The sequence below is a fragment of the Diadema antillarum genome, unplaced genomic scaffold (genome assembly GCF_040938485.1).
Source record: "Diadema antillarum isolate AM-2024a unplaced genomic scaffold, OU_Dant_1.0 scf00000081, whole genome shotgun sequence".
Taxonomy (NCBI): Eukaryota; Metazoa; Echinodermata; class Echinoidea; order Diadematoida; family Diadematidae; genus Diadema; species Diadema antillarum.
Window position 1 is genome coordinate 1,873,074 of NW_027270970.1, and position 123,506 is coordinate 1,996,579.

Sequence of the window (123,506 nt, forward strand, 5' to 3'; positions counted from 1 at the left end):
CATGCCCTATCACCCCCATATTTTGCACATGTTTAGTTCATGTCTCGTACATTATTTCATAAAATAACAACTACTAGATCGGACAACATCTTGGGTATGTAAATTAGGGTCAAAGGTCATAAATGTTTCATCTTGTATCTTAGTGAATACCTGTCCTATCTTTCCCATATTTTCCACACGTATAGACGATGTCGCGAGAATCATTTCACAAAATAACCACTATTTCATCAGATGCAATCTTGGGAGTGCAAAGGTGGGTCAAAGGTCATATGTATTCATTGCTGTATCTTCGTTATTCAGTGTATACAGAATTTGGTACCAAAGATGGCAGATATGACTCCCTTTTCTAAATGAGAATGCAAACATCACACGGCCAATGTCTCTAAACACAGATGAAACTTGTATGGTCATGCCTATTGCGATCAGGACTCGAATCATTGATAAAAAAAAATCGGATCACCTTAATTTGTCAGTGATGACAAATTACAATCTCTAGTTAGGTGATCCGAGTATCCTTCGGATCACCTTCTGTATCTGTACGGATTCTTTCTTCTTCTTTGTTTCTTTATTTCTCCGCAAAAGTTGTGCAGAGGTTAGCTCAGAAAGTCCGCTGCCTATCAATTTCAAAATTATACCATGTATGCATCATGTCCCAAAGACGAAAAATCTAATGTATCATTGTGATCAGTCGACCGTGACGTCACTATGACGTCATTATATGAAAACACATTCTCAATCATATCTCATTAATGGAATGAAATTTTTCAATGAAATTTACGTCACATATATTTCAAATTATGCGCATTCTACTCATGTTCTCAAAATTCATATTTTCTCTTAAAACGTGCGCGTACGCGCGCGTTGAAATATTTGTATGCTCCAATCGAGCTCAAAATTATTTTGCACACGTTTCAGACCATTTAGAGCATTTTTTGAAAAATTGAAAAAATCGGACGGACGCGTACGCGCGCGCGCATATACGCACGCACAGCTCATGTGCAATTGAAATTTCCAGTTTTTTCACTTTGATCGGATGTCTGAAATGTTAAGGAATATTTATACCAAGTTTCAAATCAATGCGACCCAATATGACGTCATACGGGCCCGTCAAAGTTGAAATTCTGCGCGCGCGTCAATGGCGATATACAGTGCAACTATGCCAAAAAACTGCTAATTTTAAATTCGATTTTACTCGTCAGGATGGACGGTGACCCCCCATTTTCTTTACATATTTTAAAACCTGATGAGTTGTACATGTCATTTCATGGGGTGGCAATGCTGACAAAATGATTAAAAGATAGCAAATTTCTTAATAAAGTAAAAAAAGTAAATTTTCAAAATGACGTCATCAAATTTCAAGTTTATTTGAGCGTATCTCACTAGTCCTTTGTCAATTTTCACCCAGATTTCAGTATGTTGTAGCTTATTTAATGTTCTTTCAAACATAAAATTACAACATTTTGATTGAATAACGGTATCACCTCGTAAAAATGGATTGAAAGTAACCTTGTTAAATTTGACCAGTTTACGTGTTATCTCTATGGGAGTGCAGTTTTTCTGGAAATGAAAATTGACATGACTATCTTTATCGAGCACTAGCTCACTTACCCTTCGGTAAATTTCTCCCAGATTTCGATATGTTGTAGCTGAGACTTTACGCTACCGTAAGTGTGCCCTTCGTTTTTTCATACGATGTCGGGATCACGTCAAAAATTTTGGTTGAAATTCAGGCTTATCTTCGATGTATTGAGATATTTCTTTCTTTCTGCAACTTTCTTTGCAATAACTCAAGAAAAACACGCCCTATCACTTCTATATTTTGCACATGTTTAGTTCATGTCACGTACATTATTTCATAAAATAACAACTACTTGATCGGACACCATCTTGGGTATGTAAATTAGGGTCAAAGGTCATAAGTGTTTCATCCTATATCTTAGTGAATACATGTCTTATCTTTCCCATATTTTGCAAACGCAAAGACCATGTTACAAGGATCATTTCACAAAATAACCACTTTTTACTCAGATGCCATCTTGTCTGTGCAAATTGAGGTCAAAGGTCATATGTACTTCTTTTTGTTTCTTCGTTATGACGTGTTATCTCTATGGGAGGGAATTTTTTTAAATGTGAAAATTGACATGATTGTCTTTATCGAGCACTAGCTCACATACCCTTCGGTAAATTTCTCCCAGATTTTAATATGTTGTAGCTGAGACTTTGCGCTATTTCATTTTGTTATTTCATAGGATGTCGGGATCACGATAAAAAACTTGGTTGAAATTAAAGCTTATCTTCTATGTATTGAGATATTTCTTTCTTTCTGCAACTTTCTTTGCAATAACTCAAGAAAAACACGCCCTATCACCCCCATATTCTGCACATGTTTAGTTCATGTCACGTACATTATTTCATAAAATAACAACTACTTGATCGGACAACATCTTGGGTATGTAAATTAGGGTCAAAGGTCATAAATGTTTCATCTTGTATCTTGGCGAATACCTGTCCTATCTTTCCCATATTTTGCACACGTATAGACGATGTCGCAAGAATCATTTCACAAAATAACCACTTTTTCCTCAGATGCCATCTTGGGAGTGTAAAGGTGGGTCAAAGGTCGTATGTATTTGTTGTTGTATCTTCGTTATCTAGTGTATACGGAATTTGGTACCAAAGATGGCAGATATGACTCTCTTTTCTAAACGAGAATTCAAACATCACACGGCCAACGTTTTTAACAACAGACGAAACCTGTATGGTCATGCCTATTGCGATCAGGTCTCGAATCATTGATGAAAAAAAAATCGGATCACCTTAATTTGTCAGTAATGACAAATTACAATCTCTAGTTTTTCTTTATTTCTCCCCAAAAGTTGTGCAGAGGTTAGCTCAGAAAGTGCATTGCCTATCAATGTCAAACTTATACCATATATGTATGGTGACCCAAAGACGACAAATCTTGTAAAATCATTGTGATCAGTCGACCGTGACGTCACTATGACGTCATTATATGAAAACACATTTTCATTCATATCTCATTAATGGAATGGAATTTTTCAATCAAATTTACGTCACATATAGTTCAAGTCAAGCGCATTCTACTCACATTCTCAAAATTCATCTATATCTTAAAACGTGCGCGTACGCGCGCGTTGAAATATTTGTATGCTCAAATCGAGCTCAAATTTTTTTTGCACACGTTTCAGACCATTTGGAGCATTTTTTGAAAAATTGAAAAAATTGGACGGACGCGTACGCGCGCGCTCATATACGCACGCACAGCTCATATGCAATAGAAATTTCCCGTTTTTTCACTCTTATCGGCTGCCTGAAATGTCAAGGAATATTTCTACCAAGTTTCAAGTCAATCCGACTCAATATGAGGTCATACGGGCCCGTCAAAGTTGAAATTCCGCGCGCGCGTCAATGGCGATATACAGTACAACTATGCCAAAAAACTGTCAATTTTAAATCCGATTTTACTCGTCAGGATGGACGGTGACCCTCCATTTTCTGTACATATTTTGAAAGCTGATGAGTTGTACATGTCATTTCATGGGGTGGCAATGCTGACAAAATGATTAAAAGATATCAAATTTCTTAATAAAGTAAAAAAAGTAAATTTTCAAAATGACGTCATCAAATTTCAAGTTCATTCGAGCGTATCTCACTAGTCCTTTGTCAATTTTCACCCAGATTTCAGTATGATGTAGCTTATTTAATGTTCTTTCAAACATAAAATTACAATATTTTGATTGGATAACGGTATCACCTCGTAAAAATGGATTAAAAGTAATCTTGTCAAATTTGACCAGTTTACGTGTTATCTCTATGGGAGTGCAGTTTTTCTGGAAATGAAAATTGACATGACTATCTTTATCGAGCACTAGCTCACTTAAGCTTCGGTAAATTTCTCCCAGATTTTAATATGTTGTAGCTGAGACTTTACCCTACCGTAAGTGTGCCCTTTGTTTTTTCATACGATGTCGGAATCACGTCAAAAAATTGGGTTGAAATTCAGGCTTATCTTCGATGTATTGAGATATTTCTTTCTTTCTGCAACTTTCTTTGCAATAACTCAAGAAAAACGGCCTCTATCACTTCTATATTTTGCACATGTTTAGTTCATGTCACGTACATTATTTCATAAAATAACAACTACTTGATCGGACACCATCTTGGGTATGTAAAGTAGGGTCAAAGGTCATAAGTGTTTCACCCTGTATCTTAGTGAATACATGTCCTATCTTTCCCATATTTTGCAGACGCAAAGACCATGTTACAAGGATTATTTCACAAAATAACCACTTTTTACTCAGATGCCATCTTGTCGTTGCAAATTGAGGTCAAAGGTCATATGTACTTCTTTTTGTATCTTCGTTATGACGTGTTATCTCTATGGGAGGGAATTTTCTTTAATGTGAAAATTGACATGATTGTCTTTATCGAGCATTAGCTCACTTACCCTTCGGTGAATTTCTCCCAGATTTTAATATGTTGTAGCTGAGACTTTGCGCTATCGTTTTGTTTCCTTTGTTTTTTCATACGATGTCGGGATTACGATAAAAAATAGGTTGAAATTAAAGCTTATCTTCTATGTATTGAGATATTTCTTTCTTTCTGCAACTCTCTTTGCAATAACTCAAGAAAAACACGCCCTATCACCCCCATATTTTGCACATGTTTAGTTCATGTCTCGTACATTATTTCATAAAATAACAACTACTAGATCAGACAACATCTTGGGTATGTAAATTAGGGTCAAAGGTCATAAATGTTTCATCTTGTATCTTAGTGAATACCTGTCCTATCTTTCCCATATTTTCCACACGTATAGACGATGTCGCGAGAATCATTTCACAAAATAACCACTATTTCATCAGATGCAATCTTGGGAGTGCAAAGGTGGGTCAAAGGTCATATGTATTCATTGCTGTATCTTCGTTATTCAGTGTATACAGAATTTGGTACCAAAGATGGCAGATATGACTCCCTTTTCTAAATGAGAATGCAAACATCACACGGCCAATGTCTCTAAACACAGATGAAACTTGTATGGTCATGCCTATTGCGATCAGGACTCGAATCATTGATAAAAAAAAAAAAAAATCGGATCACCTTAATTTGTCAGTGATGACAAATTACAATCTCTAGTCTTCTTCTTCTTTCTTTATTTCTCCCCAAAAGTTGTGCAGAGGTTAGCTCAGAAAGTACTCTGCCTATCAATTTCAAACTTATACCATGTATGTATCGTGTCCCAAAGACGGCAATCGAACTAAAATCAAAGTGATCAGTTGACCGTGACGTCACTATGACGTCATTATATGAAAACACATTTTCAGTCATATCTCATTAATAGAATGAAGTTTTTCAATGAAATTTACGTCACATATATTTCAAGTTATGCGCATTCTACTCATATTCTCAAAATTCACATTTTCTCTTGGTACGTGCGCGTACGCGCGCGTTGAAATATTTGTATGCTCAAATCGAGCTCAAATTTTTTTGCACACGTTTCAGACCATTTGGAGCATTTTTTGAAAAATTGAAAAAATCGGACGGACGCGTACGCGCGCGCGCATATACGCACGCACAGCTTATATGCAATAGAAATTTCCCGTTTTTTCACACGTATCGGCTGCCTGAAATGTCAAGGAATATTTCTACCAAGTTTCAAGTCAATCCGACTCAATATGACGTCATACGGGCCCGTCAAAGTTGAAATTCCGCGCGCGCGTCAATGGCGATATGCAGTACAACTATGCCAAAAAACTGCCAATTTTAAATCCGATTTTACTCGTCAGGATGGACGGTGACCCCCCATTTTCTATACATATTTTGAAAACTGATGAGTTGTACATGTCATTTCATGGGTTGGCAACGCTGACAAAATGATTAAAAGATATCAAATTTCTTAATAAAGTAAAAAAAGTAAATTTTCAAAATGACGTCATCAAATTTCAAGTTCATTCGAGCGTATCTCACTAGTCCTTTCTCAATTTTCACCCAGATTTCCGTATGATGTAGCTTATTTAATGTTCTTTCAAACGTAAAATTACAGTGTTCTGATTGGATAACGGTATCACCTCGTAAAAATGGATTAAAAGTAATCTTGTCAAATTTGACCAGTTTACGTGTTATCTCTATGGGAGTGCAGTTTTTCTGGAAATGAAAATTGACATGACTATCTTTATCGAGCACTAGCTCACTTAAGCTTCGGTAAATTTCTCCCAGATTTTAATATGTTGTAGCTGAGACTTTACGCTACCGTAAGTGTGCCCTTTGTTTTTTCATACGATGTCAAAATCACGTCAAAAAATTAGGTTGAAATTCAGGCTTATCTTCGATGTATTGAGATATTTCTTTCTTTCTGCAACTTTCTTTGCAATAACTCAAGAAAAACGGCCTCTATCACTTCTATATTTTGCACATGTTTAGTTCATGTCACGTGAATTATTTCATAAAATAACAGCTACTTGATCGGACACCATCTTGGGTATGTAAATTAGGGTCAAAGGTCATAGGTGTTTCACCCTGTATCTTAGTGAATACATGTCTTATCTTTCCCATATTTTGCACACGCAAAGACCATGTTACAAGGATCATTTCACAAAATAACCACTTTTTACTCAGATGCCATCTTGTCTGTGCAAATTGAGGTCAAAGGTCATATGTACTTCTTTTTGTATCTTCGTTATGACGTGTTATCTCTATGGGAGGGAATTTTCTTTAGTGTGAAAATTGACATGATTGTCTTTATCGAGCACTAGCTCACTTACCCTTCGGTGAATTTCTCCCAGATTTTAATATATTGTAGCTGAGACTTTGCGCTATCGTTTCATTTCCGACGTTTTTTCATACGATGTCGGAATTACGATAAAAAATTGGTTGAAATTAAAGCTTATCTTCTATGTATTGAGATATTTCTTTCTTTCTGCAACTTTCTTTGCAATAACTCAAGAAAAAAACGCCCTATCACCCCCATATTTTGCACATGTTTAGTTCATGTCTCGTACATTATTTCATAAAATAACAACTACTAGATCGGACAACATCTTGGGTATGTAAATTAGGGTCAAAGGTCATAAATGTTTCATCTTGTATCTTAGTGAATACCTGTCCTATCTTTCCCATATTTTTCACACGTATAGACGATGTCGCGAGAATCATTTCACAAAATAACCACTATTTCATCAGATGCAATCTTGGGAGTGCAAAGGTGGGTCAAAGGTCATATGTATTCATTGCTGTATCTTCGTTATTCAGTGTATACAGAATTTGGTACCAAAGATGGCAGATATGACTCCCTTTTCTAAATGAGAATGCAAACATCACACGGCCAATGTCTCTAAACACAGATGAAACTTGTATGGTCATGCCTATTGCGATCAGGACTCGAATCATTGATAAAAAAAAATCGGATCACCTTAATTTGTCAGTGATGACAAATTACAATCTCTAGTTAGGTGATCCGAGTATCCTCTCGGATCACCTTCTGTATCTGTACGGATTCTTTGTTAGGTGATCCGAGTATCCTCTCGGATCACCTATTGTATCTGTACGGATTCTTTCTTCTTCTTCTTCTTCTTCTTCTTTATTTCTTTCTCCTCAAATCTTGTGCAGCGGTTAACTCGAAAAGTCCCCCACCTATCACTTTCAAACTTATACCATGTATGTATCATGTCCTAAGGACGACAGATCTAGTGTATCAATGTGATCAGTTGACCGTGACGTCATTATGACGTCATTATCTGAAATCACGTTTACATCAATATCTCATTAATGGAACGGAATTTTTGAATGAAATTAAGATATCATATAGTTCAAGTCAAGGTCTATTGATATATTTCATAAAATTTGGTCACGTTCATAGTAAACGAGCGCGTACGCGCGCGTTGAAATTTAAACATGCTCTAATCAACCTCAAAATTGTTTTGCACACGTTTCAGGTCATTTACAGCATTTCAAAAAAAATCGACGGACGCGTACGCGCGCGCGCATATACGCACGCACAGCTCATATGCAATAGAAATTTCCCGTTTTATCGCACGGATCGAATGTCTGAAATGTCAAGGAATATTTCTACCAAGTTTCAAGTCGATCCGACTCAATATGACGTCATACGGGCCAATCAAAGTTGAAATTCCGCGCGCGCGTCAATGGCGATATACAGTGCAACTATGCCAAAAAACCGCCAATTTTAAATCCGATTTTACTCGTCAGGATGGACGGTGACCCCCCATTTTCTTTACATATTTTGAAAGCTGATGAGTTGTACATGTCATTTCATGGGGTGGCAATGCTGGCAAAATGATCAAAAGATATCAAATTTCTTAATAAAGTAAAAAAAGTAAATTTTCAAAATGACGTCATCAAATTTCAAGTTTAGTAAAGCGTATCTTATCAATCCTTTATCAATTTTCACCCAGATTTCAATATGTTGTAGTTTATTTAATGTTCTTTCAAACATAAAATTACAAAACTTTGATTGGATATCAGCATCACCTCATAAAAATGGATTGAAAGTAATCTTGTCAAATTTGACCAGTTTACGTGTTATCTCTATGGGAGTGCAGTTTTTCTGGAAATGAAAATTGACACGACTATCTTTCTCGAGCACTAGCTCACTTACCCTTCGGTGAATTTCTCCCAGATTTTAATATGTTCTAGCTGAGACTTTACGCTACCGTAAGTGTGCCCTTTATTTTTTCATACGATGTCGGGATCACGTCAAAGATTTTGGTTGAAATTCAAGCTTATTTTCGATGTATTGAGATATTTCTTTCTTTCTGCAACTTTCTTTGCAATAACTCAAGAAAAACAGGCCCTATCACACCCATCTTTGGCACATGTTTAGTTCATGTCACGTACATTATTTCATAAAATAACAACTACTTGAGCAGACACCATCTTGGGTATGTAAATTAGGGTCAAAGGTCATAAATGTTCCATCCTGTATCTTGGTGAATACCTGTTCTATCTTTCCCATATTTTGCACACGCAAAGACCATATTACAAGGATCATTTCACAAAATAACCACTTTTTGCTCAGATGCCATCTTGTCTGTGCAAAGTGGGGGCAAAGGTCATATGTACATCTTTCTGTATCTTCGCTATGACGTGTTATCTCTATGGGAGAGAATTTTTCTAGATGTGAAAATTGACGTGATGGTCTTTATCGAACCCTAGCTCACTTAGCCTTCGGTGAATTTCTCCCAGATTTTAATATGTTGTAGCTGAGACTTTGGGCTATCGAACGTGTGCCCTCCACTTTTTCATACGACGTCGGCATCACGTCAAAAAACTTGGTGAAATGAAAGCTTATCTTCGATGTATTTTCATATTTCCTTCTTTCTGCAACTTTCTTTGCAATAACTCAAGAAAAAAACAGGCCCTATCACCCCCATCTTTGGCATATGTTTAGTTCATGTCACGTACATGATTTCATAAAATAACAACTACCTCATCTGACAACATCTTGGGTATGTAAATTAGGGTCAAAGGTCATAAATTTTTCATCTAGTATCTTGGTGAATACCTGTCCTATCTTTCCCATATTTTGCACACGCATAGACGATGTCGCAAGAATCATTTCACAAAATAACCACTTTTTCCTCAGATGCCATCTTGGGAGTGTAAAGGTGGGTCAAAGGTCGTATGTATTTGTTGCTGTATCTTCGTTATCTAGTGTATACAGAATTTGGTACCAAAGATGGCAGACTTCCTTTTCTAAATGAGAATCCAAACATCACACGGCCAATGTCTCTAAACACAGATGAAACCTGTAATGATGGTCATCAGGATTCGAATCATTGATTAAAAAAAAATCGGATCACCTTAATTTGTCAGTAATGACAAATTACAATCTCTAGTTTTTCTTCTTCTTTATTTCTCCTCAAAAGTTGTGCAGAGGTTAGCTCAGAAAGTCCGCTGCCTGTCAATTTCAAAATTATATCATGTATGCATCATGTCCCAAAGACGGCAAATCTAATGTATCATTGTGATCAGTCGACCGTGACGTCACTATGACGTCATTATATGAAAACACATTCTCAATCATATCTCATTAATGAAATAGAATTTTTCAATGAAATTTACGTCACATATATTTAAAGTTATGCGCATTCTACTCATGTTCTCAAAATTCATATTTTCTCTTAAAACGTGCGCGTACGCGCGCGTTGAAATATTTGTATGCTCCAATCGAGCTCAAAATTTTTTTGCACACGTTTCAGACCATTTGGAGCATTTTTTGAAAAATTGAAAAAATCGGACGGACGCGTACGCGCGCGCGCATATACGCACGCACAGCTCATATGCAATTGAAATTTCCAGTTTTTTCACTTTGATCGCATGTCTGAAATGTCAAGGAATATTTATACCACGTTTCAAGTCAATCCGACTCAATATGACGTCATACGGGGCCGTCAAAGTTGAAATTCCGCGCGCGCGTCAATGGCGATATACAGTGCAACTATGCCAAAAAACTGCCAATTTTAAATCCGATTTTACTCGTCAGGATGGACGGTGACCCCCCATTTTCTTTACATATATTGAAAGCTGATGAGTTGTACATGTCATTTCATGGGTAGGCAATGCTGACAAAATGATTAAAAGATATCAAATTTCTTAATAAAGTAAAAAAAGTAAATTTTCAAAATGACGTCATCAAATTACAAGTTTACTCGAGCGTATCTCACTTATCCTCTGCCAATTTTCTCCCATATTTCAGTATGTTGTAGCTTATGAAATGTTCTTTCATTAATGTAAAAACAACATTTTGATTGGATGACGTCATCGCCTCGTAAAAATGGATTGAATGTATCCTTGTAGAATTTGACCAGTTTACGTGTTATCTCTATGGGAGAGCAGTTTTTCTGGCAGTGAAAATTGACATGACTCTCTTTTTCGAGCACTAGCTCACTTTTGCTTCGGTGAATTTTTCCCAGATTTTAGTATGTTGTAGCTGAGACTTTGGGCTATCGTTAGTGTGCCCTTCATTTTTTCATACGACGTCGGCATCACGTCGAAAAACTTGGTTGAAAATGGCACGTGGCTTCGATGCAGCGTCATTTTGCTTAATACACAGGGCCTATGGAGCATGAAATAGGTCATTGCATAGCGCATCCGACTCGTAATCCTAAGGTCCCTGGTTCGAGGCTCACCCCTGCCAATATTTTTTTTTTCATTTTTTTAAACACTTTTTTTCTTCTTTTTCTTTAGTTAGTCTTAATCTCCCTTCCTAACTTTATCTTTTTCTGATTTTTTTATGCTTCTCCTTCAAATTTCTATAAAATAACATATTTTTTTCTTTATTTTTCTTTCTTTCTACTACTTTCTGTGCAATAGATGAACAACAACAATGGCTATCAATCCCATATTTTGCACATGTTAAGTTCATGTCACGTACATTATTTCATAAAATAACAACTACTTGATCAGACACCATCTTGGGTATGTAAATTAGGGTCAAAGGTCATAAATGTTTCATCCTGTATCTTGGTGAATACATGTCCTATCTTTCCCATATTTTGCACACACAAAGACCATGTAACAAGGATCATTTCACAAAATAACCACTTTTTGCTCAGACGCCATCTTGGGTGTGCAAAGTGAGGTCAAAGGTCATATGTACTTCTTTCTGTATTTTCGTTATGACGTGTTATCTCTATGGGAGGGATTTTTTTTTTTTATGTGAAAATCGACATGCTTTTCTTTATCGAGCACTAGCTCTCACTTACCCTTCGGTGAATTTCTCCCAGATTTTATGTTGTACCTAAGACTTTGCATTTTGCATCTTGGTGAATACCTGTCCTATCTTTGCCATATTTTGCACACGAATATAGACGATGTCGCAAGAATCATTTCACAAAATAACCACTTTTTCCTCAGATGCCATCTTGGGAGTGTAAAGGTGGGTCAAAGGTCATATGTATTCGTTGCTGTATCTTCGTTATTCAGTGTATACAGAATTGGTACCAAAGATGGCAGATATGACTCCCTTTTCTAAATGAGAATCCAAACCTCACACGGCCAATGTCTCTAAACACAGATGAAACTTGTATTGTCATGCCTATTACGATCAGGACTCGAATCATTGATTAAAAAAAAAAATCGGATCACCTTAATTTGTCAGTGATGACAAATTACAATCTCTAGTTAGGTGATCCGAGTATCCTCTCGGATCACCTTCTGTATCTGTACGGATTCTTTGTTCTTCTTTTTCTTCTTCTTTATTTCTCCTCAAAAGTTGTGCAGAGGTTAGCTCAGAAAGTGCATTGCCTCTCAATGTCAGACTTATACCATATATGTATCATGTCGCAAAGACGACAGCGCAAGTAAAATCATAGTGATCAGTCGACCGTGACGTCACTATGACGTCATTATATGAAAACACATTTTCATGCATATCTCATTAATGGAATGGAATATTTCAATGAAATTTACGTCACATATATTTCAAGTCAAGTGGATTCTACTCATATTCTCAAAATTCATTTTTATCTCAAAACGCGCGCGTACGCGCGCGTTGAAATATTTGTATGCTCAAATCCAGCTCAAACTTTTTTTGCACACGTTTCAGACCATTTGGAGCATTTTTTGAAAAATTGAAAAAATTGGACGGACGCGTACGCGCGCGCACATATACGCACGCACAGCTAATATGAAATAGAAATTTTCAATTTTTTCACACGGATCGGATGTCCGAAATTTCAAGGAATATTTCTACCAAGTTTCAAGTCGATCCGACTCAATATGACGTCATACGGGCCCGTCAAATTCAAAATTCCGTGCGTGCGTCAATGGGGATACACAGTGCAACTATGCCAAAAAACCGCCAATTTTAAATCGGATTTTACTCGTCAGGATGGACGGTGACCCCCCAGTTTCTTTACATATTCTGAAAGGTGATGAGTTGTACATGTCATTTCATGGGGTGGCTATGCTGATAAAATGATTAAAAAATATCAAATTTCTTAATAAAGTAAAAAAAGTAAATTTTCAAAATGACGTCATCAAATTTCAAGTTTACTCGAGCGTATCTCACTAATCCTTTGCCAATTTTCACCCAAATTTCAATATGTTGTAGCTTATGAAATGCTCTTTCATAAATGTAATAAAACAATTTTGATTTGATGACGACATCACCTCGAAAAAATGGATTGAAGGTAACCTTGTCAAATTTGACCAGTTTACGTGTAATCTCTATGGGAGTGCAATTTTTATGGAAATGAAAATTGACATGACTATCTTTATCGAGCACTAGCTCACTTATGCTTCGGTGAATTTGTCTAAGATTTTAATATGTTGTAGCTGAGATGTAGGGCTATCGTGAGTGTGCCCTTCGTTCTTTCATACGTTGTCGGGATCACGTGGAAAAACTTGGTTGAAATTAAAGTTTATCTTCGATGTATTGAAATATTTCTTTCTTTTTGCAACTTTCTTTGCAATAACTCAAGAAAAAAAGCCCCTATCACCTTCATATTTTGCACATGTTTAGTTCATGTCACGAAAATTATTTCATAAAATTACAGCTACTTGATCAGACGCCATCTTGGGTATGTAAATTAGGGTCAAAGGTCATAGATGTTTCATCCTGTGTCTTGGTGAATACATGTCCTATCTTTCCCATATTTTGCACACGTAAAGACCATGTTACAGGAATCATTTCATAAAATAACCACTTTTTGCTCAGATGCCATCTTGTCTGTGCAAAGTGGGGTCAAAGGTCATATGTACTTCTTTTTCTATCTTTGCTATGACGTGTTATCTCTATGGGAGGGAATTTTTTAGATGTGAAAATTGACATGACTCTCTTTATCGAGATCGATCTTACTTATGCTTCGGTGAATTTCTCTCAGATTTTAATATGTTGTAGCTGAGACTTTGCAGTATCAGGACTCGAATCATTGATTAAAAAAAAGATCGGATCACCTTAATTTGTCAGTGATGACAAATTACAATCTCTAGTTAGGTGATCCGAGTATCCTTCGGATCACCTTCTGTATCTGTACGGATTCTTTCTTCTTCTTTCTTTCTTTATTTCTCCGCAAAAGTTGTGCAGAGGTTAACTCAGAAAGTCCGCTGCCTATCAATTTCAAAATTATACCATGTATGCATCATGTCCCAAAGACGACAAATCTAATGTATCATTGTGATCAGTGGACCGTGACGTCACTATGACGTCATTATATGAAAACACATTCTCAATCATATCTCATTAATGGAATGAAATTTTTCAATGAAATTTACGTCACATATATTTCAAATTATGCGCATTCTACTCATGTTCTCAAAATTCATATTTTCTCTTAAAACGTGCGCGTACGCGCGCGTTGAAATATTTGTATGCTCCAATCGAGCTCAAAATTTTTTTGCACACGTTTCAGACCATTTGGAGCATTTTTTGAAAAATTGAAAAAATCGGACGGACGCGTACGCGCGCGCGCATATACGCACGCACAGCTCATGTGCAATTGAAATTTCCAGTTTTTTCACTTTGATCGGATGTCTGAAATGTTAAGGAATATTTATACCAAGTTTCAAATCAATCCGACTCAATATGACGTCATACGGGCCCGTCAAAGTTGAAATTCCGCGCGCGCGTCAATGGCGATATACAGTGCAACTATGCCAAAAAACTGCCAATTTTAAATCCGATTTTACTCGTCAGGATGGACGGTGACCCCCCATTTTCTGTACATATTTTGAAAGCTGATGAGTTGTACATGTCATTTCATGGGGTGGCAATGCTGACAAAATGATTAAAAGATATCAAATTTCTTAATAAAGTAAAAAAAGTAAATTTTCAAAATGACGTCATCAAATTTCAAGTTCATTCGAGCATATCTCACTAGTCCTTAGTCAATTTTCACCCAGATTTCAGTATGATGTAGCTTATTTAATGTTCTTTCAAACATAGAATTACAATATTTTGATTGGATAACGGTATCACCTCGTAAAAATGGATTAAAAGTAATCTTGTCAAATTTGACCAGTTTACGTGTTATCTCTATGGGAGTGCAGTTTTTCTGGAAATGAAAATTGACATGACTATCTTTATCGAGCACTAGCTCACTTAAGCTTCGGTAAATTTCTCCCAGATTTTAATATGTTGTAGCTGAGACTTTACGCTACCGTAAGTGTGCCCTTCGTTTTTTCATACGATGTCAAAATCACGTCAAAAAATTGGGTTGAAATTCAGGCTTATCTTCGATGTATTGAGATATTTCTTTCTTTCTGCAACTTTCTTTGCAATAACTCAAGAAAAACGGCCTCTATCACTTCTATATTTTGCACATGTTTAGTTCATGTCACGTGAATTATTTCATAAAATAACAGCTACTTGATCGGACACCATCTTGGGTATGTAAATTAGGGTCAAAGGTCATAGGTGTTTCACCCTGTATCTTAGTGAATACATGTCTTATCTTTCCCATATTTTGCACACGCAAAGACCATGTTACAAGGATCATTTCACAAAATAATCACTTTTTACTCAGATGCCATCTTGTCTGTGCAAATTGAGGTCAAAGGTCATATGTACTTCTTTTTGTATCTTCGTTATGACGTGTTATCTCTATGGGAGGGAATTTTCTTTAATGTGAAAATTGACATGATTGTCTTTATCGAGCACTAGCTCACTTACCCTTCGGTGAATTTCTCCCAGATTTTAATATATTGTAGCTGAGACTTTGCGCTATCGTTTCATTTCCTTCGTTTTTTCATACGATGTCGGAATTACGATAAAAAATTGGTTGAAATTAAAGCTTATCTTCTATGTATTGAGATATTTCTTTCTTTCTGCAACTTTCTTTGCAATAACTCAAGAAAAACATGCCCTATCACCCCCATATTTTGCACATGTTTAGTTCATGTCTCGTACATTATTTCATAAAATAACAACTACTAGATCGGACAACATCTTGGGTATGTAAATTAGGGTCAAAGGTCATAAATGTTTCATCTTGTATCTTAGTGAATACCTGTCCTATCTTTCCCATATTTTCCACACGTATAGACGATGTCGCGAGAATCATTTCACAAAATAACCACTATTTCATCAGATGCAATCTTGGGAGTGCAAAGGTGGGTCAAAGGTCATATGTATTCATTGCTGTATCTTCGTTATTCAGTGTATACAGAATTTGGTACCAAAGATGGCAGATATGACTCCCTTTTCTAAATGAGAATGCAAACATCACACGGCCAATGTCTCTAAACACAGATGAAACTTGTATGGTCATGCCTATTGCGATCAGGACTCGAATCATTGATAAAAAAAAATCGGATCACCTTAATTTGTCAGTGATGACAAATTACAATCTCTAGTTAGGTGATCCGAGTATCCTTCGGATCACCTTCTGTATCTGTACGGATTCTTTCTTCTTCTTTCTTTCTTTATTTCTCCGCAAAAGTTGTGCAGAGGTTAGCTCAGAAAGTCCGCTGCCTATCAATTTCAAAATTATACCATGTATGCATCATGTCCCAAAGACGACAAATCTAATGTATCATTGTGATCAGTGGACCGTGACGTCACTATGACGTCATTATATGAAAACACATTCTCAATCATATCTCATTAATGGAATGAAATTTTTCAATGAAATTTACGTCACATATATTTCAAATTATGCGCATTCTACTCATGTTCTCAAAATTCATATTTTCTCTTAAAACGTGCGCGTACGCGCGCGTTGAAATATTTGTATGCTCCAATCGAGCTCAAAATTTTTTTGCACACGTTTCAGACCATTTGGAGCATTTTTTGAAAAATTGAAAAAATCGGACGGACGCGTACGCGCGCGCGCATATACGCACGCACAGCTCATGTGCAATTGAAATTTCCAGTTTTTTCACTTTGATCGGATGTCTGAAATGTTAAGGAATATTTATACCAAGTTTCAAATCAATCCGACTCAATATGACGTCATACGGGCCCGTCAAAGTTGAAATTCCGCGCGCGCGTCAATGGCGATATACAGTGCAACTATGCCAAAAAACTGCCAATTTTAAATCCGATTTTACTCGTCAGGATGGACGGTGACCCCCCATTTTCTGTACATATTTTGAAAGCTGATGAGTTGTACATGTCATTTCATGGGGTGGCAATGCTGACAAAATGATTAAAAGATATCAAATTTCTTATTAAAGTAAAAAAAGTAAATTTTCAAAATGACGTCATCAAATTTCAAGTTCATTCGAGCATATCTCACTAGTCCTTTGTCAATTTTCACCCAGATTTCAGTATGATGTAGCTTATTTAATGTTCTTTCAAACATAAAATTACAATATTTTGATTGGATAACGGTATCACCTCGTAAAAATGGATTAAAAGTAATCTTGTCAAATTTGACCAGTTTACGTGTTATCTCTATGGGAGTGCAGTTTTTCTGGAAATGAAAATTGACATGACTATCTTTATCGAGCACTAGCTCACTTAAGCTTCGGTAAATTTCTCCCAGATTTTAATATGTTGTAGCTGAGACTTTACGCTACCGTAAGTGTGCCCTTTGTTTTTTCATACGATGTCAGAATCACGTCAAAAAATTGGGTTGAAATTCAGGCTTATCTTCGATGTATTGAGATATTTCTTTCTTTCTGCAACTTTCTTTGCAATAACTCAAGAAAAACGGCCTCTATCACTTCCATATTTTGCACATGTTTAGTTCATGTCACGTGAATTATTTCATAAAATAACAACTACTTGATCAGACACCATCTTGGGTATGTAAATTAGGGTCAAAGGTCATAGGTGTTTCACCCTGTATCTTAGTGAATACATGTCCTATCTTTCCCATATTTTGCATACGCAAAGACCATGTTACAAGGATCATTTCACAAAATAACCACTTTTTACTCAGATGCCATCTTGTCTGTACAAATTGAGGTCAAAGGTCATATGTACTTCTTTTTGTATCTTCGTTATGACGTGTTATCTCTATGGGAGGGAATTTTCTTTAATGTGAAAATTGACATGATTGTCTTTATCGAGCACTAGCTCACTTACCCTTCGGTGAATTTCTCCCAGATTTTAATATGTTGTAGCTGAGACTTTGCGCTATCGTTTTGTTTCCTTTGTTTTTTCATACGATGTCGGGATGACGATAAAAAATTGGTTGAAATTAAAGCTTATCTTCTATGTATTGAGATATTTCTTTCTTTCTGCAACTTTCTTTGCAATAACTCAAGAAAAACACGCCCTATCACCCCCATATTTTGCACATGTTTAGTTCATGTCTCGTACATTATTTCATAAAATAACAACTACTAGATCGGATAACATCTTGGGTATGTAAATTAGGGTCAAAGGTCATAAATGTTTCATCTTGTATCTTAGTGAATACCTGTCCTATCTTTCCCATATTTTTCACACGTATAGACGATGTCGCGAGAATCATTTCACAAAATAACCACTATTTCATCAGATGCAATCTTGGGAGTGCAAAGGTGGGTCAAAGGTCATATGTATTCATTGCTGTATCTTCGTTATTCAGTGTATACAGAATTTGGTACCAAAGATGGCAGATATGACTCCCTTTTCTAAATGAGAATGCAAACATCACACGGCCAATGTCTCTAAACAGAGATGAAACTTGTATGGTCATGCCTATTGCGATCAGGACTCGAATCATTGATAAAAAAAATCGGATCACCTTAATTTGTCAGTGATGACAAATTACAATCTCTAGTTAGGTGATCCGAGTATCCTTCGGATCACCTTCTGTATCTGTACGGATTCTTTCTTCTTCTTTCTTTCTTTATTTCTCCGCAAAAGTTGTGCAGAGGTTAGCTCAGAAAGTCCGCTGCCTATCAATTTCAAAATCATACCATGTATGCATCATGTCCCAAAGACGACAAATCTAATGTATCAATGTGATCAGTTGACCGTGACGTCACTATGACGTCATTATATGAAAACACATTCTCAATCATATCTCATTAATGGAATAAAAATTTTCAATGAAATTTACGTCACATATATTTGAAGTTATGCGCATTTTACTCATGTTCTCAAAATTCATATTTTCTCTTAAAACGTGCGCGTACGCGCGCGTTAAAATATTTGTATGCTCCAATCGAGCTCAAATTTTTTTTGCACACGTTTCAGACCATTTGGAGCATTTTTTGAAAAATTGAAAAAATCGGACGGACGCGTACGCGCGCGCGCATATACGCACGCACAGCTCATATGCAATTGAAATTTCCCGTTTTTTTCACTTTGATCGGATGTCTGAAATGTCAAGGAATATTTCTACCAAGTTTCAACTCAATCCAACTCAATATGACGTCATACGGGCCCGTCAAAGTTGAAATTCCGCGCGCACGTCAATGGCGATGTACAGTGCAACTATGCCAAAAAACCACCAATTTTAAATCCGATTTTACTCGTCAGGATGGACGGTGACCCCCCATTTTCTTTACATATTTTGAAAGCTGATGAGTTGTACGTGTCATTTCATAGGGTGGCAATGTTGACAAAATGATTAAAAGATATCAAATTTCTTAATAAAGTAAAAAAAGTAAATTTTCAAAATGACGTCATCAAATTTCAAGTTTATTCGAGCGTATCTCACTAGTCCTTTGTCAATTTTCACCCATATTTCAGTATGTTGTAGCTTATTTAATGTTCTTTCAAACATAAAATTACAAAATTTTGACTGGATAACGGTATCACCTCGTAAAAATGGGTTGAAAGTAATCTTGTCAAATTTGACCAGTTTACGTGTTATCTCTATGGGAGTGCAGTTTTTTTGGAAATGAAAATTGACATGACTATCTTTATCGAGCACTAGCTCACTTACCCTTCGGTAAATTTCTCCCAGATTTAAATATGTTGTAGCTGAGACTTTACGCTACCGTAAGTGTGCCCTTCGTTTTTTCATACGTTGTCGGGATCACGTCAACAATTTTGGTTGAAATTCAGGCTTATCTTCTATGTATTGAGATATTTCTTTCTTTCTGCAACTTTCTTTGCAATAACTCAAGAAAAACGGCCTCTATCACTTCCATATTTTGCACATGTTTAGTTCATGTCACGTAAATTATTTCATAAAATAACGACTACTTGATCGGACACCATTTTGGGTATGTAAATGAGGGTCAAAGGTCATAAGTGTTTCATCCTGTATCTTAGTGAATGCATGTCCTATCTTTGCCATATTTTGCACACGCAAAGACCATGTTACAAGGATCATTTCACAAAATAACTACTTTTTACTCAGATGCCATCTTGTCTGTGCAAATTTTGGTCAAAGGTCATATGTACTTCTTTTTGTGTCTTGGTTATGACGTGTTATCTCTATGGGAGGGATTTTTTTTAATGTGAAAATTGACATGGTTGTCTTTATCCAGCACTAGCTCACTTACCCTTCGGTGAATTTCTCCCAGATTTTAATATGTTGTAACTGAGACTTTGCGCTATCGTTTTGTTTCCTTTGTTTTTTCATACGATGTCGGGATGACGATAAAAAATTGGTTGAAATTAAAGCTTATCTTCTATGTATTGAGATATTTCTTTCTTTCTGCAACTTTCTTTGCAATAACTCAAGAAAAACACGCCCTATCACCCCCATATTTTGCACATGTTTAGTTCATGTCTCGTACATTATTTCATAAAATAACAACTACTAGATCGGACAACATCTTGGGTATGTAAATTAGGGTCAAAGGTCATAAATGTTTCATCTTGTATCTTAGTGAATACCTGTCCTATCTTTCCCATATTTTTCACACGTATAGACGATGTCGCGAGAATCATTTCACAAAATAACCACTATTTCATCAGATGCAATCTTGGGAGTGCAAAGGTGGGTCAAAGGTCATATGTATTCATTGCTGTATCTTCGTTATTCAGTGTATACAGAATTTGGTACCAAAGATGGCAGATATGACTCCCTTTTCTAAATGAGAATGCAAACATCACACGGCCAATGTCTCTAAACAGAGATGAAACTTGTATGGTCATGCCTATTGCGATCAGGACTCGAATCATTGATAAAAAAAAAATCGGATCACCTTAATTTGTCAGTGATGACAAATTACAATCTCTAGTTCTTCTTCTTTCTTTATTTCTCCCCAAAAGTTGTGCAGAGGTTAGCTCAGAAAGTACTCTGCCTATCAATTTCAAACTCATACCATGTATGTATCGTGTCCCAAAGACGGCAATCGAACTAAAATCAAAGTGATCAGTCGACCGTGACGTCACTATGACGTCATTATATGAAAACACATTTTCAGTCATATCTCATTAATGGAATGAAGTTTTTCAAAGAAATTTACGTCACATATATTTCAAGTTATGCGCATTCTACTCATATTCTCAAAATTCACATTTTCTCTTGGTACGTGCGCGTACGCGCGCGTTGAAATATTTGTATGCTCAAATCGAGCTCAAATTTTTTTTGCACACGTTTCAGACCATTTGCAGCATTTTTTGAAAAATTGAAAAAATCGGACGGACGCGTACGCGCGCGCGCATATACGCACGCACAGCTTATATGAAATAGAAATTTCCCGTTTTTTCACACGTATCGGCTGCCTGAAATGTCAAGGAATATTTCTACCAAGTTTCAAGTCAATCCGACTCAATATGACGTCATACGGGCCCGTCAAAGTTGAAATTCCGCGCGCGCGTCAATGGCGATATGCAGTACAACTATGCCAAAAAACTGCCAATTTTAAATCCGATTTTACTCGTCAGGATGGACGGTGACCCCCCATTTTCTATACATATTTTGAAAACTGATGAGTTGTACATGTCATTTCATGGGTTGGCAACGCTGACAAAATGATTAAAAGATATCAAATTTCTTAATAAAGTAAAAAAAGTAAATTTTCAAAATGACGTCATCAAATTTCAAGTTCATTCGAGCGTATCTCACTAGTCCTTTGTCAATTTTCACCCAGATTTTCAGTATGATGTAGTTTATTTAATGTTCTTTCAAACATAAAATTACAGTGTTCTGATTGGATAACGGTATCACCTCGTAAAAATGGATTAAAAGTAATCTTGTCAAATTTGACCAGTTTACGTGTTATCTCTATGGGAGTGCAGTTTTTCTGGAAATGAAAATTGACATGACTATCTTTATCGAGCACTAGCTCACTTAAGCTTCGGTAAATTTCTCCCAGATTTTAATATGTTGTAGCTGAGACTTTACGCTACCGTAAGTGTGCCCTTTGTTTTTTCATACGATGTCAAAATCACGTCAAAAAATTGGGTTGAAATTCAGGCTTATCTTCGATGTATTGAGATATTTCTTTCTTTCTGCAACTTTCTTTGCAATAACTCAAGAAAAACGGCCTCTATCACTTCTATATTTTGCACATGTTTAGTTCATGTCACGTGAATTATTTCATAAAATAACAGCTACTTGATCGGACACCATCTTGGGTATGTAAATTAGGGTCAAAGGTCATAGGTGTTTCACCCTGTATCTTAGTGAATACATGTCTTATCTTTCCCATATTTTGCACACGCAAAGACCATGTTACAAGGATCATTTCACAAAATAATCACTTTTTACTCAGATGCCATCTTGTCTGTGCAAATTGAGGTCAAAGGTCATATGTACTTCTTTTTGTATCTTCGTTATGACGTGTTATCTCTATGGGAGGGAATTTTCTTTAATGTGAAAATTGACATGATTGTCTTTATCGAGCACTAGCTCACTTACCCTTCGGTGAATTTCTCCCAGATTTTAATATATTGTAGCTGAGACTTTGCGCTATCGTTTCATTTCCTTCGTTTTTTCATACGATGTCGGAATTACGATAAAAAATTGGTTGAAATTAAAGCTTATCTTCTATGTATTGAGATATTTCTTTCTTTCTGCAACTTTCTTTGCAATAACTCAAGAAAAACACGCCCTATCACCCCCATATTTTGCACATGTTTAGTTCATGTCTCGTACATTATTTCATAAAATAACAACTGCTAGATCGGACAACATCTTGGGTATGTAAATTAGGGTCAAAGGTCATAAATGTTTCATCTTGTATCTTAGTGAATACCTGTCCTATCTTTCCCATATTTTTCACACGTATAGACGATGTCGCGAGAATCATTTCACAAAATAACCACTATTTCATCAGATGCAATCTTGGGAGTGCAAAGGTGGGTCAAAGGTCATATGTATTCATTGCTGTATCTTCGTTATTCAGTGTATACAGAATTTGGTACCAAAGATGGCAGATATGACTCCCTTTTCTAAATGAGAATGCAAACATCACACGACCAATGTCTCTAAACACAGATGAAACTTGTATGGTCATGCCTATTGCGATCAGGACTCGAATCATTGATAAAAAAAAATCGGATCACCTTAATTTGTCAGTGATGACAAATTACAATCTCTAGTTACTCTTTGACTCACAAATAATATGTGCTAAAAGTATTTAAGCAAATGCCTTTGGAATGTTCAAGTGATACAATACCTATATAATAAAGTCTAGCGATGCTAGTATATTGTATACATACAAACCACTTTTTTTTTCCGTAGAGTGTCAAATTCAAAATGCTCTAATTCTCTTATTAAGCAGAGTAGCGCGTATGTGGACTACACGTATGAATAGCAAAATGGCTGATTCCGTGTTACCCCACCTGGAGTACCTGTCTGCTTTACTAAGCAGACAAGTATAACGCGAGATTGTTTCTTTTGATGTATATGAATACATTGCAATCATTATGGAAAACTTTCGACAATTTTCAGAATTGATCTCTATCTTATATCTTTCTACCTATCTCTCTGTAGCTGTCTCGCTGTCTGACACATTCACATATCAGAGCGCTAACATCGGTTAAGACAAATTTAGATATCATGTTACTTGAATCTTTTAGTCCCCCCCCCCAAAAAAAAAATAAATAAATAAATAAATAAAAAAGCAAAAACAAAACGAAATATCAAAAGAGGGAGTGGAGATGAGAAAGACAGACAGATAGATAGATAGATAAGTAAATAAATAAATAGATAGATAGATAGATAGATAGATAGATATGATGTACAATAAGCAGCAGTGGCATTCATGATGCCGATACCTTTCACTGTATCATTGGACTATTTAATATATAGGTGATGGTAAATCAGTAGACTAATCCTCTATACACGGTCAGTTTGTACTACCCGTCACAACAGTATAGTTGTGTATAGTTGTCTAGTTGTATCGTCTATCATGATCGTGTTCGATCTAACAGGTGAAGAATCCATGACAACAGTAGATTGTGGTAACAACCTTGGCAATAAAACCAGGATATCATTTACATATGTATGGGCAACTAAGGCAACCAAACCAGGTTGATCAACTTAAAGGACAAGTTCACCTTCATAAACATATGGATTGAGAAAATGCAACAATATTAGTAGAACACATCAGTGAAAGTTTGAGAAAAATTGGACAATCGATGCAAAAGTTATGAATTTTTTAAATTTTTGTGTTGGAACCGCTGGATGAGGAGACTACTACAGCTTGTGAGTCATATGCGTACAACAGTATAAAGAAAATGTAAAAGAAAATTCAACATATTTTCACTTTTTTTCGCATAATAAAAGAGCACTTGACTTGCCTCTTTCTAAAGGCAGGGGGAATAATATTACCCATAACATTTGTCGGTAACGAGTCAGGGGAATGTGTACTTTTTTCAAAAGATGGAATTTTGTGAAATTCTCTTTATATTTTCCTTATATTGTTGTACGCATGTGACATCTAAGTTATTCATACACTGCAGTAGTCTTCTCATCCAGCGGGTACTGTACAAAAACTTCAAAAATTCATAACTTTTGAACGGATTGTCTGATTTTCCTCAAACTTTCAATGATGTGTTCTACTAATATTGCTACATTCTCTCAATCCTTATGTTTATGAAGGTGAACTTGTCCTTTAAGCACCCCAGCCCTCCACTGTTATTAACTTCTGTATACTACTGCTTTTAGCGAGCAACACAGCCACTTCATAAGCCTATTATACCCTCTGTGTAATTTAAACCAGGTATATACCACTGGATGTAAGATCGAGTGCGATACTCTTGCGTGCGTTTATTGTCTCAAGCTCTTAGTTCACGACGAGGGGTTAAAAGATATCAATGACAAGACAAACCTGATAGACAAAGTCGCCATCCGGAACTTGAGTTAGCAGCATGGTTTAGGCTGCAGGATCCAACGATGGCGGCCAGAAGAGAGACGAGGAGAAGTTGCTGATTGATGGAAATTAACGAGGACATCATCTTAGCTTTTAGAAAAGTGGTTGACAGAAGTATGTTTAGAATAATGAAATTGTATGAAATAACAAGCTTCAGATAATCTCTACAGTCTTCGATTCCTTATCCCCTTGATTTCTCGAGTCGCGAGCAACAGGACGGTAGTAGAGTATGTTGCACGCGATGAGTGGAGAGAACTGTAAAGTGAACAGGCAAAAGTCTATTGGGTGATACGGGTAATCGTTCGGACAGAGGAGCAGTCAGAGGGGCGTTGGTTACCGTCATGAGAGGGGAAAAAGTCATACAAAGTTTTGACACAGGTTGCTGCGGGCACAAAACAGGCTGTGTGAAATTCATATATTTAGTAGTCTACCCATGGATTTACCGTTGTAGCTCCACAGTCTGCCGATCTATTGTATTCGGTAAGGTCTCGCTGTGTATGTCGCTGTTGTTGACATTGCAAGCAGGTTTGGTCTGTTCATATAGGTTGAATTGTCCTATTGAAAGAGAGAACAAGCTCCACGTGCACGACAAGGAAAGAATGAGATTTTTTAAAGTGAACATTCAAAGAAAATCAGTATTTGGCAGATATTTATGTGCTGCGTTTATGCTAGAATATGGAAAGGACAATTTAATCTAGCACTTTCACTCTTTCCACGATGCGGCGATTTTTACATGTGGCATTTTATTTTATTATACTCTTGTACCTAAATTAAAAGTTTGCGTTTCATATGTTCTTGATTATGTTGTTATCCCCCCACCCATTGAGGGGAATGACATGTACACAGATCCGCTAAAACATTATGTTGTGTGTTTTCATGCTACGTACTTCAACTCTGTGTTTTTCAGCCTCATTTGCATTCCTGCATCCAATGCTGTACACTAGCAATTCAGTTCGACTTTTTGCGATGACATCGGGACAGCATAAAATTTCGTAAGTTAATCAAACGTATCATTGTTCCTATACGGCAGAACTCAAATTACGATAATCTGATGTAAAGTGAACACTACAAACCTCAGTCGCTGCATTTGAAATACAAGAGACAACGCCCCTGAAAATCGCTGCTAATAAAGCTTTACAATTTTTGTTGATTCCCAGAATAGTGGACCTAATTCTTTCCTGTCCCTTTTATTTCACGGGTGTAGAACGAAAATGCAGTGTAGAAAAGACAACAGGTCCGACGGAAACTTTGAAGGCGATGACATCGTATGTATCAAGCAACGTTTACTATTAAGGTTAACCAAATTCGACAAATTTCTTTGCACCAAGTATGATTTAGACAAAACAAAAAACAAAACAAAAAACACTGCCATAGTAGTTAGATGGTGCATCAAAGCTAACTTTAACAGTACAGTACTCTCCGCATAATTGGGTAGGCTCGAGCAGAGCGTTTCTCACCCGATTATGCGGAGTACCCGATTAACAGAAGAACACGTCTCATTCATAATTGACACACACAATGTGTATAATTATACATGTATTGTACACTGCACCAAACACCTACACTTTATGCTTAACACGCGTGCTTACACGGCACATTATACATACCTTACACTTGCTCAGTCACGAGCAATAATTTACTCTCTATTTATGGGCAAATATGTCTTCAGAAAATTTTGTCATTTGACTATATAGACTCCTCGCTATTTAAACACGCAGGCGTTTTCCGAAATGAACACGTCTCTTTGCGTGCACTAGTCACGTAGAACGTCGGGTTACTTTTCGAGAAGTGACTGGGGAAAAGCAAAATTATGAAGCTGGTGCATGGCCTGATTTTCGTTTCAAACTTCTCATACTGTGAATGTTGTTGTGGAGCAAGGAGGAGCGCAAGTGTGTTCAACTCCTTACTATCTGTCTATGCAATTGTGAGTGCCAGCTACATGTGTAATGTTCGTTTACGTGTGGCAAATCGGTACTGGTACATGTTTTCACGTCTAATCACTCCAAAAATGATCGATCTTCTTTGCAAATTGAGCAGAAAATGCGATTAGCCGTGGAAAATTTTACATTCGTGATTTCTTCAAGTGTTATATCTGCGATAAAATGTGGGTGGAAATTAGATTAGAGGAAAATTATTTACCCATTTATGCGGAGAGGCAACTCGATTATCAGGTAACTTTAACGTGCATTGGAACTGATTTTGACATTACTACCCAATTAAACGGAGCACCCGTTTAAGCGATACCCGATAACGCGGAGAGTACTGTATTATGTATAGTTGAAGTTGGGAAGCTGGACTAATGTCTACACAGTGCGTCAACAGTATGACACACAATGGACACACCGAGGACATGTACTCATAAGATATCACTTCAAAGTTACGTAACAGAAAAACGTTTTAAGTGCTGTCTTGTCTTCGCAGGTATTGATTAATTCTTGTGTACCGACGCACACGCACACACATACACACATATACTAATCACTTGCTATATCACAATTCTTAACAATTGATGCCGTCACCATAAGTTTTCATTCGCAGTGCACACAGAGTCTTGGGTATAGAAGCTCGAATCGTGTAATCCCATGATGGCTCAGCCGGTTACTGTAGCGCGTCTGCCAGATCCAAGGACACGGGTTCGATTCCCTGGTCTAACTGAGTAGTGTCGTGTGTAATCATACACCGTCCCCTCTAGAAAGAGCGGAAAGAGACAAAACACTCTGTCCCTCGGACTTTTAGATGGAGGCCCCGTGTGTGAGAGAGTCATAACTCATGCATGTAAAGATCCAGCTTCATTTATTCATCGCATATCTCGGTGAAGTGGTCCCCCCTCACATCCAACTGGACCCAACGGAAAACCAGCTTATGGGCTATCCAGCCATCTTCCCAGATGGAAAATGAAAACAAACGAATAACTTCCACCCATCAGGAGTGAGACTCACATCATATTGGCCTTTTTCAAGTTCAAGCGCATGCAAACTTTTTTTGCAGCCTCAAGAACAAAAAAGAAATGTATTTTGTATAATTGTTATGTATAATATATTCATATATATAATACATGTACATATATCTTATCCACACTAACAGAAAGAATTTCCATCAACCACCAAAAACAAAGGTTACATTGAGAGACAAATCTCTTTCTTTATTTCATGTGTGAATAATGCAAAATATTGCATTTCTATGTTATGCACTGGATCATAATTATGATTTAAAACGTGTTGAAGATTCTTACGGGAACAAAATATTTTGCCCGAGCACGTATAATAGACTTAAACGGGCTTTGAACTCGGTACCTCTGATCGAAATATATATACACACAATATGTGTATATATATATACATATATAAATTTAAAAATATATATATATAATATATATATATATATATACATATATATATATATATATATACACTTGGTGATTCTATCCTTCTGTGAAGAGTGCTCGATATCCTCAAAGGAAGAGCTTTAGACAGAAGTATTGGAACAAGTTCACTCGGTTGACAGCAGGTTCATCCGTATTTTATTGCTACTCGGAGTTTCATGCCACCTTCATTTAGGGGCAATCATCAGGCAAATTGCCTGATGATTGCCAATAAATGGAGGTGGCATGAAACTCCGAGTAGCAGTAAAATACGGATGAACCTGCTGTCAACCGAGTAAACTTGTTGCAATACTAATATATATATATATATATATATATATATATATATATATATATATATATATATTTACATAAGAATCTGTGTGTGTCAGCTTTTCTTTCTTTTTGATAACATTGTTAACTTTTAACCAAACATTCGTTTTTGCATGTCTTGCTTGACATATACCGCGTTTAAAGAAATCTAAAACGAGGGAGGACCTGGCTTCAATTCAGCTTTATGTCCATCCCGTCGCAGAAAATATTTCTGAGTGCTGAAGGCTGATGTCGAATGAGATGAACTCGAGGTCCTCCTGGCCTGATCGATGTGACAGGGGAAGTTGTTTCAACCATTGTATGTGGTACCAGTGAATGAAACAATAAAGTGTTGAAGAATACATCAATTAATTTGGGGGAACACTTTAATGATTCGTTCAAAACTTTCGAGTCTTTAAAGTTTTGATCAGATCCATGAGCATGTGCCGCGTTGCCGAATTAGAAGACTGCAAACAACAATTCGTATTGCAATATCACATTTTCAGAAGTGGAAAAATGCAAAGATAATTAAAAGAAATGTGATCGTTTTCTTGAAAATTGCACTGTCATTAATTTCCACTACTAATAACTGGAAAATGTTATAGGGTAATATCATTTTCCCCGCCTTCTGAAATAACCAGGTCAAGTTATTTTTGGAAAAACTGAAAATTTGTGGAATTCTCTTTATGTTTCCGTTATGTCGATTCAGACACCACAAACTGTTGCAGCTTCGTATCAAGCTATGACGTCATTAAACCAAAATCTTAAAGATTCTTTACTTGTGCATAGATCATGTAGACTGCCTGATTTTCCTCAAACTTCACTGATGAGTTCTATTAAAATTGTTTTATCCACTAAATCCACTTTTGTAGTGTGACAGAAAAAAATCCCGTTACAAACTATATAGTGGGGGATTTCAGTGTTATTGTCCATTTCCCTTTTTTCTTCATGCATACACAGAGCACATATACATAACATGGAAAATAAAGTATTACGTTCCGTATAGTTTCCACATGTATCCACATGATGGTTGCAATAGCAACAGCTTCTCTATAGAGGAAGTAGAGTAACTGGCAATAATATTTCAAACCGAAACTCTTATACGGCAAATCCGACACGAGGCTGCCTGATGAGGCAGAGTTTTACGAGCTTCATTTCCCTTTTTCCTTGAACTCTCGTTTCCGCTCCTCTGTCCAAGTTCATTTGTAGACTTTGTTTGATTTTGGTTCTCCCTTATTGCTTGTATTGTGTCCGAACATGACCAATAAATGCATGACTAAGGTTCATATATATAGTTAGTCCTTTTCTGGTTCGGATTTAAATCTCCGTTCATAGAAAATGTTACGTCGATCTCAGATGCGGCGGTTAAGCTTTTGTTTAAAAACTTATCATATTCACGTAGTTAATAGCAAATGATTTCAGTCTACAATCTTCATCAACCACTTACAGCTATCTATTGCACATTGTTTCATATATAGTCCACTAAGACATCCTGTTTCAGATAAGGAAATCAGGGAATTAAAATCGTTCCACGAGCACTCTTGTTGATATTGTTGCTGATCAGGTTACTGCCTAAATTTAGACAGGACTTTTGCTAGTTTCTTGAATTTCTTCTTCCCCTAGTTCTTAACAGTTAATAATACAAAAACCATTTGACATTAATCAATTTTCAATTAACGTACAATTATAATAAGTGGTTTAGATCCATTTACGAGTTAAAATCTAGTATACTAACATAACTAGCGTTACGTTGTTCTTCGCTACAATGAGTAAATTAATGTAGTAAACCTATTTAGTCTATAATGTAATTAATAGTTTGCTATTCAGATATTGACATCTCATTATGCAAGTCTCCATTCTACAGGAATAATATTGTTGTCTTTCATTGTAACCTGTGCGAGTGTGTTTTGCGTTTGAGACAGTGATTATTAGATGACGTAAGTTTAGTTGGCGTTGCAGAATGCTGTACTCAGGCCGCTACAAAGAATCATAGTCAGTGGCGGATCCAGTGGGATGCGCACTGGGCACCCCCCCCCCCCCCCCCCGGTTTATTTATTTATTCTCTCGGTCAAAAGAAAAGAAATAAAAAAAAGCCGAAAAAATGGCAGGCGGGGGCGTGCGCCCCATTTAATTTTGGAAAGGCGCCTCCCTCCCCCCCATACGGAAATCCCTGGACCCGCCACTGATAGTTCATTCGACGACTCTAACATGTCTAATGATATCTCGCAAACAAGAGCTCGGCCATCAGGCTCTACACTTATTAGCGTAGGCCTATCGTACCAGCAGCTCGAGGGTAAAACCACAGTGTCACTAGAAGGTATGTACTTGAATACAGGAAGTATTCTCAAGTTCAAATGTACACGCTGGTATTAGTGAGATGAAAGCGCTAACGGAATTCAGCTACTATATGTAGGCCGCTGGGAGTAGGCCTATAGACCTCGTGTATCTAATGTAAAGTTGTATCAACAGCTTACAATAAACAGCTTACAGAGTGTGCAGGCGTGCAGATGCCAAGGTCCAAGGTCTCTGACAACAGACTGTATGTATGTAAAGTATTCAGTGTCCGAACGTTTTCTGTTGGTAACATACACTGCACGTTTGTACATGTCTTTATTCTCAGCCATGAATATACTGTTGTCGTTAATATTATTGTTACCTACTACTTAGTACTTTAACGCCCAGAGGTAGAGAATATACTAGGACTGGTGTATTAAGGTCAACACAATCATGCTGCTTAAAGGCAACTTAATTGTCAAGCACCACGGAGAACTTATTTTCTAGAGAAGTCATCTTGATCATTTCAAACTACGAGAAGCATCTAATTTATTTTGATAGCATGTAGTCCTTTACCCTCCTTGATTTCATAGCAGTGCACGAACGCAATCTTGCATGTCGTTTCTTTTCTTGTAACTCATCCAGCCATTGTAGCTAACTATAGTGTGTGTATTAGAACGAGCGGCCATGAGAGTCGGAGAATAATAACAACCAAGGGTGAGAAAGAATGCATGACTCCGAGAGGTAACACATAATACACTGTCCATAGCTGCCAAACAAACAAAAAGGGGGAAAAGACTGTGAAGTTATTTCGTGCTTTCCTGGCCAGGGCCCTGATAATGTTGAGCTTTAGTGTATATAGAAGCTCAATGGGGTTCAAACATGTCTCTAAATCCGTATGTTTCAACACCACGAACCAATTACAAACTCCGGAGAGAGATATGAGATTGAAGAGGGGCAGAAATGAATTGAGTTTGTATGCCATAATTCGCATAATATATGAATACAAAGAATTTGAAATGGCATTGATCACAGTCACATGTAACGTTAGCTTATGCTTTCAATGTTATTCAGACTATTTTACCTTTTATACATAGAGCAAACAGGACACTAGCAACCAGTGTATCTACCATGGGTGCTTGTCTAGTAGCTTTCGGTTTTGTCCTGATATCTGTTGTGGCTAAACTACTTGAAGTATGGCTGAGGAGATCTTACATCGCAAACATCACGAAGGACAAGTAAGTATAGAATTAGAATTTGTCAAATTTGTCATGTTTATGTTACCCGATAATGAGCTCATAATAACCGCCTGAGTTTAGCTTGTCCTATTACCACTGTAAATGAAGTGGTAGACCATTCTCTTCTTTACCACGGGAAAGCTATATCCACGAGACGTTATTTTCTTTGCTATCAAGTCTCAATTTATGTGATAGCAATGTATCCCAATGCTAACGCAAGAAGTATAGATAAGGTCTAGTTGAATTCACGCAAAACCTGTGTCTCCGCTCGGATTAAGTTCATTGTCGAAGTTATTGCTGTGATAGAAATTATGACTCATTCTAGTGGATTTTATGTGAAGATCCACATTTGAGTTACGATCTGCGAAGTGAACGTTCGCCCGTTTTTCGTACGTATCGTCTCTCCTAACATCAGGCCTGCGCATTGTACTAAAACCGGCTCTCCAAAATATAAAGCGCAAATATGATACGTTTCACCGAGTATAGACCAGACGTTGCTCCGGCATTTTCCCTCAACATATACCTGTAACTGATTCGACTTTAACTCACAACTGATATATATATATATATATATATATATATATATATATATATATTATATATGTATATATATATATATATATATATTTGCCATTGTGTGGTTGAACTGTACCAGGCCCGTAACTAAGGGGGGTTCAGGGGGTTCGAACGAACCCCCCCCCCCAACCGGCTAGCGAGCAGGGTCCAAAATATACCCCTTCCAGGGTGAGACCCTATCCCGCTTGGTTGCTTACCTCCCTCAGAAAGGTCCACTATTTCCAATTTTGAACCCCACATAAAAATCCCACCTATTTTAAACACCTCCCCCCATAAAAATCCTATATATAGTTACGGGCCTGTGTCCGTTGATCTGACTTCATTAGACTCACATGCTAAGCTATATCATTACTATGTACATGAAGAGTACACTGAAATGTGATTTTATTCCCTGTTTTCTTCAAGGTATGTATTTATCACTGGATGTGACACGGGCTTTGGCAATGGCCTTGCCAGGCAGCTCGATACCAAAGGTGTGAAAGTGATTGCTACATGTCTGACTGAACAGGGCTGTACCAATTTGCGGGATGCGACCTCTGAGCGCACTACCATACTTCAGATGGATATAACCAATCACGAAAGTGTGCTTTCAGCCTTCACAGAGGTGAAGAAAATAATTCCACACCAAGCAGGTGAGAATCAAAGTGTTTTGATGAGATACATAAGAGAAAATGAAAACACAATGAGAACAAATACACCATAATTTTATTTATTTTTGCAGCAAGGACCAGACGCCTTTAGGAATCTATATGAAATTAGTATAGGACCTATCTCTCTTTATTAATGCATACCGGATTATGTTCGTGCATGTGTGTACAAATATTAATGTTTGTTTGTGAAATTGCGAAATGTGGAATTCTTTGGAACATCCAAACCTGTAACCTGAACCTCTTGCACGGAAAACGTCGATATTATTATCATCACTCTGGTCACGTCACAGTCACATAGATGTACACATAGCCCTATAAAAAATTATGAGGCTCCATTGTTCTTACATAAATACTTAGTTATGAGGGACGTAATGGATATCAAAACAAAATACGCCAACAATTCTTTGTTTATGACGTCTAGATGTCGTGATTCATTTATATTTGATGTAGAAAGATTATCAACTGGCCCTTGAAATGAGTTTCAAAAGAAAGTTACTTATAAACATGAAAAAGTTAATCACAAAAGACAACTGTATAAAACAAAATATTTGACAATTATGTCAACGACAAAGGCAAAATACCTATTTTTCACTGTTCATTTTACAGCATTGTGGGGAGTGGTCAACAACGCTGGAATAGCCAATCTCACTGGCTACGTGGAATGGAGTAAACTAGACGACTACAGAAAAGTTCTCTCTGTCAACCTGTTAGGAGCTATCGATGTCACCTTGACCTTCCTACCACTTCTTAAGAAGAGTCGTGGTCGACTGGTCAACGTCACGAGTTGTGCTGGACGATTGGCCTCCATGACGGGTGGCTACTGCGAGTCCAAGTTCGCACTGGAAGCTTTTTCTGACGTCGTTCGGTGAGAAAGAGTTTTGTCTTGAAAAACTGCTTTCAACTGGCACAGAATATTTCCAACATGTCTATGAGATTACTCATGAATATCAAAAGCATCGCATAAATAGGACTATCGATTTCGGATCCGATATGTTTTACGCCATTGTACGTTACTGTATGACTTTGGTACAAGTAATCACCCACGACTGTCTTGCTTGGGTGTCAGACAGCAATTGGGTTATCCATAGGTCAGGTAGTTTCTGATATGTTACTTGCACATAATTATTAAGGTCTGTTCAGGTGAACTTGAGACAAAAATTATCTTAGGGACCATGGGGATTGAGATGTCGGTGATGATGCTTTGGGAATTAGAGTAAGACCTGTCAGAAGGACCGACAGAGTGCCACATCAGTGTGGTAATGAGGTTCTGGGTAAAATCTTGCAACGTACAATTCTACAGTTTAGCATATTTATGATTATCAGACTGCACAAAAATAACAATCTGGTGTCCATGTATATTTTACAATAAATTCTTTGATCATTACGTTTGCTCGATTGTTTATTCTTCACGGGAATTTCATTCGGTTGCCTAAGAGAAAACTGCAACATCCAATTACAGAGCTATAAGAAGGGTAAGGCAACTGGTTCGTAAATGCAGCACTACGTAAAAAGTTAATTACTCATGTTCAATTAAACGGCGGTCAATATGGACAAAATACGAGTTAAATTGAAATCGTAGATGGATGTCATTGTGTTGCAGCCGACAAGTGAGAACACTGGGCTATGGAATCCAAGTGAGTATCATTGAACCAGGCTTCTTCGCGACAAACGTTGGATCAAGGGAAGTAGCCACGAAGTCTGTAACATCGTGTTGGCAACGACTTACGAAGGAAGAACAACTGGAGTTTCCGGAGGAAATGCTTAACACGTGTAAGTCTGATCGCATAACATGACAATGCTTTATAAACTATTTCATGCTGCTTCTATATATTATTTTGTGATATCCTTTTCAAGGAGTAGTTTCAAGTCATGTATTTAGCTTCAGTTACAGTTTGTTTCCATTACAAAAATGTAGATAATATCAGAATAGTTTCTATGCCATATGCAACAGATACAGGGCCGCCTCTACGTTTGAAAGCGAAGGAGCCGACTTTATGGGAACAGGGAAGTCGTTTTATTTCGGAAGGGGAAGAGGGGAGGTTTTGCTGCCACTTCTCCTCTGAAACCGGGTTACAAAAAGAAGAAGAAGAAGAAAAAAAAAAGAAAAGAAAAGAAAAAGTTTCTGTTTTTTTTTCAGTCTTGGCTGACACGTCTTTAAATTTGTCAAAATATTTTACCCATAGTGTAATACTTTACCCATAGTGTGCACCAGATCGTTGAATTTAGATTCTGAAAATGCAAAACCACCCTCCTGTGGGCATTTCTTACTACACATCACATCTTTTTACTCTTACACAAATTTCCGGATATTCCAACTAAAGTCAGGTCGAAAGTGTGCGCCAGATCGTTGATATGAATTTCACTTTGAAAACAAAATGCAAAAGCTCCCTCTAATGGCCGGGGGATGTACACCATCCCCCTCCGACCCTTTGCTCGGTCTCCCTCCGTATAGACGCCGTACACTTGCTGTCGTTTGTTTCCGGACTTTTACAGACAATGTAACTTATCATTTATAGTTGATGAAAGTTGACCTTCATATCATTTTTGCATTGTTTTGGAAACTGGCTTTACTATACACAATCCAATGAACATTTGCTGAACATAATATCAGCAAACTGGTGAAGGCAATCATTCTTTTTTCCGGCAGACTCATTGACCATAACGAATCAGAATCAAACGCAAAGTTGCTTTTTGTACATCAATGTTGCTTTGATATTTGCAAAGGAAATCAAACAGAAGTCTTTTCAGCAACGCACTTGCGTTAAAACACACAAAGTTGAGTGCGGTTCTGGGGACTTGCGTTTTATTTTTCAAGCTGCAGCGTTCAAAGTTTCCAGCAACGGGTCCCAGGTTATACAATATTGCCCAACTTACGGGACCGTCACTCTATTGGACAGGATGTCAGTTTCGTTGGCTGTGTCTGATGGACATGATTTAAAAACGTAATTGGTGATTTTGCAGAGCATAACAATTTCTTGCCACCTAATAAACATTCTACTTGCCACTTCCTTTCTCGTTTTCAAACCAAGATCTCAATACGAAACTTGCCGGGATTGTGTCGCTTCTTTCAACCGACATTCAGAAAGTGACAGATACCATGGAGCACGCCCTCTTCGCCAAGTGGCCACGCACACGTTACGTGGTGGGCTGGGACGCCAAGTTTGCCTGGATTCCCATGTCTCTTCTGCCGACTCGTCTTGCCGATATCCTCGTCCCATAAACGGTTCTATCTCGTTACACTCTGCGCATTCCATTTAAACACACACACACACACTCACACACACACACAAACACACACACACACATACACACTAAATAACACAAAGGGTACTTGCGTTTTATTTCAGATTACTGTATTGACTTGCCAAAAGGGTGCTGTCTGTAGTTGCAAGCTGCTTTAAGAATGTTTTAGTTATCATTTTAAGTAAAATCATTTCTGTCAAACCGTTGAATTGTCGGATGAAATGGTACAACTATGATTGTTTCATCAGCCGTTCATTGGATTCTCTCAGGTGAACAATCAGTATCAGATCTTCACAATACACCGGCCCACTTCAGACTCCCTGGACACTCAATTTGCCATAACAGTATTGTGTAACAGCGACCTCCATTCCCCGTCGCAGAAGATGTCCATTCCATTCTTTTTACATTGTAATGTTACATTTATCACCATTCATTTGGTACCCCTGGTATAATGGGAACCACCTCCTCAGTCTTGTTATGTTCAAATAGTAGACATATACTGGCTAAAATATTTGAAAGACTTTGGTTTCATTATCACCCACTTAAATGCAACCTGCGCGACATATTTTTGCCAGCCACACAAGGGGAAGAAATTTCATACCATGTACTATACATAAATCGACAGCTCCATAAGACCTGTGGAGATCATTGTGGTCCTTGAGCAGAGAAACCAATACTTACTCTTTAAAACCCAAAACAAATTGCACTGAAGAAGCCTCGGATCATAACATCGAAGGTTTGCATATTATGCCAGAAATGTAGCAATGTAATTGTATTACATATACCGCTTACTAAATAAGTTCTCTTTTGGAGAATTTATGCATGCTTTCTTATTTTGTTCTCCTTCCTTGAGCCCCCACCCGTGCATTCTTCAGGTAAAGCTGCCATGTCATCATTCTTGTTCATTTGTGGTTTGTTCTAAATGAGTGTTTTGAAAACATTCTTTTTTTCCCTACCAAATCGTCATAAATTCTGAAACTTTGTACCCCGTAACTATAATTTGTTGTTCAAATGTAAAAGATGTGGCGGACACATAGCAGTCGCTTTTACCGACTTTTTATTACAATTTTGTTTTTGAAATGCATTAATTTTGTCATAATTATTTAAAATATTATATGCAAATAAACTAACATTGCAGAAGGTGGACGTTAATGGTCATTTAAGCTTTTTTTTTTCAATAGCTCAGTAATTTAAATGCATGGAATAGTATTTTATTAGTTATGCTGGGTATTTCAATTTATTATGTACAATGTATAAGAATTTGGAACTACTCGCAGTGATGTTGTTCTCAGTTATCAATTTTCATTTTAAGTTAATGGTCATTTTTTTTCCTTTTGCCTATGGAAAATGAAATATATCATAATTATATCATACCTTTGTTTATGATTATAGTGTCATTCAGTATTTCACATTGTTAGTTTACGTAGGCTCTAATTTGTTTCATTGATAATTTTCTCCTTTTTTGTTTTACTTTTTACCTTTGTAATTTTTCCTTTCATATTCATCAAAATTAGTATCCTACAACCTTTGGAGTCATCATCCCCCCCCCCCCTCTCTGTCTATACTGCAAAGTTGACTTGATATGGCGCTCTCACTCAATACCGAATTGTACCTGTTTAGTTTAAGTTCAAATCTTATGTATAATGTCATTTAATCAATTTTTAAACTATATGCACATACTTTGGGAAATCATTTGTAATTCAGCCTCGGGCTGCAATGAATGATTCTATTCGATTAAACTAAGGTACTATCAACAAAGATGAATAAATCTGAGAGCCTGTATTATTTCTAGTCACAATGCACAAGCATCACCAACAACAACTGTACCGTGCAGACTACCTAAATTCAAAGGACGCACCACCGACCAGAAGGTATCTCCTTCCTTTTTAAAGAGTGACCATTCTCACGATAAAAACAAATTTGTGACACTTTTACAAAGTCAAATGGCTTCCTTTGACATCCTTGAACACCACTCCATGTTTGAAACTACTTTAACGAGGTACGTCAAAACAAAATTTTCAAGAAAATATCATAGGCCCTATCTAGACATGAAATATTAACAAGCTTTAGTATTAAAAGTTGTATGTTTTACGACGTTTCAACGACACAGTGATATCGAAAATTAGACGAAAATCAGAAGGGGCGAGAATGTGTATGCCTCATAAACCTTACTCACAGATTGGCTGCACATCGAAATAAGTGTGGTAAGATCAGACCGTTTTGTGTCAGCTGTTTGACAACTTTGCAACCTTTCTGATTTAAATCATGAATATAATGATGGGCAACATTAGAATTGCATTAATACATGGCAAGGAGGCACAATTTCTTCTGAAATTGATGTATTAAGCGAATAGCGAAAATTGACAGTGCGAGAAAATGAAGACCATGTCGTCATTCCCTCATCTAGTTTGGATATTTGATGATGCCTTTAATACAGTAATGATGCACTGGAAGCTTTGAAAACTCAAAACTCACACAGTTCTTGGCCAATTTTTAGAAAGCTTTTTCTTCACATGATTTGATTATTTTGTCAAATTGAAAAGCAACTCACAATCTATCGTGTTTTCTTTCCATTAGAATTATACTCTTCAAGAGAGTTCATTCCTTGAACAGATTTACGATGACTTACCATACTTTCATTTCAATGACATATAAATATGCGGTTTCCCAGTATTTTTAATTTGTGTGCTTTTACTGAGACATACTCAATAAAAAAATAAACAATTCCCCCATTGTTGCCTTTGTATGTGTCTTCTGCGTATTACACAAGATGGTAGGCCTACTGTTTGTGTGATTTATATTACTATATTTTCAACGTTAAGAGTGATATTAACACTTGTTTGTGTTCCATGCGGTTGTCAAGGACTTTATGAATAATTAGTATCTTTGAAGAACAGAAAAAAAGTACAGTGCTAGTTTAACAAAGTAACGAGTACCCCTTTTTGTGGATGAATTGTAACTGATAGTCCAGTGTCCTCCTATATTCACTGTATGTTACATGTATATAGTGAACTTTAGATAAGTTTAAATGACAGGAAATGTGATTTAAATCCTCTTCGAGTCAGCCTTTTCAATGGACGATAAATAACGACACGACACATCCCATTGCCAATCATTATCATTTTATAAAAGTAATATTTCGGGAACGCCAAGTCATGTATCACCAGACGTTTACAACCCCGAGCTTTAAATGTCAGCGAATCTCGTATAGAATGACGTACACGAGCTGATCGAGATGGATTTGATATTTATAGAAGTAGACAAGTGACCTGCGCGTCTGGAATTCCTCTCCAGCGTTCTGCACATCCGTCAGCACTGTCTGATATGGGTGAGTCTTGTGCGAGGTCCGCACATCTTGGTATTGCTTGGCGTGGAATATTACAGCAGCTCTTTATGACGTGCATGCAGTTACCATTTTAATTGGTTAGAGTTGATAGATGGAGATATCGGAAAGCTTTTGCCAGTCATCTTAGTAGTAAGTCTCCTTCTGCGATTATCAATGAACAAAGTAACATGCAAAAATGATAAAATGAATTGTAATGAATGAACGGAAGGCGCCCAAGTAAACACATGCAATACCAAACAGAGCACGTATCTAGGTTTATGATAAATCCATGGAGAAAAAAAAATATATGTATAGATAATAATGAGATGTAGCATTTCCTTTTTATTTTGCATTTAAAGAAAGAAAGAGAAATATTGGTGAATGAATTCTTCGGGAATATAACAAAGCAAAAGAAGAAGTCCATTGATCAAAGATTAATTCGTTTCCTATGCACAGAAGATTGAATGTGCATCCTTCTGTTTCTGTGAGTTACAAACAAATATTTTTTTTTTAAAACTGTCGTATGAAAGTGGTGACGAAATTTATCAGGGCAAGTGACAAAATCCCCTCACGTACGTGATGGATTATTTCAATGATCGATGCAATGGAAACTGCAATTATCAAAGGTGCTGAGGTTATGCCATGCAATGAGACCCGGTTATACCTTCCCTCCTTCTCCGATGACCCGTCTGCAAGATAGCAATACTCTGAAGAAGTAGACATACCGATTGAACGGCAGAAGTCTGATACGAGTTTGCGATCTGGCCTGGATAACAGACTGGATGAGAGAGAGAGAGAGAGAAAGAGAGAGAGAGAGAGAGAGAGAGGGAGGGGTGTGGAGAAAGGGAGAGAAGAGGAGACGTGATGTAAAGGGGAAGGTTGAAGAAACGGAACGAGGCGACTGTTGGATGAATGGATGATACTCTATGCTGGTAAGCGGAACTCAAGGGGAGAGGAAACATCCACCACCGAAGAATTCTTACCCTTCTTCATCGTCCATTTCTCTGTTCTTAATCCCTACTCATAAAGTAATAGCACAACGCATCTCAGTGATACCATCTCGTGGATTATTGATCTTGAGAGCTCAGTTGAAAACTCAGAACTCAGAAGTAAGTCAGGTGAGTTACTCGTTCTCCTATTTTACTCCATTATGTTACATGTGGACAGCAAACTTCCCCTAACACTACGGTTCATCAATCCCCTTATTTAACCACCTATCGGTATGGAAGCAATGTACATTTCATGTTTTCGTGATTAATTTAATAGGATTTGGTGCTGTATTGAATTTTTAATTATCAATAAATACAGTGTAGGTCTAATAGAGGTGACAAAGATTTTGGGCTGTTCGAATATTTGAATGAATTTCTGAATACTAGTATCTATCGGTGTACATGCATTGTGGGCGTTTCACGCGTGTGTGTGTGTGTGTGTGTGTGTGTGTGTGTGTGTATGTGTGTGTGTATGTGTGTGTGTGTGTGTGTGTGCTTGTGTGATGCGTGCGTGTTTGAGAAAAATTGATGGATTATTGGTCCCTGTAACTAAGTATGTACAGCGTGTCCCAGAAAAAAACGAAACCGAGTTTCATTGCAATTCTTTGCGATCATAATCATAATTTGCTCTATGAGATGTACATGGATTGAAAGATACACTTCTCTTCTTTCATGCACAACGCGTTGTTCATAATTCATGCATGACTGAGTTAGAACAATAGACAGTGGTGCTACTAAATTTTCATTTGCACGAGTAAATGGCGACTTTGAATGAATTTTTCAGACTTTTTCAGCAATCTTTTGCGAAAAATAAAATCATAGCTTTAATATCCATTCTTTTTTCTTATGATATCCCATGTGTAAAAATTATCAACGCCTGCTCGAGAAAATTGAATTTGAAAATATTCTTACATTTTAACCAGATGGATGGAGAGTAAAAAAGCACCAGTTAGCTTTCCTCCCGACGCCTGACCGACTTGGCAGATAACAATGACCTTCATGCTTCAATGAATCTACACAAACATGAAGGGAGGGGGTAAAAGAGAATGTTACAGACGATTCGGTTGTGAATAGGGTCGTAAATTAGCACGTGATCATGAGCTTGCCTGACCATGCAGCTAACTACAGAGCAAAGGGTGGTCATCAGCGGAATGTTTGGGAAGGTGGGGTGGGAGTAACGGACCGAAAAAAAAAAAACGTTCTGCGGCGCCCCCCCCCCCCCCCAAAAAAAAGACGACTTTCTGCCCTGCACTAGCACCTTTGAAATGTTAGAAGCCCAAGTTCAAGGTAAATAAAGGGATGTACCCTCTCTTTCTGCTTCGCCTCCCCCTTCAAAAACTTCAAAACCCTGTCAGTGATGAAGGACTAACCACGCGTGAGGGAAATGTAGAGAGGAATAAAAACAGTGAAATAAGTTTGAGGTACAAAATCATCAAAATGTGTATCATTGTTGTAATGTTGATTTCCCGTAACCATTGGACTGCGTGCAGCCTGAGAATACTCCCGATATTAGTCTTCAATAATTGGTTATGTCTCATAGCTTATTCTAAATAGATGACAACAAAGGGCTGTCCGTCTCATACAGCATTCTCTGTAAATACCCAACCCCCACCCACTCCAAACAACATTCACTGTAGCACTGCATTTGTTATGTGTGAATTCAATGGTGCAGAATGACCCCATTGTCTACTGCTAAGTCGGGAGAGCTTGCTTTTTTTCGACTATCCGTATCATAGAATTGGTAGAAATGAAGCATGCTTTCATACAAACTTTTCTCAAGCATGCGTTATTCATATTCGACGCGTATAAGGTATCATATGAAAGAAGAAAATATGAATATTTGAGTTATAAACTTTGTTTTTCGAAAACGTAACGTTGAATGTCTAAAAAATTCACTTAAAGTCACCATTGCGCGTGCAAATGAAAATTTGATGGCACCAATTTTCATTGCTGTAACTCAGTCATGCATGAACAATGAACATTAAGTTGTACATCGAATGAAAGAAGAAGAGTTTATCTTTCCATTGATGTATATCTCATAAAGAAAATGTATGATTTCAATCTAAAAAGTTGCAGGGAAACCCGGTTTCGTTTTTTCTGGGACACGATGTATAGTAGGTATTTCCGTGGGATTTCAAACAGGATGTCTTTAGTTCGAATCCTGGAAGGTTATACACCCTTACCATGTTTAGGTCCTACTGGTCAAGATGTTTTACCCGTGATGTCCGTCATGGTGTTCATCGCGTAATGACAGGATCAGCTAAGAACGATATTAACGCTGAAGCAGCTAGCATTCGAGTGCGACATCTTTTTTGTTATTGATATAATGTAAATGTAGAACGATTCTTTCATCAATACTATTTTACACATTGAGAGTATTGAAGTAGCCCCGGTAGGTCTCAGGGTTTATGCAAGAAGTTAATTAGATTGTAAGAGTGAACTGAAAACTTTACAAAAACAAAAACAAACTAGTGGATTGTGGGCAAGCCGTACTCTAAATGTTGAGCAATGGACATACCAGTAGCACGTATCAGGAGTACATAAATTGATACCTTAGCCTCAAGCTTGGGTTACGGCTAGTTTACCAATCAGCATTGCTGAGAATCCCATGCAGGTTAAGATAACAGGCTACTCGCCGTCACAACCTTTTATCAATATTTCAGGTAGATTAGTCTTGTATTTATAACGATAATTAATCTTAATTGTTATTATTTGTAATACCCAAGAAAAATAACTTGAGTTTCATTTCATCTAATTAAATGAAAAACTTCATGACATCAGTGGCGTATCTAGGGGGGGGGGGGGCAAGGGGGGCACGTGCCCCGGGCGCCACTCCCCGGGGGCGCCAAAAACGAAAAAATGAGGAAAAAAAGAAAAAAAAAAGAAGAAAAAAGAAGAAGAAGAAGAAGAAGAAGAAGAAGAAGAAGAAAAAAAAAAAAACCTCGCCCGGACCGGGGGGGGGGGGGGACAAAATGACAATGTTTATTGTGTTCACACAAGAATTCCATGTTTTGTAAGCTGAAATACAACAATTTTCGGCTCGCTCGCCAAATTTATATGAAAAAAAGAAGATCAGAACAAAACGTGATGATGACACGGACAAAATGACAATGTCTATTGTGTTCACGCATGTCTTTTTATATTTAGCAGGCAAAATGTTAAAGGGATGGTACAGTATTGGTGGAGGTGAGAATTGGGCTTTTAACTTTTTGTGAGATACCAAGAAAACACTTAGGAAATAGTACAGAGCATACCATTTTAAGAGGAATTCAAAGTTTATTTGATGAAAATCGGGTTTGGTATGACTGGAACATCCAAAAACAAAGAAAAACAAAGCGATCGTAAAAAAAAGTGTGGGTCCCACACTTACTAGAATCACTCTGTTTTGGGTATCTCAGCCATTTCAAAACCAATTTTCATCAAATAAGCTTTGAATTCCTCATAGAATTACATGCTCTTTCATATTTCGTAAGAGGTTTCTCATTATCTCATCAAAAAATGTTAGAAACCTGAAATTAGGTCTCAACCAAAACTATACGATCCCTTTAAACGGAGCAGCAACTGCAATTCTTTCGTTCTGAAGCGGGGGGGGGGGCGCCAAAAAAACAAATCAAACAAGATAAGAACAAAACGTAATGATGACGCGGAAATATACAAATTTCGGCTCACTCGCTCGTACTAATTTAGAGTATTTTTTGAAGTCCCCAGTTTGTTGGTATAAATCGTTATCTATAAGGCCGTCACTATATCTTGATTTGAAGAAATGACAAGAATTCCATGTTTTGTAAGGTGAAATACAAAAATTTTCGGCTCGCTCGCTGCGCTCGCTCGCCAAAATTTATTAAAAAAAAGTTAAGAACAAAACGTGATGATGACGCGGAAATATACAAATTTCGGCTCACTGGCGCGCACTAATTTGAGTATTTTTTAAGGCCTCAGTTTGTTGGTATAAACCATTATCTTCTGTATAAGGCAGTCACTATATCTTGACTAGAGTTGTAAGATTGAATAATCAAAAAATGACAAGAATTGCATATTTTGTAGGCTGAAATTCAAAAATTTTCGGCTCGTTCGCTGCGCTCGCTCGCCAAAATTTATGTAAAAGAAAAAGAAGATAAGAACAAAATGTGATGGTGACGCAGACAAAGTGACAATATCTATTGTGTTCACACATGTCATTTTATATTTAGCAAAATGTTACACAGAGCAGCGGCTGCAATTTCTTTCGTTCTGAAGCGATCGCCGAATGGATCAAAAGAGGACGCCAACGGTTGCGAACGTATGAGGGGGGGGGGGGGGGGCAAAAAACCCCAAATCAAACAAGATAAGAACAAAACGTAATGATGACGCGGAAATATACAAATTTCGGCTCACTTGCTAGTACTAATTAAGAGTATTTTTTCAAGTCCTCAGTTTGTTGGTATAAATCGTTATCTATAAGGCCGTCACTATATCTTGATTGTAATTATAAGATTTAATGACCAAAAAATGACAAGAATTCCATATTTTGTAAGTTGAAATACAAATATTTTCGGCTCGCTCGCTGCGCTCGCTCGCCAAAGTTTATCAAAATTTATTATATTTAAATCACCCTCAAAATACTCCTTTTAAATGCTTGAAAAAGCATATCATGTGGACCTTTTTTTCAAAGACCCTACCGGGATGGGGTTGGGGTTGAACACTTTTTCAGAAATTAAGGGCCCAATTTTCGCGCTTGCCCCTGGCGCCGTTTTCCCTAGATACGCCACTGCATGACATACAAGTCAGTTTGACGTATAGTGTCACAACTCGACCACTTAACAGGACACGTCTTACCATTTCACGTATTGCACCGGGATATGATTGTAGTTTGTTGCACAATCCAGCATCACCTAGCAACACAAAGAGGAAACAGTCCTTTACTTAGAAATATGATTTTACCCTGATATCATCCTGTCCTCAGACCGCAATACGTCCTCAAAATTGTGATTGCATTTTTTTTTTAGAGGATGTCTCTATTTAATTGCTTGGCTTGTGTAACTATAAATCATTCTCTTGTAATTTACTTATCTCTCGTTTGGTTTGCAAAAGCTATTATATCCATTGTGATTTTCTTTTTCTTTTTAACAAATCCACAATCAATTAATGTTTTCTTGCTGAAGCATGCAAAAACTTTGGCGGGTAGCTTTCCACAGTCCCCATGTAGCTTTCCAAAGTCCCCCAACTTATATAAGTAAGTACTTTGTGACAAGGAAATTTTCTTTGTTTGTGTGTGTGTGTGTGTGTGTGTGTGTGTGGTCATTCATTTTATGAAATGACTTACGTTTACCAATCTGGCTGATTTTATCAAATTGAAATACATCATTACAAAATCCTTGAAAGGAAAGATCTCCCAATAAAGAAAGAAAATAAATGCACGCGAGATTGCTAGGATACTCTAAACCGATATCAGAGCCGCGTTTAACATACCATGTTAACACATACATAATTGTACCATGCCAATGTGGTTGTATAATAAAAGATGTGACAATTTTCTCAAGAAAGTTTTATATGGATATAGCTTAAAAACGCCTGCATTTCTAAAGATTTTGCTAATGTACATTTTTAACCTAGACATATCTGTTAAACTTAAATTGTCTATCTAAATTGTATCATTAACATGATATACTATAGAATGGCTCTTACACTTGTTTTTCACTTTTTTATTCTCAGTCTTCGCTTGATTCCCATAAGTGCACTCTCCCCTTAAATCAAATTTTTAGGTAACTGAATGTCACCTGGCTTGCCATGAAACCATTTATGAAATATTGAAGAGTATACATTGTATACTATTCTAAAAGGAATTCAAAGGTTATTCAATCAAAATTGTTTTTTGGATGGCTGAGATATCCAAAAGTAAAACAAAACGAAATGGTCCTAATAAAGGGTGGTTCCTACCTTTTATTGGGACATCTTTGTTTAGGGGATATCTTCGCCATTTTTGCAATAATTTTCATCTAATAATTTTGAATTTCTCCAACAATTATTTGGTCTTCAATACTTCAAGTGGTTTGTTATCTCGCAAAAAAAAAAAGATTAAACCTGAATCCCCGTCTCAATTTTTATCAGCACAATGGACGAGAAACTGTCCGACGCCGAACTTCTTGATCTGGTGTCCTCGCTTCAACCCGAAGACTTCTACCCGATTGGCCTGAAACTCGATTACGACAAAGCTACACTGAGACGAATCAAGGCTGATCACCCAAACGATGATGGCGCTGCCTTCAAAGCTCTCATTCTCAGCTGGGAAAACTACGTCAGCGTGAAGCCAAAGACAGCTAGGCAAAGGTTGGCCGACACCTTTGCTTTCATTGAGAGGGATGATTTGGCGCAGAGAATTAAAGGTATCGTTCAGACTTAGCAAACAGAGTATATTTTAATTAGAATGAATGATTGAGATGAGGCCATTGTAACCAGATTTGATTAGATAATTCAGGATTCTAGGGTCATAAGACATCCTGAATGAACCAAAGTTTTATAGTTTCCATTAGAGTACGTTTTGCCTGCTGACAAAAAAAAAAAAAAAAATCCTGAAGGGTCGATGCTTGTTAGACAAAGACTGAACCCAAAATTCCAGACGAGATGAATGCTTTTTCTTCAGATCCACAGAATTGAAGTGAAATTGAATAATATTTCACTTCTTTACATTTCATATTCCATACTTCTACATTATTTTTGATGATTCCGAAACCATATTTCGATACCGTTTTCACAGCTGGTTCATCCAGACCTGGTAGATGTTTTTATGTGTATCAGGCTTCGCCATGTAGGCCTATGTGTCTCTGCAATGTAAAGGACGCGTCAAGGAAGAAGGGACTCAGAATACGGAGTTAACAGGATAGCAACCCAGCGATGCCATCATCTCTCACAAATCGCTGTTGGTGCAGTTTGAGCAATTTTCAACTTTGTATACATTGTATATGCATATATGTCTACTACAATAGATGGCTCTTTTAAGGTAAGCAAACAAGATAACTTTATACTTACTTTAAACTAACTATATAGGCGAGGTAGTGATGAAGTCATAGTTTAAATTCCTTCTTTTTCTGCGTACAGGCCAGCCCGTGACAAACGACGATACGTTTGAATACACCTGCAAAGATCACAAGTACAAGGAGGCAAGTTTCTACTGCAGGAAATGCAAAGCAATCATTTGTGAGAGATGTCTGGAAGATAACCATAAATCAAACTCATTTGTTGCTATCAATGATTACCATGTCGAACTTAAACAAAAGCTGAAAACCTGCGGAGGACGGATAGAAGACGTCCGAGAACGCTTGGAGAAGTTGCGGGACTCTAAAGTGAGTGGTATAATCACCGCCACTCATGTTGGAATTCAAGTAATGAAAGAAGGTATTTATAAAGCTTTCTCCGAGACACATGATTTGCTAGCAAAGGAGAGAGACTTGCTCCTCGAAAAGGCTACGGTTTTAGAAAAGTCAGCCAGTCCCAATGTTTATGGTTTCGCGCTATCGAAGCTAAAATCCTGTGAGCAAGCTCTAAAAGAAATTCAAGAGAACGGCCACTTTGTCAGTGACGCCGAAAAGTTTGAGAGTGCAGTAACGAAGATTGAAGTGATCAGGAATGCTCTGATGGGTGACGGCCCCCTGATGAACCTGAGCAAACTGGTGATGAAGTTTGTGCCCTGTACCTCCGCCTATCTAGGCCACTTGGAGGAGGCTTCTGGATGGGAGTTTGTTGAGCAGTTCGATTTACCTGAAGATAAGAAAGAAGAAATGAACGTCTGCATAAAGCTGACTGACCGCAAGGTAGTAGTAGGCTACAGACTCGGTGGGGCTGATATCATTAACCTAGACACGAAGAAAACTAGCAGGATTGCATACGACATTCGCATCAGTAGTATGGCGCTCATGAACAATGGGAATCTTATCCTGTGTACCACTGACAACAAGCTTGGAATCATCACACAGGAAGGCCGACGTGTATCCAGCTTCTTCTTTACACAAAAGACCAACAAACCATGTTGTGTCTGCGTGGACAGCAAGGACACTGTCTATATGGGATACTCTGAGTTCAGCAACATTGAAGTCTTTGAGCCTTCCGGTGGTTTCATCAAGAACATTGGAACAGTCTTACAACCGTGGTGTATGTCTATCATGAAGTCTGGTCACATCGCCGTCACTGAATGTACCGTAGGTCTACGAGATGCCGTCGAAGTCATGAGTCAAGATGGCCGTGCTATTGGGCACATTGTTGGCCGAGTGGGATGTTCTCCTTTTTCGACCTGCGATGAAATGGGCAATCTTTTCGTTGCCATGGTGACAAATGATGGTCGCGCCACGATAAGAAAATATGCTCCAACGGGTGAACATCTCGAGAGCGTGGTTGAAGAGTTGCAGTTGGAGTGGCATGAAAATCGTGAGTGGCTGCAACTGACCTGCCTTACTCCCAACGAATTTGTTCTCTGTGATCGTGGATCTGTCTACATCTACCGCCGAAAACCTACGCTTTCTATGATGTCTACTATCCTTGGAGATTAATAAGACTATTATTGAGAAACAGATCGCTTTGCAGTAAGGAATTTTTCAATCTAAGCTGTCCCGTATCCCAAAAAGAATAAAAAATACTTCAATATGGTGTTTGAAGTGTCATTAGAGAACAATAACAAATAGCCCCATGTCCCTTACTTTTAAAGAACTACACCTCAGCTCAATGTAAACGTGGAAACTTTGTTCAAGAGTCTCCGTTCGATACTTCTAGGCTTTGCTAATTCGCATCCACCCTGTTCCGTGACAAAATATATATATGCCATGCGGACTGAACACACTTATTTTCTCTTTATTTTTACACTCAATGTCACTCACATTGATCTGTTTTATCGGTTTTACGATGAATTAAAGTAAATATCTATAAGTCCTTAGACAAGATCACTAATCAAAGTCTCAACAGTTACCTTGGAAACTATTTCTGTCCATCCTTTCCCAATTTTGAAGGACGCTTCTGCGGTGTATCTCTTTATAAATTGTTACATCGCGTTTGAGAAATCTATTCGATTAAAGGGACTGTACAGTACTGGTTGAGGTGAGGATTCACGTTTATAACATTTTTGGTGAGATAATGAGAAACCTGTTATGAAATATGAAAGAGCGTGTAATTTCAAGAAGGATTCAACGTTTATTTGATGAAAATTGGCCTTGAAATGGCTGAGATATAAAAAAAGGCGATGCTAATAAAACTGACAGGCCACGACTTTCATTAGAATCTCTTTGCTTTTCCTTGTTTTTAGATATCTCAGTCATTTCAAAACCGATTTTCATCGAATAAACTTTTAATTTCCCTTAGAATTGTATGCTCTTTAACATTTCAGAGAGTGGTTTCTAAATATCTCGCAAAACGTCACAAGCTGAATCCTCACCTCAACCAGTACTGTAGAGTCCCTTTACGAATTACAAGTGATTTCATGCTCAATATGAGCTCTGAAATATTCTTGTGAAAAACCATATACATACAATGACATATGAACAAGCCGTTTACCTTCTGTGAAGTGTAACAATCAATAGCTTGGTACTTTTTTGATCTATAAAGCTACATTTTATTTGAGTCAGGTTTATTTTTTGTTCAATTTATCATCCTCTCGTCAGCGATTGCAAGATTCAATACTGATGTTCCGAGTGAGTTATTAATGGTAGAAAAACATTCAGGTGGTCATTAGTCACTTTGATTTTCATTTACGATTATCACTTCTCAACAAATGCGGTATCGGTAGTACACGTACAGTAGATTTCCTATAAAAAGGATTCAAATTTCTTGCACTCGTACACTTGAATATTAGGCTTTTATAGCATTTCAATTAGAATACGCTCAAGATCTCAGGATGTGCTGTGATGAAATTTATTTTGTATGTATAGTCGTGAATTGGTGTGCGATCACTCAAATTTATTTATTACAGTGTGGTATATGTCAAGGTATTACTACATGTAATATCTTATGAAACTGACAATCAAACAATAGACGCAGTAACAGAAATGATGCGTGTTGAGCCATAATCGTCTATTTGACAGTCATAATAGCTTGACATTTTTACTTTGCTTTCTCTTTGCGATAAGATGTAACAACAAGGTCATAGCAAAATAAGTATGATTTTTTTTACGTGACGTAAGCGTTTTCTATAGAAAGCATAATGAAGTTGATATCAGTCTCGAAACTATCAGAGTACAAATTGAGACACATAAACCTAATGGGTGTTTGTACGACCGTCACCTTAATTAGGGTTTTATACAAGAGCTTTGCAGCAATTGTCATGCATCTGAAAACTGTTCAAGAGCGTTGGTTTACCGTTTTCCTTTCTTATCGCTCTATTTGATATTAGATATGCAAACTGATAATAGAAATATACATGCAGTCATTGACTGACTCCTGTATGATATGGGCTATGTAAACTAAGCAGTTTTTCATGTGCTTGTGACTTCCACACGCCTCGTAAACTCCCATGTCAGGACTTTGTTTACCCAACAAATTTTAAGACTTTATACTGTTCTACTAATCTGTGAGATGCGCCTGATAGCTACAAGCAATTGTGTGTTCACCTTGATGAAACTGAAAATAAAGTACAACTGTAATATGAATAATGGTCCGGATGTTTAAACAATTTATGCTGAGTTCATCACTGCCATATTTATGACTCTCTGAGATAATGAAAAACGTAAAACGTGAAATCATGGGAGAGAGAACATAATAAACCCTCCAATGTATTGTCGGCCCTACACTCAGGGACTTGAATTTCCTCACTCAATCACGAAACCAAGCTAAACGAATAGAATAAACGTATGGGCGAACAAGTCAAACTCAAAGTACGTGTGATGTAGACATGTTTATATATATATATATATATATATATATATATATATATATGTATATATATAATATCTCTCTCTCTCTATATATATATATATATAAATATTCTCTTTTTTTAATTATCCATATTCTCTACATGCCTATGTACGGTGGGAATGTAAAGATATTTCAAAACATTCCACCAAACAAATCCCAGCAGTAAATACAATTTTGCATAATACGTATACCTCGTGTCTCAAAAAAAAAAAAAAAAAAAAAAAAAAAAAAACTATACACTTTTGAAATGGCTGCCAAATAAGAAATACATTGTATATGATTCTGGGAGAAAAGTCAGAAAATAGCGCGCTATTCAAAACATCGGGCTTATGTGAAAACACCTTTTGACCTGAAAAATAAATAGCTTACATCTTTGACCGTTTTTTTTTTTTTTTTTTTTGGGGGGGGGGGGGGGGACAATCCATAATTGAATATTCAATGTTACATAATCCCTACCTAACATATCAACTTCAGTTTTGTAAGCTCCAACGAACTCACCTTTTGCAAAATTGGAAGGCTAATTCCTGCGCAGCCTAATTTTCATACCCTTTTCAAAAGTGAGCAGTGCTCATTCAAGCATGAGTTATTTTTAGACTTTTTGGTGTCATATGAAAGTTGAGTCCATAAGTTATCCATACATATAAACCTTTTCCCCAGAATCATATACATCTGTATTTCTTACTTGGCATCCATTTCAAAAGTGTGTAGTTTTTTTTTTTTTTGAGACACACGATATAGAAAACACACACACACACACACACACACAAAAAAAAACCTGATGGAATATGAGGAATGATAACGAATACTTCTAAGTAGGTCCTACGCATAGTTCTGATAGTCAGGTGTTTAATGTGAAAAGTCATGATTTGCAGACAAATGTTAAGTTTTCTAATAATACATGTAATAAGTGATATAAAGTAATGGTGTCATTTCTCTTAATGTGAGGATCAGTTCAGCCCAGATCCCAGTGATTTGGGGCGATTAATTACACCACGCCCTTCAGTAAAGCGTCCACCATGGCATAGGTGCGCAATTTGCGGGGAACCTTGTACTGGTTGGCACTTGCTCCTGTGTTTTCCAACAGATAGTTCTTGAGATCGTCAAAGGTTCCTGGTCGAACAACGAAGGCTCTTGGATGTGAGATGGACACTTCGCGACGGAGCCGTTCGTAGTCACTGTTGCGCAAGCGCAACTCTTCGTCGATCTGGTTGGGACAAATTGAAATGGGAAGAAAAATTAAACATTATTTTACTTTTTACGTACGTTATCTGAGAAAATCTAGAACTATTCTTCCTTATTCCCGAGGGAGAAGTTGCTTTTACTTAACATGGTATTCATACATAGATTTGAAACAAAACATCGGTAGTTTTATGCAATAAACCTGATCAGATGATCAGAAACGAGGAAATGAAAATGTGTAGGATGTCAGCAAGTCATCCCCCAGTGGATGGGGCGCAACTTGCGGCAAAGTTTAAAGAGTCACGAGAGTTTTATTTCTTTCATTTTAGGCAGGGATGAACTTTGTTATGTTGTAGAACAATTTAAAAGTTACTTATGCATGAGGAGAAGATTCTGTGCTCACACAAAATTAATCTCCCTTATTGATCACAGGTCGCTTAAACTCTTCTTCATGTGTCATCCATGACAATAATTCAAAACATGATCAATCTGTATGCTTTTCACGTGGATGAGTAAAAATATACAAGTGTATAATACAGCATTTGCGACAACTTATAGAACAAGCACAATAAGCAAACATATTAACCCAGTTCATAGGATAGTTTCTGAAACACACACACACACACACACACAACATAAGTAATACAAAATCGTCCGGTATTGATATAGTATATTACACCTGACAGTGAGATTACAGTTATTTTCATTATTACTCTCTTTTTTTGGTTGCTACCTGTTTTATGTATATAATATTCTTTCTTTTGCATTGAAAACATTAACATAAACCACCAATACAGAGACTTTCCGGTAAAATTTAAATTCGAATATGCGCTATCTGCTTCTAACATATTTTTCTGTTAGTATTCAATATCAAGCGGTATAATGCTATAGATGTTGTTTGCTACATTTGTTACTATTTGTATATATTCACGCAAGGACAACCTTTATACCATCAAAAAGAAAAGAAAAAAGTTACAGCCAACATTCTTAGCCTGATATTAATTCATGCGTTAAAGCGAAGCCAAACGACAAACATATAGCTGCAGTTAATTTCTATAATTGCCGTTCCTTCTGATATAACACATTCATTTGGGTGTAGGCCTATATGATAAGTCACAAGTTCGACACCCGTGACAGCAGTCATAGGCCTACAGCCCGCTATTGCCCACAAGTCATACTGTCTACAATTCATACAAGTCACGAGTCATAGAATTCATGAGCTCGACACTAGGCAAATAAGGCCCATTAAAACAGCACTAAGCAAACAAGGGCCACGAGTCCGACATTATTGCCAAACAAGGCCCACGAGTTCGAAACTAGGCAGGAAATAGGGAAAGTTGGCCAACATATTTGGCCCCGTGTTTTCAACTGGTTGTAATATCGCACTCGTGGGCTTTGTTCGTCTAGTGTCGAAATCGTGGACCTTGTTTGTCTAATGTAAGACTCATGGGCCATTTTTGCTTAGTGTCGGATTTGTGGGCCATGTTTTTCAGCTGTCAGACTAATGTCATGGTCCTTATTGCTTATAGCTCATGGGCTGTATGGCTTATGGATTTTTTTTTTTCAACTCGTGGGCCGTATATGACTCGGTAGGATGACCCTCCTTATTCCCCCTGATTTGGAATGGAAAATATACAAATGTCTTTCACCTTTACTCATGATTGCAAAATATCCACTTGAATATTCTTTCTCAATGAATGAGGAATAGAGTGACCACCATGCAATGGTACATACTGCTCGCTTTTCTGCATCCGAAAGAGGTTTGCCTGTTTCCAGTAGCTCGATGAAGAAGAGGTAGTAAGGAGCTAACTCGTCCGGTTCGACCACTGGTCATACAAACACAATAATGATAATCACGGGAAACAAGTAGTACAAACAATTATGATTAATTTCATGGACAACAAACATGGGGCGTAGATTCCGTTTTCCTGGCGAATATCGCAAAGGCACTATGAAACGAAGAACTTTTTTTAAATCGAATAATATTATACATGTTGCTATAGCTGTTTTCAATCAGATTATAGAACAGTTAAGTACGTTATTGTAAATAAAATGATACCCTGTACCGTGTAAATTGCTTAATCAATGTGCCCCGATCAAAGAATTTTTTTTTCATTGAATGTCTGTCAGTTTGTCTGTGGAAAAATTGAAATGGATGCTTTTCCAAGCAGAATGACCATTAGTCAAAGTGGAAAAAACCGTGATGATATTGTTAAAGGCGAAATTAAGTCGTCATACCTTGGCAGTCCTGAGAAAGAATCGTACTTTCAGCCACGGCGAATTCCAGCATGCATCTGCCAGGCCAGCGGTTGACTGCTGCTCGTACACTCTCCAATACCACGGTTTGGTCCAGCTTCTCAAAACGGAGGTTCAGCATTTGACCGGTCCTACACAATAAGGAACACGTTACATTGCAAACATTTTGAGACTTTTTAAAGGGATCGTATAGTTTTGGTTGAGACCTACTTTCAGGTTTCTAACATTTTTGGTGAGATAATGAGAAACCTTTTGTGAAATATGAAAGAACGTGTAATTCCATGAGGAATTCAACGTTTATTTGATGAAAATTGGTTTTTGAAATGGCTGAGATATACAAAACAGAGCGATTCTAGTAAAGTGTGGGACCCACACTTTATTACGATCGCTTTGTTTTACTTTGTTTTTCGAAGTTTAAACCCGATTTTCATCGAATAAACTTTGAATCCCTCCTAAAATGGTATGCACTGTACTATTTCGTAAGTGTTTTCTTGGTATCTTGCAAAAAGTTAAAAGCCCAATTCTCATCTCCACCTATACTGTACACACTAAAAACTAGCGGTAGGCCTACAATTGGGGTAGGCGTTTCCGCCTGCGTACCCGTATCGGCACTGGCGTAGCCAGGGGGGGGGGGGGGGGGGCGATGGGGGCGGTCGCCCCCCCTAAGATTTGGACCGGGGATTTGGGAGGCGGAAAAAAAAATGCGTGTATACTGTATGCATGCACATGAAGCGGGTCTCCTTTGCAACCTTTCATCAAATAAGATATTTTTTTGAATATTTCACTCAAATTGTGCACCAGATCGTTGAATTTCAATTCAAAATATGCAAAATCTCTCGTGCTTGGGAGGGGGAAACCCCCTCCCAAACCCTCCCCCTCTGTGCCTCTTTCCCTATAGCTTAGTACACTTTTTAGATTTGCACAAAAATTATGAATAATTCTGAGTGCACAAGACTTATCACTTATATTCCGAAAACTCAAGGTTCCCTCATGTATAAGGGGAGTTTCCCCTTTTAATCGACCCTTTCCTCCCTCAGTCCCCCCCCCCTCCCCATCAGTTGTTGTTGTTTTTTTTTTTTTTGGTGATTTCCCAAATGTTGATTCCATCAAATATGCGTATACGAGATATCTCAATTTCAACCTCAAAAAGGCAAAAGCTCCATCGGAAGGGAAGGGTGGAGATAACACTCGCCCACGCCTTCTCCCTGCTCGCCCGCCCCTCCCCCCCCCCCCTTCCGCCATGCATAGAAGTAGACTGTGGCTATACCCAGATCGCTTTATTTCAATTCTAAAAACGCAAAAGCTCCGCGAGCGGGAGGGGAAATCCCCCTTCCCCTAAGCTCTACCTCACTAGACTTTATACACACACACAGATGGTGCACATTCGGAATAAGAGCTAAATTCCGTGATTTTAACACTTCGATGAAAAAGTATTGCACCAAAAATTTGCACCAGATCGCTGAATTTCAGGTCTGAAAACGCAAAATCACGTTCGTGTGGGAGGGGATATGCCCCTATCATCTACACCCTCGTGTGCATGCTTTTTCTGTTTGATTGCTGAACAGACAGCGTTCATGATATTCAGTGTAAGAATTAATACAAGAAGATTATTTAAATGATACCATTTTATAGGCATATTGTTCAATAATAATCTACACTAAAATATACTGCAACCTTAAACAAGTGGGACTGTTTCAACTCGTTAAAACACGCAAAAACATGCATCAAATTGCACCATTTGCAACATCAAAATGCAAAAACTTCTCCTACACCTTCCCCTCCCCCCTCGCTCGCTCCGCTCGTTCGGGTTCAGTCGCGTTCATGATATTCAGAGAAAAAAATTAATACAAGAAGTGTGTTTAAATCATTCCATATTACAGGCTAATTGTTCGATGATAATCTACATCAAGATATACTGCAACCTTAAACAAGTGGGACTGTTTCAACTCGTTAAAACACGCAAAAACATGCATCAAATTGCACCATTTGCAACATCAAAATGCAAAAAGTTCTTACCGTGGGAGGGGGGACACCCCCTCCCACACCCTCCCCTCCCCCTTCGCTCGCTCCGCTCGCTCGGGTTCAGTCGCGTTCATGATATTCAGTGAAAAGAATTAATACTAGAAGTGTATTTAAATAATACCATTTTATAGGCAAATTGTTCAATAATAATCTACACCAAAATATACTGCTACCTTAAACAAGTGGGACTGTTTCACGCCGATAAAACGCGCAAAAACATGCATCAAACTGCACCATTTGCAACATCAAAATGCAAAAAGTTCTTACCGTGGGAAGGGGGACACCCCCCTCCCACACCCTCCCCTCCCCCGCTCTCGCTCCGTTCGCTCGGGTTCAGTCGCGTTCATGATATTCAGTGAAAAAATTAATACAAGAAGTGTATTTAAATCATGCCATAATTTATGACAGGCAAATTGTTCAATGATAATCTACATCAAGATATACGGCAACCTTAAACAAGTGGGACTGTTTCAACTCGTTAAAACATGCAAAAACATGCATCAAATTGAACCATTTACAACATCAAAATGCAAAAAGTTCTTACCGTGGGAGGGGGGACACCCCCTCCCACACCCTCCCCTCCCCCTTCGTTCGCTCCGTTCGCTCGCGTTCAGTCGCGTTCATGATATTCAGTGAAAAGAATTGATACTAGAAGTGTATTTAAATGATACCATTTTATAGGCAAATTGTTCAATAATAATCTACACTAAAATATACTGCTACCTTAAACAAGTGGGACTGTTTCACGTCGATAAAACGCGCAAAAACAAGCATCAAATTGCACTATTTGCAACATCAAAATGCAAAAAGTTCTCACCGTGGGAGGGGGGACACCCCCCTCCCACACCCTCCCATCCCCCTCGCTCGCTCCGCTCGCTCGGGTTCAGTCGCGTTCATGATTCAGTGAAAAGAATTGATACAAGAAGTGTATTCAAATTATACAATTTTACAGGCAAATTGTTCAATAATAATCGACATCAAAATAAACTGCTACCTTAAACAAGTGGGACTGTTTCACGTCGATAAAACGCGCAAAAACATGCATCAAATTGCACCATTTACAACATCAAAATGCAAAAAGTTCTTACCGTGGGAGGGGGGACACCCCCCTCCCACACCCTCCCCTCCCCCTCGCTCGCTCCGCTCGCTCGGGTTCAGTCGCGTTCATGATATTCATGAAAAAATTAATACAAGAAGTGTATTTTAATCATGCCATATTACAGGCAAATTGTTCAATGATAATCTACATCAAGATATACTGCAACCTTAAACAAGTGGGACTGTTTTAACTCGTTAAAACGCGCAAAAACAAGCATCAAATTGCACTATTCGCAACATCAAAATGCAAAAAGTTCTCCCCCTGCTACCCTGCTCCCCCTCGCTCGCTCCGCTCGCTCGGGTTCAGTCGCGTTCATATGGAAAACTTGCGCGCATTTGCTCCGGAGCGAGAGCACCGGTGCTTATAACACGTGAAAAGACGCGTCATATCCCCCTCCTTTGGGACAAAAATAGCTCTGCACAAAAAACATGGCTATGAATTCAAAACCCTCGCACTCCAAATGAAACTAGAATGTACCCTCTTTCTACTCTGTGTATTTCACCAAAAATAGGTTTGGGGAAATTAGGGCACTTTTCCCCTGAAATTCTGCTTCAAATCACCAAATCTTGAGTTTGTCTATGGCGGCGTACCCAAAATAAGCCATAATTTTCGGACATGCCCATATAAATCACAGGCTGTACCACGGAAGCTTAGTGGAATTGTTTACCCTCGCACTTCAAAATGAAGTAGAATGTTTGGGCTCTTCAGTGATGTATAACTTGTTTTGATTGGTCAGAGAGAAATTAGGGCACTTTTCTTGTCAAATCAAAGAATGTTTTACAAAACTGCTTGTGACTTTGCTAAAGCGTGCGAGCTTTTGTGCTGTCCATTGTACACAATTCCCCTAATGCTTACGGACAACGGACGAGTGTGCGTAAACGAACAATTGTATTTGTGCTGTGAAACGAAGGCGGGAGGGTTCAAGTTACTCACAATTTTCGCTGGATATCATGCCTTTTGAATCGTCTTTCGTCCACATTATAACAGATTAGTCTTTATTAATATTCTGACAATCCTGCAGAGTGTATTACCACTTCTTTCAGAGCTAAATATTGCCAAATTCAAGGATCATCATGCGTATTTTGCTCTGCCGAGATGACTTGAGGTTGCAACAAGCCGTGCTTGAACAGACCATGGTTCAGTCCCATTAAATCAACGGGGGTTAGTGAACCCATTATGTAGATACTGTACGCGTTGGTGTGTGTGCTCGTGAATGATCAACTTGTGTGGTGAAATGGAAATGCCGTTGTAGGAAATCTAGATTCCCGGTACTAAAAATACTAATATCATTTCATTATTAGCTGTCAGATAAAAAAAAAAAAAAATGGCTTCCATGTTCATGCATGCATTTCTTCTAAAGCGTATTCTGTCCCTCCAGTAAGCACACGCACGGTTCTCCCGATTCCCGTACAATGGACGAGTCCGCTCCTTCCCATATTATGCTCGAGTGCACTCGGCTGTTGGCTCTCGGCGACTACGTGCACTCTGGTCTGTCAACCCTAAATGCGCGAAATCGTGCGAAAGTTTTCCATATGATGATTCAGTGAAAAGAATTGATACAAGAAGTGTATTTAAATTATACAATTTTACAGGCAAATTGTTCAATAATAATCGCATCAAAATAAACTGCTACCTTAAACAAGTGGGACTGTTTCATGTCGATAAAACGCGCAAAAACATGCATCAAATTGCACCATTTACAACATCAAAATGCAAAAAGTTCTTACCGTGGGAGGGGGGACACCCCCCTCCCACACCCTCCCCCCCTCGCTCGCTCCGCTCGCTCGGGCTCGGTCGCTTCGCTCCCTCGCAGACTAACCGCCCCCCCTAAGATGAAATCCTGGCTACGCCGTTGCGTATCGGGCTTGTGAGCAAGTAAGTTCGTCTAGGGGTACTCGTCGGTACGCGAACGGGTAGGCATCCTTGAGGGTAGGTGTTCCTACTTGTCGGTACAGTGAATAGTCTTGACACAAAGACCAATTATGAATGTACATGTTACATTACATCTTGGTAGTGGATACAACGGTTATGTCAAAGTACACATTTTGCATATTTCGGTATACCTAAAACTTGCAAGTACCGTGTTTTAAGACAAAGTGTCAATACACCTGCAATCTTGGAAATGTTTTTTTCGGGGGCTTTACGGTTGTTAAAATCACGTTCTGATAACGAGAATACCTACCGCCTAACTAGTTGACCAATAAGCGAAAAGAAGGAAATCAATTCCTGCGATTATCAAAAACCAGCGTTATTTTCTAAATGATATACTCAATTAATTAATGTAATTACATAAAAAAATTGCTAAAAATATTTAAAAAATAATCTTTCATGATATATTTACTTAAGAATTTACGTATGATTATTTTAGTTATTCTTTTTTTCCTCATCTGTACAACTCGCCAAGTTGGCCACTCATTCAAATATCTGGAGCGGCGACGACTTGTCGCCGAGCAGTAGGTTTTCACGCAGGATGATCGCGTTGCATACAGCTTACACGTAACCGAATGTAACCGAGCAACAAAATGTGCCGATCATCAAGCTAACTAGCGAGATTAAACATTTATTATCGCGCTTCAGCTGGTACAAAACGTGCAACTGCAAGGATCTTCAATTCAAGCACGCAGTCGACAGAAGACCACTAACTGATGCATGCATAACTTCGACACTGGACAAGACGTGTTGACCACTTCTCGTAATGTCACGGTAAGTGAGTGCATGATCATGACGGATCACAACGGACTTACAAAGAGTCTGTCTGAGGATCTAAAGACATTGTTAGCTAGAATGTTCTTTGTATATATAGTGTCTAGACCACTAACAGTTCTAAGGCCTGTTTGTCGAAATGTTGTCTACAGTCCCAACAATTACGTTACAGCCAAACTACTAGTATACAGTACAATGCAGGGCTGCTAACACTGGAAACTAGTTCAGAGTGAGACTCCCATAGGCCAATGCTATAATTCAGGAGTCAAAATGAGTGAGATCAATAGAAATGCATGCAAATGAAATAAAGTTTTAGAGTGAGAAAGGACCAAAATGAGTGAGTCTCACGCTCAATGCGTGAGAGTTGGCAGCCCTGACAATGTTGCAGTGTTACTGTTAACTTCCTACACGTAACTGCGACCAGCTGCCCCATACGCATAGCGTACACACTGCACTGTACTGAATAGTAGTGCTTACTACGACCAGCCCCAACGCGAGAATAAATGTGTACCGTACAAGGAGCGCCCAGGGGTTAGGGTTGTGCAGTGGCAGTAGAGCTCTAGTGTATGTCACTGTATGTGATGGTGCGCAAGTTATACCAAGCAAGATATACGATTAAAACATGGGCACCAAAACATGTGTTCCATGTGCGAGTCAAAAAATATTCATGAATTGCAGCGTCCTGTCTCCCAACAGGAGGCTTTTTAAAATTTATTCTTCCAATCGCTGGTTTGAGTGGAAGGGTAGCATCTTGAAAGGCAGCAATGGTTTGTGCTGTTACTGGGCTGCTTTAGATGGTAAGGTTAGACAGTTGCATCCCTCTACAAAAGAGTTCCTTGTAACCCTCATAAAATTGCGTTTTGATAGCCCAGTGTGTGACATCCAACATAGACCACAGACTACAGGATACCTTTGGTTTACGCATCATACACATACAACGCGTGGCCGTTTGAATTTAATTTACCATTGAAAGGGCGGATCCAGAGGGGGGTGCACCGGGCGCCTGCTCCCTCTTTATTAGATTGAACCAAAACAAAGAAATAATAAGCTAAATATGGGGGGGGGGGGGAGCCTGCATCTCCCATTTGATTTTGTAAAGACCCCTCCCCTTTACGGAATTCCTGTACCCACCCCTGATTTAATCAAGTGAACCACACTGAATCAAGTGAATTGCACTGTCTTAACAAGTTAGTCTATTGATCACCTTATCTTATCATTTTCCCATGGCCGATTGAGTTCAAACTTTTATAATAGGGTCTATAGATTCTATTGTAATCGGAATTAATAAGCCGGATGGACACAAGGCAGACCAAGACTAAGTGATGTCTAGTCAACTACATAGACTGGTAGATCTCTAATACAATGTATTAATAGTCTAACTTCTAAGATATACAGAGTCTGATGACTGGATGATATATTTGTAATTGAAATACAGCTGTATAAATCCAAATGCTGACTGTGCCAAGAGTGTAAAGATCTTCCATTCAATGAAATTTCATTCTGCGTATGCATTGATAGGCCTTCATTCCCATGGATACAGTCAACACAATTGTAACATTGCATGTAAAAGGGAATATAAGTTCATTGACTTAAAAGCTGATACTGTCCTAAAAATCATAGAGTGTACTCATAATGTCTCCCCATCCCTAGCCCAACCAGACGTCATGTGAAGCATGCCTGTTGTGACTTCTGTACAGTGACAGGGCTGTGTATAGTTACCAATATTCACTGTAGTTTTAGATGTTCTTTTTATGGATTTATGATGGCCTTTTTGAGAAGACAGTGTAGAACATCCCAGTCTAGCTGTGTTGCTACTGCTATTTAGATCATGTCATCAATACTCGAGACACTTGGGAGTTTACCCATTCCAGTAAAATTTATGAACCTATTGTTGATGTCACTTGCAATATTCATCAGTGTATTCCTACCTTCACAAACTTTTATTCTTATTGGAAGCAGGTGTGACCCAAACATTTTCCCTTTCTGAATTTACAAGGCAATAAATACTTACCACGGTACAAGAAACTGATGTAAGACCTAAACCTCACATTAGTGCTACCATTTACACATTTCTTTTTTGTTGTTATTGTTATTTAGACAAGCAGCTCCTAATGCAGTTGTTTCACTACCAAGCTGTGGATTACTTCATGTCACTTGTGAATGGATGTGACAAAGGAGAGGAATGCATCTCTTCTAACCATCTGGAAGTCAGTGGAGAGCAAAGATTATTCAAGAACTCCTCAAGGACGTTATCAAGCATACTTGGTAATGGTAAGTCTTTTAATGACACATAAGTACTGTAGTTAAAACGGGAAAGAACCATGCAGAGCACAATACTACATGATGTACACGTAGTTACATGACTTCAGCCCTGGGTCATACTATCATTTGATAAATTGTGACTTGTAACACCAGAAGATGCATGTCCATTTTTCGGTAGGCCTACTACTGATTGTGTGGCAGTGACATGATGACCCCATGACTGCTTGATGTAGCATCAGTGAACAAGTGGCAAGATACGTGGTATGTGTGGTCCATGACAGGCTGTGAATTACTGTTATTCTTACAAGACCTTTGCAGAAAGAATGACTTTGCAAGTATCGTAAGCAATGATTTTCCTATTACAGTGCAATCCGGTTATAACGAAGTAAAAATTTGGGCTGCAATCTCATCCACTCTATGTATATTGTTTCTTTGTTCGGTTATAACCAAATTCCGATATAAAGAAAGAAAACTGCCGGTCCCGAGGACTTCGTTATTAACGGGAGTCCACTGTATATGTACAGTAGGATGTATATGACATGATGGTAATTCCTATGAATTATCAATCAGATAAAGTGACCAATTCCTTTATCTCAAATAAGGTAAACTGTCCCCTTTTTTCCTGTTTTCTTTTTTTTTCTGTCCATAGATTCACACTTAGGTTCTCTTCACCCTTACAATACTCTGAAGCTGGAAGGACTCTCATCAAAAGGGCACCCATCATGGAAGACCCTGGCTGTAATACCACAGGTTTGTGTAAAGTGAAATATGATTTGAAAGGGAATGAGTCCATATTTGATTGGATATTTTGTCACAAAATAAGAAGAGCTTTTGGTACATTCCAAATGTTTTGTGGAAAGTAAATGTTTATAGAGTTGTAAGTTAATTATTTGCCCCCCCCCCCCCCCCAAAAAAAAAAAAAAGAAAAGAAAAAAAGAAAGGTTGATAGATATTATTGAAGCAAATTTGATAAGTTTTGCAATTATGCTGCTTCTTCTTTTTTTCACATCAACCTCAAATAATATAAAAGGTGATGGTTACTTTGAGCATAGATAATACATGTAGTAATATTTTCAATGTCAACCGGGGTTTGAAACTAACTGATAATATAATGTTTTTGAATGTTGCACTTTTGATGGCACTAGATAAAATGTGAAGAAAAGTTTGTTTGTTGTTATTAACAAATTTGTTGTAAATTCATTTCTCACTATTTGTCCAGGAACCTGCAGGACCAAATCCAAATCCATTTCACCTCCTGACTGTCGACATCGAGGTAATGACGTTGTTTTGAGGAATTGTGCATACTTTCATGTTCTCCAGTACATCCCAGGCCTGAATCGCAAAACGCGTCTGCCAAGGATTTCATTGCCACCTATATTCAGAACATGAGTGATGTCATCGCTTAGTGCAACCACTCGCCAGCCTGTTGGAGGAAAGGGAGCCATGACGTCGTAGCAGTACGTAGTGAACGACGTGCACTGAAAATCAAAATGGGCGATATCATCCCAGATGTGACAAACGGACTGTAGCAATCTGGAACCACTCTTGTACAAGAAAGGTGGCTGTGTCACAAAATGAGAAAGTCGCTATTAGTAATATGTGGGATTCCTTTTGCACCAGATGGCCTTCTCGTGGAGGTGGAAGGAACAGTTCTCTGCACCTGCACCAACATTTCTGCAGGGGTTGCTTCAACTTTGGCTGTGTAGTGCACATTTGGGCTGGAATAGCCCAACACGAAGAGCGCACCAATATTTCATCCAAACCTCTCTCACAAGATTAGGATATTCCAAGTAATTACCATTCAAGGTACAAAGATTGATCAACTTAAATATCCCATATATTCAGGTCAATTCTGGAAATTGCTTTGAATATTTCCAGCATCTCGTTCTTAAGATAAGAAAGTTGATTAACGTTATATCCCAATAAATTCACGGTGGTTTTACTTCTTCTGGCCCATTGATAGGACAGAAACCTTTTACCTCAGCTGAATTTAGGCAACAAATTCTCATTTAGAGCTTTAATGTCTCATGTGTGTTAACTTGAAGTTATAAGAATATCCTTAAATACGGTTCTTGTTTTGCTGCTTACAGTGATTGTACGTCTCTGGCCTCTTAACACTGTAAGGTTAAAATGTGATTTCCATCATAGTTACGAGCATGGAAATCTTTTAATATGTTGCTTGAATTCATTGCAAATCATAGTTTGCCTTGCCCGTTTGAGGTACTCATGTACATATGCACCAGATGCAGTATCAATTGAAAAATTTGACAATAATGTGTTTGTAGTGTACATATTCTTTGCAGGCAGAGCCTACTAACTTGATACAGGAATATTGGCAACTGAAGCAGTTCACTAAAAATGATACTAATCCTGAGTGCTTACCATACAAAATTATAGGTTGACTGCAGTGTATGTGTTACAGCCAAAGGAGAGACAAGAAATTCTAAAGGTTCAGATGTTAATGGAAAATTGAATCACTCTTGAGGTTTTTACATTGCTAGTAACAGGGTGAGGATTTGGTTACTTTGGGTTCTACACCTGCCCTCTCTTTACTTATATTGAAGTTCGATCTCCAAGCTCACACAAAAGCAAAACACAAACTTCCACATAGTTTCTATGTACAATAGGATCTTACATGTTTCCCAGTAATCTACATCAAATACACGAGCATGAGCTTTACTTTCATGAATATTCCTGTAATTGCCACTGCTGTTTCTAAATCTATATTTTCTTATTTAGAATGAATATGAAGTGCAACCAACCTTGCTTTAGTTGACCTTGCGTGGATCTAGCGATATTCAGCTACATTGTAAGTTATTCACCCTGAGAGCATTCATTACATTTCAGCAGTGTGTTATGTATGTTCGAACAGATTGATATACATAGTACCTGTGGTGTGCAAGACATGAGTAGACAATTGAATGGTTTGCATGACATGGCTGCACACTAACCCATTTTTTTTTTTTTTACTGGCCATACCCATCTGTTTGACCAGTAGGTAACCCAGTTTGTCCATTTTTACTGGTCCATTCCTGAAAAATTACTGGTCCAACGGTGATTGAGTCCTGGACTGTTTTACCAGTGCCAGTGGGCGGTGTTGTGCATAGTGAGATTACCTCAACAGATGGGAGTACTATAAGGAGATTGCCATTAGATTTAGCCTGATGGTCAAAACTAATTTATGTGATCCTCGTCCAAAAGTTACTCTTCAGTGGTGAACTGATAGAGAAGACCATGTTAACCCATTGAGGATGTTTTGAGTTTGATACAACACGCATTTTCCATAGACATTTGCCTCAGTATACTCGGGACTTTTCAGCGGGTTCACACATCTTCTCTCCAGTTGGATATAAAGCTGTATTTATGCAGCGTGCAAAACAAGCACTCACTACATGGATTTGATGCATTATGATATGACCAGTGTGCTTTTACATGATGAAGATAATCTCTTTCACTAAATGCACAAGTGTATGAAATTGTGTTCTATAGGAAGAAATATCGTACTTTGAAATATAATTGATGGTGCAAACAGTGCGATAATAATACATGTACATGCAGTATGTCTACTACCACCATCCAATTCATATCTATGGCCTACCCACTTGTCAATGGTGCATAATCTGTTTACTTTTTCAGAGATACAAATGTGTTTCTTGTGTGAAGAGCAAGGGGTATCACTTTGGGTGAATCAAAACTCACTGTACATTTTGTTATAATGCATCAAGTTGAACGTAGTTTTCATCGTGACAGAGTAAGAGGAATTTTGATGAGCAAAGGTAGACATTTACAGTGTATTGACAGTAGGTATCTGTTACTGCGAAGAAGTGGATATACACATGGGACATAAAATCGGTTCATGTGCATTATGAAAGCAAAGAACTTTCTTCAATCCCCAAATACCTGCTTTCTTAGACTATAAGTCTCTCTCTTAGCTATTATCCAATTAAAATTAGTTCAAGGAAAGTAAACACTCAACACATTTGTGACATTTGTGACATTTGTCATTTTACTATTTTGCCACTTATGTGAAACTGTCGTCACTCATCCAGACGTAACATAGACCTATTGGGAGAAGCATGCATTATGGTGGATACATACCACTTACCATAGCAACATTTCTAGTTTTATTCCATATCTCTTGAAATTCAAAGGTAAAGGATTAAAAAGGCCATTTCAAAATTCAAAAACAAAACCCTTCTTAATTCAGAGCAATTCTGATATACTTATTTCATTTTGCCATTTTGATGCCAAATTTCGTTCCATATTTACCTATTAGTGCTACAGTGTTTTTCTGTCACAGATTTACCTGTGATTTGAAGATTATGAACAGCTGTTTCTATAAGTTAAGTAACTGAAGTGATTTACCAACAAATTAAATCAAGTGATATTTCGTTTGATATGATAATGTAGGATGTTCAATGTGTGGACAAGTGAAAGGTGTTCTTCAAGCCAACTTTATGATTGATGATAAATTATGAAAATGTGAATTTAGAGCATGTATGGATTTCATGGCTGTGTAATCTTAGTATTTGAGTGTATATTATGACATATTTTTTTGGTTGTGCAATTCTATGTATTCCTGTAGGCACCTACACTGTTGTACATTGTGCCAAAGATAAACAGTCTCAACTACATGTACTGCATAAGCCGTTCGTCTTTGCGTACATATATATTTTTGTGAATGAGAAGGTCACAGGTATTGTCACAAGATTTTGTTTTCGTAAATTGACACTGAGACCCTCTTAAGTGCACTAAATATTATACCCCAGTATAGCGCTTGGTGAGAATTTTGCTTGTCAAATTTGCAAACCAAAAATGATTCACAAATTCACAAAAATGGCAACATATTGGTACAGTGCACTACTACATCATGTACATGTATTATTTTTTCATGCAACAACCTTATTCGTATGTATAGTCCTCTGTGTTTGTAGTGCAATATCAACACGTGGATGCTTTTGCTTTGTTATAGTTTCCAGGAAATAAAGCGTGTAATTTGTATATATCAAGGAAAAACACCTTAGCATGTCTTATACATACAGTTGTATGCTGTAAACTTACTCTCATAGATTGCATGCCTGTGTTTGTGTGCGTGTTTGTGTACGTGTTTGTGTACGTGTTTGTGTGTGTGTGTCATATTGTTTACTTAGACAGTCACATACACACGAAAAAAGGAGTGCAAATATGTACCGGTAAGGGTACAGATGCTTGTCGCTATACAAGGAACCCTAGAGGTACTCATCTGTACCCTATGCAGGGGTACTCATCTGTACCCCATACAGGGGTACACAATCTGTACCCTAGAGGTACATATAAGTACCCAAGGCAGGGGTACTTATATGTACCCCTGTATGGGGTACATATAAGTACCGCTAGGGTTCCTTGTATAGCGACAAGCATCTGTACCTCTAGGGGTACATATTTGCTCTCCTATTTTTTAGTGTGTACCATCCCTTTGATAAATCTAATCAAAGTGGAAAATACGCTAAATATATATGGAATAATGCTCTCTGAAATCATTCTGAAGAGATCATCCCTGTCACATCAATACAGCATGCGTAAAGAAATAAATAGATAAAGAAAAAGCTGACCTGTACAGGAATTCGATGACCGGCGCATTCTCGTAGAAGTCCTCGATTCGCACCACGTCCCCCATCCGATATCGATAAAGCCCAAAGCCTTGAGTGACGACTATTTCGTAATTCTGTCCTTTCTCAACCTCGTTCAAGAAGAAGGTTTGTGGTTTATCGAGACTCCTGTAGCCATCAGAAATTATTTCGATGTTTTCTATGTTTCTGACATATGTTTGAAAAACGTCGCTAGGGCAACAAGACCCCGCATCTACAAAACGTCAATTGTCAGTAGGAAAAACAACAATAACAGCAGAAAAACAACAATAACAGCAGCAAAGCAACATGACAGCCAAAGAACTGTCTCAAATGAGATAACCTTTCCTTTGACATGCCGTGGTTGTTTCATTTTGGGGGTAAGACAGCTAGGATTTGGACAGAACAGCACTTAACTGATTACTGACCATGACTACGCGGAAAAGTCATTTTCAACAAACTTTGAGATACAAAGTATTGTCACCTCAGTGACAAAAAGTCCTCTCCTCTCTTAATAGTGTGGCTCAACACTCTGATCTCCTTCAAGAGTTCTCAGTATGATTAAGATCATTCCTTATTTCAACTATATGTAACATCGACTTTACTGGTGGAATAATATCCAACTTTGCTTTGGAGTTTTCTTTTTTTTTGATTCCTGAAGTAATCATATAATTATCACAGCGTCATTTCATTTTCCCTTTTACGTAGAGTTGATGATCCTAAAATTAACTTTTGAAACTCACATATCTTTCTCTCTGATGAATTCAAACAAAATCTGCTGGACGAGGGGGAGGTAGCCGTTCCTGACGAACTTTGGCCCTGGACCGACACACATGAAGGCCTCCGAACACAGGTAGGCTAGTGTAACCAACGGGAGTCCTGTCGCCAAAAGCGTTGGTGAACAAAACACAACAGTATAATGATGAATGCTTAGAAAGGAACATCTGTTGTTGTATTTGCTGCCATTAAGTAAACTCAGATTAGTGATTCATGTCTTTCTACGCGTCCTAATAAATTGCTTCACCAGAGAAGAAAATCAATATAATTCGGTTTCTTTTAGGCGTCTACTTTTGCTTATTAAGATGAATATCAACCGGTAGAAAGTGTTGACGCTTTCCTTCACAGAGATATGCATGCAAATCTCTGAAAAGCATGTCTTATTTAAGAAAAAAAAAGAACCTTGAATTACACGTTAGCTTCATCAAAAGGGTTTTTACCAAATGACTCTAAAGCTGCACAAGGCAACTGAACAGACCGGTTTTGTACCTTCAGCATATGTCTGACTAATCCGCGGCCAGCTTCCAGACGAATCGACGCCATGGATCCCACGAATGCGAGGCCAGATTCTCTGGATAATCCGTTGAAAACCTTTTTCAAACTCCTTCTCAAGTTGAGCGGCTCTCTTCGGGTCGGCTCCGTGTCGGGTGAGGTCTTCGGAGAGTTTTCGGCGTATCTCGGCTGGGAGCTTCAGTGCTGGGTTAAGAGTTCCATGCCTTATGTCATAGACGAGTTGTCTCCAGTTGGTCTCCAACATTTTCATGGCACTCTCCAAAAAGTGGACAAACCCCAATACCATGGAACCTATATCTGGATCAAGGAGACTAAAAAGTAGCTGCACATATAAAGCTTCATGCAAGGTGGTAATCTTGAATCCAGCTGGAGGAGCGGAGAAACCACTCAGACCCCAATCGTACCCTTCAGTAATTGTGGCTCCTGTCTCAATATCTACTCCTGACTTCGTTTTCTGAATTTCTGGTGCAACATATAAGTAGAGGCTCTTCCTAAGTGCACCAACTTGATAAAGATCATTATAGACATAGTTCAAAATGGCCATGAACTGCATTATGATATCCATTCGTTTAATCTGCGGGATGTATTTGGATTTGCCTGTTGTTCCAGTTGTCCTGATGTATGACGTTGGCTGACCGTGAATGAGGACGTCTCTCTCACCTTCCATCATTCGATCAACGTAGCTCCGGAAGTGTTCATAGTTTGTGATAGGATGTTGTCTGCGAAATTGTTCAAGTGAATTTATCTCCATGAGACGGTGCTTGCGCCCGTACTCAGTGGCTCCATTCCGCTTGATTATTTCCCGCAAGAGGCGCTCTTGATGGTACATTGGATTCTTGCAGTGATCAAAAAGCTTATTCAGTTCTCTCTTTCCAAAAAAATGTCATTAACAAGCTTATAATGAAGTGAGCTGTCACAGTCGTTAAGCTTTGACGATGTGTTGGTTGTTGGATAAGAATCCAGAAATAAAGAAATGCTGTAAGTAGAAGACATAGGCCAAGAGTTCCTATAGGGAGATAAGACAAATATAAAATGAAAGTACTACAGTGCACTCCCGTTATAACGAAATGCTCGGGACCGGCAGTTTTCTTTCGTTATAACGAAATTTCGTTATAACCGAGCAAAGACAATATATAACGAAAACAAGGAAACCACGCATTCTGTTTGCTGAATACTCATCATACACTGGAAAGATATGTGAAATGGGATGGGATTATTGTATGACAATATTAAACGCAGGTTCCCCTCAGAAACTGTGTGTGACACACGGAGCGAACACACAGTGATGTAAAGCGTTCGCCCATGCAGAGACGCTATAAATGCTTGTTCTGCGACGTATTTCGAAAGCAATTCGCATTTCGTTATAACGGAGCACAATTCTTTTGTTTTTCTTTGTCAGTGGCGCTCGAAAAAGACTTCGTTATATCGAACATTTCGCTATAACCGTGTTCGTTACAAGCGAATTTTGTACCATAGACTTTGATGGTGATAATTTTGGGACCAGAAGTTTTACTTCGTTATAACGAAATTTCGTTATAACCGTGTTCGTTATAACGGGAGTGCACTGTATTTGCAAATAAACATGGAATTGTGTGAAAGAAACTTTCCGATTCGTTAACAACAGTGATTAATGAGACATCATTACTAATGAGATAACTATGAGCAAACATCTTCGGACATGGAGATATGGACACTCACGAAGGAGGAATGTCTTAAAGTAAAACATCATTTCGGTAAAGTATTAGCAGTTGCCGTGATTCTCACAGTAAATATTGATAGGTTTTTGAAAGATTTATGTTTTGAAAGATCACTTTAATCGACAGATTGTCTATGAAAGTATTCAAGTGGTTTGACAATCGTTCATTTAAAGTAGCACAATATAGAGCGGAAACTGCTAAAAGAACAGGTTTGTCGCTCTTGCTATTTTACATTTTATATTCCGCTTCATTTTTGAAGGACAATCACCCTCTGAGTACTCCACGTCTAAATTACTATGTGGACTGCTGGAAATTACCAGATATGAGACGAAGCCACAGCCTCGGTGAATTAGACAGAGCAGTCCAGAAGAGTAGTCCGGATAGGAGAAATAAAGAGGTGCTCAGTACTCTCAGACGATTGTAAAGAGAATAGGACGCCATGATGTTGTGATGTCTTGTAATGTGACTACTTCAACCGAAGGAACCTGAACTAAGGCCAACACAAGAAAGAATGCAGAGTCACTTGGAGTGAAGTGAACATTTGATACTCAGAGTCTATCAATACAGATCTCATTTTACTCGAACTTCGAAATTAAACATTTCTTCGGTCACACACATCACTAGCCAATTGGAGATATAGTCTGACATGATAGATTGCAAAGTCCAGTTTACTTTTCACTGTCACGTCGAAAGATCCATTTACCTGTACTAATGTATTGCAAGTTCACCTCCTATGCATTTTGTAAACTGTTATCTGTAGGAAGTACAAAGCAAACTTGGGGGTCGTTTGGGTCTCCTGGGGCAAGGTGTGTACCTGCATAATTATCTTTCACTGTCAATAATACCAACCAAGTTTGTAGAAGAAAAAAAATAGTTACTATTATAAATGCTCTCCGCAAAAATAAAAAGAAGAGAAGAAAAATGTTGAAACTTGCCCACTGTTATTCACGCATAGACATTATAAATACGCTCCGCAAAAAAAAGAAGAAGAAGATAACAAATTTGAAACTTGCCCATTATTATTCACGCATGGACAGGTGCTACCCCTGAATCTGGCAAAAAAAATAAATGGATAAAAAATACGCAAAGCAAAATAAAACAAAACTTGAAGTACACGCATTTACTCAGAGCATTTTCAGGTGTTATTGAAGAATATTCGTACTTGAGATCCTCTCTGGGCTTTTATTTGTAGACTCTTGGACCACATTCGGTGCTCCAGGAGGGAAGGGATTGTTCGTGGTGCTCACATGATGATGTAATCCCTTTTCGCTCTCTTTTTGTATTTATTGAAATGTTTATACAATGTGTAAACATACCAAAGATTACAGTGCAAAATCATGGGGCATACATGCACATACATGTACAATCATACATTTTGTGATATCAAACACGTATATACCTACCAATCACAAAGCATATCAACAAAAGAAAATCTTATATTTGTGTAAAATAACTATTATTCCAATAATGGGCATTAATCTACAAAGGACACGGACCATTTTTCAAGGTGGGTTCCCAACTTCCCTCTCTTTTGGGCTATCAAGTACTCTGTTTTTTACTTACATTTTGCCAAGACTACAAAATGTTCAAAAACTAAGAAAGTTTATATATGCAGCTGGCCTCATGCAATATATCAATACCGCCAAACTTTTTTTTTTTTTACTTTGGAAATGCTTGTTCAAAGTGTTATAGATAAATTTGAATCATTGCGATAAAGCCTATGTATTTACTCAATTCTATTTTTTAAATAATATATGTACATTATTCGTAATAAAAAACAAATGCTGTATTTTAATTTGATATTTCTTCCATGATTAATGCGCTCTGGAACACCTGTATGAAGTGCGATATAACTGTTATTCAGCATTATTTTTATTATTACTATTATAGGCCCCCCTCAAATAAAAAGAAAATCTGCTCAAAAACTATTTTGACATATGAAGAGTTTGGAACCACGTACACTTGTATATTCAGCCCTAGTCCTGTCTCTATCTGTTTATTATCATGTTTCATGTAATATATATATATATATATATATATATATATATATATTTATAATGTGAGAGATAGTTCCCTGGGTCCCGAACGTGCGCGGTGCCGCATCGTTGGTTGCATATATATTGAAAGAAATTGGACTGTGGCGGGACGTTGCTCTCGATCTTAGTCTCCCTTTTATTTGTCAAACTTTCGGCTATATATAAATAAATATATATATATATATATATATATATATATATATATATATATATGTATATATATAGTATATTGTCCCGTAGGTACGGATCCAAAAGGGTATACAGCCAATGTATGTTCACTCGTGTATAGGCTACATAGACATGTATACCAATATTATAAGGATCGGTCACAAATGCCATGACGAACTGCTACGAACGCCGTACGAACGATTTGTAGACAATTTCGTACGATCTTCTTAAGAAGGCCGTACGAAACCAGAGTTCGTAGACCGTTCGTAGACCGTTCGTAGGTTCGTAGCCTGGTCGATGGTCTTGTCCACGATTTTTTTTTTTTTTAACTTCGTACGAAACCCTCTCTTCGCAAGGCGGTCGTACGAACGTCGTGCGAACATTTTAAGAACAACGCAAGATTTTGTAGGGTTGAGAGACAATTCTAGAAGCCTTAAATCCTTACGATGATTGTCAGAACGCCTTAAGTCGTTCATAGAGGGCTCTTACGTCTTTCGTAAGAATGCCCTACGAACGGAGATTCGTACGACGTTCTTATACGAACAAGTTCCTACGTCGAACAACTCTTCGAGATTGTAAGGCGTTCGTAAGGGACTCATAAGTACACAATATTTGTGCAACTGTTGAGTTTTAGGGGTATAGACCCCCTAGCCAAACGTGCGAAGTTCAAATCTTCATTTTATTCTATAGGTGTTCGACCAGAAAGACCAGGTCGCATGATTGATGTCCTTGTCGCTGAGGCGATAAAGATTTAATGCAGCCTTGTCTGTATCGAAGCGTCAAAATTTGTCACAGGACATATCTACGTACGACAATATACTGCTATGGTTACCTACCATGTGCTTTTCGATAACTGGGTCTTGAGAAAGGGGATGATTTTTTAGGGACAGCTTGAATAGAGAAAGACTAAGATACACATATTATGTTTACAAGATATTGTTTTACTGTTACAGGAGTGGTTCACATCATAGAAAGACAGACCGGACGACCAGTCTGAACATGACACACAGTGTGAATTCCAATTTACAAGTATTTATTAAAAATATTGATGCCCGCTGTTCTTCACACCAGTAGAGCTTAGGCCCTTATATGTACAGCATATTCATTTCAAATCCAAGTATAGAGTTGTTTGAAAAGTTACAACGGTCCTGTGTTTCTTGAGAAATGAGCTCATACATAAGTTCTTCTTATATGATTATACAAAGATACCAATGGTGTGAGCACCAGACAGTATATTGCAGTGGCCTTACTCAAATTTAGCCACTCAGATTGACATGTTATAAAACTTAATCTTAACCACAATGAATACGCCGAACACCACTAAATGACATATTAATATGCTGAGATTCTAGGTAAATGACCAGTATGCATTATCTAGTGATCGAATCTTCACGAGCGTTTTAATATATGGTATCCTTTAAATATGCTTCCCATAAAATCACAAGTGATCTATGTTGCATTAATTGGCTATTACCAAAACTGCAAGTGACTTTTGTATAGACACATGTAAGTTCCATATCACAAACTTCATCAGTTACACGACATCAAGTATTTTGTTTTCATGTAGCTTTGAAATAATTTCTAATTTGGGATTGTTTAAAACATGAAATAATTATTAATATCTTTATCATACCTTGCATTTAAAAAAGAAAGCAATACGCAAGGCACGACCGCGCGTACGTCGCATATTGAAGCTCGATCACGTTTGCTTGTTCGCACTATGTACTCCCTCCAGTCATACTAATCACGTATAAACGCATAAAGCTAGACACGATTATAAAGTACCCTTGGTTTGGTAATTGTGTTATAAACAAGGGAACGTTGGCCTTTGGACCTACTCTTTTAAATATTGTAGGTATCTTCATTAGGAAATCTTATAATTTACATTTAATTTACGAGACAAACCTGTCAATCGCAGGGCCAGCGACACACTCTGAAATTCGTGTAGGATAATGCATGCCCAGATCTCCTCCTGAATGAGACTTTGCTCGGAATAATGTAACGTACTGTATGTGTGCACAGAAATATGATACCTCGAACCCGGTCCAGTGGTATAGAGGTTGACTCCGTTCACCCATGATACTCGCGATGTTGTAACACAAAACCACCAACAACAAGCACAACGCACTCGTGTGCTATACTATCAAATCAAGCGACATAAAAAACGAAAAAGAAATCAATGCAATGAATGAGTGCGAACAAACGGGTATTCACTGAAATCAGGCTGATCATTCAAGTTGACACTGTAACTTCCTGTGCTGTCAAGCTGGCATTGTAGTGTCAGAGTTTTATGAAATGCAGTTTTACTAAGATAGCAGTCGGCATTTCGACAAGAGAAGTTCAACATCGTCGTGTGCTATTATAGCAACCTCATACCTTCATTGAGGAAGTCTTTTCATCAGACAAACGACGTAAAATCGCGAAGTCCAAAGTCTAATTTGTGAAATAGCTTTGGAATCTACTATCTAAAAAAAAAAAATCGAGTGAAAACATTCACTCTTTTAAGAGTGAATTTTGAGTGAAAATGTTCATTTTCACTCATTTTGGAGTGACCTCCGGGATCACTCGAAGATTTTGGAGTGATCCCTGAGGTCACTCCAAAACGAGTGAAAATGAACATTTTCACTCGACATTCACTCCAATTTCACTCTAAATTCACTCTTCTTTGTATTCACTCTTTTAAGAGTGAATATTTTCACTCGATTTTTTTTGAGAGAGTACCCTCCTAAAGGCATTGTATAAGTTATGCTTAACTTATATGATATCAAATGAATACTCAAACCACCACACCAGTGGCGTATCTAGGGAAAACGGCGCCCGGGGCAAGCGCGAAAATTGCGCCCCTAATTTCTGAAAAAGACTAGTGTTCAACCCCAACCCCATCCCGGTAGAAACTTTAAGCAAAGTTCACATGATATGCTTTTCAAGCCCTTAAAAGGGGTCTTTTGAGGGTGATTTAAATGTAATGAATTTTTTTATAAATTTCGGCGAGCGAGCGCAGCGAGCGAGCCGAAAATTTTTGTATTTCAGCTGACAAAACATGGAATTCTTGTCATTTTTTGCTTATCAAATCGTACAATTCTAATCAAGATAGTGACGGCCTTATAGATAACGATTTATCTATACCAACAAACTGAGTACTTTAAAAAATATTCTAAACCAGAGGAGCAGTTCATGAAGCATTTTGTCCGACAACTTGTCGCACAAAATTAGTACTTTCAGCCAATCAGAAGCAAGGATTTCAGTAGCTTTTAACAGTTTGTCAGACGAAATATCTGACAAATTGCTTCATGAAATGCCCCCCCCCCCCCATGTACGCGCGAGTGAGCCGAAATTTGTATATTTCCGCGTCATCATCACGTTTTGTACTTATCTCCTTTTTAATTTTGATAAATTTTGGCGAGTGAGAGCAGCGAGCGAGCCGAAAATTTTTGTATTTCAGCTTACAAAACATGGAACTCTTGTCATATTTTGCTTATCAAATCTTACAATTCTAATCAAGATACAATGTATAGTGACGGCCTTATAGATAACTATTTTTACCAACAAACTGAAGACTTGAAAAAATACTCTAAATTAGTACGAGCGAGTGAGGCGAAATTTGTATATTTCCGCGTCATCATCATCACGTTTTGTTCTTATCTTGTTTGATTTTTTGATAAATTTTGGCGAGCGAGCGCAGAGAGCGAGCCGAAAATTTTTGTATTTCAGCTTACAAAACATGGAACTCTTGTCATTTTTTTGCTTATCAAATCTTACAATTCTAATCAAGACACAATGTATAGTGACGGCCTTATTTTTTGGCGCCCCCCCCTCCCCGTATGTTCGGAACCGTTGGCGCCTTCTTTTGATCCAATTGGCGATCGCTTCAGAACGAAAGAAATTGCAGTCGCTGCTCAGTGAAACATTTTGTCTGCTAAATATAAAATGACATGTGTGAACACAATAGACATTGTCATTTTGTTGGCTTCATCATCAAATTTTGTTCTTACCTTCTTCTTCTATATAAAATTTAGAGAGCGAGCGCAGCGAGCGAGCCGAAAATTGTATTTCAGCTTACATAGAATTCTTGTGTGAACACAATAAACATTGTCATTTTGTCCGAGTCATCGTTATGTTTTGTTTTTATCTTTTTTTTGATTTGGTTTTCTGCCCCCCCCCCCCCCCCCATCCGGTGAGTTTCTTCTTCTTCTTCTTCTTCTTCTTCTTTTCTTTTTTTTTCTTCGTTTTTCTTTTTTTTCCTTCTTCGTTTTTTTTTTGCGCCCCCAAGGAGTGGCGCCCGGGGCACGTGCCCCCCTTGCCCCCCCCCCCCCTAGATACGCCACTGCACCACACCTTAGATTTATCCTTCTCTGTGCGATATGCAGTACGTCGCTGCTGTTTTGAAAAAAAAATGCAGTTGACTTGAGAACGGTCTCCTTATCCTCTATCGTCACTTCCACTCCCCCGCAGCCTCTTGCCCACATGTTTAGTTGACATATATTCATAATCTTTATATCTAGCAGTATTATATCACATATTATAGAGGCCCACAACGTCATGCTCAGTAAGCACGAGAGTTGTTGTTATTATTTTAAAGAACGAAAGAAGAGAGAGAGAAAATGGGGCCCTATACAAATAATTTGCCCCAGACAGCACTAACATAAAACAAACATTACAAATCTTAAAGAGATTTATAATGACAAGCACGAAAACTTGTAAAGTGAATAGGACGTCCCAATGATAATGATCTGCCAGCGTTATCACTTTAATCGAAGGAACCACTTGGTCTACTTAAGCACACACAAAAAAAAGAAAACAGGTCTACGCACTTGAAGTGAACTTTTAAACTTTACATATACTCCATCTCTAGATGCAGTTCCTACTTCACTTGAACTTTGAAATTAAACATTTTCTTTGATCACTTGTCACTAGTCAATCAGAGAAACCACAGTCTAGACACACACACACACACACACACACACAACGCGTATTATATTCTCGCCCGTTCTAGGACTCCTGCTCGAACTGCAAAAATAACCACACACAAACACAAATATATGTGAAGAGTTTGTTCACAAAAAAAAAAAAACCGATAAGTCCATTTTTGAAGATTTTGAAGTACGGTCTCTATCATATAGTACAAAATAATACCTTTAAAATGATATATTGGTCACTTCATGTAAAGGTACATTTTTGAAGTTATGGTCAAAAGAAGCAAAAAAAAATCTTATCATTAATTGTCTTTATTTTTCTTGACCTTTAATCGCAAATATCTCCATTTGACAAATACGGACTTATCGGTTTTTGCGAACAAACTCTTCATGTGTTTGTATATCATCATTATTAATGTATAATGTTAACTGGATAATTGCGTCACCTAACTGAGTACGTTGACCCGGAGTACATTACTTGGTCATCTTGGTCATCTTTTCGAGCTGTGCTGAGAACATCGAGTATTTATAATCAAATTTGGCTAATATTCACTGACACTGACTAACATGACTTTATCAAAAGCTTAGAATCTTTGATGCCAAAACTGAACTACTGTGAAGAACTACATAAGTACTCAATACTATACGAAATGTTGTTGTTGTTGTTTTAGATAGAAAGAAGTAAAAAAGAGAGAAGATGGGACCCTATTAACAAAAGTGTCCCAGGCAATACTGACATGAAATCACGTAATAAATCTTAAACACATCATGCATTATTATTTGATACACAGTATAATGTCTCCACGAGAGAGCTCATAATACACGAAATATACGAAATGATTTGTGTCACATACACCTGTACCAAAAACTAGACTGTACACTTTATACTTTCATCTACCAACAAATGATACCAAGCTTTTGAATTCTTCAGACTCAGAATTACACTTACCCCTGTGTTATATACATTCAATTGTAAAGTTTAACAAAAATACTTTCAGGGTTCACTGTTTGCTCAGCCCCCCCCCCTTCCCCTTGCTGTTGTCCTTTTCACTCTTTCCCTTTCTTTATCCCTCTGGTGTTCCTTATCTTCTTTGATGTTGCCTCCCTATTCATCCTTTTCCTACATTGGTTGCCCCCTTGATCCTCTTGATGAGCACTGACCCTCCTCTTCCTTTTGTCTGTCCACTCTCCTCTGCCCTTTGTCTGTCCACCCTCCTGCTCTAATCCCCCCTCTCTTTACCTGTTGGGCTCCTTGCCCATGAACTCCCACCCTCTCCTTTGTTTTCTTTGTTCTGTGTACCCAGCCTGTCCCTGTCTGTTCTTGTGTGAAGTCCTTATATGTGAGTGCTTTCCCTGCTTGTTTGTCATTTTGCCTCTGACGAAGATTCTGCTAGGATCGAAAGCTCAGGCCCCTTTTGACTCCAAAAATACTTTCACAGTACTCTGATATGGAATGTCTGTATGTGTGCGTGTGTCTGTGTGTAGGTGTGTAGAGTAGGTAGTTGGTGTCTGGACCTTCTTTCTGGGGACCTTTTTCCGCAAGCATTTGTTTCCCTTTATCTTAATTTCAAATGTAAATAGAATATTAAGTCTACTTTTATTTAAGTGTATTCAGTGACTTTAATTGTTATCCAAAATGTATTCTGTACCAACAGGATTATCAATTTTTTGTTTACGTAATACTATTGTTGGATCTGTAGATATAGTTACTGACACAATTTTCTGCTGATCTCACACCTCTCGCAAGTTTATTCACCTTTGAGGCAGCACTAAGGAAACTGTTCTTTTGTGAAGTTAACAGAGATCTTGTCAACACAAAATTTCAGCATCAAACATGTTGGAGTTTGTACACAAGGAAAAAGTCAGGAGAGAGAAAGAACATTATGAAATATTATGGTGATCAACTTTATTGATTTGATTTGATTTGATTGGATTTATTTTTGTTACATCAGATATGATTGTGTACAAGTCATTGAAGACAAACAGTAAATTGACACATATTTTTAGTACAAAACAATACAAGCACAAACAGCTTAGGGAACTTAAACAGAAGGAACTCCCAAATAAGCCGAGGCTTGAAGTTGTGGAGACCCTATACTTGGCTACTCTGGATAGAATAAGGGATAGATAGAGGGGTGGGGGAGGGTAGGGTAAAGGGAAAATTACAGAGTGTATATGTACCACTCCAACTACTTTACAATAATAGTAATGATAACAAATGAGACTGCTATTAAAGTTAACACGTTTAGGGGCCTTTGCTGTAGTAATGATCGAGTATGCACACATACATGCGTCATTACATATTTATATACATTTGATTATAACACATAACAATAAAACAAAAATCAAAATGTTATCCTGGGGATTACTGCTTAAGGAGGTGAGGTTTTACAGCCTTCTTAAATGAATACATAGTGGTCATGTTTTTAATTTCGGTGGGAAGGGAATTCCAAGTGTCAGGGCCGGAGTGTCTGATAGAATAATGCGCGAGTGCAGTTTTGGGGTTAAATAAATGCAAATTTGTGGATTGTCTGGTAGGATAAGAGTGAATCTCTGAATTTGACAGAAATATTCTGTTAAATATTGGACGCAAGAGGTTTGACTTCAGGCAAAACATAAATACAGCTTTTTGGAGAAAGTTTATGTCATTTACCTTAAGGGATTTAAGCTGGAAAAACAATCGGTCGGTGTGATCTCGAGAGCGTGCTCGACTGCACACTCGAATTGCTTTGTTCTGCAGGAGAACTATACGGTCTGTGTTACATTTGTAGGTTGCCCAAATAATGTTGCAATACGATATATGGCAGGATCAACCCGCAAAGCTTATTCTCAAACAAATTTAGAACTGAGAGACTCATAGATTTTATAGCAACCTAGACCCCGTTTACAGTGCGGGGCTGGGCCGAGCCACGGCCGAGCCCGGCCTCAATTGCGGGGCCGAGCCCCGCAATTTAGTCCGTCTACAGTGCCGGGCTCGGCCCGGGCTTTTAATTCAAACCTTTCAATATTTTGTAGTACTTAGTAGTGGCGCTCTGCTTGTACACAAACGCAATTTGGTATAGTCTGGTTTCCAGACCCTTTGCCAACTGGACTCCGCGGAAGTCGCCGCCTTTGCCGAAGGAAAAATCCTTTGCAGGACAAAAACCACCTTAAACTATACTAGTTTTCGACATTGAGGGCGTTAATATCCTCAATAGCGAAATGGTACGGACAGAGGGTCTGGAAGCCAGACTAAATTTGGTATCGCATTTGGCTCAGTTTGCGTTCACACTGAGAAAATGCCGGGCTCGGCCGCGGCCGAGACCACCTCCAGAGCGTGGCCAAATGCGCGGTCAATTTTTGCCCCGCATTTGGCCTTTGCGCGTTTACACTGAAATGAAGGCCGGCCTCGGCCGCGGCCGAGCCTGGCCTTTTCGCTCACTGTAAACGGTATCCTAGAATGTTCACAAGATAACTACAAGAATTTTATGGTTTAATTGGCACAAAAGAAATCTGTTTTGAATGATTTAGAGTTCGCGAGTAACAATTCACACTGTGATGTATTACCAAGGGTGTGCTTTCATGCAGACTGGTTTCAACTTGCAGATCTGTAGATATAATTCTGTGTTAATCAGCATTGAATCAGTTTTGATATTAGTTTTAATGGTTTGTCATCGGTAATGATTATGAGTAATCCATACTACGCTTGTGATTACGTGAGCTTCCCAACGCAAATGCATCAACAGGCTTATTAATGAATCAATGGCAGTCATAATATATCAAAACAAGACATTTCAGGGACACGTATCTTTTAACCACAGCGCTTACATAACCTTAGTTTTACACGCTGACGTAGCCACAAACAGAACATTTTGGAGATCGTTTTGCGAAAGAAGAAAGACCTGAAATAATTGTAAATATTTTCAATTTCACAAACACTAAAAGAAAGCTGTGCAGAATAACATTTCATGCCAACGTGACATATACATGTATTGCTAGCTATACGACAATGAGATGATTAATGAATCGTCAAACAACTTAGACTACACAGACTTCATGGTATCTTTAGCATATCATCAGAAGAATCGATTGCTATGGTCCCAATCTAGTAACATGAGCGCTATGATATGAATGGAAATAGCAACGCCGCTATGTAATGTGGTATCAGCGTGTTGGTTCTATCAACAAAAGGAGGGTATGGAATGAATAAACACATGAAGATTATTTGTATCTACAACACAGCACATAGAGGCATTCTTAAATTTCACTCTCACAGTTTGTGAAAGAGTGGCATGTCGGCAACAAGAGACGTAGTAATTGAATATGAATATGTCTACTCCACTGTCTCATGATTTCTTGCAAACACATGAGGGGAAAAAGTCTAACAAAATTGTTTGGTTTGGGGGCCTCCATTGTGCATCCTGTCCTTTTGTGTATGTCATCACAATGACAATAATAACTAAAGTGATAACTGCCAAGTTTGACCATGCATTCAAAATAGAAGATAGAAATAATATATCCGGGTCCCGAATTCGTCCCGGGCAAAATATTTGTTTTGATAGTACACTTTTTTTGACATGACTAATGTATTTTGTCAGAGCATTTATGGCTTTAAAGAAGATATACTAAGGATTCTCTGATTCTGTAGATGTCCCAACAACGAGGGATGTGCTGTGATATCCATATAAACAAATTTATAATCACTTTGTCACCCTAGCAATGTTTGGCCCACGTGCCACGTTTGGTGACAAATTTGACCATGCGATTTCAAGAACTGGGCCGATGGCAACATTCTGGATGTTGACGCAAACAAATTTGAAGATGCAACGTATACTTACAGCATTTTAACCCTGTCAGTTCTGGTTTATAGAGAGAGAATCGTCAGAAAATCTCGGTAATACAGGTTCCGGGTCCCCTGCGGAACCCCAAATGGGAGATGGTGTCCATTCGTACAAATATTATTCTATCACCTTGGCAATAATACCTTCCAATTTTGATAAAAATTTGACAATGCGTTTCAATATACGAAGAGGAAAATCAATCCAATATTTGGTCCCCACGGGGCCCCGCTGATGGAGGCGGGCACTAAATCCGAACCTATCTAGCTCACTCCTGGTTCTAGAACAGACATACAAAGATTCCTTAATTCGGGCTTTGGATTTGATATAATTGAGACTCTAGAACAATAGAGATGCTACCCGCCAAGTTTTATAAAGATTTGACCTTGTCAAGAAGAAGAAGAAAGTGTGAGAAATACCCCTCCCCAAAAAATTTAATTCCCACAGGGCCCATAGTGGGAACCCCAGACCTGCCACTAAACAACCTGCAATTACTGTCACTAATATTCACAACACTCAACACATAGGTTTATCACTCCTGCTTCTAGAGGAGAAGATTCTCTCTATTTAAGATTTCTTGAACTCGAGGCTTTGGGACCAACGTGTCTACATTGTGTTCAAAGCTGTCAAAACTCTCTTTTAGATACTCATGGTGCCATGATGTTCATCCAGCTTTCATTGCGTGACAGGATATTCCTCGCTCGACGAAGTTTATCCCGGATCTTATTGAAACCAGAGACAGTAACAGCAGAAGCTGTATTGGTGCCTTTCTCTGGACCTGCAGAGAAATCATATCATGTTCCTATATTAATATACTTCCAAGGAAACGTTACATTACCAGACTACACACACACACACACACACACACACACACACACACACACATACACACACACACACATACACACATACATACATCAGTATATGAGCAGCTACTGGTTGATGAGACTGTTGTAAGCCATAGGGACTCGTCGACAAATTACGCTAGAAAGTTGCGGAGTAAAGTTGACACCTGTCTATTTCATTATAATTATAAAAGTTATTTTAATTATAATAATACAAGCTTTTGTAATGAGCCATCAATCTAGAGAGTGACCTTTTATGAGGAGCACATGCCTACGTGTCAAAGTGAAAACGAGAAGGGAGAGATAGAAATGTGTAATTTATAAACAAATTAACAAATGTTTAACTCAAACAAGATCTGACCCTGTTATGACTTATGATTCTTTTGAACTGTCATTTTATCTACGGATTCTATGGACCTTCGGTGGAACAGCTACAGTGCGATCATCTAGGGTTGTTAGAAATAAAACCTTTTTTTTCTGCAAGAGTTGAGATGGTTCTCTGGACTGTTCGTAATTGCTTTGTACTTTTCTAGAAAAAGAAAAATGGAGATTCCTGCCAGGAACATATTGTTCTAGTATTACGGAGCCAGAGAATACATTGCTTTTCATATGTGGAGTAGGATTTAGACTCTTCTTTTAGGTAGGGGCCTACTGGTAGCCTATAAGAAACGTTTGATAACTGGGGCAATATGAGAAAAGAGAGACTTTGGGGCATGATCCCGTTTGGTAAAATAGGTATCCATAAGATGGCTATGACATCCAAACCTGTTTGGCTTTTCTTGGGCAAAAAGAAACTCTCAGGGACAAGTTTCCACTATGACAAACTCAACGTAACAAAAGGGAGGAACACTGATGGCTACGTCTTGGTAACCCTGGTCTAGTCAGTTTTCCATTCACTATATATATATATATATATATATATATATATATATATATATAATAGGGACATGATATACTGCTTAAGAAACATGAAATATGGCTGTCAACGTCCCAGAGGTATACAATATATTGATGATGACTGGCGGGGGAGGGAACATACCGAATGTTCCACCCGAAGGGTTTGAAATGCTATTGAGGGAGGTTATAAGTCCCGAGACGAAGTCGAGGGACTTGTAGCCTCCCGAAATAGCATTTCAAACCCTGAGGGTGGAACGTTTGGTACATGTTCCCGACAACAAAAGTCATCATCTGTTATATTATATGGGTTAGTCAAATATGTCAACGTCAACGTCAACCACCAGCACAACGCACTCGATTGCTCGCTCGCGCAGAGCCAAATTCACTGTGCGCGCGGTCCTAGGCCTTCTGTCATTTGTAACGTGAAAGTGTTTTCCCATGGGAGAACATTAAAAAGAATGTTCGCCCATGGGCAAACATAAAGAATGTACCTCCATCACGTGACTGTCTTTAGCCAATCACTAACTGGTATTTGACTAACCCATTTAATATATGCGATAGATGACTCGATTCAAATGCCCTGAGACAGTATTACTGCATTGTCTTCCTCCAAGTTTAATTTTAGTCGAAAGAAAAAAGACGTCGTCACGTGATGGCCGCCAGCGAATCCGCGATAAGATTTGTGGGATTTTTCAGATTATCCGAGGTCAATAGTTTCAGTGTCTATCAGCTATACTCCTACATGAACGTGACGTCACTTGCACGAGAGTACATCACGTCTTGTAGACAAAAGGCAAAAATATGGCATCTTCCCAACATTTAGCCAAGAATGATGGTCATATAAGTTTTCAGTTTGATCAGTCTTTAATCATGAGCGGAACCAACAAGTCTCAAAGTCTCCACTTTACCTTCAATGTAGATTTTCTCCATGCTCATTTGTCGGCGAGGTGCGCTTCCTGTTCGAACTGCAATCTTCGTATTTTCGAAGTTGAAGTCTGCGTAATACGCAAAGAAGCCCTGTAAACAGAATTTCGTTTCAGTAAATGTTGTTAAAATTAACATAATAATTTTAGGGGGGGGGAGTTTTAAGGCTCATGTTTAATATAGAGTCATACTTTTTAGGTTCCATGTTTAACATAGAGCCAAGGTTATAATGGAGTTATATAAGCATTAACACAGGGAAAAATTACTGACAAACTCAACTCACCTATAAATTGCTGTTTACGCCGCCATAATTTCTTAGTTTTTAACCCTTGCCACACATTTTAGACTGGATTTGCATATCACATGGCACATTCGTCACCAGGAAACAGTGGACGAAAGTTTGTTTGTTTGTTTGTTGTTGTTTTTTTTTTTTTTGCTTTTTATCTGACTGAATCAAGCTGAATTATGAATACCTTCAAAGTTGTTATCTAACTTTTAAAATTGCCTACATTACCATTTGTGTATTTTCTATCATTACATATAATAACTAGGACTACTCTCCAATTTTGGATAAAGAAAATAGAACAATCTAAATTTCCTAAACGCTAAATCTATGCAGAAACCGTTCAAATTTCAAAAAAACAAGCTTTCTGAATAAACACATCAGGATACCGATGAAAACAGGTAAGGAAAACTAAATACAAGCCCAACAAATGTCAGAAAATCGAGAAAGGAATGAAACAGCAAAGAAGCCTACAACACACTCAAGACCCTCAAATAGGACTAACCAGCTTAGATCAATAGTCATCGCAGATAAAGATGGCAAGCTACTGACAGAGAGCGAGGAAGTTCTAAACAGGTGTACAGAATATTGCAATAGCCTTTATAACTATAATTTCAACATAAACACTTCCATACTGCAGGATGGCCTAGGACATGAAGACAACGAGAACGATCTGCAAGTACTAAAGAGGTTGAGGCCACAGTACAGAATCTGAAGTCAGGGAAATCTCCAGGAATGGATAATGCGCCAGCTGAGCTTTTGAAGCATGGAGGGGAAAAGACCACGAAGGTACTACCGATGCTACGTCAGAAGATCTGGACACAAAAGAAGCGGTCAACGGAGTGGATCCAATCAATGGTGATTCTTGTACCTAAAAAGGGCTACCTCAAGCAGTTCCAAAACTACAGGACTTATTAACCACTCTAGCAAACTAATGTTCCGTATCATCCTCGACAGACTGAAATCAAAGGCTGAAGAACTGCTACCAGAAGTGCAAGTAGGCTTTAAAAGAGGGCGGACCACTCTGAAACAAATTTTGAGCTGTGATCGAGTCCTCATTGAAAACATTTGCAACACCACAAGGACTTCTACCACAGCTTCATTGATTTTAAGAAGACATTTGATCGGGGATGGCACAAAGGCCTGTTATGTGGCATGATCTAAAAGACTTCTTTGACAACCAGAATTAAGGGCGATTCTTCCCGACCACCATCGGAGTAAGATAAGGGTGTATACTGTCTCTAGTGCCCTTTAGCATCTTTCTGGAGAGGATCATGCAAGAGGTCCTCACAGACCACCACACCTCCATCAGCACTGATGGCAGGCCGGTCTGCAATGTCCGTTTCGCAGACAACATTGACTTATGGGGGAGCAGTAACATGGATCCGCTGTTTTTTTTTTCAATTGTATACTTGGAAATTCATTCCCAGTTCAAATATATCAGTAATTTCAGTGATTACACCGAGCTGCCAAGCCAACCGTTTTCTTCAGTTTCCTTCATCTGTATGTCTATCCATATTGACCTGTCTACAACTTTCATAATTGTGAAGCGAGAAGAAACTTTCACGAGCAATAGAAAAATATGAAGTGTAATCATATTTATTTTCACATCTTTTTTTCATTTGTCTATTAACAAAAGCCCATTTTTAACTGAGCTTTTCAAACCGGAATTACCGCGACACGCCCGGGCAATCTCTTTCACCCTTCCTGCTAAAAGAGCCCAGCAAAATGTTGCTTGGACGTTGTCGCGGGATTTTTTTTTTTTTTTTTTGCCAAATTCTACCCTATCCTGCTGGAGTATACCCCGACATTACCCCGACAACCCTTCTGTTAAAACGCTTTCGCGGTAATATTCCTTTGATAAGCTCGCTTACGCTGTTTTACTGCCCGAGGAGATTAATTTTGTTCTCCGGATGCTCTCCCGACGTTTATGGGGTAATATCTATGAAAGCAGGGCTTTAGTAAAGACGAACTGTGCTCTATGAGCCATTGCATTTGGAGCGTTAGGCGAGTTTAAACGAAATTCCTTATTAGCGCGTTATTGGGATTCCATCAGTCTGATGAAGACCAGCCTATTATACTCGACCGCACTCTACACAACCTCCACCTACCTGCAGGAGATCACCTAGACTGCTGGGTCCAAACAATTGACCATTGACTCGTCTGTTGAAGACATGCAGATGTCTTCTGTCAAGCAGATATTCCTCAACTTGGGCGATGTTCACGTGGCTTGAAAGATTATGCCAACCAATCTGTTGGAAACAACGTAACAGTATCTTAAACCGAAAATCTTTAGCTCTGCGACCGACTTGCTAATCATATCTTGTGCTTTTATTCAGTTTTTTCCTACTATCTACTAACCGAATGAATCTGGAACATTAGTGGATTCTTCTATCTTTACCATGGTTATTTCAAATATAGTGAGTATTAATCTGTCGGTGCTTTCCATACACGTAGTAATGTCAAGATTGGCCATGTGTACATGTACTTGCTGCTAGGATCGCTCCTTCTATAATATTACTATGTCATATACTATACATGATTTAGCATGACTTTTACTGATCTCTACTGCGACAACAGAAAATTAGATACTCAAGTCTCGTAGCTCCACATTGCAACCGTTATGTACTATAACGCGTTAGGCATGAGTTGATTTTAACCAAAGCCAAAGATTTATCGAGGACCTATAAGCAGTTGTAAGTTGTTTTAGGATATGAAGTTTCTGCTTCCTGCCAGCAAACTGACAAGGAAAAATATGTACAGTGTTGTATGTACATCAGATGTTGTACGCTTTAAATGACATTGGGATTTACCTGTAATACTTATCTTGCCAATCTTCGGCAAAGAGGAGACATTTCTTTTCCTTTTTGCACTAATTGCGGATCGAAAGTGATTATAACCAAAGAAATAGAAGAATGTGCATATTTACATGACCAGGTGCTTCAAAGACGACATTGAGATGTCCCGCAGCTTTTTCATCACACATGCAAAGTGAAAACACAAAAATGATGTTAGAAGCCGAAAAATGTAATTGCCAAATAGTTTTCTGTAAACATATACACAGCAGTGGTAGAACATTTTCAGTACAGCTACAAGTAACTCATTAGTTAGTTGTATATTTCATTACCAAAATAGTTAGATAGATAGCAAAAGAGGAAAACAAATATCTTTACTAATAACCATACTATACTTTTAATTCAGTTATTCCTTCTACACAAAGGTTAACGTTTCTTTTCACGTACACACACACACACACACACACACAAACTATTCATTCATTCATTTCAATTTCACGACATAGACATTTAAAACCAAACAAAACACAATTGTTTTGGTACAATTTATATATTTTAGAATGGAGGCCTCATAAAAAGCACACAAGGGACTTGTTAGAGCTGAATGATTGTAGGGAATCATGATTTCCTGCAATCATAACATTTTAACTGAGCATAATCAGACAAGTTTAACTAATGATAAAGTAAAGGCGGTAGATACTATGAATATTTCCATATGAACTTATTTCATGGGGGCGCACGGTGTTCAAAGGGTTGATTACACATGTTTCTATCTGCCTGGTATGCATGCCGGATTTTCCAGACATGACTAATTTGAATTTATTAGGGACTATTTTGAACTGCTTGGCGCCGTCATGGAGCCTCGTGCATATACTTCTATTGCCATATTAAAACAATGGCTCTGGCAGACTAAATAGGACTGACTATAACCTTGCATGTAATTGATCGTCATAAGAACCCAGGAAATGGAGTTGAGGGTGCCTTCACGAGGATTGCATATGCCATTTCGTTTGGCCCACTGCTTCACGATGAACCCCAAAGGGCCTACACGACCATCCTCTGAAAAAAAGATAACCATATTTGTAAGTACAGTAAAATCGAGGTGAAATACAACATTAGAAGGGAGGATGATGGAAGATAATTACGTACGATAAACAAACATTATTAAATGAATTGCTGAAAATCATACAGTTTGTGTTCTTTCAGGTTCAATGACCATTATTTGCTCTGATCCCAGAAAAAGAACGTTATTTTCGAGTTCAGGGACTATTGTATGCCTACGGACCAAAAAGTCAGGGTCCGAGTGCAAAGTGGAGTGTGAACGAAAAACATCTGAGTCGTCTACTGAATGACAGACAGTATAAAAGAGAGGACCGAGTTCAGAGGAGTTTTTGTGGTTAGAAGACCTGTATGATTAATTGTTCTCATTTCACAATAGTAAATCAATAATGAATATGCAAAGGGACATCTCTGCGAAGTTTAAACCTGATCAAATTTCTTACCTTCGACGTACAGTTTCTGAAGACAGGAGTCGAGAACGCCCTGTGGTGAAATCATGTAAGTGATAACAGATTACTGCAATGTGCTTTTATGCATTATTGTAAGGCCACAATAGACATTTTTGGGGGGTTATAACTCCTATACTTTGTTTTTTAAAAAAAGAGCGATGAAGTAATTTTATATATTTTATCTTGGCATGTAGAATTTTGTTAAACTCCAAATAATGCTGTACACGTTACATGACTATTAAAGCTTGTTTTAAAGAAAGCAAAGGTAGCTCATTAAAGGGATCGTACAGTTTTGGTTGAGACCTAATTTCGGGTATCTAATATTTTTGGTGAAATAATGAAAAACCTCTCATGAAATATAAAAGAACATGTAATTCTATGAGGAATTCAGTGTTTATTTGATGAAAATTGGTTTTGAAATGGCAGAGATATCCAAAAAGGGGCGATTCTAATAAAGTGTGTGACCCACACTTTATTACGATCGCTTTGTTTTACTTTGTTTTTGGATGTTTCAATCAAACCCGATTTTCATTAAATAAACTTCGAATTCTTCGCTCTGTACTATATCACAAATGTTTTCTTGGTATCTCGCAAAAAGTTAAAAGCCCAATTCTCATCTCCACCAATACAGTACCATCCCTTTAACATCAACCCAGGAATGTCAACTTTTGCCTAACCAATGTTGAAAAAAAAAGTTCAATGTTCAGTTCAAATTATTTCTCTTTTTTTCACGATGAAATAATATACAAATCTCACTTTCTTCAGTGACAAAAATGATGCATGTAATTTTACACACACACACACAAAACAATAATTGAAACTTGGTTCAAAACAAAGCCGTACATACCCCAGTTACGTCAATGTTCAGGTCAATTTCAGGGTCATGTCTGTTCGAGAAAAATCGAAATTCCTTGAATTAATCATCAGGGGGGAAAGGTCGTATTAAGTCTCAACACAATTGCCACAGTGAACAAAATCGTACCTGCCACCACAATGTATCACTAAAATAGATATTAGGCAAAATAACAATCAACGATACGGCTAAATGATTCGTTCATAACAATTGACGAAAGTTGACGTTTTGTTATTCAGTCAGGGCGGGGTTTTTTTTTTTTGGTTTGTTTGTTTGTTTGCTTAATTGTTTGTTGTCTTATGATAGAAGCAGACTTTCATGTTATCAATGAATTGCGAGCGATCTGACATTACCTCACATGGCGCATCTTCAGAATTGGCACTGTCGTGGTGGCAGGGACCAGTGTGACATCGGTGACGACTATCGGACCTATAGAATGAAAAGATCATGGAAGTTATAACAGTGCAACATTTAAGACTTTCAATTTCATTATCGCTTTGATAACAATCATAACCATAAAACGACGTTTGCACGCTCACTAAAAATGAAATTATATCATAATCATCTGTATTTGTCGTCTTTGTAATTGTGACCCTGCATCACAAAACTAACAAAAAGTCGCCAGACATGAATTTTTACGTCAAAGTAGATTCCCAAAGAGTAGATTTTAAGCTTTAAAATGATGTTTAAATCAATTCAGATGGACTCTCGCAACCTATCTACCTGTCTTTGTAATTGTGACCCTGCATCACAAAACTAACAAAAAGTTGCCAGACATGAATTTTTACATCAAAGTAGATTCCCAAAGAGCAGATTTTAATGATGTTTAAGTCAATTCAGATGGACTCTCGCAACCTATCTAAATACTGTAAAGGAAACACATACTCTTTGTGAAAGTGTATGCTGAGAAAAGAAGCTCTGAAGTACATGGTCTATTCGAGTGATTAATCTTTACCAAGTCGTGCATGCGGGACAAAAAACAGGATGTAATATACCGGAGCAACAACGATGAAAAGATCATCAGATCAATGAAATTGAGCATGCTTTATCAACACATTCTGTCCATGATTAAATCATCGTTCTTTCTAAAATTTTTAGTTTTGAAAGTGAAGAGTGTGTACACGATTTATAAGAAAGGAAAAGGGGAACTCTGATACACATATAATCACAATATTCTAAAACTGTTAAAAACACAATTTTTTTTTTCGTTTTTATGATCCTAAACTTTAGCATATAGCAGAAGAATATTTGTTCTTTAGAAAATATGAAAGACTGAAGATCGGGTATAGGTTGTCCCGAGTTCACCTATTTTCTTTCCTCATCCACAATCAGTGTGTGCGACGTACTTTTCGTTGGTTTTGTGATGCACGGTCACAATTATCATAATGATCATGTTAGAATAAAAAAAAACAGATTATAACAATGATCATCTGTTTTATTAAATTCATTAAATCTAATTGTATTTTGACAATACAGATATCAAGTATGCACTAAAACTTGATAGAGTAAGCACAGGATAGTTTAGAAGGAAAGGAATTTAAAACAAGCCAATAATAACCATTTGATATGCAGTTTAGACAGAAGTTCTTAGTCAGGTGACGTATTATATCACTTATATAGGGAAACGGCCTCTAGCATAATCTACAACTAGAACAACAACAACAAATGAATGAATATGCATTTAGGATTTGCACTGATGTCAATCGAGGAGTTCACAACTCTTCCTTTTTAGAACAAATTTGGACAAAGACTTGAAAAGGATATTTTATTATGTCTGTGGCTCCTTGTGATTACCGTTGCCTGTGCTTGCCTTTTAGCAGTAAGATAAACAGATTAGATTTATACAGATGGAAATTATCAAGTAACAATCACTAAAGAAATAGGTAAATAGCATGAATAGCAGCTATCTAAACACGCTGTTAAATGTGTAAGTTGTAAAGGTATCGTTCAGTATATGCAAATGAATAACATTATATGGGCAAGGTGGAGGGTTACTAGTATTCTGAAATTCTTACTTGATGGTCCCATCCCTTTCAGGTGTCTTTCTAATCTCCTCAGGATCTCCACAGCTCGAGCTTTGTCACTGTATTCCTGATGGCAAGAAAAAAAAAGAGAACACAAAGCGATAGATGTCATTTCATCATGTACACTGTCTTTGGTTAATCGCTTTGTCAGCATTCTTTTTCTTGACCTGTCACTCGTCATGCTTTTACACATTCCGGTCGCTTTTTTTTTTCTCTCTCTCCCTCTTTCTCTGACGATATTACGTCATCAATTCACAAATTGCATCCCTCACAGGTATACTATTACAACTTGGTAAAGATAAAGGCCTGATAGGCCTACAAAGTATGACAATACATAACCTGCTTTAGTACGTTTTGCTGTTGCACCACCTGAAAAGAGGCACCTGCTGAACTAAAATACGTCTTAACAAGTTGAAATTGAGGTCAGAGTTCACAAAACAAAATTAAACAATTCTTTCAGAACTCCACAACAGACTCACAGACAATCATCCTAGTTTTACTAGAATACATAGCCAGGAGTCCTCAATACAATGAACACATTTTTAAAGGCAATATACATATACAGAGTATACCATATATATATATATATATATATATATATATATATATATACATACAGATAAAATATTTCTCCAGCTATATATATATTCTCATGGGAACAATGGAGCAAATCACCCATCGTCTAGTTCCCTTCGGTACTAAAAAAAAAAAAAAATCAATTCTGAGTATTATTATGTAAACATTGATACACACACGCGCGCACACACACACATATATATATAGATTATATATATATTTTAAAAAATATATATATAGGCCTATATACATAATTATATATATAATATTTTTTTCAGTGAGACTGTTTTTTTATGTTTACAGACTTTAAGATCGTGATCACTGCAAAATAGATACACATGTACTAACCTACATACATTTAGAACTGCCAGGGCTAACAAAGGAAACACACACACACACACACACACACTACTTACATCATGGCTGGAATCGGGAAACCACAATGTCAGATCTGCATCGCAACCAGCGGCACCAAAGCCACTTACTGCAGACCCAAACACTAACAACTTGGCATCTAGAAACAAAGGAAGTCGACATTATTGCGATAAAAGTGATAGCATACAACACACACATACTGAAGCTTTTCGACATGCACTCATCAGAGTAAAATCGCATGAATGAACAGAAATGTTGTTGTTGTTGTTTTAGATTGTGGAGCTCTCTGCCGGGTGGGCAATTTGCTCCAAAAAATATAATTATTCAGATATGCCTGAAATTTAATTATAAAAACCTAAACTACTTTAAATTATTTACAAAAAAGCAAATTACATTTATTTTCATATTTACAATGATATATATACAACGGAAGGAAGGGGACAGGGTTCCGGAAATGATGTCATCTGCCTACTCCTGCATCGAGAGAAATGCAGGGTTACGCCGTTCCCGTCGGCAAAGCAGGTATAGGACCCGCCCGCCGACGCCGGTGATGTCTTGGCCTTTCCCGGGGTCAGGCGCCTCTAGTTGCCTTATCGGCCTAGGTGTTAATTATTATTAGCCTAGTAGGCAGAGACATCGTGGAAGAGAAGTGTTGATAGAAGAATAGCGGAAAGGGTGAAGACAGAACGAGAAGACAGACAGCTAGGGGGGTGGAGGGTGCTGAGCTCCTCTCTCTGACATAGGGTCAGCCCGTTACCAAGATTACATGCATGGGATATAAAAATGGATCACAATTGAAAGAAGCGTTACCGTCGGTCACGAGCCATTGATAATGCTAACCTTAGAGAAAAATGCAGATAAGTGTAGAAGAAGAGAAAGAATAGAGATATAGAACTAAGGATGGCGTTGAATATGACGGTGGTATCGGAATAAAACAAAGGCGTATTGAGTATATCGATGGTACATGTATGCGTGTGGAGTTCTCCCTTGCAGTCGTTTGACCTCTACAAACATACCTTGGTATAATTAATGTAGGTAGTGGCATAGAGATAAAAGGGAAGAGATATCAAATTGTGAAATACTGGTTTGTGTCCTTTACATATTGAAGCAGGTGGTCCATGGACTGCTGGTTGGAGAAAAGATCAGACAGCTGCAGGGTAGATTTATGTAATCTTTGTGCTAATGCTGTACGTTGTTTTAGGAATCGTGTGCAGTATAACAGGTAGTGTCCTACAGTTTCCGGGGAGTTGCAGGTGTGACAAAGGCCATTAGGGTGTTTGTGAATTAAGTGTAAGAAAGCAGGGAGTCGAGCACGACCCATTCTGAGTCTGTGAATGATAATTTCGTCTCGGCGGCAAATACAATCGATGGAGAAAAGCTGTTTGACATTACTATGAATGAAGTATAGATGACGACCATGGGTGGATGTGCGCCAGGTCTCGTTCCAGGCGTCCAGACATTTTGTCGAGATTAAATGTCTAATCTCAGAAACGGTAGGAGGGATCATGATGGTTATGTAATCTTTTTTTAGACTTTTCTTCGCGAGAGAGTCTGCACAATCATTACCTTTTAGACCACAATGTGAGGGGATCCAGACTAGGGAAAGAGAAAATCCATTAGATAATAAATGTGAACATTTCAATAAAATATCGCAAGTTAGGTCGTGTTTATTTGAGGAATAGTTTTCTAATAAAGACAGAGCGCTGAGGGAGTCTGAAAATATTGCAGCTTTCTGTGGAGAAGAAGTTTCTAGCCAGGTTAGAGCTTCTAAAATTGCAGTGAGTTCAGCACGGCATATGGAAATGCGGGAGATTCTTTCGTAGATTTTTATTTCGTGGCGGGGAATATAAATCCCAATGCCAACCCTGTTGCTGGTGGGGTCGTGAGAGCCGTCTGTGTAGAGATGAAGGTGTTTAGCATAGGTAGTGTTGATAATCTGGAGAGCAGTTTGTCTTTGCATTTCAGGGTGGGACGTCTTTGTGCAGTGGTCATGAATGGAGAGGTCGATTGTAGGAAATAATATTGACCATGGCGGACACGGGCAGTCAGATAGCGGGATGAGTTTGCTGAAAGTGGGAAATAAATGTGAAGTGCGGAGGGCAAACGGTTTTTTGTGTTCAGGCCATTTGACAGTGGCAAACTGCCAGCAGTCCGAGATGGCGGCCCGGGCTTGGTGAGTGGTGGAGAGAGAAAACAGATAAGCACAGTAGTTGAAAGCGGCCCTCTCACGGCGTATATCTAAGGGAGCTTCGTGGCATTCCACTTGGAGAGAGTGTAGTGGGGTGGAGGGGAGAGCACCAGTGGCTATACGTAGGGCGTGGCCTTGAACTGAGTCCAGCTTCTTGGCAAGTGTTGGGGAAATGGAATTGTAGATTTCACATGAATAATCAAGGTGGGGGCGAACTAATGAACGATATAATAATAACAAGGTTTTAGTATCAGCGCCCCAGGACGTGCCGGATACAGACCGAAGAAGGTTAAGGCGTCTATTACATTTATTCAGTATATAGTTTACATGAGATGACCACGATAGCGAGGAGTCAAAAATGACGCCGAGGTATTTGTAGTTTTGCACAATTTCTAAAGGAGCATCAGATACATGTATATTGAAATTACTGGCGGCAACTGATCGCGGATAAAAAATCATTACTTTGGATTTATTGCTTGATAAAGAAAGGCCCCATTGTTTCAGCCAAGAGGCGATGTTGTCGATGTCCACCTGTAATTTGAAATTGATGTATCGTAGGTTGGTGGAAGTGCGCCAAATCGCTATATCATCTGCGTAAAGAGATATATTGGATCTGCTGCAGTAAGAGATGTCGTTGATGAAAAGAGTAAAGAGAACTGGACTAATAACGCTTCCTTGAGGAAGACCGATATTTTGGTGATAAGTGTCGGACAGAAAGGAATCAGAAAGGAATCAGAAATGAACAGAAAGCCAGAAACGAAACAATATTAAGGAAGCGAAGGAACCATAAGGGCGAAATGGCGAGCTGTGATTGGCTGCTAAGGTAAACAAATTAGCCTTGCTGCCAGCCGTTTGGTTGATTAATGCTAAAATACTAAAATAATGCAAGTGTACTTACGAACTCTTTCTGGCGGCACAGAATGGGGTCCGTGAATTGGATGTATACTGCTTCGAGCATGCGCAGATGCGTGAAACTTCTCGCTCGGCTGAGAACCTTAAACCAAGATGGACAGTATTGTTCGGCGCACTCTTGGTTGTTCATCAAGTGGTGAGCAATGGCCGAATTGCCACCATCCACCGTCGTACGCACACTAGGCCGTCTACATGCGCGCGAAGGTAGGGAACGCACGTTGGTTTTGCTACTAGTATTCCGGATAGAGGCGGGCACATGTTGGTTCATGCGATCTGCTAACCGTTGGGTTGTACGCCCTATGTACCGAGCTTCACATCGGCACTTGTACTCGTAAATAACATTGCTACATTGCGTAATAGGGAGCACATCCTTTCGGACAGACGACATCATTCTGTGTGTGGTAAATACCACGCGCGCCTCAACACAAGGGAAAGTGCTGGATACCGCTTGCTTGATTTGTTTCTCAAACTTCTCACGCAAACTGCGCAGGCCCACAGAGACACCGGCCTTTGGACCTAAGAGATGCCCTACCTATCTCAAACTTCCTTGGCGAGGGAAGGCTTCCCAAAAGTTTGAGAAACAAATCAAGCAAGCGGTATCCAGCACTTTCCCTTGTGTTGAGGCGCGCGTGGTATTTACCACACACAGAATGATGTCGTCTGTCCGAAAGGATGCGCTCCCTATTACGCAATGTAGCAATGTTATTTACGAGTACAAGTGCCGATGTGAAGCTCGGTACATAGGGCGTACAACCCAACGGTTAGCAGATCGCATGAACCAACATGTGCCCGCCTCTATCCGGAATACTAGTAGCAAAACCAACGTGCGTTCCCTACCTTCGCGCGCATGTAGACGGCCTAGTGTGCGTACGACGGTGGATGGTGGCAATTCGGCCATTGCTCACCACTTGATGAACAACCAAGAGTGCGCCGAACAATACTGTCCATCTTGGTTTAAGGTTCTCAGCCGAGCGAGAAGTTTCACGCATCTGCGCATGCTCGAAGCAGTATACATCCAATTCACGGACCCCATTCTGTGCCGCCAGAAAGAGTTCGTAAGTACACTTGCATTATTTTAGTATTTTAGCATTAATCAACCAAACGGCTGGCAGCAAGGCTAATTTGTTTACCTTAGCAGCCAATCACAGCTCGCCATTTCGCCCTTATGGTTCCTTCGCTCCCTTAATATTGTTTCGTTTCTGGCTTTCTGTTCATTCATGCGATTTTACTCTGATGAGTGCATGTCGAAAAGCTTCAGTATGTGTGTGTTGTATGCCATTTTCAAGTTCTGTAGTACCAAACACTTATTCATAAAAGTGATACCAGGCAATTAAGACAAATAGTTTTTATTAATTTAAGAAAGAGAAGAACTGTAAGATGTGCTTGTTTCCCAGACTAAGTTGATTTAAACACTATTGAAATTGCTTGTGGGGAGAAGTGTTATACGAACGTATGCAAATACATTTTACTATTGTTTTTTTTTCTTTCTTTTCTTTTCATTTACTGTAACTCAGGAAACTTGCTATTGTACAAGCTCTTGTTATTTTTTTTTCAAAAAAAAAATACACATTATATTACATTTATACAATATGTAATGTATATGTACATACGTCGGTTGAGAATGATAAGGGCGTTAAGTGACCACAAAACCCATAGTGTTCGAGAAGACTTAAAGCCCTTCTCATTCTCAACAGACAGAGTTTGTTCCCCAAAACCGATAAGTCCATTTTTGAAGATTTTGAAGTACCGTCTCTGTCATAAAGTACAAAATAATACCTTTTAAATGATATATTGGTCACTACATATAAAGGTAAATTTTTGAAGTTATGGTCGAAAGAAAAAAAAATCTTATTATTCTCTTTATTTTTCTTGACCAAATATCTCCATTTGGCAAATATGGACTTATCGGTTTTCGCGAACAAACTCTTCATGTATATGTATATATATATATAATTATACTCCACATATAATGAATGAGAAGGTACTTACTGGAGTAAAGATCGTTTCTAATAACGTTTCCTAGGCTCTTTTTCGCGGAAACAATCATATCCAGACCAGGGGCTTGCAGCTTTTCTCTATTGTAGTACTGCATCATCTCTTGAGACCTGTTTCTCAAGAATATCAACAAGTTGGAAATGAAAGAGGAAGTAATGACAGCAAACCTCCTTGCTGTTTTATTATTGTGTGCACTTACATAACTATCTCCTCAATTGTTTCGCCTATTGTGATGTCAACCAGATATCGTTTAGTTTGTTTCATTTTGTTCTAAAATCTCGAAGCCCAAACACCTTTTAGCTCTGGTTTACAGCTATAAAATTATATAGCAGATTGTCTGGCGTATTTTGTTTTGTTTTGTATGACCAATGAATCAATCAAATTGTCAATACAATTCAGATACACAGCTGTAAGAAATGAAAGTTGAATAATACATGTTCATGTGACTTTGCACCACAAAGGGCACGTTTTGTTGTTGTTGTTGTTGTTGGTTTTTTTTTTTTTTTTTTTTTTTGGGGGGGGGGGGAACTGGTGGTTAAGGTCAATGGTACCCCTATCCCCCCCCCCCATACACGGATAGAATCTTAAGACAAAATATTTGAACATTTAGTGGTGTATTTTTGCTTCTACTGCACCTCCCCCCCCCCTTCTACCGCCAAGGGTAACTCTCCACTCCTGACCATATTGACTCCCGTTATGACGTGTGGGTGGACCAGGGAGGTGAAATTTCTTTCCAATTTTTGCAATTCTTGTACGGAATATGTGCAGGAAGGTAAACCAGTAGCATACAGTGTCTAAACTAGTTGTAAATATTGCAATGCGATTATACTTTTCGTGATAATTTGCTATTAGAGAACTGGGAACAAGTCTTTAGAACTACTGATGTAAGTGGGACATACAATAATTTGTTGAAAATATTGCAACCTCATCTTGAATCGATATGGATTATAAGTTTGGAGGAATAGACCCTACTCATGAATCAAGTCAACGTGCTTGTCGTAATCATCCAAAAGATTGCTATAAGAGCCAGTTCTATCAGTCTATTAAGAGTCCATCAGTGCCAATATTAAAAAATTTACGGCTTCTCATTTTTTTTTCCGATTACATAAGCTTTGTGTCTGTTCATATAAGCTTATTATGTATTGGTTACACCTGATTCATTCAGCTCTATATTGCTCATACGTATCCCATAGATATAATGCTAGAAATATTACAAAAACAATTTGAATTTGCCTTTGCAGCTGAACATACTCATTCGGTAGATATTTAAAATCACGTTTGCTGGCTGTCTTATACCAAAATAATTTCTATGTGTGCTGTCGCAAATTTTATATCTGAATAGATACAGTAATATAATTATGTTCTTGCTTATTTTTGTTAAATTATCTTAGACCCGCATATTAATTCACACTTATACTTGAGCATCAATGTCAAGTTTTCAACAAACATACGTATTAAAAAATATTTAAATATTCATGCATTTTCAAACTAGAGATATTCATTTTGTTGTACTTATTATATCGTATAGAACCATTGTATTAATAGACAACTATCAGACCTGTTTAGTGTTCATGCTATTTTCTGGAACCTTTTATCATGTATTTAGCATGTGTCTTTTGTTAGGTATTATGTCATTTTGGACCTACGTTCCTTTTCTGTGACGCTGTCTTCCGTTTCCCATACATGAGGCACATAAAAGTATGGGACCAATGAAAATCTTTTAGAGGAACATTTAAAAAGCAGCAACAACGTTGACATTATAAATGGTCATAAAAATGAAATGTCATAAAACAAATCTCATGACTTTGAAATAGTCATGACTTAAGGGGATAATTTACACCTAACAGTTTGTAACATCGCGGATAAGCTGTTATAAAAGAAATGAAAAAAAAACACCTTGCATTGAAAACACTGGCAGTTCCTAACATTTCAAGCAACATAATAATAATCTCTTCTATCAAAATCTGATTAAATTGAGAATATTAAACAGTGACATTTTCTTGGTTCATTAGTAAAGTAATCTCATTCCATTTCAGGCATTTCTGCCCGAACATCAATTCAAAATATCAGAATAAAGTTTCAAGTGAAAATGACATAATGTGTGTGTGATATATATGCATACTAATACATGACCGGTGAAAATGGAAACTTGCTCCACACACAGAAACACGCAAACGAAAAACACAGTCACACTAATCAGCTCATATAGCAATAAACTATACTCGCTGGTTATCGAAAACACTTCGCTTTAAAACGAGAAATAATCTGCGAAGGGAACATGCAGTAGAGGAGTCTTGCGAAGTGTTCCTTTTGTAATTGTTTTGCGATGCAAAATTCCCAGGTATAGCCCACTATACCTGCATGGGAAGTTTAGATATGAGATTAATTTACTGCCAAATCAATACGGAGTTATTAAAAGCTGTTATTATAAGTCTTTACAAAACTGTTAGAATTAGAAAGATTTTTTTAACTCTTACGATTTAGAAAACAAAATAAAACCACACACACACACACACGAACACACACACACACACACACACACACACACGGGTAATCTAGACAATTTTACAATGATTAACGTTTCGTCAACATTATCTCTCGATTGTAAATGAGCCATTAATCCTGCGTCGAATATCCCTTAACACATTTCCATGTCCTTTTTATGAATAGATGTTTCAGTAAGACAAATCACAGACGAATTGTGATGTGTAATGTTTGCTGTCACCATGACAACAAACTATAACCGATACAGACTTACCTGCTGTCCTGCGCCATGATTCCTGCAGCCACCTTTTTTTGTAGCACTCTGTTCTCTCCGTATAGTAATGCTGCATCAAATGAAAGTACATAATAACACATACTATAATAACAGAATTTATCACAGCTTCTGTGTAGACATACTTGTTTATACTCATCCTTTTTTATTTCATGAACCACGCGGTTGTTGATACCACGTCCAACCCATAAAAAAATAGCTTCCTCCTATATATTTTTATGAAATATATGATTCTTGCGCTTAAGAGAAAATGCATATCAAAATGTCTCTCCATTTCCATCTATCTCTCTTTCCGTAGATACATAGACATGTATATGTGGCGTATAATCATGGTAATTGCCCCCCTTGCTAATATTGGTTAGTGATAAGGTTAGAGTAAAGATTAGGGTTAGGTTTAGGTTTAGGGTTAGAGTTTGAGTAAGGGTTAAGATTAGGTTCAGGATTAGGATTGCAGGGGAAGGGTCCGGGGTAATTGCCCAGGGGGTAATTGCCCTATAGACCCGTATCAACGTGTATGTGTGTCTACTATTATGTATAGTTTACTATTGACCACGGTATCATAGCACCATTTTCTCCTTTGCCCCCTTTCTTGTTTAAATGAAATTACGTTAGCCGTTGGTGTAACTGGAATTACATGTATATTAAAGGGACTGTACAGTACTGGTTGAGGTAGGGATTCATGTTTTGAACATTCCTAAGTGATATAATGAAAAGCCTCTCATGAAATATGAAAGAGCATGTAATTTTAATAAGGATTCAACGTTTATTTGATGAAAATTGGTTTTCAAATGGCTGAGATATCCAAAAAAGTGCTAATAATAAAAGGCGACATGCCCCAACTTTATTAGTAACTCTTTGTTTCACCTTGTTTTGGGATATCTCAGCCATTTCAAAACCGATTTTCACCGAATGAACTTTTGATACCCCTTAGAATCGCATGCTCTTTGACATCTCATAGAGTGGTTTCTGAATATCTCACAAAACGTTAAAAGCTAAATCTTCACCTCGACCAGAACTGTACACACCCTTTAAGCTATAGTATTTATTTCCAGTCTGTTTCTGGCTATCTGTGAACAACTTTGACGGTGTGCTCCTAACTTTTTCAGCGAACCCCGTTTCAGAGGCAAGAAAATACAAATATAAAAAGAAAGAACGATTAACTTTTGAGAAGTGAGTAAAATAATTCTTACCAGCAAATGAGAGGTCTATCCTCCTGGGATGAACTGGGTGAAATGATGATTCTGAAAATTTCTCAACACTAATTAGGATAACTGTGGAAATTCCCCGCCTATGTTGCAATTAAGTGTTGATCACGTGGTTTCATTATTATCTCGGGTTTTCCCACTGAGCTCTTCAAGTTCTGTGGGTTTTCCCAGCTGCTGATCGATGTTTGTTTATCTGTTTATTGCAGATTGTAGTCTTGTAAACACACATTGATGGCAGGGTTAGCACAAATGATGATACCTAACCAGTCGCAATAGGATTTGTACAGTGCCTTCCTGTTATAGCGAACACAGTTATAACGAAATTCCGGTTACAAAGAAGTAAAGATTCAGGACGCAACATTACTCGCTCAATTCTTTTTTTTTTCATTTGTTCGGTTTTAACGAAATTTCGATTTAACTAAAGGCAACTGTCGTTATAAGGGGGGTCCACTATAGCTACATTATTACGCTTCGTTTCATTCTTTACTTATTTATGTTGGATATTGAAGATCCTTTGATAGAACCAGTGTTAGAACTTCACTGGTTGTTAGGAGAGAACACTAGGGACAGGTCACTGTCGTGAATGATGCATTAAAAGACGTTGAAAGAGGGGGAGAGGGATAAAGAAAAACATTTTAAACACGTACAGAAAGCACTGAATAAAACAGAGACAAATCACCTCATATGAGCATAATACTACTATAGCAATTCTAGGTTTTTCTCTGAGGTTAAAAAATGAAATAAGCAAAAAATCTGATCTGCTAAGATTGTTGGCGAATACGTTTTAAACTTGTAGAATTAAGCGTCATTTCCCGATTTGACATGCTGCAAATGACAAGACAGGTGCATATACAGCTGTAATATATAAGCTGCCTCTCTGTGTTCTATTTATTGGAATCATATCAGTGTTTATAAAATATACACATTTAAAAAAAAATACGTATCACATTAAAAACTGCACGACACAATCCGGCACATACCGACTTAATTACCCACACATGCGCGAACACTGCACGTAGGCCAAACCCACTTCGTGTCAAAAATCACTTTGCAGTCAGGATTAAACGGCTGTGTGCTGAGTTTAGTCAACCCTAAATTATTTTCTTTGGGATGTGAACGAAATATTTTTGAATTCATTGAAAGTAAAGCAATGTATATTGTAGGGGAGTTCATTTCAGTCGTGCTGTTCTAGAACGCGCTATGTAGACCTACGTGAGGTACGCTTTAGACACGGGCAATGAGCAAGGATAAGCCTCATTACAAAATATAGGATAAGCCTCCAATACGAATGGGATCGTCCCGATCAGAATGTCCTGGGATGATCCCCTGACTGTAATTAGTAACATCGGTGTGAATATATCAATCATTTTTTTGAATTAATTTTCCACTCATCGCACGGATTTCCCTCATCACTAGGGCTGATTGTCAAAGGCGTCCTTACCGTATACATTTAAAAATAAACACCACACTTACGCACACACACACACACACACACACACACAAACACACACACACACACACATAATAGAACTATCGTTATACACTGTATTTTCAAAATATGATTATTGAATTGAATTGAATTGAATTGATGGAGTTTATTCAGTGATAAAAAGCAGCCCAGAGGCTAAAATACATTCAGTTCACAGTAAACAATCATACAAATTGCAATACTTAACATATGGGCTATTTACAATTTACGAACTGCACATGAAACAGTCATACATGCATCCATCTAAACCAACAATCTCAATACACGATAACTGAAATAACAATGAGTGTTCTAAACACAAATCTTCTTTTTTTCTATACAACACTAGATCATTACTTATCGCTTATTAATGGGTGTCATATCTTGGTATGAACAAACAGAAAAATGCACGAGGAAAAAGGGGGAGACGATATCCACACGAATCTAAAAAAAGAAAAAGAAAAAGAATGCACGCATTATGTTAGCATGGTAGGACAGACTCAATCACTGAACTGCAGTAAAGTTCATCGACCCTCGTTACGAGGAATAGAGACCTCTTTTCCTCTTCGTCCAATCATTCATTCACTCAGTCATCTCATAATTTGTCCATCTGTTGATCCATATAAAAATGAGTTTGTTATTACAGGCCTAGCTCGAAAATATGATGGATATTTGCTGCATGGATCACCAAATGGGCTAAACAGCGACACACAGAACTACTCCCCGATGGTCACGTAGCTCAAACAATTCTGGAAATGATTAGAAACCTTGTATCATCACGTCTAGGTGATTTCTCGTATGTTATCTTTATCATTGCTCAGACAGGCTTTCGTGCAACTAGAGAGTGATTCATAGGACCTACATATTAGTCGGTATACATGCGATATAATCACTATCCCTGACAAATTCGAATAAAATACAATTCATTGATTTAATACGTGACAATTCATGGATTTGCATCTCTGTCTGTAAACTTTGAACGTCGGGCAGATTAGGCAACCTTTCCCGACGTGCGTGAATACTAAATTTCAGACATTCTTCCGAAGTTATTGGAGCGCTGTGCGGAGTTGTCCAGCATGAGACGTAACGTCTGAGGGGTGCGAAGCTTCCTTGGGACTTTGTACTGATTAGCAGCCGTCGTACTGTTGGTCAATATGAAGTCGTGAAGGAGATTGAATGTGCCGGGTTTCACGATATGAACACTAGGGGTTGCTACAGAACCATTCTCACGATACAAGTGGTAGGTTGGAGACAATTGGCGAAGCTCTTCGTCAATCTGCCAAAAATATAAAAAACGAGAAATTCAATGGCAAGAGGGTATTAACGTTAAGTTGCGTTGAATTAATCAGTCTTTATTGAGTCCATATTTTAATGTTATCGTTTGTGTGATTAAGAAGTGAATACAACGACCAAATGATTGATATCAAATACTTCATTGAATAAAAACGTTTTATGGCTTTGTTTGCCATTTGGCGGTATTGACTTTTCTATGGTGCTGAACATGAGCGTGCATACAGGTGCATCATATGTGAGGATGGAGTGCTGTGAAGGGGCTGATATACTAGACACAGGGTGAGCTCTTTTCGTCCTTTGGATAGTTTGCTCAGCATGGAAAGAAGAAGGCACGCTCCAGGCGTCAGATATTTACTATTACAGAGGGACAATCTTTACTCTACGTGCCGTTTTGAAAAGCGCTGCTATCTTTACAGGACTAATGGCACTGCAAATAACATTTTCATTGTGTAAGGAAAAAAAAAACCGGTTTAAAATATGTATCTTTTCTATTCATCACAAAAGCCACAAAGCAATCAGCATGATTTAACATTATTACGCACCAGGCAGTACTGCTCCTGATCGATGACACCGAATTCAGGCTCGCGGTCCAGTTCGATGAAGACGATGTAGTACGGACTCGTGCATGTTTTTCGCTGGTCTGAAGAGATGAAAACAGAACCAGTAATTACTGGTGTTTTAAATTCTACTTTGAGCTGCAAAAGAAGTTTAAGGCGACTTGAAAGTCACGGCGGTTTTCCTGCATAGGTATGGCCGTAGGCACGGGGACGGGGTATAGGGGACAGGCAGCCGCCATATCCCTCATCCACACACACATTGTGGGGTTTCACCTCTTTTTTTTCTTTAGACTCAGATATTAGATTTTATACTAAAACTGCTTACTTCTGTGTTTTTCTGTGCTTGTTAATTATATTTTTTGCTATGCATGAAGGTGAGAGAATATAATAGTGCATGATCACGATATCCGTCACAATTCTATTCACTAAGATTTAGATTGTTTTTCTCAAATATTACCAGAAATGTACACTAGATCATTGAAGAGGGGACTACTAGTACTCCATCCAAGGTTGAACACATCCTCCCCCCCCCCCAAAAAAAAAAAAAAAAAAAAAAATCCTGAGAACAGCAGTGTTTGCCTGCACAGTGTAAACTTGTCCATTGACAACCAAATAAAGGAAGCAAGTAACGAAGAGAGACCGATACATAGACAGAGAGGGGTGCGACAAAGATGATCATAACTGCTAAATGTACATAGTCATGACTATAACTCACTTTCACTTTCTCGGTAATCTTGCATAATTATTGTGTTTACTTGTGCTTTACGAAATTATTGTCAAGTATGCAATAGAATTTAGTAACAATTTAGCGCCCAATGTACTAACATTTTTTTTTTTTGACATAGGTCTGTGTATTTTGTTTCTCATTTCGTCATCATGAGATTATTTTCAACTATATCCACTTTGATTAGATATCTCTGAATAAAAATGATAGTGATATATACTAAATAAGGTTCAAACAGTAATGCTCTATTTTTTTTTGTATTCATGGTGTGTAATGTAATTTGTTCATTTCACCTTGTATTATGAAAACCTTGTTCTACACAAATACTCATAGATAAAGTATTATGTTTACTAAAAGTAACAATCTGAATGACGATTCACACACCAGCCTCAACATTATTTGTTGGTACGTAAAAAGGGTTTACAGGAGAGATGCCCACCAAGTTCTTCTAGTAGAGAGCTCTCCGCCACGGCGTAGTCCTGGATCTTGACCGTAGGCCAGCTGCCCACAGCGGTAGTCATTGCTTGGTGGACCATCCGCTGGTCAACTTTCTCTCCGGTTACATTCAACAATTGTCCAGACCTAAGTAAGTCAAAAAAAAAATTACGAAATTACAGAGTATATATAGTAGCCTTTTAAGCGTTAGAATAGATTTGAAATGCAAATACTGTGTCCAATCTAATGTGTATTTACGTATTTAATTTCAATAGTCTCAATATTTCTTTAGCCGAAGCCGTACCATCTTCGGAGGTACGTCAGAATAACACCTTTGAGTGTGGCGCCATAATCTTGGTATGCAGGAAGATTCTTTCCAAACCTACAGACAATTTATTCTTACTATTAGAGCTCTTGTAGCTCCATGCTTTTCAGAATGGTACTTTTGATTCTGATTTGCCGTATACTAAGCATATATCATGCATATGTTAGGTTTTGTATGGGATATGATTCACAATGTAAAGACTTACCTGTACATAAATTCAATTACTGGCGTATTTTGGTGGAAACGAGTCACCTTTATGACGTCACCACATCGGAACCGATAAATACCGAAGCTCTGTGTGATGACCAACTCATAGACGCCTCCGATGTCTAGCTCGTCGATGAGGATTGTTTGGGGGTCATCGTCATTCCTACACTCATTGTGGATAAAGAAATAAGGCTCTCAGAAACTCAGCACTACAATAATCAGGGGCGGATCCAGGAATTCCGTAAAGAGGGGGCGTGTTTACAAAATTAAAGGGGGGCGCACGCACCCCTCCCCCATTTTTTTCTTTTTATTTCTTTTGTTTCCACAAAAAATAAAGGGGGGGGGGGCGTGCTCCGGTTGCGGTCCTCCCTGGATCCGCCCCTGATAATTATCCAGAAAATAAGACACACAAGGTTCCTTTCCGAAAAAAAAAAAGAATTTGTAGACAAAGATAGCATAACTGATATCATACACCGATTAATATGACTTAGCTCGTACACATGATCAATCAATAAAGTTTAAATGTGTCAGAAAACGTCTTTTGCACTGTTCTAACACTTCTACTAAAAAGAATGGTGATTTGTCATGCAGCTGTAAATGGCATTGAGATTTTTTTCCATTGATATGAATTTCGTGGATCATCTGATTTCTTTTATAAAGTTTGTATCAGCTGTCATCGAAATGCTATATTGATAAAGCTTTTAGTTACTAAAGCTTTTATTCACATTATTTATTCTTTGTATTTTTACAGGGTGGCGCCTTCAGTGAGTTGAATACTGTTGTCCATGGAGGCCCTGCATGAACATTATATTACACACATACATGCACAAACAGTGAAGCAAGTGCTCTTTTATTTCCACCAATCGAGGCATAATCAATCACACAGTTCATAATTCTTTTATTTTGGAAGTATGCAGCTGCTACAGATGTGGTAAATTTTGGCCGAGAATTTACACCCTTTTGCCTATGAGGGCGCTGTCAGTGTAGCGAGATAATACTCATCAAGACTTGCATGTTGTTTTCGGGAATGAACTCGTACACAGTGAGACCAGGCAGTAGGACGAATTCATCTTTGCCGGAAGTGGGCCAAAGGTTAATTCCCATGATGCCCTCAGTAGCCCCGTAACCAGGAGCGAAAATGGGAATGTCTTTAGAAGATGGAAATTGAGAAAAAAGAAACAGGCAGTGACTGGCATAAACCTTTATAGTCGAATATTTGACGATAAAGATACCCCATTATAGATTTGACAGTAATCAATGATCTTAAAGATAGGGCTTACTGGTTAAAATTATATTCAGTGTATTGTCATGACAGTATTCCATGATATAAAAACTATGACTATGCTATAATGACAATAGATAGACCACTTGGGAGTACGTCTCCCCTCGGCATTAACCTCCAACCTGTGATGTCATTGATTTCTGAAATCCAGCATACAGAGTAACTCGTGCCTTCTGCCAACCACCTTTCCTGTTGACCCGTTAAAAGTCATTGGACTATGAGTATACGAGTCATGCAATGTATTCACAACATCAAATTAGGTCGCTCAAAATATTTTTGTACGCAAAAATACAACTTAAATTGGTTATCAACAAGTAATAACAAAAGCGACTGCACCCTTTTACTTCGGGGGATATGCATTTCCACAAGTGGTTTAGATCACATGAAGATTTATTAATTTTTGAATACCTTTGGCATACGAATCTAGAAGCACTTCTCGCAGTCCGGCGCTGTCAATGGCGTTGATGTATTGTATATGAGGCCACACTCTACGAATGATACCATCGAAGCCTTTTTCAAATTCCGTCCTCAATTCATCGGCTCTTTTCGGGTCTCCGTCCCCGAGGGCTCTGGTTAGAGCTTCCTGCACATCGGAGGCGAGGTTCAAGTAAGAGATGGACCCCTTTTCGATGTCGTGTACGATGTCGCGCCAGCAATACTCTAGCTGACGCATTGCCGACATGAGATTGGAGGTAAAGTTGGCCTGAATTCCTCCCAAGTTGCGATCCCGAAGTCCAAAGAGGAGATGGATGTAGGTGGCTTCAAAGGGGCGACTGATGAAGAAACCTTCAGGTGGGGTTGACGTCATCACTAAAAACATTTTCATCCAGCGAGGAATGAGTGACCCGGGGCCGGTCAGAAATCCGCCATCGGTGTATCTATACACAAAAGTAAAATATAGGGCAGGTTTGTAGTCCAGCAAACCATGAAACCCGCTTACCTTCCTTTATCAAAGCTCGGAGAGAAATCAGTTACTCTTAAGTTAAGCATTAAATTTTTCATTAAAAAAAAGTGAATGATTTTACATTAAAAGAGAATGAAGTATCGAGAGTTATAATTGGTAGTAGGCCTATATTTTTGCAGGTTAAAGCATTACATGTCATGCGTAGTCACTTATGATAATGAAGATAAATCAAGACTCAATTTACTAATGTGCATTATTAAAACAGAGAGTTATATTTAGCAAAGATGACATAGTAGATGTGTGTCCAAATGTTCCAATAAGTTAATACACATAGAACAATAATGATTAAAGTTGTGTTATGCGACGTATTCATATCAGTTGTGACTTAATTGGAGAGAGGCATTAGCTAAGATGAATATCATGCTGACAGTAGCAGTTGACCACATCATTTTTCAGTTATATTCTATTCAACTGCCGCTCTTCATTCTGGTTTCAGTTGTGAGAGTTTTGTCCAATACTCCGTGTTGTTGTGTCGCAGCTTTAGGTTTCTTTTGATAGTGTCTTTGAACCTGAGGCGAGGGCGTCCTTTTGTCTTTTAGCCAGAAGGCAGTTGAGAATAAATGGTAACATGTCGGAAGACATTCTCATGAGGCGTTCGGTCCAATTAAGACTTTTTTTTCCTGATAAGAAGACTTTCAAAAGAGGACAGTCTAATATTTCCTTGTTTCATCACCATGCTCCGGCTTATCTTCATGATGGAGCGCAATGTTGTCGCATCACAAAGGCGTGTAGTTTTTCACTTGTGCAGGACCTTAAAGTCTATAAAGAAGAGTATACTATGACTACGTGCGGTAGATCTTGCTCTTAACCTGGGTGGATGTACAGTTGTTCTACAGTCTTTGACTGTGGTTGAAAGCTAGCCAGCAAATCACTAAAGTTGTTAAAAGTCTGGATCTGCAATTGCAAAGTAAATCTTTGTTACTTTTTCTACTACAGGTATCATTCATCCACAATCTACCAGTTGTGGAAGAGCATATTTCACAGTGTGGACGTTTAGAAGGCTTTAAAAGCAAAAAGTCAACATACCGAGTCTTAGGCGCAGTATACAGCCAGATGTCACGCTGTAGCGAGCTCTTCAGGGGGAAATTTTCGAACGTCACCCTCATCGTCAGGCCAAACAATATGCCATACTGTCTGGCTAGAAAAGACTTCAGGTAAGGCCACATCTTGGACTTCCCGGTGGTGCCTGATGTGAGTGCGAATCGCTCGGGAAACTCCTGCGTGAGCACGCCTTTCTCCCCCATAGCCATGCGGTCTACATAGGAGCGGTAGCGCTCATAGACCGTCAATGGCTGCTGCTCCTGGAGGTCCGTCAAGGAGCATATCGCCTAGTGTGGAGGAGAATGAAGAAAACAGACATCTTATGATGTTGCCTTGAAAAGACATGAATAGGCCTGGGCAGAACAAAAATCTTAACGTCGTATATTAACTTGTGCGTCAGTGTAAATGTACGTGAATGAGGAAAGGTAGACCTATATAGGCCTAGAAGAGAAGGAAGAGGGGAGGAGAGACATCGGTCGAGTAGAAATTCAAGAGCAAGGATCGAAGTGGTCAATGCATTAACATTCGCTTTGTGGAAGGTAAACCAACCTTTATCTTGTGTTGCTTGCCATAGACAGTGTCACAATTTTTCCTGATTATTTCAAGTAGATATTCCTCTTGTATTTGACGTGGGTTCTTCCAAGCCTCCACGTGTTCTTGCATGCGCAGGATGTTGCGCAAAAGAGTGAGATGGACTAGGAAAAAGTGCGTCAATGCGGTGAAGACGGTATGGCCTTTAGACATTCGAAGAGTTGTCATCCGAAGAGTTGCTGCTGATAGCAGGAGCGACAACAACCCAGGAACTCCTAACGTTGCATGGAGGCAAAAAAGTACAGATTGATATCAATAATGACAGTATAAGACTTCAAAAGACACTCAACGCAGAACAAGAAACGATTCCGCGAACTTGTTTCGCTATTTCCTTTGCGAATGAACTAAAATGCTACTATTCGCAAGGGAAGATTTTATTCTGTGAGAGTAATGATTAATTCACCTGGTAGTGGAGTTTATATTTCTTATATTTCTTTTGATATATATTGAAACATAATATCTGCGAGCCCAGACCTTTTATACCTATATTCTAACACACAATCTGAGCCAAACTTCTGCTACAACTACGAAAGGGTTTGATATGATAAAAAAAAGGCAACTAGTGTTGATTTCATTGAAGATGTGGTTTATCATGGATGTAACTGAACAGGTATAACGAATGAAAGATGACACAGAGACAGAACATGCTGGTCAATGGTTGTAAAAATAAACGGAATCTAAAACATCTTTCATCGAAGACTTCTCATTGTGCAGGTCGATATAGATGTACAATCAGCTGCGTACGTATAATTATGGCACCCACCTGTAAGTATCCGTAGCCAAAAAGGTTGATCGTTCTCTGTCAGTGACCGTTGAAAGGAGTAAAGTCCGAGCACTAGAGAGCAAAGAGAAACGACAAGAAGCTTGCCTTTGATGGAGCGACGAGTCATTTTCTTTATTCCCTGCTCTCCTTATCACATAAAACTTATCAATGTGAACCTGTTTCTGTATTCCTAGAAGCTGGAATTATTTTCCAGTTATCGTATCACAAAGATGCCAATAGCAAGGTGTATTCCTGTAAAGTTTCGTGCAATTCTTACTTGACCACAGTTCTTGATTTGACGTCTTCGTTATAATCGATTTTCGATCAACGATTTGACACAGAGGTAGAGGACCGACAGTTTGTAAATGATTAAAAAAGGTGATTAAAATTGACCGATAATTATTGAAGTGTCTGAGCTGGAATATCCACGACGTAAATCACAGACGTGTCTAAGCTTACGGGTACGAACTTTTTCTCACTGTAACGCAATGTTTTGTTGGCATTTACAGGAAATTTATTATCATGATCTGCTCCACGTTCTTCATCCCAACTTCCAAACAAAGGGTGTGTTTGAGCAAACAAAGATATTAGCAACGGTCAATTAATTCACATCATGAAAATATACCCTGTTTGAGGTGATTTCCTCCATCACCCCAGCGCTTCGACTACAATCTTCTGCCGGAACGTTCGGAAAGTCTGGAATTTTGTTAAGATTTTCTGTCATTTTTCCCATTTTTTAAAAGAACCAAAGATAGGGGGACTGCACTGCACGACCCCCCCCCCCCCCAGTACAGCGGCTCCTGCGGCTCCTGCTACGTGGAATTACGTAACTTCGTCTATGGGATGCAAACAACTTGTCTATACAACAGTGTAATTTGGCATTTTCTTTTTTAAATGACTGACTTACTCCTATAAGCCCTACATAGCATAAGAGACGGTCAAACTGATGCAATGGGTATTTACTGGACCGATCTCTCTTCGAACATGCTTAGTACATTGATTTTATTTTGTTTTTTTAGAGAAGCAAAGAGCAACTGTTGTATACAAGATTAGATTTTAGACGCGCGGACGTTCAGAGGGAAAAAAAAAAACATGTTCTGAGCGTGCGCAGAAGCGTGCGTCAACTTGACCCGCGCTTCTGCGCACGCTCAGAACATGTTTTTTTTTTTCCTTTGAACGTCCGCGCGTCTAAAATCTAAAGCTCCCTATTAATAGGTTGCAGCTTTCCCTCTTGTAAATCTTGCTATTCAGAAATGCATTTTGATCCACTGAGAAAACGAGCACACACTGTGTCTTGGGTATGGTCATTTATGGCAGATTACTTTTTTTTTTTCTTCTTCTTTTTTACGCCAGCGATGTATTTTGTCATCATTGTCAAATGTCCTGCGAACGAATGCAACCGCAGTTTACACAAGCCACAGCTACAGGATAAGCGTTGTACAGAGACAGACCGCTGTCGTGGCTGTGTAAATCTGATTTCGTGTCAGGGATATAAATCGGTTTAGTCGTTCTTCGGGATGTTATTGCTTTAAAATTGTCTCATTCATTATTTTTCTTTTTCCTGAAATTACCAGCCCATCGTAGACAGAGTGATATTTTCAACCCGTTCTAACGTAAACTGTGTATGCTATAGATGCAAAATAAAAGAGTGGACAAGATGCCCTGTTTTGATTTTTTTTTTTTAGACCTGGAACAGACATCCCTATAGCATCAATACATTGAAATAATCACAATAACTAATTCTGTTTCGACTGTAGTCCAAGACAAGTTCTCTGCAAATAAGACAGAGACATAGGAGGCGACTTTCAGTGATCTACAATCTTTAACTAGCCCTCTATACGCCTTCCAAACGTGAAAGCACACTCACAGTCAATGTTGTGCATATCAGACACAAAAGGGGCAGCCCCCTCCCCCCCCCCCCCCCAAAAAAAAAGTAAATAAATACATAAAGGCACATTTTTTTTTTTTTAGGCAAAACAAAGTTGATTATTTTGAAAGAACAATGAGAAGCAGCATTAAACATTTTGGGATTCATCAAATTTCAGTCACAGCACATTTCATCAACAAAAAAAGAGAACTGGTTTTTGTTTTTGTTTTTTTAATAACGAAATACTACCTTATCGTCAAGCATATACAAACAGAATGCAGTTGTCATCCAAGCAGAATGCAGTTGTCATCCAAGCAGCTTTGCATAATACCATGTATACACAAGTATAACACAAACTATTCACAACACAAACATAAGCTACGGACACACACACACACACACACACACACACACAAACATAACTGCATGTCTATATAACCTACTTCAAATAATCAGAAAAACCTTCCGCGGAGAGAATGTTGGTTCAGGCGAGTCTTGAAAATTTTTGATTAGGCCTACAATATTGCATCACTTGTAGATAAGCATTTTTAAGGCAATCAACACTTGTTAGCAGCTGTGTAAGCGGGGGAGAGGAATATTGCAAGACTTAGGTGATAGATAGCAAGAAGCCCTTGTCATGAAAAATTACAAAGACACATCCTCATCAAGCCCTCACGACCGTTAGCTTTCTTTCGTTGTATCGGAATCTCGTTACAGCCGAAAAATAAAGCATAGAAAGATTATATGCAATAATTGTGGGACCTGAATTTTTACTCCGTTGAAACGAGTTTAGTTATAACCGTGTTCGTTATAACGGGAGTGCACCGCAATACATTCATACTGTGAAGGATTCACTGAATTTACTTCTTGCTTTGTGTTACGGAAGTGAGAATTACAGTATCACATCGGCGATTTAATATCGATCTTTCCCCAGCTGTAGTCAAGAGAAAATAAATGCCCAGGAGTCCACTCGCTTTGCTTTTTCCCCCATACCTTAACTGTAACCCTTGTTAAAAGCTTCGAAAAACACGATCAGAAAAGAGGATTACACTAAAAATCGAAACAAAGCAACATTGTAGATGTATTTATGTTCAGACTTCTGTAATAATCGTTTGTTTTCATGCGTAGTGAGTAGTTGTTCATAAAGTCGTTGACGCTAACAGATAAACATATGAAAAATGTGCTCTGTATTCCTGTAATACATCATTCTGTTCATTTCAGTGAGATGGATATAATAAAATCACATTTGTATTTTCTATTGTATAAAACAAACAAGCAATAAAATAAATGTAGGCCTATATTGATTTAATCAATGTGCATAATGCGCGCCATAATGTTGAGTCAATGTGTCAATGAGTTTCATGTGGGCATATGTATATCATTGTTTATCATTTAGAAATATGTTATAACAGTGCAAAGTTCTTTAAGGCATTTATATCCCATTCGTGTATTTGTTTATGTATGTGAGTGTGGATGAGTCTTTACAGAACTGCACACGCTTGGCTCCCAAGGTGAACCTTGTCCCGTGAGATCGCAATGCAAACGACTGTTGCAGACGACAATTTGTTCACAATAATGTACATGACATGTGTGAAATTGATTTCACAGTAGTGCGTATAACACGCGTATCAACCACTGAAATCAAGACATCGAAATAAGAGAGCGCTCTTTTGGATAAATCAGGATTTCGCCTGAAACTCATGTTGTAAATCTATCAATAGTAAACGGGAAGAGGGATAGAATGTATACTATAGGATACCAGCTTTTATATGACAGCTTACTAAAATACCCAATTCTAGCAGCTGACAGCAAAAGCACTAAAATGGCGTGATATGTGTTGTAAAAATACTCGAAGATTACGCCCTTACAGCAAAATAGACTTGGATTATGTTGCAGCACTGTCGGATACGGATTGGACAGCTTTCTCGGGAAACTTTACAGTGGTGTTAGGCAGACGAATGACTTTCATTGCACACAGAAGTCCATGTTGGCAATTGGATTTGGACTCTAGCGCTGTTTCCAGAACTCTACAAAGGAAGACATTGTACTTCATTCTGACTTTGGTTTGTTTGGAGACATAGAGACAAAGGAGCTGTGAAACTTAGGGATGCCACATCACCAGAAGACAGGAAAATCATTCAGAACTATCTTGACATGGATGAACCACACGGTCAAGATAAGGTATTTATTGGTGTGATGCTGTATTTTCGTAATTTGGGAGAATTTGTGCAAAATAAGATGGCACTGCTTTGAAATTCATGAGAAAGGCGACAGGGGAATGTAAAAGAAAACAAAAATTACTCTTAAAGTTACACGAAACCAAACCAGCTTCTCAGATAACTTGGAAAACAAACAAAACAAGGTGGCATCACAAATACCATACGTGGATCACATTGTCTGTTTCCCTCATATGCTACAAGCTTCAACCAAAGGTTTTGGCAAAGGCCAGTGAAGAACTCATTGAGATGTGGTCCATGACATTGTGATACACCACTTGGAAATAATACAACTGGTGACAAAATGAAATCCATTTCATCAAGGATAGGAACAAGATCATACACCAACCACTGCCAGAAAGCAACATTAATAATACTGATGAATAATACCACAACATGGGTGTGCAAGTTCACTTTATCTCGAGTTACCTTCGAATCTTTGAAAGGAACACAACAAGGAAAAGCAATCTCTGTAGGTTATCATTTTCTCTCTTTAGAGGTGCAAGGAATTATCTCTTTACACCCACTTTATTATCATATTATCAAACAAATACTTCAGATCATCATAATCATTCATTATTAACTGGGTCACATGTAAAGTTGTTCTGCTTCCCAGATTTCATCACAATTTCATTACAATTCAAATTTGCAGGAAAAAAAAAACACACTTAAGCATACATCTTCTTAATACCTGGTGCCATGTATTTTCAAACTAAACCTCATAAAACTTCTTCACTGTGCGAGTAAATGTATTAAAGCTGAAGTCACTTTGATCACTGGATGCAGCAAAAATCTTTAACCTCCTCTATCCCATCATGCTCAACTCCTCCCTCTCTCTCTCTCTCTCTCTCTCTCTCTCTCTCCCAATTATACCTGCAGTCAAATCAGTATTGTCAATTTCTATTACAGGCAACACACAAAAACGAGCCATAAATTTTTTGTCAATATTGGGGTTATCCATCATTGTGAATATTGGTGCAATCTCTACAAGCGATTAAAAAGCTACATGAAATGTCCGAAATCAGTGTCTAAAACAGCCGTAGTACGTCAGCCCTGCCTAAGAGTCCTATGAAAAGACCCCAACAAGTCAATGCATCAATGCAGCTATGCCTGTGTTTCAAAATTTACATGTCCACTCAACAAGATGTGTGACAATTTGACTTTTGACACAAAAGTTATAATGCATGCTGGGTGGAGTATTTTACCTTGGCCTGCTTATAAATTGTCAAGCCTTATGTGTCACATGCACAAAACATTTCCTTGGCACGGCCTGCATACTTTCCATACATTCATGAACTTTTTTTTCCAACCATGGACATGTTAAACAGTCAAAGAAAGCAGAATTCTGTTTGCTTTAAGGATGTAGCAATCTTCCTGCATTCAGCATGACGTATCATAAATCTCACATAATCTTATACATTATGTAGCATTCAAGGTTAGTAACCATGGCGATTCCAATGTCCCAACACCAGCATCACATATCTCCATTATGCACTGCAACATATTGTGTAAGGTGAACTCTTTTCAAGTCACGAACACCTTTATATTGGGGCATTATGTAACACTCAGATGTTGGTGGATTAGTGATTTCCAGTTTTAACACAACACTGTACAGATAAACCCCTTTCAGTCGCAGCAGCTAATTAGCATGGAAACAACAGTATACCATTATAATTTTGAAAAGTATTTGCAAATAACATATGAAAGTTGTTACACAATGAGATTTTTTTTTCACACACACAGGCTACAAGCTTTTGATAAAACTTTCATATCTTACCCAATATATGTACATGTCATATGTGCATCTTCACATCATTGAAGCTGAAATATACATGGACACTACACACGCAAGCAAAAGCATTCTGGACGGAGTCAACAAGGTATATTATAATCTACAATTATATGACATTGGCTATGTTTGATGCAGAAGAGTAATAGCTAATAAATAACATCCGCATCACATAAGTTTGGAATGATGAACTGAAAATCTTTTACTGTACAGATCTACTTCATTTTAAATGTAAACACGCAATCTACCTGCACCTGTCTAAATGTTTGCAGAAATATGGGAAAAAATAATTTGTCACATCATACAAACATTAGATCCCACTGAACTTTGAACTTCAGCATCATCATAGGAGAGGCATAGAATCTACCTACCTTGCTCCTGGATTGAACACATTAAGATATGCCAGAGTCACACTTATTGGCCTGATAGATATCACTGAAGGAAAATGGATTCTTTTCTTTTTCTTTGTCACATCTCACCCTGGTTTAGCTAACAGATGATTTTTTGATTGAAGGAGAATAGGCTGAAACACATAAATACCAATACACCATGTGTGCCTCATATAAGTTCTGTAAAGAGGTGTCACAGCACCAAAGAGGTCATGAATCATATCTTTGAAAGCAAACAAAATAGAGTATGAAGTCAATTGACAAAAGCACCATCATTTTACCACAAACGTACGCTAACTCATGCTATGAGAAAGCAACAATGCACTCTTCATCTTAGCCACGCCACAATTTCCAATGTGCAAGTCTCTTATTGGACGGATTGAGGAAAAAGAAGAAGAAACAACACTGCAAAAACATAGAATCTTACTAGTACATCATGTAAGCACTAATATTCACCAGACTCACTGGAATGAATGGAAACACAATAACATTATGATGAACACTATCTTTAAAAAGGACATAAACGAGAAAGAAATCATTCATGTTGCACTTGGAATGAAAAACAATAATCTTTTTTTTTTTCTGAAAACATGACCACACTTTCTGAGTACAGTACACTGATGTTAAACACCCTAAATTAAATTTCTGTCCAAGTCATATTTCTCCCATACTCAACATACTCTGATGCAGAAAATGTACAAACAAACGAGGCTGTTGTTCAGATCATCAGTGAAATGAAAACAGGGAAGTGGAAATCAAAATTTTGAACACTTAATATTCCAGCTTCACAAAGCAACACCTTGCTCAGATCTGCAAATTCTTTTATAAGAAGAAATCCATACATACACAAGTTTGAGTGTCCAATTTAGCTCTGCAGCAATATATGTCAAATAGATGCATTAAGGAGAGAAGGGAAAAATATTCATTCTGGTGACAACTTACATAGCATACTGCATTATCATATTCAAGTATAATCTCAAGAAGTATTTGTTTAATTTGGCTTACAATAATTGATTATTATTTTCATGTATACCATACATTATTTTACTATATTGTTTTCTTTTCTTTATGTACCAGTACGTAATTTGTATTTTGCATATGGTTGCCCCTAGAACATTTGATTTAATAATTAGATAGATTTGGTGCCTGATAAATCCCATATGTTATTATCATTACTGAGTTAATGTGACAGTATTAAGTGCTACTTAAACATTGGCAATATTGTGTATGAAGTAAAAAGCAAATCTTGAGTGATGTGTCATACAATCAAAAACTCATCCTGCATGAATCTCACAGATTTTTTTTCCCTTCCTTTTTTATTTTTTTTTTCAATTTCCTTTTTTCAAAGCAGTCTTGGAATTGTCTTTTCACGTGAAATCTTACCTTTCTAAAAAGAGAAAGGGAATAATTCCTTAATGAAAATCACTTCTTCAAACTAAACAATTTATGTTGTGTCTATGAGCCATGTGATGAGGTTTGAATTAATAAGAGGTTTCAATCCCCATCAGATCAACTGAACACTGAAAGGATAAATAATACCGAATGACTGGAACATCACAAGATTTCACCATGTATGCAGACATGAGTTCATTGTGTATACACATATACTTACTTCTTTTCATCAGATTTGTATAAAACCTGATTATGAACAGGCATGATACGCTATTGCTGTTCATAATACTGCATGCACAGTATAAAACAAATCTTAAATGACCTTCTGCACGAGTGCTCCTCATTTTGGCATCAAAACAATATTACATACACCCAATCAAACTGTTAATAGTCTGTGCATAGTAAGCCTTTTTATATCAGTACAATCTCTTGTGACTCTTCCCTTTAAGACCTTCTGTGGTTTGACTACACAAATCGTATACACAGCCTAAAGCATCCACATTTAGCATTTATCTTACTGTTCAGTTCATACGCTAAAATCCAGCCATAAAATTCCATTAAAACTCTTTATAAAAATACTTGACAATACAACTAAACAAAATAAACATACTTTACAATGAGAATATAGTCTAAATATCATTCTGATAAATATTTTCTGGACTATCTGTACAGAAGAACAATGTGATAGATCTGTTCTGTTCAAGAAGACAATGAAAGCATTGTTCTAACACCTGATAAATTACTGCAATTAGTCACACATATCTGAAACTGAGACCAGTCTTTCTACGAAATAAACCTCTTTATTTCAGAGAAATAGCTTATAGTGTGTTGGTAAGTCAAATGTTTATCCCTGGCATTCTGTGCGACATTATCAATACTCAATTCTTTTGCTATCTGCCTCATTCTCACACGACACTGTGTTTTCAATACCTTGCAGAGAAGCACCATTCCTTATGTCTTCTTGCCCACTTTGTTTGTTCTCTTTCAGATCCAATAAAGATTTTGACATTTCTCTTATGAGAATTTTGTATCATGCATTGTAATAAACATTCTGAAACTTTCCTGCATCAACTCGCAAAGTCTTTACTACCTGTGAAATCTTTTCTTGTCTTGGACAGGGCCAAAGATTTAGACGTTTCTTCTATCGCTTTCTAGGCTTGCATCACATGCCAAAAAGACTTTACACATCAGTCATCAGACTGGGAGTTAAATCTTCTGATGACATTGTTTCACACAAGAAAAGAGTACGGAAATGCCAACTAGTCTTTTTTTTTCCACAGATCTGTTGACTCAGAGTGACAAGGTTTGAGGTTTGCTGACACATTGACACATTGTCCCAGTCATCAAAATATGACAAGTCAAGGTTAGTTCACTCAGCATGACACATGCTGTGATCTTTGGCAATTGTGATACAGCAAGGTTTTAGATTCAAAGTAAAGGCAAAAGCCATTTAATATGCGGAGAATTTACAGTACACTTCACTAAAAGTTTTATTGTAATAATTATAGCATGTGGACGGAAAAAAATAATGCTCATATATCAAGGTGAATTTGAAGCATTGTCATTAAAGCAAGTTTTTGAGGGATGGATAAATACATAACTTTCAAAACAGTTTAAGTGGTAACTTTTAATTATCAATATTGGTACTACACTGTATGTAAAATGTTAAATTTCTTTGTACATTTAACTGTATTACTGTAAAAGTGGTTTCTTTCACGGTGGTTTTATTTTCGCGCTTTTCGCGTTTTAAGGTTGAACCGCAAATTTAACATCACGCGAAAATGTTTCGAAAAGTCGCGTGAAATTAACCATGCAAGGAAATGTTTTGAACTCGCCGCTTGTTACAACGCTGTTGCACACACACGAAAATTCCGCGCATTGCAGGTATTGATGGTATTGATGGTCAACACACACACACAGATTTTGCTGACCGCGAATTTAAACACACGCAAAAAATTCGGCACCAATGGAAACCACGAAAGTATCTGTACGCGAAAGAAACCACTTTTACAGTATGACATT

At 38.0% G+C, this 123,506-nt stretch overlaps 5 protein-coding genes across 6 annotated transcripts; 2 read left to right on the forward strand and 3 right to left on the reverse strand.

Annotated features, from left to right (window-relative positions):
• Positions 1-31,084: 31,084 nt before the first annotated feature.
• Positions 31,085-36,871, forward strand: LOC139717701 (retinol dehydrogenase 7-like). The gene is made up of 6 exons (XM_071629202.1): positions 31,085-31,130; positions 32,185-32,325; positions 33,307-33,533; positions 34,158-34,416; positions 35,152-35,321; positions 36,581-36,871. Exons 2-6 carry the CDS (start codon positions 32,219-32,221, stop codon positions 36,769-36,771), a joined length of 954 nt encoding a protein of 317 aa, XP_071485303.1. The 5' UTR covers positions 31,085-31,130; positions 32,185-32,218; the 3' UTR covers positions 36,772-36,871.
• Positions 36,872-41,042: 4,171 nt separating this feature from the next.
• On the forward strand, positions 41,043-50,577 carry LOC139717703 (uncharacterized). Of its 2 annotated transcripts, none has more exons than XM_071629203.1 (3): positions 41,043-41,237; positions 47,196-47,470; positions 48,183-50,577. In XM_071629203.1, the coding sequence occupies exons 2-3, from the start codon at positions 47,200-47,202 to the stop codon at positions 49,625-49,627; spliced, it is 1,716 nt and encodes a 571-aa protein (XP_071485304.1). In that variant the 5' UTR covers positions 41,043-41,237; positions 47,196-47,199; the 3' UTR covers positions 49,628-50,577. The 2 variants fall into 2 exon arrangements, with proteins under 2 accessions (XP_071485304.1, XP_071485305.1); XM_071629204.1 differs by having other exon boundaries at positions 41,043-41,228.
• A 2,385-nt stretch (positions 50,578-52,962) lies between these two features.
• Positions 52,963-69,915, reverse strand: LOC139717734 (GH3 domain-containing protein-like). The gene is made up of 5 exons (XM_071629234.1): positions 69,848-69,915; positions 69,090-69,254; positions 55,395-55,543; positions 54,891-54,982; positions 52,963-53,181 (listed from the first exon to the last, which is right to left on the reverse strand). Coding segments are annotated over exons 1-5 (627 nt in total). The 5' UTR covers positions 69,850-69,915.
• A 14,363-nt stretch (positions 69,916-84,278) lies between these two features.
• Positions 84,279-104,219, reverse strand: LOC139717750 (poly(A) RNA polymerase GLD2-like). Its single transcript, XM_071629256.1, has 13 exons — positions 104,167-104,219; positions 102,959-103,028; positions 100,195-100,310; positions 95,147-95,244; positions 94,146-94,221; positions 92,484-92,559; positions 92,125-92,164; positions 91,272-91,311; positions 90,700-90,828; positions 89,904-89,944; positions 89,086-89,226; positions 86,676-86,784; positions 84,279-84,803 (listed from the first exon to the last, which is right to left on the reverse strand). The coding sequence occupies exons 2-13, from the start codon at positions 102,973-102,975 to the stop codon at positions 84,673-84,675; spliced, it is 1,014 nt and encodes a 337-aa protein (XP_071485357.1). The 5' UTR covers positions 102,976-103,028; positions 104,167-104,219; the 3' UTR covers positions 84,279-84,672.
• Positions 104,220-106,670: 2,451 nt separating this feature from the next.
• On the reverse strand, positions 106,671-113,958 carry LOC139717735 (uncharacterized). The gene is made up of 9 exons (XM_071629235.1): positions 113,832-113,958; positions 113,027-113,283; positions 112,463-112,764; positions 110,881-111,350; positions 110,203-110,338; positions 109,189-109,353; positions 108,663-108,805; positions 107,485-107,582; positions 106,671-106,925 (listed from the first exon to the last, which is right to left on the reverse strand). The coding sequence occupies exons 1-9, from the start codon at positions 113,956-113,958 to the stop codon at positions 106,671-106,673; spliced, it is 1,953 nt and encodes a 650-aa protein (XP_071485336.1).
• Between the last annotated feature and the right edge of the window lie 9,548 nt (positions 113,959-123,506).

Excerpts from the sequence above, each read along its gene's own strand:
- LOC139717701 (XM_071629202.1), top strand. The coding sequence starts at position 32,219 with ATGGGTGCTTGTCTAGTAGCTTTCGGTTTTGTCCTGATATCTGTTGTG. Across the intron at positions 33,534-34,157 it reads AATAATTCCACACCAAGCAG|CATTGTGGGGAGTGGTCAAC; the intron begins GTGAGAATCAAA and ends TTCATTTTACAG. Across the intron at positions 34,417-35,151 it reads GCTTTTTCTGACGTCGTTCG|CCGACAAGTGAGAACACTGG; the intron begins GTGAGAAAGAGT and ends ATTGTGTTGCAG.
- LOC139717703 (XM_071629203.1), top strand. The coding sequence starts at position 47,200 with ATGGACGAGAAACTGTCCGACGCCGAACTTCTTGATCTGGTGTCCTCG. Across the intron at positions 47,471-48,182 it reads TTTGGCGCAGAGAATTAAAG|GCCAGCCCGTGACAAACGAC; the intron begins GTATCGTTCAGA and ends TTCTGCGTACAG.
- LOC139717734 (XM_071629234.1), bottom strand. Across the intron at positions 55,544-69,089 it reads GTCATCGAATTCCTGTACAG|GACCGGTCAAATGCTGAACC; the intron begins GTCAGCTTTTTC and ends CTTATTGTGTAG. Across the intron at positions 54,983-55,394 it reads TCTTTCTCAGGACTGCCAAG|TGGTCGAACCGGACGAGTTA; the intron begins GTATGACGACTT and ends TTGTATGACCAG.
- LOC139717750 (XM_071629256.1), bottom strand. Across the intron at positions 89,227-89,903 it reads TCTTTGAAGCACCTGGTCAT|ATTGGTTGGCATAATCTTTC; the intron begins GTAAATATGCAC and ends TGTTTCCAACAG. Across the intron at positions 84,804-86,675 it reads GGAGAAAATCTACATTGAAG|GTCCAGAGAAAGGCACCAAT; the intron begins GTAAAGTGGAGA and ends ATTTCTCTGCAG.
- LOC139717735 (XM_071629235.1), bottom strand. The coding sequence starts at position 113,958 with ATGACTCGTCGCTCCATCAAAGGCAAGCTTCTTGTCGTTTCTCTTTGC. Across the intron at positions 112,765-113,026 it reads GCAAGCAACACAAGATAAAG|GCGATATGCTCCTTGACGGA; the intron begins GTTGGTTTACCT and ends CCTCCACACTAG. Across the intron at positions 111,351-112,462 it reads TATACTGCGCCTAAGACTCG|ATACACCGATGGCGGATTTC; the intron begins GTATGTTGACTT and ends TTTTGTGTATAG.